Source organism: Malaclemys terrapin, chromosome 4 (assembly GCF_027887155.1).
Source record: "Malaclemys terrapin pileata isolate rMalTer1 chromosome 4, rMalTer1.hap1, whole genome shotgun sequence".
NCBI classification, from domain to species: domain Eukaryota; kingdom Metazoa; phylum Chordata; order Testudines; family Emydidae; genus Malaclemys; species Malaclemys terrapin.
The window spans coordinates 2,200,053-2,339,670 of NC_071508.1; the positions used below are offsets into that span (position 1 = coordinate 2,200,053).

The 139,618-nt window shown below is 52.1% G+C and overlaps 7 protein-coding genes across 12 annotated transcripts; 4 read left to right on the forward strand and 3 right to left on the reverse strand.

The window, feature by feature from the left end:
* Positions 1-10,463: 10,463 nt before the first annotated feature.
* Positions 10,464-43,882, reverse strand: LOC128836232 (serine protease 27-like). 6 transcript variants are annotated; one of them, XM_054026295.1, is made up of 9 exons: positions 43,792-43,881; positions 31,237-32,006; positions 28,502-28,633; positions 25,887-26,120; positions 17,970-18,082; positions 17,569-17,731; positions 17,031-17,296; positions 12,618-12,793; positions 10,464-12,153 (listed from the first exon to the last, which is right to left on the reverse strand). In XM_054026295.1, exons 5-9 carry the CDS (start codon positions 18,037-18,039, stop codon positions 11,755-11,757), a joined length of 1,074 nt encoding a protein of 357 aa, XP_053882270.1. In that variant the 5' UTR covers positions 18,040-18,082; positions 25,887-26,120; positions 28,502-28,633; positions 31,237-32,006; positions 43,792-43,881; the 3' UTR covers positions 10,464-11,754. The 6 variants fall into 6 exon arrangements, with proteins under 6 accessions (XP_053882270.1, XP_053882271.1, XP_053882272.1 ...); XM_054026296.1 differs by having other exon boundaries at positions 28,502-28,645; XM_054026297.1 differs by lacking the exon at positions 28,502-28,633.
* LOC128835530 (transmembrane protease serine 9-like) lies at positions 18,754-44,405 on the forward strand. Its single transcript, XM_054025059.1, has 20 exons — positions 18,754-18,958; positions 19,962-19,982; positions 20,108-20,270; positions 21,775-22,046; positions 22,523-22,692; positions 22,871-23,163; positions 25,983-26,082; positions 27,341-27,361; positions 27,537-27,824; positions 28,491-28,541; positions 28,992-29,172; positions 29,264-29,433; positions 29,636-29,773; positions 31,933-31,982; positions 37,352-37,542; positions 39,505-39,531; positions 41,377-41,539; positions 41,701-41,972; positions 42,263-42,420; positions 43,666-44,405. The coding sequence occupies exons 1-20, from the start codon at positions 18,787-18,789 to the stop codon at positions 43,930-43,932; spliced, it is 3,168 nt and encodes a 1,055-aa protein (XP_053881034.1). The 5' UTR covers positions 18,754-18,786; the 3' UTR covers positions 43,933-44,405.
* Positions 44,403-50,247, reverse strand: LOC128836233 (serine protease 27-like). Its single transcript, XM_054026301.1, has 5 exons — positions 50,087-50,247; positions 48,555-48,717; positions 45,878-46,149; positions 45,306-45,463; positions 44,403-44,980 (listed from the first exon to the last, which is right to left on the reverse strand). Exons 1-5 carry the CDS (start codon positions 50,220-50,222, stop codon positions 44,669-44,671), a joined length of 1,041 nt encoding a protein of 346 aa, XP_053882276.1. The 5' UTR covers positions 50,223-50,247; the 3' UTR covers positions 44,403-44,668.
* Positions 50,248-67,837: 17,590 nt separating this feature from the next.
* On the reverse strand, positions 67,838-69,656 carry LOC128836235 (uncharacterized). The gene is made up of 2 exons (XM_054026303.1): positions 69,399-69,656; positions 67,838-68,408 (listed from the first exon to the last, which is right to left on the reverse strand). Exons 1-2 carry the CDS (start codon positions 69,568-69,570, stop codon positions 67,933-67,935), a joined length of 648 nt encoding a protein of 215 aa, XP_053882278.1. The 5' UTR covers positions 69,571-69,656; the 3' UTR covers positions 67,838-67,932.
* A 2,347-nt stretch (positions 69,657-72,003) lies between these two features.
* LOC128835535 (serine protease 27-like) lies at positions 72,004-78,203 on the forward strand. Its single transcript, XM_054025067.1, has 7 exons — positions 72,004-72,115; positions 72,304-72,408; positions 74,131-74,163; positions 74,419-74,581; positions 74,730-75,001; positions 77,454-77,623; positions 77,922-78,203. The coding sequence occupies exons 1-7, from the start codon at positions 72,004-72,006 to the stop codon at positions 78,201-78,203; spliced, it is 1,137 nt and encodes a 378-aa protein (XP_053881042.1).
* A 37,891-nt stretch (positions 78,204-116,094) lies between these two features.
* LOC128836234 (serine protease 27-like) lies at positions 116,095-128,800 on the forward strand. Its single transcript, XM_054026302.1, has 6 exons — positions 116,095-116,230; positions 121,233-121,259; positions 121,963-122,128; positions 124,388-124,659; positions 125,463-125,632; positions 126,123-128,800. Exons 1-6 carry the CDS (start codon positions 116,149-116,151, stop codon positions 126,429-126,431), a joined length of 1,026 nt encoding a protein of 341 aa, XP_053882277.1. The 5' UTR covers positions 116,095-116,148; the 3' UTR covers positions 126,432-128,800.
* Positions 128,801-129,950: 1,150 nt separating this feature from the next.
* MFAP4 (microfibril associated protein 4) lies at positions 129,951-136,608 on the forward strand. The gene is made up of 6 exons (XM_054026666.1): positions 129,951-130,242; positions 133,081-133,165; positions 133,378-133,538; positions 133,794-133,890; positions 134,693-134,875; positions 136,073-136,608. Exons 1-6 carry the CDS (start codon positions 129,952-129,954, stop codon positions 136,318-136,320), a joined length of 1,065 nt encoding a protein of 354 aa, XP_053882641.1. The 5' UTR covers position 129,951; the 3' UTR covers positions 136,321-136,608.
* The last annotated feature ends 3,010 nt before the right edge of the window (positions 136,609-139,618 follow it).

Genomic DNA, 139,618 nt, shown 5'->3' on the forward strand with positions numbered 1-139,618 from the left:
GATCTCTCTCCTGCCATCCATCTCCACCATCTGACAAACAGAGGCTAGGGACACCATTCCTTACCCATCCTGGCTAATAGCCATTAATGGACTTAACCTCCATACATTTATCTAGTTCTCTTTTGAACCCTGTTATAGTCCTAGCCTTCACAACCTCCTCAGGCAAGGAGTTCCACAGGTTGACTGTGCGCTGTGTGAAGAAGCGCACACAGGACTGCCACCTGATGTGCTGAGATTACCTCTGAGCCCGTTTTCCCTGCAAGCTTGGTACTTCAGAACCTGCCTTTCTAGCCAGACACACTAGCCTGCTGCAAACACAGACCCAGGTCTGAACCATGTCCCCCAAAGCTGCAGGCTTTAATTGAAAACCACTTAGCAGGTACTCCTGTCTCTAGCACCCAGACACGGATCCAAACCCAAATAAATCCATTTTACTCTGTATAAAGCTTATACAGGGTAAACTCATAAATTGTCTGCCCTCTATAACACTGATAGAGAGATATGCACAGCTGTTTGCTCCCCCAGGCATTAATTACTGACTCTGGGTCAATTAATAAGCAAAAGTGATTTTATTAAGAATAACAAGTAGGATTTAAGTGGTTCCAAGTAATATCAGACAGAACAAAGTAAGTTACCAAGCAAAATGAAACAAAACACACAAGTCTAAGCCTAATTTTTTTTTTAATTAATGGAGGTATCCTATCTCCTAGAACTGGAAGGGATTGAGTCCAGCCCCCTGCTTTCACTAGCAGGACCAGGTACTGATTTTGCCCCAGATCCCTAAGTGGCCCCTCAAGGATTGAACTCACAACCCTGGGTTTAACAGGCCAATGCTCAAACCACTGAGCTATCCCTCCCTTCCTGATACCTTAAACAACTGATTGCAGATAAAATCTCACCCTCAGAGATGTTCCAATAAGCTTCTTTCACAGACTAGACTCCTTTCTAATCTGGGCCCAATCCTTTCCCCTGGTACAGTCCTTGTTCCAACTCAGGTAGTAGCTAGGGGATTTCACATGACTGCAGCCCCCTTTGTTCTGTTCCACCCCTTATATAACTTTGGCATGAGGCGGGAATCTTTTGTCTCTCTGGGTCCCCACCCCTCCTTCTAAATGGAAAAGCACCAGGTTTAAGATGGATTCCAGTGCCAGGTGACATGGTCACATGTCCTGTGAGACTCCCAAGTCTTCATTCTTCCTGTCCTGACTGACAGGAAGCCTTGCAAGTCAACAGATCCATTTACAACCAATTGTCCTAGTTGATGGGAGCTATCAAGATTCCAAACCACCATTAATGACGCACACTTTGCATAATTACAATAGGACCTCAGAGTTATATTTCATATTTCTAGTTTCAGATACAAGAATGATACAGTCATATAAATGGAATGATCACACTCAGTAGATTATAAGATCTGTAATAATACCTTATAACAGACCTTTTGCATGAAGCATATTCCAGTTACATTATATTAACACTCAGTAGCATATTTTCATAAGATCATATGGAATGCAACATCACACAGGTATACAGCCAATATTCATAATTTCAGACACAAAAATTATACAGGCATACAGATAGGATAATCTGACTCAGCAAACCATGACTTTTCCATTGACACCTTACATGTCATATTTGTATAAGATTTGTTGCAATTATATAATAGTGGTAGCAACAATGATCTACCTGGTCATATTTTAATCCTATAATGTCACATTCTAGAGCTGTGTATTTCTTGTGCTAGTAAGCACAGCTGAGTGATGGTTTTTGAAGGAATAGTTTATTCACTGAAATATGTCGTTTGGGGTCAATGAAAATATTTCACAAATTCAGACTGAATATGGCAAATAGTTTCAAATAAAAAACAATTTAAGTGAACCATTTCTTTGACATATTCCAAACAAAACATTTGGATTTTTCACTTCCAAGCAGTGTTTATTTTGAAATTTATCTAGATTTATATTGTTGTTGTTTTTTTTAAAAAAAAGCTTAAGAAAAGGGGATTAAGAAAGAAAGAAAGAAAGAAAGCTGGAAATGAAATGAAAACTGGACAATGAGAGACTTGGTTTAAGCTATGGGTATGCTAAGCACCTTTTATTCAGGCTGAATGGAAGCAGCAAGCAAGCCTCTTTGTGACGTGAGGGAGCTGGACACAGTAGAAGCCACTGCCCAAGGCAACCAGCCACATGGTGAAGCACGAGTGAAGCTGTGGAGTCTGAGGGACTGGCTGCAAAAGCAGGGGCAAACTGTGTGTAAGAGGCAAGAGTCACAGTGAGAGAAATAGTGGAGAGCATGAGGGGAAAGAGAGACAGAGCTTCTTCCAGCACAGGACTGGCTGGAGACGTAGCCTTACGAATTTCTGAGCAACAGAACTGCCTGCTGTGGTTTGTTCCTACTGAGTTCAGAGGAGCAGGGCTTTGTGTGTGCATCCTTTGTGAATAAAAAGGATTGCCCCAAAGAATGGACCTGACTCATAGCATCAGCCTCTTCTTACAGAAAGAATCTGGCAAAGCTCCGAATGTTAGCAAAACCTCTGGGGCCAAGGGGGCCACACTTCTCCCCGGGCCATTGTCAAAAATGAGAAGGGATCAGCTCATCAGCTCCAAAAGCCTCCCGATGCTGTTTAATCTGCCTTGGTGTAAAATGATAAAGATTTTTTTTTCTTTTAAGTGCTATTCCCATGAATTCCCAAGTGAACCCAGGCACATTGGCCCCATCCCCATTTGACTCATTGTATTCTGCTTCAGAGAATTAGCTCTGTGTTATCCATGGGGTACAGAACACCCTTCCGAGAGTTGGGGCTAGAACCCAGAAATCCTGGCTCCCAGACCCCCCTGCTCTAACTATTAGCCTCCACTCCTCTACCAGAGCTGGGGATGGATTAGATGCAGCATTCAAAAGTTACCACGTTACAGACAAAGAGACAAACACCAAATAGAAATACTGTTCAGTTGACTGTAAAGGACTTCACAGGCTCAGAAAAAACTTGCCTGTGTCTGATAGCAAGTGCTCAGGGGGGATTTAGTGCAGTGGTAACTGGGGTGACATGGTCTATCTACAGCAAGAGCAAGGAATGGTTGGTGTGGGATGGGAACCCAGTCTAGGTGGGGGATAGATGACTTGGGAGTGCAAATCCAGACCAGTGAGGGGTTGTGTCACGGCCTGGCCTGTAACCTCGGATGCAGTTGTAACTCCCAACTTGGCCTGCTCACGTCCATCCTCCCAGCTGGCAGGTCATATCCTGAATGTCCATGTGCTAAGCAATCCGGGTTCAGCAGCCTGTCTACAGCACCACAGCCCCACTCTGCTTTCCACCAGCCTTGGTTACAAGCAGCAAGGGTGACCCCAACACACCCCACTCCCAAATTTCCCTCACACTGAAGTGTCCAGCCTTCTCCTGGACAGTTCAGAGAAATCGTAAGGCTCATTTGTTCTTTTAAAGACACAAAAGCACATCACAGCTTATTAACTTCACTGGGGGGTATTTACACCCTTCCCAGCAAACACCGCACTGAGCTGGTGGGTGGTAAACTAAAACACATTTATTAACAATAGGAGAGAGGGAAAGTGATGCGAATGGAAAAGGACTAAACTTAGGAAGGGTTACAAGGAAATAAAAGTGAAAACACACATATAAAAATCTAAAACTTAATCTAGCAAGATGCAGCCTTCCTGTCCCCCTGTGTGTACATGGGGCTTCCATTGTTTTCATCCCACCAGGCTTAATTTACCTTAGAGACAGGTAAATTGCTCCCCCCCCACACTTCCTTTTCTCAGCAGGAACTGCTCCTTCCTTTGCTTGGCCACACACTTTCAAACATAATATCAACGAGTGTCCATAATTCCCCCTGTAGTGTTACTACAGACATTTCACAAAGACATTAATCACCGGCATGTCATTAGCTCTCAGAAAAGACCTCTCTCCATACACGCTTCTAATGCAGGAATACCATATGCAATCAGTTGATTCAGCTGCTTATCACTTGAGGTTCAGCCCCCCTGTCTTTATAACCCAATAAATCTTTGCAATGGATCCTTCTGAAAAATAAACTCCAGACGGAGCTTCTCTCTCCTGCTGGGTGTAGACACCAGGCTGTCTTGTCCCTCTCTTGTCAGGGTGAGGTTTGCCTCCATCCCTTCTTAGGTCGATGGGTCTGTGTGCTGCTTCCATGGAAATGGTGATAAACATACATACCTTAGTTTGGGAGAGAGTATTATTTACATTGGCCAATTAACAAACCATCTTGGTAAAACTTTAACTCATCCTGTCTTAGTTCTGCCAAAAGAAAGAAAGAAAGAAAGAAAGAAAGAAAGAAAGAAAGAAAGAAAGAAAGAAAACCCATATTTCAACCCTCACCCTAACCCCCATGACAAACTTTGTCATAACCCCAATGATACTCTTAACCCTAACCCAATGATAACCTTCACCCAATGATACTCTTAACCCTAACCCAATGATAACCTTCACCCAATGATACTCTTAATCCTAACCCAATGATAACTTTAACTCTTATCCCTAACCCCAATAATACCACTTTGTTCCCTCTGCTCTAACCTGCTAGATCCCACTATCTTCCCACAGATGGGTAAAGGACCCAGGAGTCTTGGCTCCCAACCTCATTCTCATTCCACATGCCCAGGGCAGGTAAGGCTGGTGTTTTTCTGTGGTTGTCTTATCTGCCTGATTCCAACTCCTCTGGGCACCTAGGGAGTGAAGAAAGAGAAGGGAAGGATATTACTCTGTGTGTGTGTGTGGGGGGGTGTTCTACACAGATATTTCACTGTGTATCTGGGGGAATGACTGCCAGTAGCTCCACCCACAGTTCCCAGGCTCCACCCACTCTCCTGTAATAGCCCTGTTATCCTCTGCAACAGTAAAAAATATTAGCAGTGTTGCTATTCAAATTGTCATCTCTAGGTTCCAGAGTTAACAGTCCCCACTGATCTGAATGGAGGTGGCTCAGGATTTAATGCAGAAATCCAGGCTACATGGGCAGGGGGATCAAAGAAGGGCAAAAGGGTTGGATCCCCCTGGTATTCACTAGCCCAATTCCCTCCTCACATCAGACCGTATCGCTTTCCCCTCCCCATGGAAGGTAGGGACTGGTTCCTACATCCCCACTCCACCCTCACTCTGCACCAGAGTCATCACCAGAAATGCTAGGAGCAGTGGAGACAACCCATGAACCAGGCTCACCTCATCCTGTCTTGGCCAACCCCAGCTACCTCCATTGCTCTGACTGAACCCTGCCTGAAGAGTGAATGCACCGGAGCAGGCTTTTAGAGACAGAGCCTCCTGCCGCCACCCTCCCCAGATCTGTGGAAAATAGATGTGACCAATCCCCCAATGAGCCCCTTCTGGAGACAAGTGCTGCCGAAGAGGACCATAACCAGGGCGGGGCAAGCAGGGTAGCTTCCTATGGCGCAGAGCCAAAGGGTTGGAAAAATGGGACAGCATGGGGGGGGCACGTGGAGTCACATGCCTCCCCCCAGATTTCTGCCATCCCTTTAGCACAGAGGTTTTCAGTGTTTGGCGTGTCCCCCTACAGTTTGAGAACCGTCACCATGTCCCAGGAGCTGGCGGATCGGAAGCTGGTGCGAGCCACCCAACCTACTCTGGCAATTGCCTCTCTGTGCTGTGGGAGCCGGGGCACTGGCTGGCTACCCGGCAGCCCTCCCTGCCCTGCTCCCCGAGCCCGGCCACCTCTGCAAAGCACAGGTGCTCCCCAGGTAGCGCACGTGCCACAGCTCCGAGCTGCACCCCTGACATGCTCCGGGCTCTGCTGCTGCTGGTCCCTGGGTGGTGAGCCGCTAAGAGGCAGATGCCCAAGCAGGGATGAGTACTGCAGGGAGACCTCGGGGAGCATCGCATGACAGCCAGGGTCAGCTCCAGGGGGCATCGCCAGCCAGTGCCGGCCTCCGTCAGGGCCCAGGCAAGAGCTCATCAAGGCAGCCAACCAGCACCAGAGCTCCCACAGCATGGAGAGCCTGGGGCCCAAGTGGGCCGGGCAGCTCCCACCAGCCTGTGATCTGCTGGCAAAAATTTGAAAACCATTGTGCTAAATGGAAGGCAGAAATTTGGTCCCCTCCATGTGTCGCCTCTTGGGGGGCGCAAATATGCTTGCTCGCCGCGGGTGCTGCAATGCCTAGTTACGGCTCTGCTTCCAAATTCAACACGTGAGTGGGGTGTGACCGTTCTCATTCTGCTCTGCCTGGAATTGCCCCAGCGCAGGCACCCTATAAAACCAAATAAAAATGTGCAACCTCCCAGGTTACGGGGGGGATGCCCAGAGTGATTTTCATTTCCCTGTTTTGTTAGCAAGTGAATGCGTCAAGAACAGCTGGCCAAGGACAGTGCCCCAGCAAAGCTCAGGTTGTAATGGGGGTAAGGTTATCGGGGTAGATCTTAGATTCTAAAGTGAGAAGGTAGCACTGTGATCAGTTACTCTGACCCGTTGTATAACACAGGCCAGAGACCTGCCCCCAAATAACCCCTAGAGCAGAGCTTTCAGAAAAACTGCCAGTCTTGCTTTAAAAATTGTCAGTGGGGTGGAGAATCCACCACGACCCTCAGTGAATTGTTCCAGTGGTTAATTACTCTCACTGCGAAAAATGTATGTGTTATTTTCAGTCTGCATTCGTCTCGCTTCAACTTGCAGCCATTGGATCTGCTCAACTGAAGAGCCCATTATTAAATATTTGTTCCCCGTGTAGGTATTTATAGACGGTGACCAGGAGACCCCGTAACCTTCTCTTTCTTAAGCTACATAGATGGAGCTCTCTGAGTCCATCACTCTAAGGCAGGTTTTCTAATCCTGCCATCATTCTCATGGCTCTTCTCTGAATCTTCTCCAATATATCAACATCATTCTTGAATTGGGGGCACCAGCACTGGACACAGTAGTTCACCAGTGGTCACACCAGTGCCAAATACAGAGATAAAATAACCTCTCTGCTCTTACTGGAGTTTCCCCTGTTTATACATCCCAGGATTACATTCGCTGTTTTGGCCACAACATCGCGCTGGGAGGTCATGTTCAGCTGATTATCCACCATGAGCCCCAAATCTTTTTCAGGGTCGCCACTTCACAGGAGATTCCTCCATCCTTTTAGTGTGGCTGACATTCATTATTCGGAGATGGATATATTGACATTTAGCCGTGTTGACATTCACAGCGATTGCTTGTACCCAGTTTCTAACTTTTGTAGTTTCTGTTTAACATCCTCCAGAGATAATAGAGGAATGGAAAGAGTGATGTCATTGCCCTACGACGAGACTATATCAGCTGTTTTCCCATCCAAATGCAGAACAGAAATATTTATTGAATACTTCAGGCTTTTCTGCATTATTATGTATAATTCTACCATTTTCATCCAGTAATGGACCAATACCATTGTCAGGATTCTTATTGCTCCTAAAACATTTTAAAAACTCCTTCTTATTGTCCTTAATTCTGCTGGCCCTAGATTTCTCCTTGTGTCCCTTGGCTTCCATTATCAATTTCCCCTATAATCAAAGAACTTTTCCCTCCCCACCCCCCAGCACAGCCACCATCCTGCACTTCATGCACAAGAAATCTCGTCGGGCTTCAGGCAGGGAAGGGAACATGGATGTCCGTTGCCGGTCACCTCTGCTGTCCCATTGCTGGCTGTCTTGATATCACACAGAGTGCTGCAACTGGAAGGAAAGCTCTTTCACTCCCGCTCCAAACTCCCCTGTGAGTTGCCTGTGTTTACGGCTCTCGAGTTCACCTAGCAAGTGACGTTTTATACCAAGTGGCCCCACTTCGCTCAGCTCAGCTCTGCCCCTCGTCTCCAGGGAGCAATTGGCCACTCAGGAGGCTTCAAACAGCTGGGCTGATGAAAACTCCCAGGGCTTAGTCAAGGTCCCACAGCCCAGCTCCCCAGCCCATACACAGAGAATGAACAAACTGTCAAACAACACACAGATGGGCCAAACGCACCACTCACCAAGTCCCACTACCTCCAGTTTGAATCATTGCATTCCACCTCCCAGAATTAGCCCTAGGATGGAAAAGTCTTTTTCAATTTCTCTTCCAAACATGTGGGAAACCTCTCTTCCCTGAGCTGGGGATAGAACCCAGGAGTTCTGACTCCCAGCATCCTCTCTCTCTCTCTAACCACTAGATCTCACTGCCACTCCCAGAACACCATTGTGGCATTATAAATACTTTCACGATAGGGGGACTCTACCAATTCAACCAGATCTGTTTCTGAACCAACATTGTTGAATGTGCAAAATCTGTGTATATACCTTTCTGTCTTTCTTTCTTTCTTTCTGCACGGCCTTCTTTGGTTTTTTAAAACCTGTTCTCAAGATATAAAATAGCTGTAAATCTCCTGGCGCTTTTCCCGGGAGCCAGGGCTTGAACCCCGGTATCCGGACCAAATTGTGACTCACTCATTCATACTTTGAGTCCCTGGCTCTGTCTCAGTGCTCGGTGACCCATTCCCATGAGCCCTCGCTGTGTGGCTGTTCTCCAGCTGCTCACCCCAGAGGTGGCTGCTTCTTGGTGCCAGATGGGGATCTTTGTACAGACGGTGGACATTTCTGAGGGGTGTATCCCCACACACCCTTCTGCCCCCCATACCTCCTCCTCCCCTGGGCTCTTCTCTTTCCCCAGGTACCCAGGGACTGTCTCTCCCTATGTGTCTTTGCAGCACCCAGCCCAACGGGGGGCTCCCCCATGTCGATCAGTACCAGAGAAACCCAATACACACAGCAGATAAATTGTGTGGTCAGAGTGCTTTTTATTCCATCCTTTTTCATCTTTTCATTTCAATTAACACCTTAAAAGGGAGAAGCATTAATCTCTGGGGGAAATTCCTATGTGGGGAGGCGCATGGATTCTCTAGCTCTTGGAGTATTGAAATTAAGAGTGAATTCCCTTTCTAAAACCACATGCCAGCTCAGCGATCAGATATGGGCTGGATGGGGAACCCCTCGATTCCCTTTATAAGTGACCCATGCTAGCCCAGCTGCTGTAAAAGCCGGGGAGTAGGTGGACTAGGGGTTAGCACTGGGCGTGGGTCAGAGGAACCAAGCCAGACTGGAATGCCAGGAGTGAGAATCAAGAGAGAAACCAAATGGCAGGGACCAAGGATCTATTACCAAGAACACCAGGAGGTCAGGTTCAGAGACCCACAGCCAAATCAGGAGCCTTAGAGATCTCTCTGAGAGAGCGCAGTGGTGGAGCTTGTAGCCCAGTTGGGGTTCATGGCCCCCAGTCCTAGCTGCTCTCTGCAAGCTACTTGGTGGAAAACTGGAATGTGATTGTTCCCAGGTCCTCTGCAGACTGGGGTTCAAGACCCCTATGACCTCACAGTTACCAGATATGTTCCCTTTGTAAAAGACACACACTAACTCAGCTAGAAGGTAGGGCTTGGATGGAGGATTCCCTTTATCAGGGCTCCCCCTGAACTCTGGGGTACAAATGTGGGGATCCGCATGAAAGACCCTGTAGTGGGATGGTCACCCCACTTCGGCCCTGAAGGCGGTAAAACAGCCCTGGGACAGGGCTGCCATGGGGAGCCAATAGGAGAAGCAGCCACAGCTGGGGCCATGCCAGTCAGGGCCCAGCTGACCCTGATAAAAGGGCTGTGGGGCCAGGAGACTGAGACTCTCTCTCTCCAGCCTTGGAGGGGGAAGGACCTGGCTGCCGGCGAGCTCAGGGTACAGGGAACGGAGCAGGGCTGGGGAAAGGCAGGAGGAGCTGGGGAGCTCCAGCCTGGTAAATCCCCAGGCTGTGGGCCTCCCTGAAAGGGCCAAAGCAGGTACTGGGGTTGCGGAGGGGCGGCCCGGGGATAGGCAGAGGCAGCTAGTCCTACCCCCTTGCCAATGATGACTGGCCTTTACAGAATGCAGTTTGCCCCAGTGAGTGGGGGCTAGATGATGACTGGCAGTAGCCACTGAGGCGAGGAGGGTTTAGAGGGTTGGGGGTTCCCCTAGGAGGGCAGACCCAGAGTGTGATGGGGTTACTGCTGGGGGCAGAACCCCAGGGTAAGGGGCACCGGGGTCCGGGAGGGACACTGGGGCCAGTGGCAGGTGAACCATCGGCCAGCAGAGGATGTGCCGAGCTGGAATTGAGCTAATTCCCAAGACAATCAGCAGGAGGCGCCGCAGCGGTGAGTCTCACTTCACTACAGGCCCCCTAAGCTTATATTCTACCAGCTTAGGTAAAAAACTTCCCCAAGGCACAAATTCCTTTCCTTGTCCTTGGACGGTGTTGCTGCCACCACCAAGTGATTGACACAAAATTTCAGGGAAGGGTCACTTGGATCCCTATCCCTCCCCAAATATCCCCCCAAGCCCCTACACCCCCTTTCCTGGGGAGGCTTGAGAATAATATACCAATGAATTGGTTAGCAATGTGAGCCCAGACCAGACCCTTTGTCTTCGGGACACTGAAAATCAATCAGGTTCTTAAAAGAAGAACTTTATTTATAAAGAAAAAAGTACAAGAATCACAGCTGCAAAAGCAGGGTGGAAAGTAACTTTAGAGGAAAATAAAAAGATGTAAAACACAAAGAATTCCCCTCTGGCTCAGCTTCACAGTTACAAAAACAGGACTAAAACTACCTCTGTAGCATAGGAAAATTCACAAGCTAAAACCAGAGATAACCGAACGCATTTCCTTGCCCTACTTACAATTTCGGTGATTTTAGATGGATTATTCCAGGTATATTTTCAGGAAATGGCTTCTCTCTCCATCCAGAGAGGGAACAACAAAGAGAGAGCACAAACAAAACCTCCCCCCGCCCCGCGCAGATTTGAAAGTATCTTCTTTCCTCATTGGTCCCTCTGGTCAGGTGCCAACTAGGTTATTTGACCTACTTAACCCCTTACAGATAAGGTGATTCCATACAGCTGCCAGGAGGGATTTTATGCTGCTCTTCTCTCTATCTTTATGACACCCTTTCTAAGAGTCATGTGCTAGCTCAGCCATCACATATGGGCTGGAGGGAGGGAGGGAGGCCTGGGTTGGCCCATCTGGGCTGTGCCGTGCATGAGGCTAGATTGGAGGACCGCAATGATCCCTTGTGGCTGTGCTCTTAGCACCATCCCTGCCATGGGTTCAAATCCTCCCAGACCCCTAAGGGATGGAGGGGGACTTAAATTATCTTGGGGCTTGGGTTGGTCACTGTCTGCAATTCTCAGCACGGCCAGATGAGGGCACTGCAGGGCTAAGTCACCTTGTCCCCCTATCTCCATGGGCTTGCCCAGGATCTGTGCATGCAGCCCCCACCCACCATTCGCCCAGGCACAAGCCTATTGGTGGGGCAATGGGGCAGCAGCTGATGCAGCAGCACACATGGGAGTGAGGCTATGAGGATGGGGTCCCCCCACAAGCCAATGCAGTGCCAGTGTCTTGGAAGGTGTCCAGGTGTGTGGTGGGGAAACTGAGGCAGAGAATGTGGAAAGGGAAAAACAGGCCAGAGAAGCGGAGCTGCCAGGGAGTGAAGGAAAAGGAAATAACAGCCCCTTCCTGAAAGCAGAGAGATATTTTGGCGCCCAGCAGAGGAGTGTAAAGAGGCCTCAAAGGAGGCCATGGGGTGGCTGGCAAAGAGCCCAAGAGAGGGATGGGGGGGCAGAGAATGGAAGGGTATAGGGACACAATTTGGCATTGAACCAGGTGGGAGAGGGAAGCTACGGCTTGACTGCTTGTGAACCCCCATCTGGAGGGGGCTTTGATGGGGGCCTGGTGGGATGCACTGGGGCATGGGGGGTGCATCTCACAGGCTCATGGGGACAACTGCAGCTAGGAGAAGCATGGCAGGCAGAGGGGGCACTAGGCATAAGTAGACTAGGCAATAACTTAGGGCCCCGAGCAGCCCAAGGGGGCCCCCTATCCGCTTTACCTGTTTTAGTCTAGTGTGGGTGGGGGAGGACCCCAAAATGTTCCTTAGGGCTCCCAAAGGGCTAGCACTAGCGCTGTTGTGCTGCATGACGGACATACTACGCACGGTGAAGGGTATGGTGGGGACATAGCCCTGGATCCAGTCGGCGTAGGGGGGCAGCAGGATGTAGACCCCTGGGCGGTTGGGGCGCGCGCATTCCACACCCCAGCTCACCACCCCAGCCAAGAGCCACGCGTTGTCCCATTCGCAGACCAAGGGTCCCCCAGAGTCGCCCTGCAGACAGCAGAACCATGGAGTCAATTCCTGGCATGTCCTCTAGGGGGCGCTGGCTCTGATCCGGCCCCAGTGCCAGGGACTGGCTGGTTCAAAGAGATGGGAAATGGGACATGGGGCCTTTCCCCACTAGGGGGCACCGGTTCTGATCCTGCCCCAGGGCAGGGGACTGGCTGGCTCAGGGGGGCAGGGAATGGGGAGCGGGGCCTTTCCCCACTAGGGGGCACCGGCTCTGATCCTGCCCCAGGGCAGGGGACTGGCTGGCTCAGGAGGGCAGGGAATGGGACATGGGACCTTTCCCCTCTAGGGGGCATCAGCTCCAGCCCCAGGCGGGGAACTGACTGGCTCAGGGTGGGTGGGGAATGGGACACGGAGCCTGTTCCCTTCTGGGGGGCACCGGCTCCGCTCTGGGATTGACTGGCGTATGGGGAGAGGGAGTCAGGGAATAGTATACAGGGTCTCACCTGACACGCATCTTTCTCCCCTTGTGGATACCCTGCGCAGATCATATCCTGCTTGACGGGATCAATCCCCTGAGGGTCGTCTGGGTATGAGCCAGTGTTGAAGAGGTTGTTGCAGGTGTCTCTGTCTATCAGGGGAACCTGCACCTCTTGCAGCGTTTGGGGGGCTGCCAGGCTCCCTGAGGACAGACAGACGCACAGAGCTGAGTCACCCCCATGGAAACAAGCCATTCCACAGCTGCAGAGATCAATCGACGGAGTATTGCTGGACAGCTCATCCCAGCCACTGTTGGGACTCCAGCACCAGCACCGCTCCATGCTGACCAGCAGGGGGAGCCCTTGACCCTCACACTTGCACAGGTTCCCGCGGGACACAAGCTGTGGGTCAACCCAACTCTCCACCTTCCCGTGGAGCTATCATGGAATGGGAAAGGTCTCTCCCTGCCTCAGTTTCCACATCTGTAATATGGGGATAACGATCCCGACCTCCTTTGTAAAGCACTTGGAGATCTACGGGATGGACAGAACTAGGTACGAGCCAGCGATTTGTTATTACTACAGGATCAAAGCCACCACCTCAGTTGCTCCCATCTCCCCATCAGCAGAGGAACCCGCTTCGGGCATCAAACCGCAGGACACTGGCATCACAAGAGATCCATGCACAGAGCCCTGGCACCAGCAAAACCCCGCGCTGTAGCAGGATGCACAAAGCTGCTACAGACTCTGACCCAATGCAAAAACAGGGACCATAAACTAGGCGTGGAAATTGGAGGCTGCAAAGACAAAGAAGGATGACAGTGGAGATCACACTAGCAACTCCCTAGATCAGTAGTTTTCAAACTGTGGGTCGCGACCCAGTACTGGAATGGAAGGCACTGGGTCGCGGTGGCTCTGGTCAGCATCGCCAACCAGGCCATTAAAAGTCCCATGGGCCGTGCTGCCCGGCTAAGGCAGGCGAGTCCCTACCTGTTCTGACACTGTGCTGCGCCCTGGAAGTGGCCAGCAGCAGGTCCAGCTCCTAGGCAAGGGGGCCACAGGGCTCCATGTGCTGCCCCGCCCCGAGCACCGGGTCCGCACTCCCATTGGCCGGGAACTGGCTAATGGGAGATGGGGCGGTGGTGCCTGTGGGTGAGAGCTGCTTGCGTGCCTCCACCTAGGAGCCGGACCTGCTGCTGGCCTTGAGCCCCCCCAAACCCAGAGCCCCCTCCTGCATCCCAAACCCCTCATCCCCAGCTGCATCTCAGAGCCTGCACCCCCAGCCCAGAGTCCTGACCCCCTCCTGCACCCCAACCCTGTGCCCCAATCCCCTGCCCCAGTCTTGAGCCCCTCCAATCCCAGAGCCCCCTCCTGCATCCCAAACCGCTCATCCCCAGCCGCACCCCAAAGCCTGCACCCCCCGCCCAGAGTCCTGACCCCCTCCTGTACCCCAACCCCCGTCCCAGCCCTGAGCTCCCCCCAAACCAATAGCCCCCTCCTGCACCCCAAATCCCTCATCCCTGGCCCCACCTCAGAGCCTGAACCCGCAGCCCAGAGACCTGACCCCCTCCCACACCCCAACCCCATGGCCCAGCCCAGAGCCTCCTCCCACACCCTGAACCCCTCATTCCTGGCCCCACCATGCTGCCCTCAGCCGCTCCCACACCCCAAACCCCTCATCCCCAGCTCTGTTGGGTCGCGGACATCAAAAATTTTCTCCAACTGGGTCGCCAGAAAAAAAGTTTGAAAACCCCTGCATTAGACCGCTACAGCTCCAGGGTATGTATGCAGAGCGACATTTGCAAAGCAAAAGCAGGCTTTCTCCAAAGGCAGAATCAATGGGGATAATATCCAAGAGTAGAAATACGGGAGGCGTATGCCAGGAGCACACTAGATGGCTAGATGGATCTGCCAAGATACGGCAGGGTCACACTGAATGCATGACAGGGTAAAGCAGGGATGGGAACTGGATGGATGAAGGGAGGGTCCAAAGCCCGAAGAGGAATGATGGTAGAAATTGGCTAGCAACGGGCTAGCCTGCTATGGATTCATGCACAGAACAGACACACTAACAGGCTATCTTCCCACAGGAAGATGTACAAAACTAAAACAATCTCTCACCCAGTGCAAGATGAGGGACTTTAAAGGTTAGGGTTAAGGTTAGGGTTGGGGGTAGAGTATAGATTATCTTTAGGTGTAGGGTGAGCATAACTGTTAACTTGAAGGTCAAGGGTGAGGGTTATTGGTGGGGTACAGCAAGATTTAGTGATTGTGTTAGGGTTAAGGTCAGTTAAGTTTCATGGTGAATAGGGAAGGGTTAAAGTGTTAGTGTTAAGGTTGTGTTAGGGTTAGAATTAAGGGGTAGGGTTAAGTGTAAAGGTTCGATTTAGGTAGGTTTGGAAGGATTCAGTTTTGATTGGTGAATGTCAATTTCAGCATGCACGCACAAACTGAAGACAAAACATTTCTACTGATAATAATGGAAATTTACATATAGGCAATGTAAGAAAAGTGCTGCTTGAGAACGTATGGTAGTCACACCTTAATGTGTATAAAGCAGGTGGTCATGAATGCTACATAAAGCATGTATTTACAGTTCTGCTAAAACAGCTGGTGCCTGCGTTACCGGAGCACGTGCTGCAGATAATTATGCAGCGATCATAAAGCTTTCACTTTTTGAATCTTACGATCTACTGGACTTAAATAATTATTGTCTGACTCTCCCCCTATAATTTCCCACAACTGTGAAAATTTAAATGGATAAAAATGGGGGGAAATGCTTAAAAATAAACATTGATATCATCCATCTACATTATTTTTAAAAAATCAAATTCTGCCAAGCCTAAATGTGATCAGGGACCGTAAAGGTTAGGACTGGGGCTAGGGTTAGGGCACAGTGTTATCTTTAGGTGGAGGGTGAGCATAACTGTTAACCTGAAAAAACAACGAGGAGTCCTTGTGGCACCTATGACTTCTTGTCAGCTGTTTGAAATGGGCCACCTCGATTACATTGAACTCATTAGCACTACAAAAGTGATTTTTTCCTCCCTTCTTGTCAACTGTTGAAAATAGCCCACTTCCACCTTAATTGAATTGGCTCGTTAGCACTGAGCCCCCACTTGGTGAGGCAACTCCTATCTTTTCATATGCTGTGTATTTATACCTCTCTACTGTATTTTTCACTCCATGCATCTGATGAAGTGGGTTTAGCCCACAAAAGCTTATGCCCAAATAAATCTGTTAGTCTCTAAGGTGCCACAAGGACTCCTCATTGTTTTTGCTGATACAGACCAACACAGCTACCACTCTGAAACCTGTTAACCTGAAGTTTAAGAAAGAGGGTTATTGGTAGGGGGTAAGGTTAGGGTAAGTGTTAGCATTACCCTAACACTTGTTCGAGGTTAAGGTTGTGTTAGGGTGAGAATTCAGCAGTAGGGTTGAGTTTAAGGGTTAGATTCACTGTTGAAAGTTAAGATTAGTGGTTAGCGTGAGGGTTAAATTTAAGGGCTAGAGATAAGATTAAGGCTAAAGGTTAGGAGTAAGGGTTAGTGTATAGTTTTAGCTTTAGCAGTAGGGTGAGTATTTAGGGTTAATTTTTAGGATTAAATTTAGGGTTAATTTTTAGGATTGAGGCTGGGGTCAGGGATATGTTAAGGGTTAAGGGTATATCGGGATAGAGAGCTAGATTTTTATTTAGATTAACATTGCAGTTAAAGTAGGGTTAGGATTCAGAGTATAGCAGGGGTATAATGCTAGATTTTGATTTACGGTTAGTGTTGCAGTTAAAAATAAGGTTAGGGTTAGGAGTATAACGGGTATAGTGCTAGATTTTGACTTACGGTTAGCAATGCTGTTAACAGCAAGGTTAGGTTTATGGTTATGATTAATGTTATAGCAGGGGTACAATGCTAGATTTTGATTTAGGGCTAGCATTGCTGTTAACAGTAGGGCTAGAGTTATGGTTAGGGTTAAGGGTATAGTGGGATATAGTGATAGATTTTGATTTAGGGTTAAGGTCAAGAGTTAAGTTTTATGGTTAATAGTTAAGGATTAATAGTTAGGTTTAAGGATTATGTTGGAGATAAGGTTGTGTTAGGTTTAGAATTAAGGGTTAAGGGTTAGGGTTAAATTTAAAGATTAGATCAGGGACCATAGAAGTTAGGGTAGGGGTGGGAGTTAGAGAATGGTGTTATCTTTAAGTGTAGGGTGATCATAACTGTTAATCTGAATTTTAAGGATAAGGGTTATTGGCAAGGGGAAAGGAGAGGGGTAGGTTTAGTGTTGGGGTAGGGTTAAGGGTTAGGGGGTTAAGGTTAATATTATGGTAGAATTATGCCCCAAAGCTGTTTTCCAATCACCATCCAGGGGAGCCCTAGAACCTCCTCCCCCTTAACCCCCAAAGTCCTACCATTTTCCCACAGCCCACATTCACCCCCTCACCTCCGTACTGAGTGTCACCCCAGCCGGTCACCCAGCACTCCATGCCCGCAGGGAACTCCACAGAGGAGGCCGGAAGGCAGATGGGGCGGATAACTCTGTTGAAGTTCACAGGGGTTTCCAGCTCCACCAGTGCGATGTCACCGCTGGACCCGATATTGGTGTAGCTGGGATGGCGGTAAATCTCCTTGATGGGAAAAGATACCAGACTTTCAGAGGGGTTCTGGAGCTGATATTCCCCTAGGTTCACATGATAGGCAGACTTGTCCCTGCAAGATACAAGAGGAATAGAAAGGGGATTCACCCAGCAATCAGATGCAGCCAACTCTGGGACAAGCTGGGGAACAGTAGCCCATAACACCACACAGGGATGGCTCGCCTGGCAATGAGATGCAGCCGTCTCTGGGGTGGGACAGCTCGGGAGTGGCCGTACAGTGACGCTGCAGGGGGATGGTTCACCTGGCACTGAGAAGCAGCTGCCTCTGGGACGTGGCAGTTGGGAAACAGCCGCACAGTGATGGCTCCCGCCTGGGTTACTCACCCATTGAAGCAATGAGCTGCTGACACCACCCAGCTCTCAGCAATGAGGGACCCTCCGCAGATATGGTTGCTGCCTTCACGGATGCTGACCTGCCAGGGCCAGGCCCCATTCTTGGCATCATTACCCCCCACAATGCGGGGAGATCCTGTTGGCTGCTCACAAGCTGAGGAGAAAGGTGGGGAGCAGAGTGAATAGAACCCAGGAGTCCTGGCTCCCAGCCACCGCTGCTCTAACCCATTAGATGCCACTCCCCTCCCACACCCAGGGCTAAATCCCAAGAGTCCTGGCTCCTGGTTGCCTGGCACATAACCTCTATCCTGTCTTCCCTCCCCAACCTGTCTCCCCAGCCATGACGTCTCAATTCCAAGGGCTGTTTCCCAGGTGCCCAGCCAACCACTCACCTTCCAGCAAGGGCAGCTCCTGCAGCAGCCGAAAGGCCAGCAGACAGCTTAGACCTCTCATGCCCCACATTCCTCCAGATGCACCTGGCTTCAGTGGTGTCTGGGACAGAATCCTGAATGTGAAAGGGAAAGTTGAGGGGGGAGAAAATACAGATACCCCGGCAGTTTCGTAAATAGAAGTATGAAAACAAAGCGCAGGTGGTGAAAGGTGACAAAAGGAACTCTCCTTCCAAGAGCCGGGGAGAGAACCCAGGTGTCCTGGCTCCCAGCTTCCCCTCCTCTAGCCCACTAGACTTTACTCCCCTTCAAGAGCTGGGCATAGAACCCAGGAGTCCTGGATTCCCCCCCTCCCCATTCTAACCCACCAAAGGTCATTCATTGGGTTATTTCCTGCTTTCATTCTCACTCCATTAAACCTGAAACAGTTTCCTGTTCAAAGCAAATACAAGGTTTAATATTTAAACCCAGGTGGAGTTGTATTCCTATGATAGCCACAAGCTCTGCTCAGTCCTGTCCCACAGCCCCCTGCTATCCCAGCCCGGGGCTTCCAGTCGTGTGATCTCCGGGTGCATATATTCAATGACCCTTCGCTACTTCTATCTAGTCCCCTCGCTTCAGGTTGGTTCTTCTCCTACAGCCAGAAAGCCATCTACTGTGAATCTGTGCTCACCTGTTCAATACCGTTAATCTATAGGAGAGGAGTGGGAGCTAGTGGGTTGGAGGAGGGGGTGATGAAATTCAGGACTCCTGGGTTCTATCCCAGCTGCCAGCTGCACCTCTCAGAATTTACCTGCCTTGTAGTTTTATAGCTTTGTTTATGAATGTGACGTGTAGCCTCCTAATTGCAGCCAGTGACTTTGCCCTCCCGGTCTGGGCTTTGGTCCCAGCCCTCGGAGGAGCCGGCTGGAGTTGGGGAAACCGTATCATGGGTGTTCTCAGCTGCCCGCTGGCCGCCTTGTTCCTGGTTCTCATGCTGCCCCTGCTGGAGGGTGAGTGCAGAGTCTGCTGGGGTCCTGGCATTTGATGCCTTCTGGCTGTGGGAGTGTGCTGGTATGAAGGATGAGGTTTGGAAAGGGACAGAACAGGGATGTGAGGGGGACTGGGAGCCAGGACTCCTGAGTTCTCTCCCCAGCTCTGGGAGGGGAGTGGGGTCAAGTGGGTTAGAGCAGGGGTGGCTGGGAGCCAGGACTCCTGGGTTCTATCCCCAGCTCTGGGAAAGGAATGGGTTTCTGTCCCTCACACCTTCAAGCCCATAAGGAATTACTCTCTCTGCAATAACTTGTGGCACTCCCTGCTGGAGGACTCTGCCCTCTGTGGGTTTCAAGAGGGAAAGGCCAGGGGTGGGGTTCTCAGCACTTACACTGGGCAGGAGAGGATGGAAGTGAGGGTAGGGGAAAGGGGAGATGATTTTGGGGGGCAGGGCGAGGGCCTGTGGGAAGGGTAGGATGTGGGTGGCAAAGGAAGGGGAGATTGGTTTTGGGCTCAGGGGGCAGAGCGGGGATGGATAAGTGGGGTTGGGGTGGATGTGTGGGGCATGGGGCAGGGAAGAGCTCATCGAGGTTGAGCAGGGGATGCAAAACCATGACTGAGAGAATGGGCCCTTCCCCCATCACCCATTAGGGGGAAGTTATTGGGCAGAGACCCTGGATTTAAGGTCTGGGCTGTCTGTGGGGAATCTCAGCCAGAGGGGAAAAGCCTGTAACAGACTATGTCCCCCTACATGCCCCACTTCCTGGGGGGTCAAACCCGAGGCCAGAGAACCATTCCCACTCCCATGGGAGGAGGTCGGGGACTCATGGGAGACATGGGGGCAGGCCATGGCTCCCAGGGGGCCTGGTGGAGTTGTGGGAAGAGGAATTTCTGGGATCTGCCTGTGAAAATCATGTGTGTGTGCATTCACGTGAGTACGTGGGTGCAGCGCTGCCCCCTGCTGGAGGGCTCAGAGCCATGTGCAGTTTTCACACCTCACTCATCCCTCTCTTTCTTTTCTAGGTGCTGAGGAGTTCCAGTCAAGTAAGGAATCTGGACACTTTCTGTCCCCAGCTCTGGGGGGAGTGGGGTCTGGTGGGTTAGAGCAGTGGGGATGGGAGCCAGGACTTCTGGGTTCTATTCACACCCCTCCCCACCTTTCTCCCCAGCCTGTGGGCAGCCAGTGGCCTCCAGCCGTATCGTAGGAGGGCAGAATGCCCAGAACGGGGCTTGGCCCTGGCAGGCCAGCATCCGATACCAAGGATTCCACATCTGCGGAGGGTCCCTCATCACAGGGGAATGGGTGGTGTCTGCGGCTCATTGCTTCAATCGGTGAGTGCCCCCAGCCTGTTCCCTAACTGTCCCACCCCAGAGGTGGCTGCATCTCAACGCTGGGCAGGGGCACCCCTGTGTGGTGTCGCTGTGCAGCTATAGGCCAGCTTTTAAACAATCCCCTGCAGGAACCCTTCAGTGTGCCAGACCCCCGTGGGACCCACTCTGCCTTCGGGCTCGGCCCCGTGGCCCCACCCCTTCCATGACTGAGCCGCTGGGCTCCGGGCCTCCTGCTTCAATTCCTGCGCTCTGCCCAGTGAGTCCAAGGGAGACAGAGCCCTGCTGGAGACTTGGCCAGTGCACCTCAGCCAGGACTTGCAGTGACGTCAGGCAACGTTGTCAGACCAGGGTCTGGTTAATTAATCAACTGGACCACGACTCGGGGAAATCCTTAGGTTAGCCCAGAGAAACCACGGTGGAAATAGAGGCCATCTGGCCAAGCCAGCGCTCCCCAGCCTGCTCTGGGCTCCATTCAGCCGCTGTCTCTTGGGGTACGTTTACCCTGCAATGAGAGACCCGTGGCACAGCCGCAGTTGGCCTGGGGCAGCTAACCCGGGCTTGAACACTAGGCACCGCAGGGTTTTTTTACTGCAGTGTAGACATATCTGTTGTGCCTCTCCCAGAGGTGAAAGTAAGTCGGTCCGGTCCAGTACGGTGTACCAGCAAGAGCCAGTTTGCCGTTCCGGACCAGACCAGATTCCCCAGGCTAGCGATTTAAAGAGCCCGGGGCTCCCTGCAGCGGCCGGCGCCCCTGGCCCTTTAAATCACCGCGGAACCCTGCCACCGCTACCCTCGGGAGGCGCTTTAAAGGACCAGGTAAATCACCGCCAGAGCCCCACTGCCGGAGCCCCGGGCCTTTAAATCTTGATTTTAAAGGCCCGGGTATTTAAAGGCCCCGCCTCTTCTGGTTGAGGCCACGCCCCCTGCTCAGGACTCCGGCGTCACCCCTGGCCTCTCCCAAACCTTGGCCAACCCTTTATCCCCCGGCTGTCAGCTCTCAGTCCTTTCTTCTCGGCTAGCTTCTGCTCAGATCCCTGCAGATATGCGGAAGGAATCCACCTTCCTCAGGCTCGCTGGTTCCTAGATCTCAATCTTCTGGCTATTGCAGTTTTCATCCTCTTCTCAGATTCCACATTGACATAGGGTTGTCCTTGGCTGGGCCTGCAATGACCCGCACAGTCCATGCCAGAAAGCAGTGTCACCCCTCTCCCCCTTGTTTCTCCTGTGCTGCCCCATTGAGAGACTTAACCCTTTTACACCCAATGAGGAAACTGAAGCACATAGAGGATTCATAAAAATATTACAGAAAATTCCCACTTTACCACAGGCTGTTCCCCATCTACCCCACCCCAGCGGTAGCTACATCTCAGCCCCAGGCAAGCCATCCTATGTGATGTTACATGCAGCTGTTCCCCAGATGCCCCACCCCAGAGGTGGCTGCATTCCTGTTCTGTGGTAGCGAATATAATAACAAACTCCTGCCCAATGTCTCCCCCTCTCCTAGGAGTCTGCCTGTCACTGATTACTCTGTTTCCCTTGGGGAATACCAGCTGAATATCCCGAGCGCAAACGCCTTCACCTCTGCCGTGTCACAGGTCATAATCCACAGCGACTACAACCCCAGCAGCTATGCCTCAGACATAGCCCTGGTGCACCTAAGCAGGCCCCTTCTCTACACCACCTACATCCTCCCTGTCTGCCTTCCTGACCGCAGTGATTCCATCGCGAATGGCACCCTGTGCTGGGTCACCGGCTGGGGGAAAGTCCAGATGGATGGTAAGACACCTGGAGAGCCTGTGTGGGGTGGGGGTCCCCCAAAGGCGACATGGGAGAACCCTTGAGCCAGGGCTGTGTCTGCTGCATGAGTCATGTCGCCAAGTAGCGGCCGCAGCCCAAACAGGCAACACAAAGCCCAACGGCTGCTGAAGAGCAGAGATCCTCCAATGGGAGACAGGATGCGGTGCTGGTTGGGGAGTGGGGTCTAGTGAGTTACAGCAGGAGGGGCTGGGAGCCAGGACTCCTGGGTTCTATCCCTAGCTTGGGGAGGGAAGTGGGGTGTGCTAGGTTAGAGCGGGTTGGCTGGGAGTCAGGACTCCTTGTGTGCTTAAAAATTCCTGTTCTCACCTGACCTACCTAGGTGGGCCCAGATGGGGCACCTCCATCTCTGCAGGGGAACAGACAGTCAGGGATGATCCTGTCCCGGGTGGAGATGGCTGAGGTGGGCCCTGATGAGGTGTATTTTTTCTCCACAGAAAGTCTCCCTGCTCCCCACACTCTGCAGGAGGTTCAGGTCCCACTCATAGATGCCCAGACGTGCAATGACCTCTATAGCATATCCATCACAGGGTCCCCGGGGTCACGCCCCATCAAAGACGACATGGTGTGTGCTGGCTACACCAGAGGAGGGCAGGATTCCTGCCAGGTGAATGAATTCAGGGATATCCCAGGAGATCCAGGAGCCCATGTCTGCGATTGGAAGGGGCTGAGGGTCAGGACTGAGGGACACCGGAAGAGTTGGTGGGGGTAAGGTATGTAGTCCCCCGGGGCTGCAGATTGGGATTGAAGGGCACTGGTCTAACTGGTTCTCCTTCTCTTTCTAGGGGGATTCTGGGGGACCCCTCGTTTGTTCCCAGGCTGGCTCCTGGTTCCTGATTGGCATCGTGAGCTGGGGAGAAGGCTGTGGCCTCCCCTACCGTCCCGGGGTCTATACCCGGGTCTCCGCCTACTCCGACTGGATCCAGCAGCAGCTCCCCAGTGTGGAATTTGGGGTGGTGAATGTCACCATTAGCAGTCAGTCCAATGCCGGCTACACTCCAGCACCCACCCCGCTGCTTCTCGGCCCCCTCCTGCTGGCCAGCGCTGTCCCGGGGATGGTGCCAGCACTTTCTAAGATGCTAATTTAACAATCATCCCTGTCATGGAAAAGACAAGCCATCATAATTACAACTCATGATTATAGGGCTGGGAGGGGAGTGGGATCTAGTGGGTTAGTGATTGGGGGAGGGGACTGGGTGTCAGGACGCCTGGGTTCTATCTCTGGCTTTCAGAGGGGATTGAGATCTGGTGGGTTAGAGCAGGAGTTGGGATCAGGACTCCGGGGTTCTATCCCTGGCTCTGCCAAAGACTCCCTGTGCGACATTCAACAAGTCCCAGGTCTCTCTGAGTCTCAGTTCCAGTAGATGTAAAAAGGGGGGAATAAATGTGACTTTGTGTGTTTAGAAAGTGAGCCCTTCGGGGCAGGGAATGGCTCCCACCGTGGGTCTGGGCAGAGCCAGCGCAATGGGGCACTGATCTCAGTTGTAGTCTGTGCTGCACCTGGCACAAAGGATTCCGGGCCCATGTTCAGGTGTCGTAGGTCCTACAATACTACAGAAAATACTAGTAATAAAAGATATGTCTGTCTGTCTCAACTGCATCTGGCTGTCTAGACTGTATATGCCTGGCTGTCTAGTTTGCCTTGTCTGTCTGTCAAGATTGTTTCTGCCCCTCTGTCGAAATTCTGCCTGTCTAGGTTGTCTGTCTCTTAATGTGTTGCATAAAACCATGTGTCTCTATTGGGTCTGTCTGTTGGTTTAGATTGTGTCTATCTAGATTGTGTCTGTCTGTACCGTCACCATTTGTCTATATGGTGTCTGTCTGTCTAGGACAGGTCTATCTCTCATTACTCAGAATGATACAAAGTAAATAACCCCAAGAATACTGTGAATTTCCTCAGGCTGTTCTATCCTTGGTCATTTACACAACAAACACAACACAAAGGACCCACACACCCCTGAGGTACACACACACACACACAGACACTCTGGAGTTTAGCCACACACACACACAGAGACGCACACAGCAGAACCAGGTGAGTCCCCTTGGGAAGGCTTCCTGGCCATTTCAGGAGACATCACCCCATTCTGCACCTGCCAGTGGCATCAAGTTGTGGAAACACAAGGGGGAGGTGTCAACTGCACGGGACCCAGGGAAGGACCGAGGGGCCAATACGGCTGTGACAGGGGGCAGGCTGGATACAGGAAGAATGAAAACAGGGGTCGGGGTGGAGGCCCAAGAAGCGGTTTCCCTAGAAGGGTGAGAAGAGGGAGGCGATGGGGGGACTGGCTGGGCGACATTCCCAGGCAAGGCAGACAGCTGACACCGGGGATTGGGGTCACTGAGGCAGCTCACCGACCCCCTAGTCCCCAGCGGAAGCCAAGCTGGGAGCTACTGTGCCATGTACAAGCAGGGTCTGAAAGAGCTCTCCCCTGACAGCTGGGAGCAGGAGAGACTTGAGGAGCAAATTGTATTGACGTGACCACACCTACTCTGCCAAGATATCCAGCAGACAGGAGCTGTGTTGCTCAAAGTGATCAACTTTGGCTGGTGTTGGGATAGAAATCACTTTAGTACTGAATGCAGGGATAGTGAAATGTTATCAATGTTGTTGCCTTTATTGTACGAATAAAGGTGGGCAGAACTGTGCTTAACCTGTCCCAAATGAGGGGGTCACCCTCTGCTGAAAGGACCTCGTTAAGCCAGGGGCTCGAATGCCCAAGCCCTGTGAAAGTAAAAGGGGTGGGCCCAGGTGTCTTTGCTAGGAGGTGCAGTTTCTCCCTCAGAGTTCTCAGTCTAGTTGAACCTGTTCCTCCTGACTGGTCAAAGTTCATTCGGAGCCTTTTGTTATTTTAAAGTGCTCAAATGAGAGGGGAAATCGCTGCTAGTGGGGCAGTGTGTCTGCCCCGCCTGCAAAGAGCTGTCAATCACTAAGAGACGGACCTGACGAGGTCACAGCAGGTGGCAGTACAAGGTGACTGGTGGACGAGTGGCTGGCGGGGTGGCCAAAGGAGAGGAACAGCCGCTGGCAGGGCAGCCAGCCAGAGCAAGGACTCAGAGGGCCGAGCAAGCAAGGTACCTTCTTCCCCGGGTGGGAGGTGAACTCACACAGATGCACCTCTGAACCGTGGGGCCTCTCTGACCAAGGACAACCCCTGTGAGTGGGGTGTGGTGAGGGAGCAAGGCGGGGTACAGTAAAGGAACTTTTGGTGGAAGAACATGAGGCGGAAGGCACTGCCCCACGCAGTCTGGGGTGGGAGTCCTGCTCACAGCTTTATGATTATGAATCCTGCTTGGGGCATTTTCCCTAATTAATGTCGGGTGACTTCTCTCCGTTCAATAAAAGTTTCTTTTCTACACTCAGACTCTGGGCTTGCGAGAGGAGAAGTATTGCCTCTCAGAGGCGCCCAGGGGTGGTGGGTAAATGTCCCAGGTCACTGGGTGGTGGCTCGAGCCAGTTCTGTGTTGTATGGTTGAAAAGGAACCCCTAGATACTGAACCCAGCCCCGGTTGCTGCCGGCTCCAACTGGCAGAAGGGTTACACATGAGAGCACCCTGTGAGCCCGTAACCATCCTTTTCCTACGACCTATGTCCCAGAGTAAGTGGGGGCTGGGAGCCAGGACGCCTGGGTCCTATGGGAGGTGAGTAGAGGCTAGCAAGTTGCATTCCTGGGTTCAGTTGCAAGGAGAGTGGGCTCTACTAGGTTAGAGAGTGAGAGCGGGGCTGGGAGTCAGGACGCCTGGGTTCTATCCCAGCTCTGGGATGGGTGGAGCTGCTATCGGCACCTCTCATGAACTTACCTGCCTTGTGGTTTTATACTCTGTTTGTGAATGTGACGTGCAGCCTGTAAATTGCAGCCGGTGACTTTGTCCTCCCGGTCTGGGTTTTGGTCCTAGCCCTCGGAGGAGCCGGCTGGAGTTGCGGGAGCCGGTATCATGGGTGTTCTCAGCTGCCTGCTGGCCGCCCTGTTCCTGCTGCTGCTGCCCCTTCTGGAGGGTGAGTGCGGGGTCTGCTGGGGTCCTGACCTTGGGAATCTGCTGGGAAGAGGGATGAGGATCGGAAAGGGACAGAACAGGGACTGTGGGGGTGGAGAGCGGGGGCTAGTGGTTAGAGCAGGGGTGCTGGGATCCAAGACTCCTGGGTTCTGTCTCCAGCTCTGGGAGGGGAGTGGGGTCTGGTGGGTTAGATTGGGGGGGCTGGGAGCCAGGACTCCTGGGTTCTGTCTCCAGCTCTGGGAGGGGAGTGGGGTCTGGTGGGTTAGATCGGGGGGCTGGGAGCCAGGACTCCTGGGTTCTCTCCACAGCTCTGGCAGGGGAATGAGGTCTGGTGGGTTGGGGGCGGGGAATTGGGAGTCAGGACTCCTGGGTTCTGTCTCCAGCTCTGGGAAAGGAGTGGGGTCTGGTGAATTAGAGCAGGGGGGACTGGGAGCCAGGACTCCTGGGTTCTCTCCCCAACCCTGTGAGGGGAGTGGGTTTCTGTCCCTCACACCTTCAAGCACAAGTGGACTGGAACTGTCCATGAGGAATTACTCCCTCTGCCAATAACTTGTGGCACTCCCTGCTGGAGGACTCTGCCCTCTGTGGGTTTCAAGAGGGAAAGGCCAGGGGTGGGGTTCTCAGCACTTACACTGGGCGGGAGGGGATGGAAGTGAGGGTTAGGGGAAAGGGGAGATGGTTTTGGGGGGCAGGGCGAGGGCCTGTGGGAAGGGTAGGTTGTAGGTGGCAAAGGAAGAGAGATGTAGGGTTCGGGGGGGCAGAGAGGGGATGGATAAGTGGGGCTGGGGTGGATGTGTGGGGCATGGGGCAGGGAATAGCTCATCAAGGTTGAGCAGGGGATTCAAAACCATAGCTGAGAGAATGGGCCCTTCCCCCATCATCCATAGGGGGCAGTTATGGGGCAGACACCCTGGATCTGTGGTCTGGACTGTCTGTGGGAAATCTCAGCCAGAGAAGAAAAGCCTCTATCAAACTATGGCCCCCTACATACCTCACTTCCTGGGGGGTCACGTCCCGGCCAGAGAACCACCCCCACCTCATGGGAGGCATGGGGGAAGGCCATGGGGGGAAGGGTGTCAGTTGGGGTTGTGAGAGAAGAAATGTCTGGGATCTGCTTGTGGAAATCGTGCGTGCGTGCGTGCGTGCGTGTGTGTGTGTGTGTGTGTGTGTGTGTGTGTGTGCAGCGCTGCCCCCTGCTGGCAGGCGTCTGGGCTGTGTGTGTTTTTCACACCTCACTCATCCATCTCTTTCTCTTCTAGGTGCTGAGGAATTCCAGTCAAGTAAGGAATCTGGACACTTTCTATTCCCAGATCTTGGAGGGGAGGGAAGTGGGGTCTAGTGCATAGAGCTGGCGGGGGGGGAGGGCAGGGGACTGTGAGTCAGGACTCCTGGGTTCTCTCCCCAGCTCTGGGAGGGGAGTGGGGTCTAGTGGGTTAGAGCAGGGGGGGGCTGGGAGCCAGGACTCCTGGGTTCTCTCCGCGGCTCTGGGAGGGGAGTGGGGTCTGGTGGGTTAGAGCAGTGGGGATGGGAGCCAGGACTTCTGGGTTCTATTCACACCCCTCCCCACCTTTCTCCCCAGCCTGCGGGCACTCTGTGGCCTCCAGCCGTATCGTAGGAGGGCAGAATGCCCAGAACGGGGCTTGGCCCTGGCAGGCCAGCATCCGATACAATGGAGTCCACATCTGCGGAGGGTCCCTCATCACAGGGGAATGGGTGGTGTCTGCGGCTCATTGCTTCAATCGGTGAGTGCCCCCAGCCTGTTCCCTAACTGTCCCACCCCAGAGGTGGCTGCATCTCAACGCTGGGCAGGGGCACCCCTGTGTGGTGCCTCTGTGCAGCTATAGGCCAGCTTTTAAACAATCCCCTGCAGGAACCCTTCAGTGTGCCAGACCCCCGTGGGACCCACTCTGCCTTCGGGCTCAGCCCCGTGGCCCCACCCCCTCCATGACTGAGCCACTGGGCTCCGGGCCTCCTGCTTCAATTCCTGCGCTCTGCCCAGTGAGTCCAAGGGAGACAGAGCCCTGCTGGAGACTTGTCCAGTGCACCTCAGCCAGGACTTGCAGTGACGTCAGGCAACGTTGTCAGACCAGGGTCTGGTTAATTAATCAACTGGACCACGACTCGGGGAAACCCTTAGGTTAGCCCAGAGAAACCACGGTGGAAATAGAGGCCATCTGGCCAAGCCAGCGCTCCCCAGCCTGCTCTGGGCTCCATTCAGCCGCTGTCTCTTGGGGTACGTTTACCCTGCAATGAGAGACCCGTGGTACAGCCGCAGTTGGCCTGGGGCAGCTAGCCCGGGCTTGAACACTCGGCACCGCAGGGTTTTTAGTGCAGTGTAGACATATCCATTGAGCCTCCCCCAAACCTTATCCCCCTGCTGTCAGCTCTCAGTCCTTTGTTCTCGGCTAGCTTCTGCTCACCTTCCCTGTGGAGACGCGGAAGGAATCCAGCTTCCTCCAGGTCTTAGGTTGCTGGGTCTCAATGTTCTGGCCACGGCGGTTTTCATTCTCTTCTCATCTTCCCCAGTGATATGTGGTCAGCCTCAGGCGGTCCTGTAAGGACCTCTTCAGTCCACACCAGAGAGCAATGTAACAGAACCCCTCTGCCCGGTTCTCCTGTGTTGCCCCACTGAGAGACTTAACACTTTTGCACCCAATAGGGAAACCGAGGCACATAGAGGATTCATAAAAATACTACAGAAAGTTCCCACTTCGCCACAGGCTGTTCCCCATCTGCCCCATCCCAGTGGTGGCTGCGTTTCGACTCCGTGGTAGCGAGTATAATAACAGACTCCTGCCCAATGTCTTCCCCTCTCTTAGGAATCTGCCCCTCACTGGTTACTCTGTTTCCCTTGGGAAATACCAGCTGAATATCCCGAGCGCAAACGCCTTCACCTCTGCTGTGTCACAGGTCATAATCCACAGCGACTACGACCCCAGCAGCTATGCCTCAGACATAGCCCTGGTGCACCTAAGCAGGCCCCTTCTCTACACCACCTACATCCTCCCCGTCTGCCTTCCTGACCGCAGTGATTCCATCGCGAATGGCACCCTGTGCTGGGTCACCGGCTGGGGGAATATCCAGACAAGTGGTAAGACACCTGGACAGACAGTCAGGGATGATCCTGTCCCGGGTGGAGATGGCTGAGGTGGGCCCTGATGAGGTGTAATTTTTCTCCACAGAAAGTCTCCCTGCTCCCCGCACTCTGCAGGAGGTTCAGGTCTCACTCATGGATGCTCAGACGTGCAATGACCTCTATAGCATATCCATCACAGGGTCCCCGGGGTCGCGCCCCATCAAAGACGACATGGTGTGTGCTGGCTACACCGAAGGAGGGAAGGACTCCTGCCAGGTGAATGAATTCAGGGACATCCCAGGAGATCCAGGAGCCCATGTCTCCGATTGGAGGGGGCTGCGGGTCGGGCTTGAGGGACACCGGCAGAGCTGGTGGGGGTAGTCCCCTGGGGCTGCAGATTGGGATTACAGAGCACCGGTGTAACTGGTTCTCCATCTCTCTCTAGGGGGATTCTGGGGGACCCCTCATTTGTTCCCAGGCTGGCTCCTGGTTCCTGATCGGCATCGTGAGCTGGGGAGAAGGCTGTGGGCTCCCCTACCGTCCCGGGGTCTATACCCGGGTCTCCGCCTACTCCGACTGGATCCAGCAGCAGCTCCCCAGTGTGGAATCCGGGGTGGTGAATGTCACCATTAGGAGTCATCCTAATGCCGGCTACACTCCAGCACCCACCCCGCTGCTTCTCAGCCCCCTCCTGCTGGCCAGCGCTGCCCTGGGGATAGGGCCACTGCTTGGTTTCTGAGCTGCGAATTTAACACCAGCCCTGCAATGGAAGAGACAGGGCATGATTATGGGGCTGGGAGGGGAGGGGGGTCTAATGGGTTCGCACATGGGGAGCTGGGTGCCAGGACTCCTGGGTTCTCTCCCCAGCTCTGGCAGGGGAGGCAGTTTTAGTGAGTTAGAGCAGTGGTTCTCAAGCGGGGGCCCATGGACCACTGGTGGGATGTAAGTCATTTCAGTGGGTCCATGAGCCCCCTTGCCCCATATGGCTAAAGCTAGGAGCCTAGAATCCTAGGTTTTTGAATGTTATAATTCGTTAGCTGAGGTTTCTGAAGCTCCAGGTTCAAGGAAGCAAGCTTTGGTGAAAACTCTTTCAAAAAGAGCAAGCAAGCTTTTGGGACAGTTGCAGTGAAACTGTGCTGAGACCCTCGACCAGCTCTTCCCGGAGCTCCGACAGCCTCTGTATGCTGTTATTAAAACTAAGCCATTGGAATGGGTGGTAATTCAGCGGCATGTTATGTGTCTCGCAGCCCGTTTCACACAGAGCTGCGAATCTCCCTTCATTGACGCCGCTGGCGTTAACAGCACTGATGCACTTTTTCACTAAGGATTTCAACCTCATCCACACTTTTCATTGAGGCCTGGCTGGTGAGTACTTCTTGGTGGTCCTACCAGTGAAACCCAAAACGTTTCTGAGGGCAGCTTTCTGGGAAGCCGTTCACCACCCCGACTGGTGCACCTTGCATAGCCACGGCCCCATCAGCTGTCACGCCTCACAGATTGTCAAAGCCCTCCTCCATTCTCACCTGAACGCACTGAAAAATGCGTTGGCCGGCTGGCCTATCGCTGAGGCTCGCCTGACATAAAACACTTTCTGAGAAACAGTGGCGATCACCATTGTCGGAGAAAAACAGAGTTCTCGCTCTCTGGTTGGGTGCAGCAAAGTCAGATACCTTATTCTGAAGCAATTGCATAGAGGAAGAGAGTGCACTAGGACACAGGGTCTCCCCCTCCTAGGCAGGTCTCTCTCTAGGTAAACAATTACCGCAAGCAGTTATACCTTTTGTTACAGACAATAATGAGCAACAGCTGCATTTTGTTCATACATAGGTCATCCTGATATCTTATTTTTCACATCTATTTATACTCTAGTCTACATTCCATCTTATCTACACAAGGTCGCAACAACTTCTCAAACAGTTCTTTCCCACTCGCCTCACACAATCCTCGCTTCTACAAATCTCGCGTTATTAGCCTGACTTTTGCTCACAGAAGAGACTGTTTGCATTGAAATCCCCTTCAAATCCCTGTCAGTTCTTGCTCTACTTCCACACCACCAAAAAAACGAATGCATACGATTACCTTGGGATTCCTCGTGACATCAAGGATCTCCTCCAAGCACCGGCTGTAGAAAGGGCTTGCTGCGACTTTTCCGGCTATTTCGTTGTGTCGAAAATTCACCAGATCTCTCGGGATCCTCTGCAAAATGTTGCTGCTCAGCGGTACCTCTCTGGAAAGTGTAACTTTCTTGTTGCACAGCCAAGAGCAATTTTCTTCATGAAGTCTCCGTTGCTGAATGGTTTCCTTGCTTTCCCCCAACAGTAGTGCAGCTTTAAAAGTAGCCACCCAAATCCAATACACTTGAATCAAAAAAATTGCTGAGTCATCGCTGTTGTCTTTCAAGCTCGGTTTTTGCCTCCCGTAACAGTTTGTGCCCCTGAAACTCACCGCGGTAATTCTCTTCAACTTCCCCTGCATGAGTGCTATGGTGACATTGCATTGTGTCAACTTTAATTTGATACATTTCTTTCTTCCAAACAGCGCACACTGCCACTTGCTCAGAGACAGAATCAGATGGCTTCAGAAACACAAGAAACTGCCTTTCCCGCTGGTCCTGAAACGTTTATTTTTCTTCCTTCCATGTCCTGCTTTTCTTAGTGGCAGGTGGCTCCTGTGGGACTGTCTCTGTATCACATTCCGGGTCATTTCCCGGCTCTGATATTTTGACAAACTTTCTGATATCCGTTCGCGTTTTTAACTCTTTTGCCGTCTGCCAAGAACGAGCTCAACCTACCCAAACACCACGCGGTGATTTTGCCGACGATGACGTTAGCCAATAGCCGCTTACGGAGCTACAGTGGTGCGAGATGTAAACCCAGAGATTAGCCAATGAAAATGCTTTGTGACTAGACAGACAACCACGCCTATGTAGATCAGCTCCACCTGCCCATTTAGGGTTTATGGTGTTTACAAGGCAACTTTAAAACTTAACATCTCAGTGTTTGTCGGGGCACTTTGGTGCACAGGCATAATTTGACTTCCATATTTGTGGAACAGGCCTGGGGAAGATTTAAATACAGCTGAAGGCCCAGCCCCGGCCCCCTGCAGCTAAAGCACAAAGCCGGAGATCCCGGGAAGGTGGGTTGGGAACGCATCAACCACCTGCAGAGTTGCAGGTTCCTCTGGCGTTGCGCACACTGGCCACACGTGTCTCCAGAGCAGCTACCCGGAGCCCCCGAGGAGGCTGCGCGGTGCAGAGCGCTGATCCCTGCGGGCAGTACCAGCAAACACCAAGGCAGCATGTCCAGAAGCAAGAGCTGGGTGCTGCGGGGAGGGCAGCTTCTTTCCGCAGCCCTTCCTGCCCCATCTCCTCCCAGGAAGCTGTTGTGGTCACAAAAAAATCAACTGGTGGCCACATGCAGCCACGATCGCCACATTTGAGAAATGCTGGTTCGGACTGTGAGCCATTCGGGGCAGGGACTGGCTCCCACTGTGGGTCTGGGCAGCGCCTGGCACCACGGGGCCCTGATCTCTGCTGGAGTCTGGGTAGCACCTGGCACAAAGGACTCCTGGCCTATATCTGGGTGTCATAGGTCCTACAATAATACAGAGAATACTAGTAACAAAATATATGTCTGTCTGTCTCAGCTGCATCGGTCTGTCTCGATTATATACACCCATCTGTCGAGATTGCGTCTGTCGGTCAAGATGGTGTCTGCCCCTCTGTCTAAATTCTGCCTGCGTAGGCTGTCTGTCTCTTAACGTGTGCAATCCAACCATCTGTCAATACTGTGTCTGTCTGTCTCTCTAGATTGTGTCTATCTAGATTGTGTCTGCCTGTACTGTCTCCATCTGTCTATATGGTGTCTGTCTGTCTAGGACGGATCTATCTCTCATTACTCAGAATGATACAAGATAAATAACCCCAAGAATACTGTAAATTTCCTTGGGCTGTTCTCTCCTTGGCCATTTACAAACAAAGACAACATAAGGGACCCCACACACCCCTGAGGTACACACACACACACACACTCACACACTCACACCGGAGTCCAGCTATATACACACAAACACCCTGGAGTTTAGCTATAGATACACACACACCGTGGAGTTGAGCTGCACATACTAACACACACACACACGCACAGCAGAACCCGGTGAGTACCCTTGAGAAAGCTCCCTGGCCATTTTGGGACACATCCCCCCATTCGGCATATGGCAGCAGCCCCGTGTCACAGAAACACGGGTGGGGGAGTTCTCAGTCACACGGGACCTGGCGACAGAGCGAGGGTCCAATGTGCCTGGGGCGGGGGGGGAGGCTGGGAATGGGGAGGGTGAATCTTGCGGGGGGGAGGGTGTTGGTGGCACATGAAGCGGTTTCCCTCGAAAGGTGAGAAGAGGCAGGTGATAGGAGAACTGGCTGGGCCACATTCCCCAGCCAGGCAGACAGCTGACACTGGGCAGTGGGGTCACTGGGGCAGCTCACTGACCCCCTAGTACTCTGCTAAAGCCAAGCTGGGAGTTGCTGGGCCATGGGATCCCCATGCACCCCAATAACCATCCTTCTCCTGCTGCCCATGCTGCAGGGTAAGTGGGGGCTGGGAGCCAGGACGCCTGGGTTCTGTCCTTGGCTTGGCCACAGACTCCCTGTGTGACCTTCAGCAAGTCCCGGGTCTCTCTCTGAGTCTCAGTTTCCGTAGATGGAAAAGGGGGAGAATGTTCCTGCCTTTGTCCGGTTAGACTGTGAGCCCTTTGGGGCACGGCCTGGCTCCCACGGTAGGTCTGGGCAGCACCCGGCACCACGAGGCCCTGATCTCAGCTGGAGTCTGAGCAGCACCTGGAACAAAGGATTCCTGGCCCATATTAGGGTATCGTAGGTCCTATAATAATACAGAGAATACTAGTAACAAAACATATGTCTGTCTGTCTCAACTGCATCTGTCTGTCTACGTCGTATATGCCCATCAGTCTAGATTGTGTCTGCCCCTCTGTCTAAATTCTGCCTGTCTAGGCTGTCTGCCTCTTAATGTATTGTATCCAACCACCTGTCTCTATTGTGTCTGTCAGTCCGTTTAGATTGTGTCTATCTAGATTGTATCTGTCTGTACTGTGTCCATCCGTTTATACTGTGTCTGTCTGTTTAGGATGGGTCTATCTCTCATTACCCACAATGATACAAAATAAATACCCCAAGAACACTGTGAATTTCCTTGGGCGGTTCTGTCCTTGGCCATTTACCCAACAAAGACAATACCAGTGTCCCATACACCCCTGAGGTACGCGCACACACACACACACAAATAGACGCAGAGATGCAAACAGCCCCAGAGTCTAGCTATAGACAGACACACCCTGGAGTTTAGCTGCACAAACACACACAAACACACACGCACACAGAAGAACCAGGTGAGCCACCTTGGGAAAGCTCCCTGGCCATTTCAGGACACATCCCCCAATCCACGTTGGCCAGCAGCCCCGTGTCACAGAAACACGGGTGGGGGACTTCGCAGCTGCATGGGGCCCAGGGACAGAGCGAGGGGCCCAGTGCGCCTGGGGCGGGGGGGAGGCTGGGAACAGGGAGGGTGAACATGGGTGTGCGGGGTTGGCGGTTTCCCTGGAAGGGTGAGAAGAGGCAGGTGATGGGGGGACTGGCTGGGCCACATTCCCCGCCCAGGCAGACAGCTGACACAGGGCAGTGGGGTCACTGGGGCAGCTCACTGACCCCCTAGTCACCTGTGGAAGCTGAGCTGGGAGCTTCTGGGCCATGGGAGCCCCCTGCACCCCAATAACCACCCTTCTCCTTCTGCCCATGCTGCAGGGTAAGTGGGGGCTGGGAGCCAGTATGCCTGGGTCCTATGGCAGGGGTGTGGGGGCTAGTGGGTTAGCTCAGAGGGGTGGCCGAGAGCCAGGACTCCTGGGTTCTATCCCAGATTCTACCACAGACTCCTTGTGTGACCTTGAGCAAGTCCTGGATCTCTCTGAGTCTCAGTTTCCCTGGATGGAAAAGGGGGAGAATGTTCCTGCCTTTGTCTGTTAAGACTGTGAGCCCTTCTGGGCAAGGACTGGCTCCCACTGTGGGTCTGGGCAGCACCTGGCACAAAGGATTCCTGGCCCATATTAGGGTATTGTAGGTCCTACAATAATACAGAGAATACTAGTAACAAAACATATGTCTGTCTGTCTCAACTGCATCTGATTGTCTACGTCGTATATGCCCATCAGTCTAGATTGTGTCTGCCCCCTGTCTAAATTCTGCCTGTCTAGGCTGTCTGCCTCTTAATGTATTACAGCCGACCACCTGTCTCTATTGTGTCTGTCAGTCTGTTTAGATTGTGTCTATCTAGATTGTATCTGTCTGTACTGTGTCCGTCTGTCTATATTGTGTCTGTCTGCCTAGGACGGGTCTATCTCTCATTACCCACAATGATACAAAATAAATACCCCAAGAACACTGTGAATTTCCTTGGGCGGTTCTGTCCTTGGCCATTTACCCAACAAAGACAATACCAGTGTCCCATACACCCCTGAGGTATGCGCACACACACACCACACAAATAGACGCAGAGATGCAAACAGCCCCGGAGTCTAGCTATAGACATTCACACCCTGGAGTTTAGCTGCACAAACACACACACAAACACACACGCACACACACGCACACAGAAGAACCTGGTGAGCCACCTTGGGAAAGCTCCCTGTCCATTTCGGGACACATCCCCCAATCCACGTTGGCCAGCAGCCCCATGTCACAGAAACACGGGTGGGGGAGTTCTCAGCTGCACGGGGCCCAGGGACAGAGAGAGGGGCCCAGTGCGCCTGGGGCGGGGGGGAGGCTGGGAACAGGGAGGGTGAACATGGGTGTGCGGGGTTGGCGGTTTCCCTGGAAGGGTGAGAAGAGGCAGGTGATGGGGGGACTGGCTGGGTGACATTCCCTGCTCAGGCAGACAGCTGACACGGGGCAGTGGGGTCCTGGGGCAGCTCACCGACCTCCTAGTCACCTGTGGAAGCTGAGCTGGGAGCTTCTGGGCCATGGGAGCCCCCTGCACCCCAATAACCACCCTTCTCCTTCTGCCCATGCTGCAGGGTAAGTGGGGGCTGGGAGCCAGTATGCCTGGGTCCTATGGGAGGGGTGTGGGGGCCAGTGGGTTAGCTCAGGGGGGTGGCCGAGAGCCAGGACTCCTGGGTTCTGTCCCAGATTCTACCACAGACTCCTTGTGTGACCTTGAGCAAGTCCCAGATCTCTCTGAGTCTCAGTTTCCCTGGATGGAAAAGGGGGAGAATGTTCCTGCCTTTGTCTGTTAAGACTGTGAGCCCTTCTGGGCAGGGACTGGCTCCCACTGAGGGTCTGGGCAGCACCTGGCACAAAGGATTCCTGGCCCATATTAGGGTATTGTAGGTCCTACAATAATACAGAGAATACTAGTAACAAAACATATGTCTGTCTGTCTCAACTGCATCTGACTGTCTACATCGTATATGCCCATCTGTCTAGATTGTGTCTGCCCCTCTTTCTAAATTCTGCCTGTCTAGGCTGTCTGCCTCTTAATGTATTACAGCCGACCACCTGTCTCTATTGTGTCTGTCTGTTTAGATTGTGTCTATCTAGATTGTGTCTGTCTGTACTGTGTCCGTCTGTCTATATTGTGTCTGTCTGCCTAGGATGGGTCTATCTTTCATTACCCACAATGATACAATATAAATAACCCCAAGAATACTGTGAATTTCTTTGGGCGGTTCTATCCTTGGCCATTGAGACAAAAAAGAGAACACGAGGGACCCCATGAGCCCCTGAGCTACACACACATCGGAGTTTAACTGTGCACACACACCCTGGAGTCTAGCTATAGACACATACACACACTGTGCAGTTGAGCTGCACACACACAGACACACACACACACACACAGATGTACACACAGATGCACACACACAGAGAGACGTACACACAGATGCACACACACACACTCACGCACGCACACAGCAGAACCCTGTGAGTCCCCTTGGGAAAACTCTCCGGCCATTTCAGGACACATCCCCCCATTCTGCGAAGGTCAGAGAGTGGGGGAGTTCTCAGCCGCACAGGGCCCGGGGACAGACCGAGGGGCCAATGCGCCTGGGGCGGGGCGGGAGGCTGGGAACGGGGAGGGTGAACATTGGGAGAGGGGGTTGGTAGCACATGAAATGGTTTCCCTGGAAGCGTGATAAGAGGCAGGCAATGCAAGGACTGGCTGGGCCACATTCCCCGCCCAGGCAGACAGCTGACACAGGGCAGTGGGGTCACTGGGGCAGCTCACCGACCTCCTAGTCCCCTGCAGAAGCCAAGCTGCTGGGCAATGGGAGCCCCCTGCACCCCAATAACCATCCTTCTCCTGCTGCCCATGCTGCAGGGTAAGTGGGGGCTGGGAGCCAGGATGCCTGGGTCCTATGGGAGGGGTGTGGGGGCTAGTGGGATAGCTCAGAGGGGTGGCGGGAGCCAGGACTCCTGGGTTCTATCCCAGATTCTACCACAGACTCCTTGTGTGACCTTGAGCAAGTCCTGGATCTCTCTGAGTCTCAGTTTCCCTGGATGGAAAAGGGGGAGAATGTTCCTGCCTTTGTCTGTTAAGACTGTGAGCCCTTCTGGGCAAGGACTGGCTCCCACTGTGGGTCTGGGCAGCACCTGGCACAAAGGATTCCTGGCCCATGTTAGGGTATTGTAGGTCCTACAATAATACAGAGAATACTAGTAACAAAACATATGTCTGTCTGTCTCAACTGCGACTATCTACATCGTATATGCCCATCAGTCTAGATTGTGTCTGCCCCTCTTTCTAAATTCTGCCTGTCTAGGCTGTCTGCCTCTTAATATATTGCATCCAACCACCTGTCTCTATTGTGTCTGTCAGTCCGTTTAGATTGTGTCTATCTAGTTTGTGTCTGTCTGTACTGTGTCCATCTGTTTATATTGTGTCTGTCTGTTTAGGATGGGTCTATCTCTCATTACCCACAATGATATAAAATAAATACCCAAAGAATACTGTGAATTTCCTTGGGCGGTTCTGTCCTTGGCCATTTATCCAACAAAGACAATACCAGTGTCCCATACACCCCTGAGATACGCGCACACAGACACACACACACACAAATACACGCAGAGATGCACACAGCCCCAGAGTCTAGCTATAGACATACACATCCTGGAGTTTAGCTGCACAAACACACACAAACACACACGCACACACACGCACACAGAAGAACCAGGTGAGTCACCTTGGGAAAGATCCCTGTCCATTTCGGGACACATCCCCCAATCCATGTTGGCCAGCAGCCCCGTGTCACAGAAACACGGGTGGGGGAATTCTCAGCTGCATGGGGCCCAGGGACCCGGGGACGGAGCAGGAGGCCAATGCGGCTGGGGCAAGGGGGAGGGTGATCATGGGGGTGGGAGGGTTGGCGTCACATGATGCAGTTTTACTGGAAAGATGAGAAGAGGCAGGCGATAGGGGGACTGTCTGGGTGACATTCAACGGCCAGGCAGACAGCTGACACGGGGCAGTGGGGTCACTGGGGCAGCTCACCGACCCCCTAGTTCCCTGCGGAAGCCCAGCTGGGAGCTACAGGGTCATGGGAGCCCCCTGCACCCCAATAACCATCCTTCTCTTGCTGCCCATGCTGCAGGGTAAGTGTTGGCTGGGAGCCAGGACACCTGGGTCCTATGGGAGGGGTGTGGGGGCTAGTGTGTTGGAGCAGGATGGGCAAGAAGTTAAAATTCCTGTGTTCACTTGAAAGGAGAGTGGGGTCTATTAGGCTAAAGTGGGGGGGAGGGGCTGGGAGCCAGGACTCCTGGGTCCTATGAGAGGAAAGGGGGGGCTAGTGGGTTAGAGCAGGGGGTACTGGGATCCAGGACTCCTGGGTTCAATTCTCATTCTCAGCCACAGACACCCTCTCTCATCCCCACTCTCTGAGCCAGCACCAAAAATGTACTGTAGGGCTCCCGAAATGCTCTAAATATTGTAATAACCCAGGGATGAGGCTTCAGCAGGGAAGCGGTTAACAAGATATGAAGTGCAGCTGTGTCCCATGGGCAGGGCAGGGTGAAAAAGACTCAGGTGTTGTCTCAGAGTCAAGAAGGAACCCAGGAGTCCTGACTCCCAGCCCCCACTGCTCTAACCACTAAACCATCCTCCGCTCCCCTCCCCTAGCTGGGGAGATAGACCAGGTGTCCTGAGAGCTGTGTGTTATTTTGCACTGTTTACTTTTAGTGAGCGTCTCTTTCTGTGTTTCTTTTGCTGTCTTCCTGATTTCTGTTCATTTCTGAAACCGGTTCCCCCGCTTTGCGCCATCTGTGACTCCTTCTCCTGTCTCCCTCAGCTGCACGGGACAATGGAATCCAGACAGGTAAGTAACCTATCACTGAAATCATGTCACCTATCACCGCAATCAGCCTCTGCACCAGATGACTGGAGGGTAGCTAATGTGATACCGACTTTTTTAAAAAGGCTCCAGAGGCGATCCCGGCAATTACAGACTGATGAGCCTAACTTCTGTACTGAGCAAAGTGCTTGAAACTATAGTAAAGAACAGAATTGTCAGACACATAGATGAACATGATTTGTTGGGGAAGAGTCAACATGTTTTTTGTAAAGGGAAATCATGCCTCACCAATCTACTAGAATTCTCTGAGTGTGTCAACAACCATGTGGACAAGGGGGATCCAGTGGATAAAGTGTACTTGGACTTTCAGAAAGCCTTTGACAGGGTCCCTCACCAAAGGCTCTGAAGCAAAGTAAGCAGCTATGGGATAAAAGGGAAGATCCCTTCATGGGTCAGTATCTGGTTAAAAGTCAGGAAACAAAGGGTAGGAATAAATGGTCAGTTTTCACAATGGAGAGAGGTAAATAGTGGTGTCCCCCAGGGATCTGTACTGGGATTACTGCTGTTCAACACATTCATAAATCATCAGGGGAAAGGGGAAAAGTGAGTTGGCAAAGTTGGCAGATGTTACAAAATACCTTGTTAGTGAAGTCCAAAGCAGACAGCGAAGAGCTACAAATGGATCTCACAAAACTGGGTGACTGGGCAATAAAATAGCAGATGAAATTCAATGTTGATAAATGCAAAGTAATGCACATTGGAAAACATAATCCCAACTATACATATAAAATGATGGGGTCTAAATTAGCTGTGACCACTCAAGAAAGAGATCTTGGAGTCACTGTGGATAGTTCTCTGAACACATCCACTCAGTGTGCAGCGGCAGTCAAAAAAGCCAACAGCATGTTGGGTATTATTAGGAAAGGATCGATAATAAGACAGAAAATATCATATTGCCTCTATATAAATCCACGGTACACGCACACCTTGAATACTGTGTGCAAATGTGGTCACCCCATCTCAAAAAAGATATTGCAGAATTGGAAATAGTACAAAGAAGGGCCACAAAAATGATTAGGTGTTTGGAGTAGAGATTAATAAGAGACCGGGACTTTTCAGCTTGGAAAAGAGACGACTAAGGGGGGATATGGCAGAGGTCTATAAAGTCATGACTGGTGTGGAGAAAGTGAATAAGGAAATGTTATTTACTCCTTCTCATAATAGAAGAACCAGGGGTCACCTGATGAAATTAACAGGCAGCAGGTTTAAAACAAACAAAAGGAAATATTTTTTCACACAACGCACTGTCAACCTTTGGAACTCCTTGCCAGGGGATGTTGTAAAGGCCAAAATTATAACTGGGCTAAAAAAAGAGTTAGGTAAGTTCATAGAGGTTAGGTCCATCTGTGGTTATTAGCCATGATGGGCAGGGACACAACCCCATGCTCTGGATGTCCCTAAACCTCCGATTGCTAGAATCTGGGACTGGATGACAGGGGATGGATCATTTGATGATTCCCTGGTCTGTTCATTCCCTCTGGGGCACCTGGCACTGGCCACTGTCAGCAGACAGGACACTGGGCTAGATGGACCTTTGATCTGACCCAGTATGGCCGTTCTTATGTTCTTACATATGAATCACAACGCTGCAGGGTGGTGCTAGGGGGCGCTGTGCTGCAGGGAGAGGAGGTGCCCTCCCCCCAGAAAATGAGTGCTGGCCCCGATGCCCCAGGGTGGCACTAGGGGGTGCTGTGTAGCACCAAGCACCCCATAGGAGGCTGCATTGCACCTCAGTGCAGCTCCAGTCCCCTCCAGCAGGGAGTGCCACGTGTCCTCCGTTCTGTCATGGTTCTCTCCCTCCGCCCGCAGTGTGTGGCCAGGGGGGGCCCCAGGACCGGATCGTGGCGGGAGAGGACGCCCCGCGGGGGGCCTGGCCCTGGCAGGTCAGTCTGCAGTATGAGAACCGCCATGTCTGCGGGGCGACCCTCATCAACTCGGAGTGGGTGCTCAGCGCTGCACACTGCTTTCCCAAGTGAGTGACCGGGGCTGGGCCAGCAGGGGGCTGCGGGTCGGGAGTGAGGGGCACCGGCAGAGCTGTGGAGGGGGACCCAGGGTTGGGCCAGCAGGGGGTTGCGGGTCGGGAGTGAGGGGCACCGCTGTTGGTCTCTGGGGCTGACCCTTCTCTCGCCCCAGGCATGCGGAGCTGTCTCGGTACCGAGCTGTCCTGGGCTCCCACCAGCTGTCGATCCCAGAGCCCGGCTCCCTACGGCTGCCCCTGTCCCGCGCCGTGGGCCACACACTCTACTCTGGGGAGGGCTCCAGCGGAGACATCGCCCTGGCCCAGCTGGGCCGCCCCGTCACCTTCACCTCGCAGGTGCTGCCCGCCTGCCTCCCGGATGCCGGGGTCCACTTCCCCGCCGGGACCCTCTGTTGGGTTACTGGCTGGGGGTCGCCACAAGAGGGAGGTGAGGAGGGAGGAGGGGGCAGTTGAGGGGGAGGGGAATGGAGGGGTCATGAGGAAAGGGGGAGGGGAGGGGAACGCAGAGGAGGAGGGGCAAGGAGGGGGGAGCAGAGGGGGAGGGGAATGGAGGGGGCAGGAGGAAAGGGGGAGGGGAGGGGAACGCAGAGGAGGAGGGGCAAGGAGGGGGGAGCAGAGGGGAGCATTGGAGGGGACAGGGAGGGGGGCATTGTGTTCTCCTCCTCCCCCAGGGTCCTCTCCCCCACCCAGGCAGTGTTAACCCTTCCTTCCCCCCAGCCCTGCTCCCAGCCCCCATGACGCTGCAGCAGCTGCAGGTGCCCCTGATCGACCCACTGCCCTGTGATGCCCTTTATCAGCGCCGGAGCGCCACGAGGGAGATCCAGGACGACATGGTGTGCGCCGGCTACGCCGAGGGACAGAGAGACGCCTGCCAGGTGAGAGCAGGGGGCTGCGGGTCGGGAGTGAGGGGCACCGGCAGAGCTGGGGGGGGCAGGGCTGGGCTGGCGGGGGCTGCGGGTCGGGAGTGAGGGGCACGGGCAGAGCTGGGGGGGGACAGGGCTGGGCTGGCAGGGGCTGCGGGTCGGGAGTGAGGGGCACCGGCAGAGCTGGGGGGAGGCAGGGCTGGGCTGGCAGGGGCTGCGGGTCGGGAGTGAGGGGCACCGGCAGAGCTGGGGGGGGCAGGGCTGGGCTGGCAGGGGGCTGCGGGTCAGGAGTGAGGGGCACCGGCAGAGCTGGGGGGGCAGGGCTGGGCTGGCAGGGGCTGCGGGTCGGGAGTGAGGGGCACCGGCAGAGCTGGGGGGGCAGGGCTGGGCTACCAGGGGGCTGAGGGTCAGGAGTGAGGGGCACCGGCAGAGCTGGGGGGGGCTGGGCTGGCAGGGGGCTGCGGGTCAGGAGTGAGGGGCACCGGCAGAGCTGGGGGGAGGCAGGGCTGGGCTGGCAGGGGCTGCGGGTCGGGAGTGAGGGGCACCGGCAGAGCTGGGGGGAGCCCAGGGCTGGGCTGGCAGGGGCTGCGGGTCGGGAGTGAGGGGCACCGGCAGAGCTGGGGGGGGGGCAGGGCTGGGCTGGCAGGGGCTGCGGGTCGGGAGTGAGGGGCACCGGCAGAGCTGGGGGGAGGCAGGGCTGGGCTGGCAGGGGCTGCGGGTCGGGAGTGAGGGGCACCGGCAGAGCTGGGGGGAGCCCAGGGCTGGGCTGGCAGGGGCTGCGGGTCGGGAGTGAGGGGCACCGGCAGAGCTGGGGGGGGGGCAGGGCTGGGCTAGCAGGGGCTGCGGGTCGGGAGTGAGGGGCACCGGCAGGGCTGGGGGGGGGGCAGGGCTGGGCTGGCAGGGGCTGCGGGTCGGGAGTGAGGGGCACCGGCAGAGCTGGGGGGGGGCAGGGCTGGGCTGGCAGGGGCTGCGGGTCGGGAGTGGGGGGCACCGGCAGAGCTGGGGGGGGCAGGGCTGGGCTACCAGGGGGCTGAGGGTCAGGAGTGAGGGGCACCGGCAGAGCTGGGGGGGGCAGGGCTGGGCTAGCAGGGGCTGCGGGTCGGGAGTGAGGGGCACCGGCAGAGCTGGGGGGGGCAGGGCTAGCAGGGGCTGCGGGTCGGGAGTGAGGGGCACCGGCAGAGCTGGGCGGGGCAGGGCAGGGCTGGCAGGGGCTGCGGGTCGGGAGTGAGGCCGGTGTCACCGATTCTCTCTTCCCAGGGCGATTCGGGGGGCCCCCTAGTCTGCCAGAAGGCTGGGCTGTGGTTCGTGGCCGGCGTCGTCAGCTGGGGCGAGGGCTGCGCCCTCCCCAACCGCCCTGGGGTCTACATACGGGTCGGCGCCTACCTGGACTGGATCGGGCGGCACGTGCCCAACGCCACCTTCGGGGTTGTCAATATCACCACTTACAGCCTGCCGGGGGGCGGGCCCCCCAGCCCTGCCCCTGCTGCCCTGCTCCTAGCCACCTGGCTGCTCAACATTCTCTGAAGCCCCGCCCCCTGGCAGCTAAAGCCACGCCCACCAGTATAGGCCAGGCCCTAAGGGGAGAGTGCCATGGAACAGCTGTCCAGTGACTCCGCCCCCTTCCAGCCACACCCACCCAGCTACGACAGGGCCACGGAATCACTCCCACTCCCCCGTGGACTCTCCTTCATGGCCAATGGATGGGTCCTGCCTACCCCATGTCAAATGACCCCGCCCCCTTCCGGCCACGCCCACCCAGGCACAAGCCCTGCCCCTGCAGGGGAAAATGACCGTGGCTTCCCCGCAACATGGTGGGTCACAGCCACCACACTTCAGCCTGCCGGAACTATTCTCCTCCATGGGACGAAGCATGGGTCTGAGCCAGGGCAACGGGGAGGAGACGGGATACCGGGCTAGATGGGCCCATGGGTCTGATCCAGCCGGGTCCCTTGTGCACACTGTTTTAATTTAAACTCGAAAGACTGGAATAATAATAAATAAATAATTTATGGTTCTGCAGTGCCTGAATGCAGGTTACAAAAGTGCTTTACAAACAAGAAGAAAAGAAACCTTAGAATAATTCCGGGGAGGGGAGGAGAGGGGGAATTAGACTGCTATTGTACATGGGGAAACTGAGGCACCAAGCAAGGAAAGAACAGAACTAGGGATAGAACCCAGGAGTCCTGGATCCCAGCCTCCAGTGCACTAGCCCACTAGACCCCACTGCTCTCGCAGACATAGAACCCAGGAGTCCTGGCTTTCAGATGAGGTGTAGGGCACAAGCCGCAAGAAGCAGGGTGTTGGCTAGCACCATGGGCGCATGACTGAAGCTGCCGTCTTTGAATTTTTTCTCGCGGTTCCTGTTAGCCACGGAGCTGTGGGCTGTTCCGTTCGTGGTGCCCTGGACAAACGCCAGGTCTGGGATGGTCTCTTGGAGCCAGCCGTGGTAACTGGTGACTCGGACGTAAACGCCGGGGCGGTTTTTTTGAGCACAGCCTTCTCCCCAGCTCACCACGCCTGCCTGGACCCAGCTCTGTCCCATTTTACACACCAGTGGACCACCGGAATCACCCTAGTGGTCAAAGAGACAGACGAGGGGTTAGTGAGATGCAGCCACCTCTGGGGTGAGACATGGGGGCTGGTTATACAGGGACCCCCTTGCCCAGCACTGAGATGTGGCCCCTCTGGGTTGGGGCACAGGGGATGTTCATAGAGGGACCCCTCACCCAGTGCTGAGACATGGCCCCTCTGGGGTGGGGGGTGGGAGCTGGTTATGTGTGGACACCTCGCCCGGTGCTGAGATGCAGCCACCTCTGGGGTGGGATGTGGGAGCTGTTTATATGGGAACCCCCCCACCCAGCACCGAGATGCAGCTGGCTCTGGGGCAGGGCTCTCACCTGACAGGCGTCCTTGCCCCCTTCGGTGTACCCGGCACACAGCATGTCCTCCTGGATGGTCTGCCCTTTGCCCTTGCAGTAGAGGGTGTTGCACGTTGCCTGGGCGATGATGGGCACCTCGAGCTTCTGCAGCATCTCGGGGGCTTTGCTGTTCCCTGCTGTGGGAGGGGGTAGCGTGAGAGCTGGGCTGGGAGCCACACCCACTGCCCCTCCGCCTGGGGGGGCACAATCCCTTCCCCCACCCACACCAACTTGTATCTCCTGCTCCTTTCTGCCCTGCACGCTGCATTGTCTCCTCCTGTTCACATCTATCCACCATCCTCCTTCCTTTCTTCTTCCCCCGGCTCTCGCTTTTTCGTCTTTCTTATTCCGTTCACCTTCCTCTTTCTTTTGTTTGTTCTGATTCCAGTCATTCATTTCTTTCTTACTTACTTACTTTTGTTCTGATGCCATTCACTCTTTCTTTCTTTCCAGGACAGCCAGGTCCCAGATTCTCTATGTCCTCCCTCCACCCTACAGGATCAGGGCCCTGTCTCCCCCCTCCCCCAACTCCAGCCCCACCCTTCACTCACCTCCATCTTTGTCTTCCCCCCAGCCAGTGACCCAGCACTTGGTCTCTGGCAGGAACTGGACCTGGGCGTCCGGGAGGCAGATGGGGACGATGCGGTCGGTGAGGTTCACGGGCCTCTCTAGCCGGACCAGGGCGATATCCCCACTGGAGATTTTGCCCCCGTAGCGGGGGTTGGGGATAATCTGCCCCACGGAGGCTATGACAGCATGGGGGCTGGGGTGCAGCTGCTTGGGGGTCCCAAGTAGCACTGAGAAAAGGGAAGGGTTCCTGGTCCTAGAGACAGAGAACAGCAGTGAGGGGAGCCCGGGGCTGGGCTAGCAGGGGCTGCAGGTCGGGAGTGAGGGGCACCGGCAGAGCTGGGAGGGGGGCAGGGCTGGGCTGGCAGGGGCTGCGGGTCGGGAGTGAGGGGTACCGGCAGAGCTGGGGGGGGGCCAGGGCTGGGCTAGCAGGGGCTGCGGGTCGGGAGTGAGGGGCACCGGCAGAGCTGGTGGGGCAGGGCTGGGCTGGCAGGGGCTGCGGGTCGGGAGTGAGGGGCACCGGCAGAGCTGGGGGGGCAGGGCTGGGCTGGCAGGGGCTGCGGGTCGGGAGTGAGGGGCACCGGCAGAGCTGGGGGGGGGACAGGGCTGGGCTAGCAGGGGCTGCGGGTCGGGAGTGAGGGGTACCGGCAGAGCTGGGGGGGGGCCAGGGCTGGGCTAGCAGGGGCTGCGGGTCGGGAGTGAGGGGCACCGGCAGAGCTGGGGGGGCAGGGCTGGGCTGGCAGGGGCTGCGGGTCGGGAGTGAGGGGCACCGGCAGAGCTGGGGGGGCAGGGCTGGGCTGGCAGGGGCTGCGGGTCGGGAGTGAGGGGCACCGGCAGAGCTGGGGGGGGCAGGGCTGGGCTGGCAGGGGCTGCGGGTCGGGAGTGAGGGGCACCGGCAGAGCTGGGGGGGTCAGGGCTGGGCTAGCAGGGGCTGCGGGTCGGGAGTGAGGGGCACCGGCAGAGCTGGGGGGGCAGGGCTGGGCTGGCAGGGGCTGCGGGTCGGGAGTGAGGGGCACGGCTGGGCTGGCAGGGGCTGCGGGTCGGGAGTGAGGGGCACCGGCAGAGCTGGGGGGGGCAGGGCTGGGCTGGCAGGGGCTGCGGGTCGGGAGTGAGGGGCACGGCTGGGCTGGCAGGGGCTGCGGGTCGGGAGTGAGGGGCACCGGCAGAGCTGGGGGGGCAGGGCTGGGCTGGCAGGGGCTGCGGGTCGGGAGTGAGGGGCACTGGCAGAGCTGGTGGGGGCAGGGCTGGGCGAGCAGGGGCTGCGGGTCGGGAGTGAGGGGAACCGGCAGAGCTGGGGGTGAGGGCAGGGCTGGGCTAGCAGGGGCTGCAGGTCGGGAGTGAGGGGCACCGGCAGAGCTGGGGTGGGGGGGGCAGGGCTGGGCTAGCAGGGGCTGCGGGTCGGGAGTGAGGGGCACCGGCAGAGCTGGGGGGACAGGGCTGGGCTGGCAGGGGCTGCGGGTTGGGAGTGAGGGGCACTGGCAGAGCTGGTGGGGGCAGGGCTGGGCGAGCAGGGGCTGCGGGTTGGGAGTGAGGGGCACCGGCAGAGCTGGGGGGACAGGGCTGGGCTGGCAGGGGCTGCGGGTTGGGAGTGAGGGGCACTGGCAGAGCTGGTGGGGGCAGGGCTGGGCGAGCAGGGGCTGCGGGTTGGGAGTGAGGGGCACCGGCAGGGCTGGGGGGGGCAGGGCTGGGCGAGCAGGGGCTGCGGGTTGGGAGTGGGGGGCACCGGCAGAGCTGGTGGGGGCAGGGCTGGGCGAGCAGGGGCTGCGGGTTGGGAGTGAGGGGCACTGGCAGAGCTGGTGGGGGCAGGGCTGGGCGAGCAGGGGCTGCGGGTTGGGAGTGAGGGGCACCGGCAGAGCTGGGGGGACAGGGCTGGGCTGGCAGGGGCTGCGGGTTGGGAGTGAGGGGCACTGGCAGAGCTGGTGGGGGCAGGGCTGGGCGAGCAGGGGCTGCGGGTTGGGAGTGAGGGGCACCGGCAGAGCTGGGGGGAGCCCAGGGCTGGGCTAGCAGGGGGCTGCGGGTCGGGAGTGAGGGCACCGGCAGGGCTGGGGGGGCAGGGCTGGGCTAGCAGGGGCTGCGGGTCGGGAGTGAGGGCACCGGCAGAGCTGGGGGGCAGGGCTGGGCTGGCAGGGGGCTGCGGGTCGGGAGTGAGGGGCACCGGCAGAGCTGGGGGGGCAGGGCTGGGCTGGCAGGGGCTGTGGGTCGGGAGTGAGGGGCACGGGCAGAGCTGGGGGGGCAGGGCTGGGCGAGCAGGGGCTGCGGGTTGGGAGTGAGGGGCACCGGCAGAGCTGGGGGGGGCAGGGCTGGGCTAGCAGGGGCTGCGGGTCGGGAGTGAGGGGCACCGGCAGAGCTGGGGGGGCAGGGCTGGGCTAGCAGGGGCTGCGGGTCGGGAGTGAGGGGCACTGGCAGAGCTGGTGGGGGCAGGGCTGGGTTAGCAGGGGGCTGTGGGTTGGGAGTGAGGGGCACCGGCAGGGCTGGGGGGGGCAGGGCTGGGCGAGCAGGGGCTGCGGGTTGGGAGTGGGGGGCACCGGCAGAGCTGGTGGGGGCAGGGCTGGGCTGGCAGGGGCTGCGGGTTGGGAGTGAGGGGCACCGGCAGGGCTGGGGGGGGCAGGGCTGGGCGAGCAGGGGCTGCGGGTTGGGAGTGAGGGGCACCCTGATACTCACTTTCTGAAGCAGTGAGCTGCCGTCAGCACCCACTGTGGGGAGATGAGGGACGCCCCGCAGTGGTGGGTGCCGTTGAGTCTCAGGCTGACCTGCCAGGGCCACTCCCTGTCCCGCGCCTCCGAGCCCCCCACGATTCGCTTCATCGGGCCCTGGCGCCCGCACACTGTGGAGTGAGCAGATGGGAGCTGGGACCAGCTGGGATGGGGGTGGGGGGAGCTGTAATGGGCTGTATGGACCAGCCTCTCACCTCCAGCAACTGTCCTGTGCGAGGTCCCAGACACAGAGAGCTCAGAACCCAGCCCTGCCTCCATTGGTGTCACTCCAGATTTACACCAGAACTCACCGAGCCAGGACCCAGCCCTGCCTCCATTGGTGTCACTCCAGATTTACACCAGAACTCACCGAGCCAGGACCCAGCCCTGCCTCCATTGGTGTCACTCCGGATTTACACCGGAACTCACCGAGCCAGGACCCAGCCCTGCCTCCATTGGTGTCACTCCAGATTTACACCAGAACTCACCGAGCCAGGACCCAGCCCTGCCTCCATTGGTGTCACTCCAGATTTACACCAGAACTCACCGAGCCAGGACCCAGCCCTGCCTCCATTGGTGTCACTCCGGATTTACACCGGAACTCACCGAGCCAGGACCCAGCCCTGCCTCCATTGGTGTCACTCCGGATTTACACTGGAACTCACCAAGCCAGGACCCAGCCCTGCCTCCATTGGTGTCACTCCGGATTTACACTGGAACTCACCGAGCCAGGACCCAGCCCTGCCTCCATTGGTGTCACTCCGGATTTACACCAGGGGTTACCAAACTCATGATCCAGCCCTGGCTCCATAGACTTCATCAAAAGACAATTAAATATAATCACCAAAGCTAATCGTATAGTCCAATGAAAAACCCAGAATTATAACGAGGCAGGAGAAGTAGATTGGAACCTGTTGTACTAAGAATCCCAGGTAGGTACAACACTGAGAACAGGACACTAATAAGCCAGTAATTGAAAATTCACAGTTAATCACCTAACAAAGCAATTCCCTGCTAATCCGCTGTAAAATCAATTCCACCACTTCCATTACATAGAGTCATATTTCACCGCTTATCTGTTAATAAAGCAGTTCTACTTCTCGCAGTAATTATCACGTGACATGTTCTACGCATGATCACACAGCGATACCATGCAAGGGACTTGATCAAACAATTCATTGCTAATTAACGAACCACGGTACTACAGTTTCTAATCATAATTAGTAGAATCTCACCACTCAAGAGTTAATAATAGCCACGTTATTAGAATAATAGCAATAATATTAAAAGCACTAAAAACATTAAGGGATAGATAGATAGATAGAAAGAAAGAAAGAAAGAAAGAAAGAAAGAAAGAAAGAAAGAAAGAAAGATGGGTGTATAAGCATAGAATGACAGATAAATAGATTAGATTATAAGGCTGTAGAAAGAAAACTCTCCCAGCTCCATTCGCATTGGATATTGGCTTTCCACCCCACCCACCTGGCCAACTTTTCTCACCAGATTGTGCCAGGCAACTCCCTGCCTGGGGTCCATCCCCTAGGAGCCCTGCCAGGGTCAGCAGTGCTAGCAGAGTCCGTCTGCCCATCACCCATCTCCTCTGGGCTGCCCGGTGCTGCTCCCCCATGCCACTCATCCTGGGACACAAATGGAATGTGAGGGTGCCCTGTGGCACAGCAGGTTCCTATATACTCAGCCCTGGCAGGGTGTGAGCCTGGGAATGTCACCCGACTCGTTGGGCCGACGTTGGCAAATGTCTCTCTACTTCCTTCCTTCCTAGTAACCTCCCTGCCCGGGGCATGCCATCTCAGGAGCTGCTCCCCTCCCCCATCCCAGCCTGCACTCCCTCCACTGCCCCTCTCGCCCTCCATCCACCCCCACGCCACCCGCCTCCCCTGCTGCCGGGATCCCTTCCCAGTATGTTCGCTCTGCACACCTCTATCCTCTTCCCAACTCCCATCCCCCTCCTACTGGTCTCCCCTCCATCAGCCGTCTCGTCCCAAGCCTGCTTAGCTGGTGAGACCCCCCAAGCCACCAACCTGTTGGGAAACAGGGGAGAGGCCCGGCTTGGCCCGGGAGGGGCAGGTTTGCAAAAGACCCAAAGGAGAAGTCTGTTAGGAAAGACCCGGGGATGAGGACACTCAAGGAAACAGGGCGCCGGGTGACTCAGGCGCATTACCCCACCCCGGCCTCATGCACGATGAGCCACGGTCCGGGGCGGAAGCCAAGGGCAGAAAGGTTCACCCGAGGTGTCTTGGGGATTGCCGCTGGCTGACAAACGAGGAGCAGGGGAAGTTAGGTGACATCCTTGCTCCGTTGAAGCTGTCAGCCAAATTCCCCTTGGCTAGGGATTCCCACCGGGGGTGTGATGCTGGCCCCAACCTGGCCAGCTAGAACCTAGGGCTGCCACCTCCAAGAAGCAGAACGTCCAGACTCTGCACCCGCCCCCACCTGCCTGACCTCGCTGTGACAAAGCAGGAATTTTCAGCCCTATTTTTGGAACACCGGTGCCTGCCTCAGTTTCCCTCACTACCCGGGGGCAGGGCAAAAAGGATTAAGAAAGCCACTCTTGGGTCAGATCAGGAAATGGGGCCTGTGGGGGTGACGTCACTGCCTGGGGTGAGGTGACTGGGTCGTTACAGGACTGGCTGAAACCGACCCGTATCAGTGGACAGTTGGCCAATGGGAGCTCCAAGGAGTGGACGGTCCATGGGGATCTCTGGTGGGCGGCCCGAGGGAGCCTGCAGATTGACCCGAATTCTGAGCTCAGCTATAAGAAATCCAGGCCCGTTCACGGGACGTCCCTGTAACGTAGGGCCTGAAAGCCTGAATTAGTCCAAACGAAAAGATCTACCGCTATAACTCAAGGACCGCGTTACCATGAAACCTGGTAAACAAGAGACAAATGAGCTATGGAGCCTAAATTGGTGAGTGGGAAATTAGACCTCACAGGTGGGCTGTTCCACCCATCACGTAAAGAAAAAGATCTTGGTGGGGCAATTGACTTCACCATCCCAGTGCCACTCCCTTCTCGCCTGGGAACCCAGGTCTTTGTCACTCTGCTCCTGAGAGCCGTCCTGGTCAGAGAGAGGGCCCCAGACAACATCGCCACCGACCCCAGGGAAATCCCAACCACCTCCTGGGATGAAAAAGGATCGGACATTAACAGCGGCTCCGGCCCATCTCAGCTGCCTTCTCTTCCAGTTACTACATCTTGGATACAATCAATCAAAGAAGGGTTTTTTCCTGCTAAAACCTCTCTCCCGCTCAAGGGCCAGGGATCCAGCGCTGGGGAGGAAACGAACGTCTTGGTCCAGGCATTACATTTCCAAGGCTTTTGCCGGTTTTTGCCTTCTTTTCCGGACCTAGAAGAAAAGGATTTTTCTGGGGGTGTTGGCCTCGGGAGCGAAGCAGGCGGAGGTTCCCGGGTGCCAACCCCCGAGCCTCGTTCAATGCCGTCCATTGTCGGACCGGGACGTGGTTAGAGTAACCCCTTTGGCTCGTTCGGCCTGTGCGGTCAGAGCAACACGGCTCAGCGTGGGAGAACAACGGGCTGTTGACGAGAGGACCTGGAGGAGGGGAACCTCCCTAAACTGGGGGGGGGGGCCACCAGTGCCCGAAACGTGGCTCCACCCCCTGCATCACCCCTTCCCCCTGAGGCTCTGCCCTCATGCTGCCCCTTCTCCCTGAACTCCCGCCCCGCCCCTTCTCCCTGAGGCTGCCCCCTCACCACCCCTTCCCCTGAGGCCCCGTTCCTGCACCACCTCTTCCCCTCAAGATCCCGCCCCCCCATCGCTCCTCTCCATCCCCTCCCCCACATTGTGCACCCTTACGGCCTGTAAAAACTGGGAGGGCTATATTTAAAACTGATGGGGCCATGGCCCCTCATCCCATCCCCCCCATTCCAATGCCCCTGGCTGGGACTGGCAGAGAGACGGCGAGAGAGTCCATGGCAGCTTGGCTGGGTCGAGTCTGTCTTCACCTTTGCTTCTCCGGGCTAACCTAAGGCCTGCCCCTGCTGTGGTCCGGGTGATAAATCAACCTTATTCTGCTACAACAGGCCGCCGGGCATCACTGCAAATGTTGAATGAGGGCAGAGCTTGTGGGGTTGGAGGGCTGGAGCCCAGAGCCTCAGTCTTGGAGACTTTGAGTCCAGGGGGGAAGAAGGGGCCTCCAAGGGGCTGTTGCAAAGGGGTGTAGCACCGATCCTGTGCATTCGGGACACCCCGTGACGGGGCACTGCGAAAAACCAGCCCAGATGCTTCAAAGCTGGCTGGATGGCAACCATAACAATGCCTCATGCTGATATCGATCCCTCTAGATCAGGTGTTCTCAAACTGGGGATCATAACCCCTCCGGGGGGGGGGTCACAAGATAATTACATGGGGGTCATGAGTACATGCACAAAACAGAGAGAAATGGCTCTAAAATATATCATTTAAATCTAGCCTTTTAGAAGTCACACACACCTTTCCATTGCAATGTAGTATATTTACATCAGAAAGCATTGTAAATGTATAACACATAGAACATCAGGGTTGGAAGGGACCTGAGGAGGTCACCTAGTCCAAGCTACTACTCAAAGCAGGACCAGGCCCCAGACAGATTTTTATCCCAGTTCCCTAAATGGCACCCCTCAAGGATTGAATTTACAACCCTGGGTTTAGCAGGCCAATGCTCAAACCACTGAGCTATCCTTCCCCCCAACTAAGTGATTATTGTTCCTAAACAAAATACATACGGTATTATCACCGCCCAGCTCTGAGGGCAGCGTCGTTGCCAGCAGCAATGCAGAAGTAAAGGTGGCAAACTGGCCATGGGGCGCTAAATCTGCTGTGCAAGGTGTTATTGACAACGTTTCTCCACGCCCCCTCCCCACCGGATAAAACAGCAACTATTTTAAAAACTAACTTTTCTGCTCATAAGAATCCTTTGATAAAACTGTTTTATAGTCTTAATTTAAAAGCCGCAAGAAAAGGGAAATTCATTTTAAACAATGGGGATATAAATTTAATATAGAAAATAGTGTTACATATAAAAAAAGTGTGTCATTTATACAGGGGTTCGCGCTTCGAGGCGGGCTGTCTGTATGGGGTCGTCAATACAAGAAGTTTGAGTGGCAGGAACTGGGAGGAATCTGGAGTCAGGTTAAAAAAACAACAACACATTCTCCACCTGGAGTCTCCACCTTTGGGTGGCTTCCAATGCGGCCTGGAAGCCAGTTAATATGAGACAATCCTGATCACTAATGGGCTCTGGGATCAGGCAGAGGAAGAACCAACGGCCTGACGTTAAAGCCAGGCAAATTCCCATCATTGATTCTGAACAGCTTGGGTGATTAAGCACTGGAACAAACACCTAAGGGAAGGGGAGGTTTCACCATTTCTGGTTAGCTTCCAATCAAGACAGGAGACCTTCCTGGAAGACACTTTAACCAAACACAAGTTACGGGACTAAACACGGGAGGAAGTCGGTGAAATGTGATGCCCTGGGCTACACAGGAGGTCAAACCAGATGATCTAATGGTGACTTCTTGCCCTTAGAATCTATGACTCATCCGTTGGTGGAAATGTAAGATCCACAGAGCAGCTAAGACAATTCGCTGCAGAGAACAAGACCCCCCAAAATGCTAAAGGATGGACGCGGGAGCCCAGAGGGAATTTCAACCACTGGCAGCTAACAAATCACTAGCACATAACAAGCATAATGGATTACAATTATAATTCATAGAACTCTTAATAATAATTTCTGTAGATTTTATCTAGCGCTTTCCAGCAGCAGATCTCAAAGTACATTACAAAGAAGGCCAAAATAATTATCAAATAGAAATTAATTAATTATTCAATAATAATAATAAATAACAGCAAGTAGGAATTAACAGATCTGGTTGAAAATCTTCCAACACTACATTTTTGTTGTCTGTCGGGACACTCCATTTTGTTGCAAGCGCAGCCGACCATGGGAATATCTCCATTTCAATAACGTTTTGTTTTGAACAGCACATCAAAAGGCAGCAAAACAAGCTCAAAATCTTCCACGTAGCGAGATTTCGGAGGGAAGTTTTTCATTTGTTTTTTGATTTCATTTGGAAATGTCGTTGATAGTATTTGTTTCAAGTCCATCGAAATGGCTTGTTCCCATTTTGACTTTTTAAGAAATGTGACGAGAATTCTAAAAAGAAATAGAAAACACTAGGACAAGTTTCAGAGTAACAGCCGTGTTAGTCTGTATCCGCAAAAAGAAGAACAGGAGTACTTGTGGCACCTTAGAGACTAACAAATTTATTAGAGCATAAGCTTTCGTGGACTACAGCCCACTTCTTCGGATGCGCTGTAGTCCACGAAAGCTTATGCTCTAATAAATTTGTTAGTCTCTAAGGTGCCACAAGTACTCCTGTTCTTCTTTTTGAGAAAACACTAGATAAATATAAACCAGCAAACGACGGCAAATAAACTATAAAGCAATAAATAATTGGGAAATGAACAATGCAAATAATAGAACAACAGAAACTAATAATAGGCAAGTAATACGGAACTTACAATATAATAAATAACTGGGAAATACAAATAATAGAAAAATATAAACCAGTAACTGACACCTAATAAACTTTGTCTTTATGTTTCTACACCTGCAGGCGCATGGAGCATCCACCAGTTTCCACCTATTATTCCAGTCTTGCTCTGGTCTGCTCAAGCATCTGAGTATCATGTGGATGGATTTGGCTTTTTCCTCTCTTGGTCGCCCTCTTTTCCTGTTTCTGGGGATGTCCATCTTAGCCCTTGCCATGGACATCGTGTTGATGGTCCTAAATATATCCATCACCTTCTTCTTCGTCTGTCTGATACGTCACATTGGTTTGCTCTGCTTAGAATTTTGGATGTTGCAAGAATCTCTCTCTTTCCAATGGTCTTTGACGATCTTACAAACCAACACATAACTAGAAAATAACCAATCCAAATCAGAGACAAAAATCTACTCATAACTGACAACTAATTAATATGAATGCAATAAATAATTAGGAAATAACCCGTATAAGGTATAGATACATACAAACTAATAAATCGCAGCTAATAAATAAATGATAAAACAATGACTAGTTAGGACGTAACCAATACAAGTTACAGAGAAATAGAAACCAATACATAATATTGAATAAATATATTACAAACCATAAATAATTACAAAGTAACAAATATGAATAATAGATAAATATAAAATTATAACTGACAGCTAATAAATATATTAAAAACAATAAATTGCTAGGAAATAAGAAACACAAATGACAGATAAATAGAAACCAATAAATGACAGCTAATAAGTCTGTTACAAAAAATAACTAGGAAATTATCACTAATAAGTGGCAGCTAATAAATATGTTACAAAACAATAAATAAGAAAATTAATTAATAGCTTGAAAATAGATGATTAACTAATGAATGACAACTAATACATATATTACAAAACAATAAATAGCTAGGAAATAAGAAAAACAAATAATGCACGGGGGAGGGACAGCTCTGTGGTTTGAGCATTTAGGGATGTGGGGCAAAAATCTGTCTGGGGATTGGTCTTGCTTTGAACAGGGGGTTGGACTAGATGACCTCCTGAGGTCCCTTCCAACCCTGATATTCTATGATTAGCTGTTATGTATTAGTTTACCTTTTACAAAACAATAAATAGCTAGGAAATAAAAAAAATGATAGATAAATGTAAATGAATAAATAAGAGCTAATAAATATATTACCAAACAATAAATAACTAAGAAATAAATAATTGTTAAATATGATCTAATAAACAACATTATTAAAATCAAATACAAATAATAGATAACCATAAACTAATAAATTACAACTAATAAAGACATTACAAAATAATACATCGCTAGGAAATAATCAATGCAAATAATAGACAAATATAAATTAATAAATGACAACTGATGAATAAATTACAAACCAATAACTAGCTATTTACTAAGAAATACATTTCACAGACAAAAGTACTAGATAATAGTCATCAAGAGCTAGAATCAAATACAGTGACTTTCAACCTTTTTTTATTTGCAGACCCCTAAACAATTTCAAAAGGACATGTCTTTGGGAATCTTAGACAGAGTCAGCGGACCCCCAGGGGTCTACAGATCACCGGTTGAAAACCACAACTCTATGGTAATGACAACTTTTCGCAGACCCCTTAGACATAGTCTGCAGATCCCAAGGGGTCTGCGGATGACAGGCTGAAATCATTTCCATGTTCCTAAATAATCATATGCCACACAGCTCTCATATAGTGCCGGGGGAAATGCATTATGTCCAATCGGGGATGTAGTTATTCAATTACTGATATCTCAGCCACAAGCTTGATGTCTGAGCACAAAATAAGCCAGAGCGGTAGGACCCCAACAGACAGCTAAGAAAGAAAAGTGCAAAAACAATAGAGAGCGCTACTAAAGAAGTAGCATCTGAAGAAGTGAGGTTCTTACCCATGTTAGCTTATGCTCCCAATACGTCTGTTAGTCTCAAAGGTGCCCCAGGACCCTCTGTTGCTTTTTACTAAAGAAAGATTGGCTAAGAAATAGCTTTCAAATAGAAACACCAATAGATAGCTTGTCTTTCTTTAGAAGCACTAAGAAATCAAACAGCAATAACAATAGACAGTGCTATTAACAAAATATCAGCTAAGAAATACAAATACCGCAAAACAGAAAAATCAATAGCTCGTTCTTATTAGGAAAGATCAGTGAAGAAATAAAGTGCTAATAAAGAATTAACAGCTAATAAGTAAAATAAACTAACCGTCACATAACAAAAACACTAGATAGTGCTAATAAAGAAGGAATAGCTAGTAAAGAAAAATAAATAACTATCCGATAACAAATGCCAGAGATGTGCTAATAAAGATAACAAATAAAAAATAAGCATCAAATAGCAAATATAGACAAACAACTAGATAACTAGAAACAAAAAGAAATTGTCAAAAAAAGAAATACAGTAACCAGCAAATAATAATTCATAAAAATACAAAATAACGAAAAGCGTAGCAAAGAACAAATGCAAATAATAACTCAATGTAAGCTAAACAACAAGTGGCAAGTGTAGAAAACAATAGCTAATGTATACCTGTCCCAAAAGTAAACCAATGCGTTTACAGAACACCAGCTAATTCATAAATGTCACAAAAATAAACAAATCAATAACAAAGAATAGGAAATACATAGGTCAAGCTATTCACTAATAAATAACTTTCACAAGATAACAAAATAAATAACAAAAACAATAGGCTTTCTTAATAAAGAATGACAATCTAATAAATAAATACAATTTTAAATCCCTAATGGCAAAAATAGATAAGAATGCCAAGCAATAACTAACTAGAAATTAAATCAAAACCTAGAAAACACAAATAACTATTAACTATTAACTACATTTCACGGTAACAAATAAATAACACAAATAAATAGGACTAATAAAGAAAGACCAACAAATAAACAACAAAAAATACCTATCAAAGAGCAATCATGGGTAAAAATTAAGTAATACATTACTAGAAAGAAAAAACTAATCAAAAATATATAAGCAGCAAACTTATAAATGCCTAAGAAGTAAAAATAGACAAACTAATAAGTAACTATGTAGCTAATAAAAATATTTAGTTCTTAACTTGTAGATACAAGCCAAGTATCATCAATAGATCTCAAATCACATTTTATTAAATAAAATCATATCTTTACATATAACGACTAGAGAGGTAACAGCACCAAACAAATAACTAGCAAATAAACATTGACAACTGAGACCTCAAGAGGTGGCTTAATTGGAGGTGTATAAGTAATCACCATATTGTACATCAATAATCTAGAACAATCTTATTCGTCATTAGGTGTATTACGGTAATACCAGCCACGGAAGCAGGACCCCCTTGTGTCAGGCGTGGAGCACTATGTATTAGGTTATTATGGTTGCACCTAAAAGCAGCAGTCAGACTACGGCCCCATGGTGCCAGGTACTGTATAGTATTTATTAGGTGTATTACGGTAGCGCCTAGGAGCCGCAGTCATGGACCACAAGCCCATTGCGCCAGGTGCTGTACACACACACACACCATCCTTGCCCCAATCTGTGTATACGACAAAAGACACCAGATAGAGGCAGACAGACAGAGGACCACAAGAAAACCAGGGTCAAGAGTGAGCTGTGGTCACCAGCAGCCGCACCGTTGTCAGCATCACGCATAGGTGAGTTTTGCAGAGGGATTTGGAGGCGGAGATTGCGGCAGGTGTGCGGATGTTTATGAGAGCTCCAGCCATTGTTTGGGAAAAGGCCAGGACAACAGCAGGAGGTCAGCAAAGATGGAAGACACCCCCAACCGGGCTACAAATGATGCAAACTATGTCACTGGCAACAACCAAATCAAAGGCAATTAATAAAACAGGTAATGAACCGCTAACAATAAATACATTATTTTTCATGTGTTTCTTACCAAGCATTATTTATTTGCCACAATTAACGTATTATCTAGTTCCTCTTCTTTATTACGAAGAGAAGGAAGAGACAATAGATCACACATGAATTGCAACAGAGAAATAGCAAAGAAACGAGATGCAGGGTAGGAAACCCATGAAAAATGAAAACCACTCATGGAGAAATTTTAAATTACGATTTGAGTAGAGTAGATATAGATTGAAGATACACTGCTACCTTGACATAACGCCACCCGATATAACACCAATTCGGATATAACGCGGTAAAGCAGCGCTCCGGGGGGGCGGGGCTGCGCACTCCAGTGGATCAAAGCAAGTTCAATATAACACGGTTTCACCTATAGGTAAACAGTATAATGGCTGACAGGGGTCAGGCTGGAGACTCTTGCCTACATGCTCGGGGTCTTACTGATCGCCATATTTGGGGTCGGGAAGGAATTTTCCTCCAGGGTAGATTGGCTGAGGCCCTGGAGGTTTTTCGCCTTCCTCCGCAGCATGGGGCAGGGATCTCTAGCAGGAGGGTTCTCTGCCAATTGAAGTCACTAAGACACAGGATTTGGGGACTTCAACAGCAGAGTCCAGGGAAGGGGTAGGGACGGTTTTGTGGCCTGCAGCTTGCAGGGGGTCAGACCAGATGATCATAATGGTCCCTTCTGACCTTAAAGTCTCTGAGTCTATAACGCGGTATGTATTTTTGGCTCCCAAGGACAGCGTTCTATCAGGGTCGAGGTGTATAATAATAAGTTATAAAAGAAGAAATAGTGCATGAAAGGAAAAACAAACACACAGCAAAGAGCAAGGGGCTATAATTTCTCAGAAGCGCATCGATGTTTAAGTTCTAACACTATATTATCACAAATAAATAAGAAATGCAGGAAAAGAAAAACAAGGTACCAAAGTAACACGCGACAACGAACTGGAAATTATTGTTCATTATTAAAGTGTGTAAATTATTATTACATTATAAACAAACAAGGCCAAAAGACAAAGCTAACCACCACTGGAAACAAGTAAACAAATAAAGGTCAATACATATGCAAGAAAAGCAAACAGCGACACTACCGAAGGGTGTGTGTGGACCTGCTGGCCTGTTGCAAGGCCCTACCTGATTTCACCTCAAAAGCATCTCAGCCTTGCAGCAGCTTCCTGCCAGGGGGCTGACTTGCCCGGCCTGCTCAGGGCACCGTCAGAGGGATAATTACAGGGACGTTTAGTGCCTCCAAGGCTCTGTGCCTGGAAAACACTGCTGGGGGGCGCTGTAACCCGGGCAGCCTGGCGCATGCCGGACCGCAAGCAGGGCGTGAGCTGTGGCACGAAGGGCGACGATGTTTATGTGATTGGACTCAGGGAGTTATGTAAAGATGAGCATTTGCCTCTGCTGAATGTGAACAGGTTTAAAGCAGTGTGAGCAGCACTGCCCCCTGCTGGCCTTCAATAGAACCCAGGAGTCCTGGCTCCCAGCCCCTGCTCGCTCTAACCCACTAGAATCCACTCCCCTGCCAGAGCTGGGGAGAGAACCCAGGAGTCCTGGCTCCCAGCCCCCCCTGCTCTAACCACTAGACCCCACTCCCTTCCCAGAGCTGGGGAGAGAACCCAGGCGTCCTGGCTCCCAGCCCCCCTGCTCTAACCACTAGACCCCACCTCCCAGAGCTGGGGAGAGAACCCAGGCATCCTGGCTCCCAGCCCCCCCGCTCTAACCACTAGACCCCACTCCCTTCCCAGAGCTGGGGAGAGAACCCAGGCGTCCTGGCTCCCAGCCCCCCTGCTCTAACCACTAGACCCCACCTCCCAGAGCTGGGGAGAGAACCCAGGCATCCTGGCTCCCAGCCCCCCCGCTCTAACCACTAGACCCCACTCCCTTCCCAGAGCTGGGGAGAGAACCCAGGAGTCCTGGCTCCCAATTCTAACCACTGGCTACCGGAGCTTGACATCAGCCAGTCTATTTTCATCTTACTCCAATAGACTTGGTATTGGGTTCAGGGTAAGAGGTGATGTGTGTCAGCCAGAAAGAAAAGCAATAATCACTAATAACAACAATGAAACATGAGGTGTATCAAAATGGACAGCCCCATTTCTTCCCCGGTGACTCACCCCTCCAAGCCATGCAGCCCTGGCTGACTCAGCAAACAGAGCTTTGAAATTCCCATGGGGATTAGTGTGAGAGATCACACTCGCGTTCATTATAGGACTGCCTGGAGACCACTGCCATGGGCACTGCACAGACCCTCTGACTGACGGGACTGCTGAGGTGTCAGCTCCAGGGTGTGAAAGGGAGATGGGACTATCCCCAGCTCTGGGAGGGGAGTGGGGGTCTAGTGATTAGAGCGGGGGGGCTGGGAGCCAGGACTCCTGGGTTCTATCCCCAGCTCTGGGAGGGGAGGGGGGTCTGGTGGGTTAGAGCAGAGGGGGCTGGGAGCCAGGACTCCTGGGTTCTGTCCCCAGCTCTGGGTGGGGAGTGGGGTCTATTGATTAGAGCGGGGGGGCTGGGAGCCAGGACTCCTGGGTTCCATCCCTGGCCAAGAGAGGAAGGGAGATCTGGTGGCTTAGCGCTTGGGTCCAGGAACTGGGTACCAAGGTTAATTCGCTCTGTTCCCCAGTGCCGGAGCTATTCCCAAGCATTGCAGTGCGGGTCCTGAGCCACAAGGGGGCAGCTAAGGCACAGCGATGGGAACAAGTGGCTACCGGTGAGCTGAACAGGATGGGCTCCCTCGAATTTATCTGGCGCTGAGATGCAGCCGCCTCTGGGGAGGAGCAGCTGGGGAACAGCTGCACATAACACCGCATGGGGAGGGCTCCCCTGGCGCTGAGATGCAGCTGCCTCTGCATTCCAATCTGAATTCCAGCTAGGACTCCTGGGTTCACACCCTAACCTTAAATGGCTTCTGTCCCACACAATTAGGGCTATCAAAATGCATTTACGGAGTTATACGTGTGTTTGTCTAAACCTGCGAGCCTGCCCTGGGCACATCCATAAAACCTCAGTAATAAAACAATCAGCAACAGAAAATAAGTGGAAGCATCGTAGAGACAAATTGTGTCTGTTTCTCTTTGGCTGAGGCGCTAATGAGGTTACCGGGCGGGGAGGGGAAGCTGGAAGGCAGGACGCTTGGATTCTAGTCAGCTGCCACATTTCACCATTAAATCAGTAAAGTTTGCATTCTTGGCTCCCAGCCCCCCCCCTGCTCTAACCACTAGACCCCACTCCCCTCCCAGAGCTGGGGAGAGAACCCAGGAGTCCTGGCCCGCAGCCCCCCTGCTCTAACCACTAGACCCCACTCCCCTCCCAGAGCCAGGGAGAGAACCCAGGAGTCCTGGCTCCCAGCCCCCCACTAGATCCTAGAGCCCTGCACAAGCGTATTGTTTTAATTTCACTCCCACTCGCACCAACCTGAGAGCCAGCAAATCCCGCACGAGGGACAGATTCCCCCACGCTACCAACAAAAAAAGTCGGTTCATATATTACAGATATAAACAGAATTCAGCCACATTGTTTACCACTAAAAGAATAAAACTACTCTTGCTTAAACCATGTAAAAAAAAAATACTTCCACTCCTGGTCTAAAAATAGACAAATCTCTTTCTACCCCTCGCTTCCATTTAAGGATTAAACCTTTTATTTAAGAAAGGAAAACGGGCTTTGCAGTGCTGAAATTCTGTTTGTGACAAACTGACGAGAGATTGCCCATGAATTCCCGCCGTCTGGGGGGTTTTGCCCACCCAATCCTGCCCGCAACAAAGTACACTTTCCCAGCTCCCGCTATTACTGCACCAGGAGCCATGGGACCCCAGTCCCACCACCGGGCTCGACTAGACCCCTCTCTCTGAGCCAGGGCTTTTCCTGACTCCCAGGCTCGGAAATAGAACCTGTCCATGTGCTTGGAAATGCTACGCTCCGTTGAGATCATGACATTCAAAGCCATGGGATCCAGGCGCTTCTCCAACAATTCCTAAGAGGGTTGGACCAAGCTGACCTGGAAGCGTGACATTTTTGATTGAAGTGTGTCGCTAACCCCCGAAAGGTGTTGCAGAGATGGGCGCTCAGCCAGCCACAACCACACCCCAGGAGCGGAGGATGGGACAGATGGGTAAATTAAGCACTGAGAGAAGGCTGCCTTGCCAGGGGCACGTGGTGAGTGAATGGTAGGGTGTGGATTGGAAGGCAGGAGCCTAGTCTCCCAGACCTATCTGTATTAACTATTAGACTTCTATCCCTGCCCCGGCTGGGGAGAGAACCCAGGAGTCCTGGCTCCCAGCCCCACTGCTCTAGCCCACTAGACCCCCTCCCAGAGCCAGGAAAAGAACCCAGGAGTCCTAGCTTCCAGCCCCACTGCTCTAGCCCACTAGACCTCACTCCCTCCCAGAGCCAGGGACAGAACCCAGGAGTCCTGGCTCCCAGCCCCACTGCTCTAGCCCACTAGACCCCACTCCCTCCCAGAGCCAGGGACAGAACCCAGGAGTCCTGGCTCCCAGCACCCCCTGCTCTAACCACTAGGCCCCACTCCCCTCGCCGAACTGAGAATAAATCACTGTAGTCAGTGGATCTAAAGTCCAAATCAAGGCGATGACAATAATTACTTTTAAAAACAGGCCCTAAATTAATAGAGCGGTTAGATTAATTTATGAGGTGCCCAGATGTTAGTATCAACAGAGATAATTAGGTTATTTTAGTTTATGGAGTAACAGATTAAATTGGATTGGATTAGAATATGAATATTTTAGATTAGAGGAGATAAGATTAAATTGGGGTCGTTCAGAATAGATAAAATTAAATCATAGAGGTAGAAATGATAGAATGCAGATTAGATCAGGAAAGACAGAATCGAGGACAGTTTAGTTTAAGAAAGATGTAGCAAGTGGAAGATAATTTTAGTTAGAAATTAGATTAAACTCAATCAGAAGAGAAATTGATGGACAGTTTGGATCAGAAATCCAACAGGACAGGAGCTAGGTGAATGAAGCACTGTGATAGTTGGATAGATAGATATTACATTAGTAAATAGGCAGATGAGTTCCAGCTCGGTTAGATATGATTTTCAGAGGTTTACATCAGATTTTTTTAAACTCAGATTAGAATACATTAAGAAAGCATCATATTTGATTAGATTTTCAGACAATCAGATTAGATTAGATCAGATTAGGTTTGATTAGATTAGATTGGGAAAGGCTCAAATTAGAAGAGATTATGTTATCAGGGCATCAGGTTAGATTAGATTAGATTAGATTAGGAGAGGCTCAAATTAGTATAGATTAGGTATCCAGGGAGTATTATTAGATTAGATGAGATTAGCAGAGACGTTTTGGAGTAGAAAGTTCATATTAGGAGGGACAAGGTAAGGAAATTAGACTTGAAATTAAATGAAGGTTTCTAACCCTTAGAGGAGTGAAGTTCTGGAACAGTCTGCCAAGGGGAGCAGTGGGGGCAAAAGACATATCTGGCTTCAAGACTAAGCTTGATACATTTATGGAGGGGATGGTGTAATGGGATAGCCTCATTTTGGCAATTAATTGGTCTTCGACTATTAGTGGTAAATATGCCCAATGGTCTGTGATGGGATGTTTGATGGGGTGGGATCTGAGTTACTACAGAGAATTCTTTCCTGGGTGCTGGCTGGTGAGTCTTGCCCACATGCTCAGGGTTTAACTGATCGCCATATTTGGGGTCGGGAAGGAATTTTCCTCCAGGGCAGATTGGCAGAGGCCCTGGAGGTTTTTCGCCTTTCTCTGCAGCGTGGGGCACAGGTCACTTGCTGGAGGAGTCTCTGCACCTTGAGGTCTTTAAACCACGATTTGAGGACTTCAATAACTCAGACAAAGGTCAAGCGTTTGTTACAGGAGTGGGTGGGTGAGATTCTGTGGCCTGCGTCATGCAGGAAGTCAGACTAGATGATCATAATGGTCCCTTCTGACCTTAAAGTCTATGAGTCTATAAATATCAGATTTAGGAGAGAAAGGTCAGGTAATCAGAGTGATGGGCACAGAGATTAGGGCGGACAGATTAAATTAGATTAGGTTAGGAGATTGGCAGGCAGATGGGAGGCGGTGGGTCACCAGCAGCCATTGTCACTGACCCAGAACTCACCTGGGGAGGCTTGAGTTACCCTCCTCAGACATCCAGGGCATCTCGGAGAAGCAGGCACGCAGACCAGCGTGGGCGGGAGGAGGAACTGGGCTAACTGCCAGAGTGGCATGCCTGGCATGGGTGGAAGTGTGGGTGGAGTAAACAACAAGAGCTAGGACCAGTCTCGGCACTGTCGGAGCAGTGGGAAAACTGAGCCTTGAAGATCAAATGGGACCATACCATTTCCAATCCACTCTGCTCTGCTCCCGTGGCAGCTGGAGGTCCCCTCAGAAGAGCAAGAGACGTTTCAGAATGAAAGGGTTTTGTCCAGGGCCTAGCCCCATGGGTAACAATCCATCTCCAGGCATTGGAGGTGATACCACAATACAGAGAGTAAGGCCTTGTCTACACTACGAGAGTAGTTCGATTTTACTTAAATCGAATTTTTGGAATCGATATTGCAAAGTCGAACGTGTGTGTCCACACTAAGGACAGTAATTCGACTTTGTGAGTCCACACTAACGGGGAAAGCGTCGACATTGGAAGTGGTGCACTGTGGTCAGCTATCCCACAGTTCCCGGAGTCCCCGCTGCCCATTGGAATTCTGGGTGGAGCCGCAAATGCCTTCTGGGTAAAAAAAATGTGTCCAGGGTGCTTTTGGGTAACTGTCGTCATCCGTCCATCACTCCCGCCCTCCCTCCCTGAAAGCGCCGGCGGGAAATCAGTTCGCGCACTTTTCTAGTCAGTGACAGCGCGGACGCCACAGCACTGCGAGCATGGAGCCTGCTGCAACCATCACTGCAGTTGTGGCCGCTCTCAACGCCTCGCAACTTATCATACACCTTTCCCTGAGGCAGATGCAGAAAAGTCAGGCGAGGAGGCTACGTCAACGCGGTGATGGCCTGAAGTCTGAGAGTAGCACAGACCTCTCAGAAAGCAGGGGACCCAGCGCCGAGAACATCACGGTGGCAATGGGTCATGTTGATGCCGTCGAAAGGAGATTCTGGGCACGGGAAACAAGCACTGAGTGGTGGGACCGCATAGTGCTGCAGGTCTGGGATGAATCCCAGTGGCTGCGAAACTTTCGCATGCGGAAGGGAACTTTCCTGGAACTTTGTGAGTTGCTGTCCCCTGCCCTGAAGCGCAATGACACCCGGATGCGAGCAGCCCTGACTGTCCAGAAGCGAGTGGCCATAGCCCTGTGGAAGCTTGCAACGCCAGACAGCTACCGGTCAGTCGCGAACCAGTTTGGGGTGGGCAAATCTACCGTGGGGGTTGTTGTGATGCAAGTAGCCAAGGCAATCGTTGATGTACTGCTGCCAAAGGTAGTCACCCTGGGAAACGTGGAGGCGATCATAGATGGCTTCGCAGCGATGGGATTCCCAAACTGCGGTGGGGCCATAGATGGAACTCACATCCCTATCCTGGCACCGGAACACCAGGCCAGCCAGTACATTAACAGAAAGGGCTACTTTTCCATGGTGCTGCAAGCACTGGTGGACCACAGGGGACGTTTTACCAACATCTACGTGGGATGGCCGGGCAAGGTTCATGACGCTCGTGTTTTCAGGAACTCTGGTCTGTTTAGACGGCTGCAGCAAGGTATTTACTTCCCGGACCACAAAATAACTCTTGGGGATGTGGAGATGCCTATAGTCATCCTCGGGGACCCAGCCTACCCGCTAATGCCCTGGCTCATGAAGCCCTATACTGGCGCCCTGGACACTGAAAAAGAACTCTTCAACTACCGGCTGAGCAAGTGCAGAATGGTGGTGGAGTGTGCTTTTGGCCGTCTCAAGGGGAGATGGAGAAGCTTACTGACTCGCTGTGATCTCAGCGAAACCAATATCCCCATTGTTATTGCAGCTTGCTGTGTGCTCCACAATCTCTGTGAGAGCAAGGGGGAGACCTTTATGGCGGGGTGGGAGGTTGAGGAAAATAGCCTGGCTGCTGATTACTCACAGCCAGACAGCCGGGCGATTAGAAGAGACCAGCGGGAAGCGCTGTGCATCCGGGAGGCTTTGAAAGCAAAGTTCCTGAGTGAGCAGGGTAACCTGTGACTTTAAAGTTTGTGTATTGAGAAGCTAAACCTGCCCCCATTTCTTTGCCCAGTTAATGTTGACTATCCTATCCAGTTACATACCCCCTTCACCCCACTTCCAACACACGTTTCAAAATAAAAATAGTTCTACTTTGTTAAAGCACACCGTTTTCTTTAATACTGTATTCGCGGGAATTTTTTAAAACTGGGACGCAGACTGTGGTGCGGAGCGGGTGTACTGTAGTGGCGCGAATGCAGCTTCTAAACTCAAGGATTGACAGGCTCCGCTGCGGTGGGATGGTTGTTTCAACGGAGCCTGTCACCCCTCCTGATAGGGACTGTGTGTATGGGGGGGTCTATGTGACTTTGTGGCAGGGGGAGGACGGTTACAGATCCCCTGCTGTGTGGCTCTGTGATCCTGCCTAAGGACCGCCGCTTAAGATCTGTAACTGCCCTCCCCTGCCACAAAGTCACAGAGCAACCCAGCCCCCACCACATAACATGAAAACAACCTCCCAGACTAACCAGGGTAACTAGTCACTGCATCACTGCACTATGTATGTGCCCTGCTGCTGTGCCTGCCCCCGACTATATACCCTGCCAAAGGTGACTGTCCTGTCGAATTACCAACCCCCTATCCCCCCCTCCTCCAAAAGAACATGATGGAAACAGTAGTTAACAGAAACGTATTTTTTATTATCAACCAAACATGGAACTGGGAAAGTGAAACTTGGACGGGGGCTTGTGTCAGGCGGGAAGGAAAGAACTTGTCAAATTTTGGGGAATGAGAGCTTTCTGCTGCTCGAGCTCTCTGCAGGGGTGGAGTGAGAGTTAGCAGGGACTCTGCCGCCTCTCCTTCTGTGCACTTTGGGTGAGGGGAGTATGGGACTTGGTGGCGGGGGAGGGCGGTTAGAGATGGACTGCAGCGGGGCTCTGTCCTCCTGCCTCCGTTCCTGCAGAACATCCACAAGGCGCCGGAGCGTGTCCGTTTGCTCCCTCATTAGTCCAAGCAGGGTTTGAGTCGCCTGCTGGTCTTCCTGACGCCACCTCTCCTCCCGATCCATGTTGGCTTGGTGCATTCGGGTCAAGTTCTCCCGCCACTGGGTCTGCTGTGCTGCCTGGGCTCTGGAGCAGGCTATAAGCTCCGAGAACATGTCCTCCCGTGTCCTCTTCTTCTTATGCCTAATCCGCGCTAGCCTCTGGGAGTGTGATGACAGGCTAGGTTGTGAGACAGTCGCAGATGGGGCTGTGGGAATGGGAAAAAGGGAGTGAATTCCTCAGAAAGATAAATGTAGTTGTGAACAAAGAACATAGTCTTTCTCTGTTAACAAGACCATGCACAGCACCTATCACATGCGCACTCAGCACAAGGTCGAATTCTCGGCCTTCGCATTCAGTGCCTGGGGTCTTCTACAGCACATTTGAGAAGCCTCTCAGGAGAACGGAATTTCTGTTGCAGGCAGACATGGTAAGCCGTAGACTTGTGGCAGCTTAAAACTTTAATATTAGCAATGGCCTCATTTCACATTGAAATCAATGTCGGTCCCTGCTGCCAGCAATTCGGCAAGCAGGAAGTCTGCTCCTGTCCCACACCCTCGCGGCTGTCCCCGGGAACGATCCCTTTCGGCTGCCCCTCTCCCGCCTCCACCGCGTGGCTGCAAACCAGCGGTTACAGTTCTGTAAAGGAACGGCAAAGCAGTCCCAACACTAACATTCCCCTACCTCATTCAAAGCAGGTCATCATGAGCGACATCACCCTCATGAGGATCTCTGACAGCGAGAAAGAGAGAATGCTCCGGGAAAGCCTGCAAAGACCAGGGCCGTATGCCGCCATGCTGTGCAGAGCAATGATTCCAGAGTACTTGATAGTCTCGTGGCGTGGCAACGTGTCCTACTACGGAGGACCCAATAAGGCCGCTCTCCCCAAGAACCTAATGCAGCGGATTTCCAATTACCTCCAGGAGAGCTTCCTCGAGATGTCACAGGAGGATTTCTGCTCCATCCCCGGACATATAGACCGCATTTTACTGTAGCTGCTGTAGCAGTGACTAACCAGTAGAGCGGCTTGGGCAGGACAATCATGCAAAACCGGACATTGCTAGATTTTTTTTCAATAGTTGCACTGCCCATGACTGAACCGTTAAGCTAATCAAACTAATCATGAGAAACCCATTTTTTAAATTGTTAATATTCCTGTTCTGTTACAAATAAATGTTTAGATTTTTACAACACTTACTGGCTGATCCTTCCCCAGATTCTGTGTCCGGGGTAACGGCTGGGGAGGGTTGGTAGGGGATCTCTGTAAGGGTGATGAAGAGATCCTGGCTGTCGGGGAAATCAGCGTTGTGAGCGCTGTCGACTGCCTCGTCCTCCTCATCTCCTTCCTCATCTTCCCCGTCCGCTAACATGTCCGAGGATCCAGCCGTGGACACTATCCCATCCTCAGAGTCCACGGTCACTGGTGGGGTAGTGGTGGCGGCCGCACCGAGGATGGAATGCAGTGCCTCGTAGAAACGGGATGTCTGGGGATGGGATCCGGAGCGTCCGTTTGCCTCTTTGGTCTTCTGGTAGCCTTGTCTCAGCTCCTTGATTTTCACGCGGCACTGCGTTACATCCCGGCTGTATCCTCTCTCTGCCATGTCTTTAGAGATCTTCTCGTAGATCTTTGCATTCCGTCTTTTGGATTGCAGCTCGGAAAGCACGGACTCATCGCCCCACACAGCGATGAGATCCAAGACTTCCCGATCAGTCCATGCTGGGGCCCTCTTTCTATTCTGAGATTGCACGGCCATCACTGCTGGAGAGCTCTGCATCGTTGCCAGTGCTGCTGAGCTCGCCACGATGTCCAGACAGGAAATGAGATTCAAACTGGCCAGACAGGAAAAGGAATTCAAATTCAAATTTTCCCGGGGCTTTTCCTGTGTGGCAGTTCAGAGCATCCGAGCTCGTACTGCTGTCCAGAGCGTCAACAGAGTGGTGCACTGTGGGATAGCTCCCGGAGCTATTAGCGTCGATTTCCATCCACACCTAGCGTAATTCGACATGGCCATGTCGAATTTAGCGCTACTCCCCTCGTCGGGGAGGAGTACAGAAGTCGAATTAAAGAGACCTCTATGTCGAACTAAATACCTTCGCGGTGTGGACGGGTGCAGGGTTAATTCGATGTAACGGCGCTAACTTCGACATAAACGCCTAGTGTAGACCAGGCCTAAGACAGGAAGGTCCAAGCTGCTGAAGTTTAACTCAAAATGTGTTTCTCCCAAGTGCATTTTGGTCATTTGAGTTAAATAATAGTAATCACCCTGATTATAGGTCAATACTAGCTCATTAATAATACCAGAAACATCTCTAGCGTGAGTTATCTTCAGTGCTCTACAAACCAGGTCACAAGCAATGAACCAGAGATCTTAGCTTCAAAACCACCAGAGAGAGAGTTACAGAATCTGGTGAAAAATAATACATGCAGAGATTGGTTTTTTTTTTCCCCCTGTCTCTAGCCCAGTCTCCCGGCTGGTTTAAGGGCAGGGGGCATGGTTGTTTAACCAAGAAAAACCTTTCACTGTCTGTCCGGGTGGGACAAACTCCAGCTGGTGGCTGATTCCACAGCTGTTGATTGCAGACTCTGGCCTATGCTGGGAGCGACCCACTCAGGCCAAGGCCATCAGGGCCATATTCTGATCCCCGTGATCCCAGTGAAAATCCAGAGCAACCACCACGGGAGCCAACGGATTTAGAAATTGGGGGATAGTGGGGTTTTGTGGGAGCAATGATAGGTGATGGATAGAAGACAGATGGCTGGTCAGCTGGCCCTACCACCCAGTCACCTATTACTATAGTAACCCTATTTCTGTAATAAAATCCCAGCCTTGATCATTCATGGGTGTCCATCAGGGGCCCCAGTCTTGGGCAGGGTCTGCGCGGTGCCCAGCATAATGGGAGGGGAGTGGGGTCTAGTGGTTAGACCGGGGGGTGGGGGCTGAGAGCCAGGACTCCTGGGTTCTCTCCCTGGCTCTGGGAGGGGAATGGGGTCAAGTGGTTAGAGTGGGGGGGGGAGCTGGGATCCAGGACTCCTGGGTTCTCTCCCCATGTCTGGGAGGGGAGTGGGGTCTAGTGGGTTAGAGCAGAGGGGGCTGGGAGCCAGGTCTCCTGGGTTCTATCCCAGCTCTGAGAGGAGAATGGGGGCTGGTGGGTTGGGGAGGAGGGGCGGGGAGCCAGGACTCCTGGGTTCTATCCTCATCTATGGGAGGGGAGTGGGGGCTAGTGAGTTAGAGCAGGGGGGGCGTTGGGAGCCAGGACTCTGGGTTCTCTCCCGGCTCTGGGAGGGGAGTGGGGGCTATTGGGTTAGAGCGGGGAGGGGGCTGGGAGCCAGGACTCCTGGGTTCTATCCCAGCTCTGGGATGGGAGTCGGGGCTAGTGGGTTAGAGCAGGGTGGGGGTGGTGCTAGGAGCCAGGACTCCTGGGTTCTATCCCAGCTCTGGGATGGGAGTCGGGGCTAGTGGGTTAGAGCAGGGTGGGGGTGGTGCTAGGAGCCAGGACTCCTCGGTTCTATCCCAGCTCTGGGATGGGAGTCGGGGCTAGTGGGTTAGAGCAGGGTGGGGGTGGTGCTAGGAGCCAGGACTCCTGGGTTCTACCACACACAGGTTGTAGCAACGCTTGGGATCCTCACCTGGAACGAGTTGGGCCGCTTTGTTCCCCGCCCTGCTCATCTGGGTATATAGGTTCCCCGAGCCCCAGAGGGCACCTGGCAGCTGTTCGTTGGCTCCCTCGCAGGAGAGGATCTGCTTGTACCCTTCAGGAGTGGCATGAGGGAGAGGCGAGGAGCTGCTCAGAGGGGATGGGTGATGGGCTGGGGGGCGCTGCAGCTCCTCGTCCTGGCCGGGCTGATGGGGACGGCTGCCAGCATGTCGGATCCCCACGGGAAAGGCTGCGATGAGATGGACTCGCACTCCAGAGGTGAGAGCCAGGACTCGGGGAGGGGGCTCTAAGGGGTCAGAGTGGGGCTGGGAGCCAGGACTCCTGGGTTCTCACCCTGGCTCTGGCAGAGGAGTGGGGTTTAGTGGTCAGAGCAGAGGGGGCTGGGAGCCAGGACTCCTGGGTTCTCTCCCCAGCCCTGACAGTGACTCACTACTGTCTGCCCTCAGCGTGTGGGTGTATGCCCGTCGCCTCTCCTCCTCGGAGCCTGGGCGTCAGCTCCATGCACGGAGAAGGCACTTGTGGGGCTGGGAAAGCCGAGGGCCCCGAACAGCGTCAGTCCCAGAGTCCAGCCTGAACCCCCTCCCCACCCCCTTGGCCTTACACTCTGCCTCCCCCCTCCTCCTCATTCGGTGCCTGAGGGCAGGGGAGTGGGTAGACCGGGCCTCAGACAGCTGCAGCTGCCCTGGGGCCCCCGGCCTCCCAGATTCGCTCCTGTGGAAGTTCAGACCAGGAAACCTCCAGTTCAACGTAGACCCACGTTGGGAAATCCGGGACCTGGCCCCTGCGAGGGTCTGTAGTAGATGAAACAAATGGATCCATCTAGCTTTGAATCCTGCCACCCCCGGCTCAGCCCCACGGGCCCTTCTCGTCCAGTATCCCGTCTGCAGCTCCTGTCACACTTGCTGGAAAGTGCGACCGTCCCTGCAGGAGGCAGCCGGGGGCCACCCCGCCCCATGGGGGAGTTTTAGGGTGACCAGATGTCCCGATTTTATAGGGACAGTCCTGATATTTGGGTCCATTTCTTATATAGGCTCCTATTACCCCCCTCCCCCATCCCGATTTTTTACATTTGCTGTCTGGACACCCTAGGGAGTTTGCTTCACACCCACATTAGCCAGTGGTTGTGTCACGCCCAGCCTTAAGAAGGCGGGTGTTCTTTCAGCTCTCAATGGCTTCTGATCAGAGAGCCAGTATGATTTAGGCCACTCCGTGCCTCAGTTTCCCCTCCTGCCCTTTGTCTCTCTTCTTTATTCAGACCGGAAGGTCTTTGGGGTGGGGACTGTCTCTCTCTCTCTCTTTGGGGCAGGGACTGTCTCTCTCTGTGTGTCTGGGCAGTGCCTGGCACAAGAGGAGCCCTGATCTCGGTCACGGAGTCTGTGCAGTGATCTCTGGGGTCTGTGAAGGCACCCGGCACAATGCAGGCCCTGATCTCGGTCAGGAGGGGTCTGTGTAGCACCTGGCTTGATGGGACCCTGATCTAACGGCTACTGTGAAACTAATTTATTGTGCCACTCTCCGTGGGAGATGAGTGCCGATGTCACATGTGGCACGAGGTAGATCCTGGGTAGCGAAAAACAAAGGGCGAAGCGAGGTGAATATGGCTGGGACTGACCAATGGCGATAAAGCTTAATGTAGAACTCAATTAACCCGCAGATCGCCCTGCTGCGGGACGCAACAGGGGTCACATGTTTTCCCAGGATTCTAGCCAAAATGCGGCATATCTGGAGGAAGGACAAATTTCCTACACACTTAAAGGGTCTAGGACAGTGTTTCTCAAACTGGGGGTCCTGACCCAAAAGGGGGTTGCAAGGCTATTGTAGGGGGGGCTTTGCAAGATCACAAAAATGTTATAGGGTTTCCATACGTCCAGGTTTCCCCGGACATGCCCTCTTTTTTTGGTCCTTGCTCGTCCTTTTCCCTTGCCTTCAGAGCTGGGTGGCCTAAGGGTGGCCTGGTATAGTTACTTAGCTCTGCAGGGATCTGCACTGAAAACTATGTCCAGTACCAAGAGTGTGGTGGGGGAAACATCACAACCTGAAATATTTTCAAAGGGGGGCCCAGGAAAAAAAGTTTGAGAACCTCTGACCTAGGACCCACCTATCGATTGGGCTACAAACTTCATGCCTGAGAGGAGACGCTTGTGTCAAACTCGGGAAGGCTGGGGAGAAATTTTGCCCATGGTCTGATCCCAGTTGGCAGGGAGGGGGCAGGATACTGGGCTAGATGGGCCCACGGGTCTGATCTCTCTTACCTTCTCTCTGATCTCTTTCAGTTCCCAGCACCCACATGACCCGGTCCAATAGAGGTGAGTTTCTGGTCCCTCCCTCCCCATTGGTAACACACAGCTGGGGTTACCCAGGCAACTGGCTCCTGGCAGCCAATTAGAGTGGGGCTCTGTCTGGTTCTGTGGTGGGGGACAGATCCTGCCAGGGCCCAACATGTGGCTGGTTCGAGACCTGCCTGGGGCGGGTAGGGGATGACCTCCAGATGTCCCTAGCTGTTTTCTGGGCTTTGGCAATCCCCCCAGGCTGTCTGAGCATCCCCCCCTCCTTCTCCCCAGTATGTGGCCGCCCCAGAGCTCAGTACCGGAACGTGGGGGGTGAGGATTCGATGGAAGGTGAGTGGCCCTGGCAGGCGAGTCTGCTCTGGTACAACAAACATCTGTGCGGGGGATCCCTCATCTCCAACCAGTGGGTGGTGACGGCAGCTCATTGCTTCCAACGGTGAGTGTCAACGTCCCTTGATCCCGACCCGCAGCCCCCTGCTGTCCCAGTCCTGGGCTCCTCCCACCCCCAGCGCTGCTGGTGCCCCTCAATCCCAGCCCACAGCCCCCCCCCCACCCTCTTTTCTGACTCCTCTCTCTGCTCTCAGGAGTATGAACACCTCCAACTACATGGTGCTGCTGGGAGTCAACAAGTTGGCCAACAGTCAACCTCACAAGCTGTCCTTGGGTGTGAGACGCATCATCCGCCACCCGAAATACTCAGGGGAATCTTCCAGCGGGGACATAGCCTTGGTGGAGCTGGAGAGACCCATCCAATTCACCGATTATATCCTCCCCATCTGCCTCCCAGCTGCCTCTGTCCAGTTCCCAGCAGGCATGAAATGCTGGGTGACGGGCTGGGGCAACATCCAGGAAGGAGGTAAGTGTCTTTGGGAGCTGGGATCATGGCATTGGGGCAGAGAGACTAGGAAAGCGGTGGGTTCAAGGAGTGGGTGGGAGTCAGCAGTTGGGTGATGGACGCAGAGGAAGGGGTGGTTATTTAGCGGGTTCGGGATTTGGGATTTCTTTTCCCGAGATGATTCATGATGGGAAATGGTCTATGAAGAAGAACTTTGTGGGGGGATTCGAAAAGGGGGAAACCAGGGAACCGATAAACAAAATCGGATCCCAAGAAACAAAACAGAAACCGATGAATGCAATTGATAAAGAAAACCTAACAACGAAACATAATAAATGAACAACTTAGAAACAAAACCCAATAAACAATAAAAGGAGCACAATTAACAAAACATAATAAACGATTAACAGCACATGATAAATGAAACTGATAAACAAACCTGAGAAATGAGCAAATGAATACAACAAACAAAACCAATAAGCAAAACCTGATTAGTGATCAAAGAAACATGACAAAGGAAACCCAATAAACCATACCTGATCAGTAAAACACCATCAACAATAAATGAAGCACAAGAAACAAAACAGGATAAAAGTGGAAGGTGATAGAAGGAAACCCAATAAGCAAAACCCAACCAATGATAAGTGGCATGCGATAAATGAGAACCAAACAACAACACATGAAATACAATAAACAGTAAATGAAATAAGATAAACAAACCACAGTAAACTACAAATGTAACAAGATAAATGACAAATGAAATAAAATAAATGAAACATGTTCAACAATAAATGAAACATAATGAACAAAGAAATGAAAATGCAAGCCCAAGAAATGAAACCTGATAAACAAAACACCAACCCCAATAAACAATGCCCAATAAATGAAACATGAAAACTAATAATGGAAAAACAAAACCCGATAAAAAATATCTTGGTAGAATTTGATTATTTTTTTTTTATAATTTCAACAGATTTGTTTGTATGCATTTTTTTCCTATTTTTATCAATGTAAATTTTACAAAATTATGAGTTTTAATCATCTTTTTATTTTTATCAATTTAAATTTTCAGTTGTGGGAAATTATGGGGAGCCATCAGACAACAGGGTGCATCAGACAATAATTATTTAATGACTGTAGACATTGATTTCAAAAAGTGAAAGCTTTATAACCGCTAAACACAAATTGTCAAAATCACATGTCAAAATATACAAAGTAAATATCCTTAAATCAAACTCTTATAAGTTCTCAAGCAGCATTTTTCTTACTTTGGCTATGTGTAAATTTCTGTTACGATCAATGGAAATATTTTTTCATCAGTTTGTGTGTATGTGTACGGTGAAACCTGATGTTTACCAACATTTACTCATACAAATCTAATCCTTCCAAGTCTACTGACAACAGAAACATGAAACCTGATCAACAAGATTCAATAAATGTAACATGAAACCCAATAAACAATGCCGATAATGGAAAAGTGAAACCCAGTAAACAATATCCAATAATGGCAACGTGAAACCTGATGAATAATACCCGATAATAGAAACTGATAAACAATACCCAATAACAGAAATGCGAAACCCAGTGAATAATACCTGATAAATGTCACATTAAACCCAATAAATGATATCGATAATTGAAATAAAAAACCCAATGAACAATATCCAATAATAGCAACACGAAATCTGATGAATAATACCCAATAATGGAAACCAATAAACAATACCCAATAGCGGAAATATGAAACCCAATGAACAATACCCAATAAATGCAACGTGAAACCCAATAACCAATACCAATCATGGAAACCAATAAACAATAACTGATAACAGAAATGTGAAACCTGACAAATAATACCCTATCATGACAACATAAAACCCAATAAACTATACCCAATAAATAATACATGAAACAACCCAAAACTCAAGAAACAAAATCCCTTAAATGAAATGTCAGACATGAAAAACCCCAGTAAAGCAAACTTGACAAGCAAAACACAAAAACAGATAAATGAAACCAGAAACCTGGTAAATGAAACCCACTACTCAAGAAAGGACAACTGATAAGCCAAACTGAAAACCTAATCCATGAAACCCAACCAAAGAAACAATAGCCAATAAATGAAACCCAACAACCAATGAAAACCAAACCTCCCAAAACAGAGCCTGATCATTTGAAATCGACCTCCCTCCCCACCAAAAAAAGGTTAAACAAATCTTGGGTGATGAAAACTTAAACCTGTTAAACAGCAATTCAAATGATGAATGTCCACCGTTGAGTACAGAGAGATTCCCCTCGACTGAACAAGGCCCATCACAGGTACACAAATGTTCCCATGGGGAACATGGACAATTGCTCTGGACGAGAGGGGAAATTCTCTGATCTCCCCCCATCCTCCACTCCCTTTGGAATCGATGGCTCTGCTTCAAAGCCATCTGGGCCCCTCACCGTTTTCTCTGGCTCTCCTTCCCAGAGGACCTGCCAGCTCCGCAGACCCTCCAGAAGCTTCAGGTGCCCATTATAGACCAGAAGACCTGCAGGTATCTCTACAACATGGCGCTAGGGGAGAAGTTCCCACCCAAGGCCATCCAGAATGACATGATGTGTGCCGGGTATGCTGAGGGCATGAAGGATACATGCAAGGTGAGCACCCCCCAGCCAGGGAAGGTGGAGTCCTGACACCCTCCCTGGGTCAGGCCATGGGCCCATCTAGCCCTGTATCCTGCCCCCTCCCTGCTGTCCCAGCTCAGATCCATGGGCCCATCTAGCCCGGTATCCCGCCCCTTCTCTGCTACCCTGGACCAGCCCATCTAGCCGGGTGTTCCAATTAGCCTGATTCCCTCCAGCACGAGGCAGCGCTGCTCACACGCACACAAGGCCCCGATTCCCAGCACCGCTCTCACACCCCTTCCGACGCCCTGTCTCTACCTCCGCCGCACAGGGGGACTCCGGTGGCCCGCTGGTCTGCAAGGCCTCCAAGGAGTGGCTGCTGGCCGGGATCATCAGCTGGGGCGAAGGCTGTGCCATCAAGAACCGCCCCGGGGTCTACATCCGCCTCACCTCCTATGAGGCCTGGATCCACAACCACATCCCTGACATCGAGTTTGTGCCAGAGGAGAAGGGGAGGAACGTGTTCGGGAACACCGGGGCTGGCTGGGCCGGGAGGACCAGCATGACCACCTGGCTGCCGCTGCTCATCGGGCTTCTCCTCATGGAGGTCTAGAAAGGGCTACCGGGTGGGAGGGGCGGCTGGGCCGTCTCCCCTCCTGGCCCCAGGCTGGAAGTGGGGGTGGGATCTGCCGGTGCCACCTGTTCTGCTGGTACAGCCCCCCAGAGGGCACCACCCCATGCACAGATCTCCTGGGGAGGGCATGCACCCCCGTCTTGCTCGCTGACACCCATGGAGGGACGGGGCAGTGTGAGCAAACTCAGCATCTGTCTGCCTGTCCTCCTGCAGCCATCCACAGCCCAACTTTCTCATCTGTCTGATCCAAGTCTTATTTTTTGATCTGTCTGTCTCCAGAGTCACTGACTTTCTGTCTGTTGGCCTCTCTACCCCCTGCTCTGTCTGTCTGCATACGCCCATACACACGCCTCCAGCCATTCATCCCTAATCTCCATATACCCCATCTAATCTAATCTAACCTATCCATCTCGCTGTAACAGGGTCTGCAACCACCTCTCGCGAGCGCCCCCTCTGGTTGGGTGTGTCTGCGTTCTTTCAGTTCTGGTGACCCCCTTTGGTGGTTCTCAGGTGTTTTTTTCAACGAGTCAGCCCTCCAACTGAGTCACACACACTGTCAGCATGTGAACCAGAACAGACCCCTTCCAGGGCATATCTCAGTACTCCTCTGGTGGTGTCTCTCTAGCCCTCCCGGGGCTCAATCTTTAAGTATTCCTGGCCCTGGTATGGGGTCATATCCCCAGGGCTTCCTCCCTGGAGACACTATCTTCCTGTGGCCTCCAGCTGGGCTCAGTCCTTACTTAGACCCAGCAGCCAGCCAGGAGCTCCTTCATTGCTCCCCTGGTCCCTGCTAGCAAACTGTCTTTGGCTCAGTCCTAGCAGCCAGCCAGGAGTCTCTCCCTCCTCTGGTCCCTGCCCCCACTTAGCTGTCTGTGGTCCTGCTGCTCTTCCAGCCAGGCACGCTGACCTTTCTTCTCCAGCTCCAAGCAGCAACTGACTGCTAGTGCTCCTCTATTCTGCAGCTCCTTTTACATGGCCCCCCTGGTCCCTGATTAGCTGTTCTAGCAGCCCCTATGATAGGTTGCTTCCTCACAACCATTCTAGGCCACTTGGAGGACCTCTCCACTGCTCCTTTCTTGGGATGGGTGTGGCAGGACCCTGAGGCCTCCAGCAGGGGCCTTTGGGACTAGTCCACCCCATCACTATCTATCTATCTATCTATCTATCTCCATGCACCCCCTCTAGCAATCAATCAATCAATCAATCAATCAATCCCTATGCACCCCATGTATCTATCTATCCATCCATCCTCATCCACCCCCTCTATTATCCCCATACACCTCTCCATCCATCCATTCATCCATTCCTATACATGCCCCTCTATCTATCTATCTATCCATACATCCCCATACACCCCATCCATCTATCTATCTACCCCCATACACCCCATCTATCTATCTATCTATCTATCTATCTATCTATCTATCTATCTATCTATCTATCTCCCCTACCAAGACAGAGATCTGACAATATAAACCCAGTGTAGATGAGATTCCATATTTTTTATTTTTTGGAAGGGCTTTTGGTATTTTTTGGTAGTTTTTTATTCCCCTCCCCCCCTCCGCCCCCCACCCCCCAAAAAAAAGTATCAGTAGCGATAAATGAAAAAACCTGCCCTGGATAATTTAAAATCAGTGGCTGATTCATACTGCCGCCACTAGGCTAAGATAAAAACCAGTCAGCCTACCGAGACTTGGCCTAGGAAAGTAGAATTGGATACACTTGTCAATCCACAGGAGAGTTGAGGTGGGTGAGAAATGAGATCCGCTCCAATTAGATGGAAAAATTTCTGATGGAATATTTTTCGGTTGGGAAATGCCGATTCATTGATATCTAAATATTCCATGAGGACAGGTCAATTTCAAGGAAATTTCATTTCAAAATAAAAAGGCTAAGCATCTCAATTTTTCATTTCAAAAATTGTATTTCACTTTGAAATGGATTTGATTTTCTATTCTGTTATAAAGAATAGGCTAGAAAATAAAATTTAAAAATATAAAAGTGGAAATAATATACAGTAAAATACAGTAGAAAATCAAGAGATGAAAAGACAAGAAAAGACGAAATGTTCTGATTTTTCATTTTGAAAGGACTTTTTATTTTGAAATTGATTTGATCTTCTATTCTATTATAAATAATCATGGAATTGAATAGACTCTAACATAAAATAAAATACAAGATCAAGAAATGAAAAGTCAAACCACATTTGAAACATTTTGATCAGGTTAAAATATTCCAATTTTAATTTCAAAGTGATTTGAAATATATGAATATAGTCGTCTATAAAATAAAATTCAAAATATAAAAATGAACTACAAAATAAAACGTAAGGTCAAGAAATTAAATATATTAATAATATAGTGGACTATAAAATAAAATAAAAAATATAAAATGAAATACAAAATAATATGCAAGATCAAGAAAAGCAAAGTTGAAATTGAAATTAAATATTGCAATTCTTCCTTTTGAAATGTATTTTACTTTATATTCTATTATAAATTGAGTAGACTAGAATAGAAACTCTCTCTCTCTATATATATATGAAATAATACAAAATAAAATACAGGATGAAAAAATGACAAGAAAAGTGAAGTTGAAATTGAAATGAAACTTTATGATACTTTTTAAAAAAAATTATCATGCTTTATAGTCTACATAGGAGAGAATATAAGATACTATACCACATACACATACACACTGTTTCTCTTGATCTTGTATTTTATTTTAAAATAAAGAAATGAAAAGAAAAGTTGACATCAGAATGGAACATTTTGATCAGATTGAAAAGTTCTGACTTTTCATTTCAAAAAGTGGAAATCAAAACAAAAATCTTTGGATCAGAACAATACGTTCCATTTTTTTAAAATTTTGAAAAGACTTTTCAGTTTGAAATTTATTTTTATGATACATTATAGAAAAGAAAAACATAATATGAAAAGAGCAAGAAAATAAACTGAAATTTAAAAAAAATCACATTCAAAATGTTGTTTTCTGGAAACTTAAACTGTTGGGGGGATTCCTTCTGAACCGGAAAGGATTTAGGGTTAAAGATTTCCAGATCCGGAACAGCTTTAATTGGAAGGAACTTCCTTTACATCAAACTATTAAATTCCACCAGGGCAGATTTAAGGGGATCACTGAATTTTTGGATCTTTTCTCTAGTTAAAATACTCTCTGACTTTAACTTGCAATATAGTTTCTGCTTTTGTTGTCATTTAACGTTCACAGAAGTGGGGGGCAGGACCACAGTGTCTAGGGGTTACAGCACAGAGTCTGAAGCCAGGACGCCTGGGTTCATTTTCCAGCTCTGGAAAGGCAGTGGGACCCAGTACTTAGTGGAAGGCGGCCTGGGAGCCAGGACTCCTGGGTTCTATCCTAGCCCTGGGAGGGGAGGGCTGGGAACCAGGACCCCTATGTTCTGTTCCCAGCTTTGGGAGGACAGTGGGGCCTAGTAGGTTAGAGCAGGGGGCCTGGGAGCCAGGACTCCTGGGTTCTATGTCTGCCTTTTAGAGGGGAGTAGTGATTAGAGGTGGTAGGACTGGAGTCAGGACTCCTGGGTTCTATTCCCAGCTCAGCAAGGGGAGTGGGTCTAATGGTGGGGGGGGGGGTACATTCTGCTCCCAGCTCCGGTACCAGTTTACAGTGTGACCTTGGGCCAGTCAATTGGCTTCCCTCAGTTCCCCCCCACCCATCTGTCAAACGGAGCTTGTAAAACTTTCCTACCTCCCAGGGGGATGCTGTGAGAAGTCACAAAGGGAGGGGTTGTGGTCAGTCTAGGGGTAAGGAATTACCCCCCCTCCCCCATTTCAGACATACACACCATTGTGTGTATGGGGGGCGGGGGTCAATTCTGCTCCTGATGTGATGTAGCTTTCTGCATCTATTGTTAATAAAAAGCCTTTGATGCAAAAATGAATCAAAGCCGTGTCTATTCACAATCCAGGGATGGGGGAATAAGGGAAATTAGCTCCTCCCACAGCATAAACCCCATCCACTTGGGATTTCAAAGCAGGTAGGTCCCTATACAATACAATCCTTCTTTTTTTGTTCCAATCAGCCATGAAATGGCACACGTAGCGGTGGGCAAATAATTGATTTTTTGAAAATTGGGGTGGAGGGGATGGGTTGAACTGAAAAATTAGGTTTTAGAAATTTTTAGTGACTCGAAAATGCAAAAAAAAAATCCATTTTGGGTCAAATGAAATGTTTCGTTTTAAAAAACTGAAACATTTCAACTGTTTTTTAAACATTTTGGGGGTTTTTTAAGTTAAATTACAAGGAAGCTTGAACACAGAAGTCACTGCAAACCGAAAAAAATCGAAAAGTTTCAACTGCTTTGAAACATTTTTAATTTTTTTACATTTCAATTGAAGGAACTCTCGAAATGCCACATTGTTTTGAAGCAAAAAACCCAAATCTTGCAACCACTTTGAAACACTGCTGATGTTTCTTTAAATTAAATTAAATTAAACAGTCTTTTTGAACCAAAAGAAACCAAACTTTTTCAATGGTTTTCAACCTTTTTAATGGTTTTCCTAATAAAACAAAAGGAAATCTCAAAATGAAAAATAAAAACATTTTGTTTAGAAAATGTTGGGTTTTTTTCTGACTTTGTTTTGATAAAAGAAATTTAGCAAAACCAACACAAATTCACAAAACATTTTGGGGGGTCACCAAACCTGCATTTTTTTTTTCTGGCTTAACAATTTTGGTTGAAAAAATTCCCCTCAGTTCCAATTGTATTTATCGGTAGACTTCAGAATTAACAAACAATCACAATATAGGGTTAGCAGGACACATGCTTCTTGGGGCTATCATGCCAGACTCTCTGCAGACTCAGGCAGATGCCCCCATGTCAGTTCAAACCCATGCCTGATTGTGACATTATTATCGTTAGGTTTCAGAGTTAACACTCAATTGAGCCCATTACATTCCATCTGTCAGCCAACCATTTGTTCAGGCTGCCTGCAGATTCAGACAGATGGCACCGCATTGGTTACACACCGTTCTATAATGATCATTACAGAAAAATTATGATCATTGGGTCTAAGGAGCCCTGATGGGGTGGGTCTGGACAGCACCAAACACAACAGAAGACCTGATGTTGATCAGGGTCTGTGCAGCACCTGACACGATTGGTGACTCTGGGGGCTACCATCCCACAGATAACACATCATGCAGTCCCTATTTTTTCAACTTCGTGCATTTGCAAAATCACTGGCTGCCCACGCCCAGCTTTTGTTACGCAAAAGAAGTTATATAAACCTCCACAGCTCAGCAACAATTAGGTGACAGGGGAGGTGTTGTTGACAGTTGTGATAATGGTGAGGCGTCACCAAGACGCAGTTGCAACCTGTGCCGATCGCGATGGGAGATAACTTGGGATCTGGCCATACCAGTCGGATGAGAATCCCGGTTGCCAGCTTTTTGGTTTTCACGCTGCCCCCATCTTCGAGCTAGCCTCAAAATTGGAGCCAAAATTCCCATCCCCTTAAGAAGAATCCCGGGTGGAAAGATTTAAGAGGTCGTGATGGGCAAGGAACTCAATGGAAGCTCCCAGCGTGACGCTGTATCTCAAAAGGCTTACGCGGTGATTTTACCTCTGTACGGGTGAGACCGATACTGGAACACTGCGTCCACTTCTGGCACGCGCATGTTAAAACGGACGTTAAAAGAATCAGAGAGGAGCCACAAACACGATCCATGGGCTAGAGAAAATAATGGGAAGTTTACAGAGCTTGGCCTGTTTAACTCGCTGGGGCGGTGCCTTGATCTGGGTGGAGCAGAGAAACATGCACATCTCAGCATCCATGCGGCGTGGTCGGCATGTATAAATTCACCGCATTTTCCACCTTGCTTCTGGCGCTTCCGGGCCGCTGAGCTTGGGCAAACGTGGTGGCGGCCACTGCTGAGTTTGCTAGCTGGCTGGCTTTTATGGCAACCAAGGGACGAGAAGACAGGGTGACATGTTTGGGGTACATTTGTACCTCGCCGCACACACTTCCCGGGGGTACCCAGGGCTACCTCTTCACCACCTGCCCACTGGGGTTCAGCCCAGGAGTGCCAGAAGCTACCTAGAAGTGGGGGGACACCAGAGTCCAAGCCATGGCCCTACTGCCCAGTCCACCCCTCACCCTGAGGCCCTACCCTCACTCCGTCTCTCCCCCCAAGACCCTGCCTCTGCTCTGCCTCTCCCTGGATGCCCCACCCCTGCTCCGCCTCTTCCCCCAAGGCCCTGCCCCCGCTCGCTCCTTTCCGCCCCCTCCTCCCATCACTCGCCCTTAAGGCAGATAAAAAGTGATGGGGCCATGCCCCACCCCCATTCTGGTGCCCCTGGTTCAGGGCCCTGAGTCCATCAGCCGCAGGCAATACAAGCCCTGCCCTCTAGGCCTTCACAGGCCCCTGCTCTCGCTCTATGGATTACCAGCAGGCACGCTCCCGGCCTTGAACATCTCCCTGGTCCGCTGGGGGCTCGTAGCATTGACAGATATCTGCTTCTGAGGAAGGAGAGCACCCCTGCTCACCAGTTCCAGCCCTTACAGAGGCTGCTAGTGACAGCCAGTCGGTCTGCAGGGAGAGCCGAGGGACAGCAAGGAGAAGCATTGGAAATCAACGGCTGCCTGCGTGGAAAGTGAAGCCCGGACCCGCAGCGCAGAGCCTCGACTTAGCCGACAAGATACTCTCCTGTCTAGCTAAATATTGCTCAGCGATTGCCCTTACGGCGATTTACAGCCAGGCCTGGCTTTGAGCCTCCGGCCACCTGGCAAATGCACGGTCAATTTGCTTCCTAGGCGAAGGATCCCGTCGGTCCCTTTGCCCCAGAACAACCCGTTGTCCTTATTCCAAAACCCGGCACCCAGTGCTTAATTTGTGCCAGGGCTAAGCCCTGGCACCTCCGGGCCTGGCAGTTCAGAGCCCAGCACCTCTGGGCCTGGGCAGTTCAGAGCCCCGGCGCCTCCAGGCCTGGCAGTTCAGAGCCCGGCACCTCTGGGCCTGGCAGTTCAGAGCCCGGCACCTCTGGGCCTGGCAGTTCAGAGCCCGGTACTTCTGGGCCCAGCAGTTCAGAGCCCAGCACCTCTGGGCCCGGCAGTTCAGAGCCCGGCACCTCTGGGCCTGGCAGTTCAGAGCCCGGTACTTCTGGGCCTGGCAGTTCAGAGCCCGGCACTTCTGGGCCTGGCAGTTCAGAGCCCGGCACCTCTGGGCCCAGCAGTTCAGAGCCCAGCACCTCTGGGCCTGGCAGTTCAGAGCCCGGTACTTCTGGGCCCGGCAGTTCAGAGCCTGGTACCTCTGGGCCCGGCAGTTCAGAGCCCGGCACTTCTGGGCCTGGCAGTTCAGAGCCCGGCACCTCTGGGCCTGGCAGTTCAGAGCCCGGCACTTCTGGGCCTGGCAGTTCAGAGCCCCGGTACCTCTGGGCACGGCAGTTCAGAGCCCCGGTACCTCTGGGCCTGGCAGTTCAGAGCCCCGGTACCTCTGGGCACGGCAGTTCAGAGCCCCGGTACCTCTGGGCCCAGCAGTTCAGAGCCTGGTACCTCTGGGCCCGGCAGTTCAGAGCCCGGCACTTCTGGGCCTGGCAGTTCAGAGCCCGGCACCTCTGGGCCCGGCAGTTCAGAGCCCAGCACCTCTGGGCCCGGCAGTTCAAAGCCCGGCACCTCTGGGCCTGGCAGTTCAGAGCCCCAGCACCTCTGGGCCCGGCAGTTCAGAGCCTGGCACCTCTGGGCCTGGCAGTTCACAACCCTGGCATATCTGGACTCGCCACGTCAGGTATGAATGTAAAAACATTGCTTGCGCCCCAGCACCTCTCTCCTTACAAATTAAGCCCCGCCAGCACCCCCTCCCTGCTGACTGAGAAACCTACAAGAAAGGAACTCTACGGGAAAGCCCAATCTCTTGCTTAACGCTGGGCAGGTTATGGGGTGCTCACCCCACACCTTCCCTGAAGGGGTTAAGGGAGCCCAGAAGAGGCCGATTAACCTTTGCAGTTGCACCTAAAGAGAGGCTCGGGGAGTGGGGGGGGGGGAGGTTAGAAATGTGGAATTGCTGACAGAGCCCAGCTGGGGGAGAAGCTGGGAAGGGGTTAGAAAGAGAGGAAGTTTGTAGCAGCCGGGGGAGAGGCTACAGTCACTCTCTGACTCTGAGAGAAGAGAGGAGAAAACCCCAGGGGAGCTGTGGGGAAAGGAAGCATGAGAAGACGCCCAGAGAAACAGCAGTCAGGGAGGGGACTGTGCAGACCTTGGCTGCCGGTTACAGGGTCCTGGGCTGCCACCCGGGGTACAGGATTTCTCTACCAGCCACAGGCACAGGACTGTCAGAGGCCCCACTGGGACAGCTGGTCCAGGGAGACTTTGACATGGCGGAAGTGGGGGGATGATGTAGTGAGCCGGCCGGAGGGCTGAGTTGGGAATAGGGGGCACTGTGACACACAGGAAGAGAGCGCAGCACAGCAGCAGAGTGGCTGCCAGCAGAGGGCGCCATGTGCGAAGGAAGCTGCCACGCCATGCCTGGCCAGGAGGAGGCGCTCTTGTGACAGGGTGAGCCGGACAATACGCGTCGCACAAGCGAGCAAGCAGAGAGCGTTACCCCCCTGCCCGAGAGAAACCCATCCGAGGCCTGGGTGCCTCCTGCCTTAACTTTCTGGCTTGAAGAACAGAATTTGCAATGTAGATACACAATTCCTTCGATATTCTCCATACACCCAGTTCGCAAGGACTCTCGGCAGAGACCTCACATGCTCCCCCCGTTTGGAGAGCTAATATTCCGACATCTGACCTAGGGGATTCCTGTAAAATCCTATGCACCCCAGGCCCTTTGCTAGTTGGCGGCTGGTGGTCACATGGATGATTAACCATTAGAACAAACCCTGATGGGCAGCGGCTGACGGCCCATCCCTTGATGGCTTGCTAGCCAGCCTGGGCACCTATCTGGAAAATGCATTAGCCCAATGCAAGTTACAGGATTCAATAGAGGAGGACGCAGGAGAAATTTTCTGGCCTATGACATATGGGTGGCCAGACTAGGTGATTGAACAGCCCCTTCTGGCCTTAACTAGCGAGGATTCTGGCAGCCCTAGGAAATTCATCACACCGATGCTTCCCTACGGGGCTAGGTGTCGCATTGCACCAGCCGGTCCCTAGAGGGCAGTATTGAGAAGTGATGCTGTATTGGCTTGATGAACAGGCTTCTGAGTGAATGTCATGTTGTCCAAACCGGTGGCCTCTTGGTCTCAAAAGAGCCCAAAGCTCCAGTGGTCGAACGAAAGAGGGAAGAAAGTGAGCAGACTCTGTGCTTGGCTTATAAACTCTTCGGGCCAAGGGCTGTCCTTCTGTTCTGCGTTTGCACCAGCATGGGGGACTGGTTAACACCACTTCCCGGGATCTGTTTGATGACACCGCATTTAATAGGGAGAGGAGTATGATCTCGGTGACCCCAGGGGTAAATCCGGAGTGACACCTCCCCCCGATTTCAGTATACAGCAGCTAAAGATGGGACCCCACCAGCCTTTATAGGGCACTTATCTCTTGCCCAGAAAGCAAGGGCTGCAAGAATAGCCCTGCCCCGAAATCAGAGCAGTGGGCCCACCTCTGAGATCAGCCACCCAAATCCTCCCCAGAACCTGAGCAGGAAGTAGGCATGAAGCGGCGATGGGGAAATCAGCTGGGATCTTGCATAGCTAGGGTGGGAATCAATCCCGTGGGCGGCGAGAGGAAGGAAACAACAGCACAGAGTCGCCATTGACTGGGGGAACGTGCGTCATTTGAGGAAGGCACCAGCTTTATGGTTTCCTCTTGATATATGGGCCAGGGAGATTTCTGGGCAGAGGAGTGTTTGAGAGCTGATTTGCATACCTGCAAGTGACTGCATGATACATAGAGCATTCTAGACACTAGACCCCACTCCCCTCCTATCCCTAAAGATAGAACCCAGGAGTCCTGGCTCCCAGCTCCCTACACTGCTCCAGCCCATGGTTTCCTTTGCGTCACACAGTGAAAGGTCAAGAAATCAAGGCCTCTCGGCAGAGACAGGCAGGTCCCAGGGAGGCACACCCCGGTAATGGCGGCCTTGCTGGCCACCTTGGTGTGGCGACAGGCCTATGATTTCTGGGAGCCACCCTGGGAAGGGCTGCTGTAACCACTTAGCCGGGCTGCTGCATCCCCTCCCTCCTGTTTGCCATGCTCAGTCATCACAGCCTGTCAGGAATAGGCTTGGCAGCGTTTTGTGCTGATCCCAATGGCTGAAATTAACACTTGTGATGTAATCTACTAGCCCTCAGACCCCTCCCACAGGAGGGATAGATCTCAGGAGTCCTAGCTCTCAGCCCCCTGCTCTAACCCCCTCCCCTCCTCTCCCAGAGCTGCAGACAGAACCCAGGAGTCCTGGCTCCCAGCCCCCTCTGCTCTAACCACTAGCTCCCACTCCTCTCCCAGAACTGGGGATAGAACCCAGGAGTCCTGGCCCCCAGCCCCTCCCTGCTCTAACCACTAGCCCCCATTCCCCTCCCAGAGCTGGGGAGAGAACCCAGGAGTCCTGGCTCCCAGTCAGGGCCAGCTCTAGGCATCAAAGCTCCAAGCATGTGCTTGGGGCAGCACTTTCCAAGGGGCGGCACTCCGGCCCCCTTTTTTTTTTTTTTTTTTGCGCTTGGGGCGCAAAAAGCCGGGAGCCGACCCTGATCGGAGGTGAGCTGCGGCGGTGGTGGGGGCAGAGGAACCGCTCCCCTGCAGTTCACCTCTGCTCCACTGCCGCCTGCTCCCCCGAGCGAGCCACCGCTCCGCTTCTCCCCCCTCCCTCCCTCCCTCCCAGGCAGGGAGGGGTAAGAGGGTAAATGCGGCATGCCCGGGGGAGGAGGCGGGGCCGGGGATTTGGGGAAGGGGTTGGAATGGGGCAGGGAAGGGGCGGAGTTGGGGTGGGGCGTGGGGGTGCGCGAACATTTTTTTGCTTTGGGCGGCAAAAAATATGGAGCCGGCGCTGCTCCTAGTTCCCCCCCTGCTCTAATCACTAGACCCCACTCCCTTCTCAGAGCCGGGGATAGAACCCAGGAGTCCTGGCTCCCAGCCCCTCCCCCCTGCTCTAACCCACCAGACCCTTCTAGCCAGGGACCCAGGAGATGGGGCGGGGGGGGGTGTCCCCTAGAGATCAGAACACTATTTTTCTGTCCCCCTAGTGCCTCAAGTCTGTGGGGCTCACAGTAGGGGAACCCGTGCCCACCCACACCCCGGGGCTGGTGGTTCAGGTGCATCACTTGGGCAAGGGTATCAGCTAGCCTGCTCCATGGGTCACCGCCTACTGCCCAGCACCACCGCGCCTTGCCTCCCCAGCAGTTCTTCCCCCTCACTCACAGGCTCGCCGCGGTTTGCTCCAGGTGGCATGGGGCTCCGGCTGTGCTCCTGCAGGACCTACCAGTGCCGGCCGGCTCCCTTTCACTGGCCTCCCCGACTGATCTTCGCTGCACCTCCACTGAGAGCATGCCAGGCAGGTGCGGCTGGGCAAGGCCTCCGGGCCCAGAGCTGTTCCTTAACCATCTGTTTCCCAGTGTGGGGTTTGTACAGCTCATCCCAGGTCCAGGAGACATTGTCCTTCCAGTCAGGGCCCCAGGAGACCTGGTCCTTCCTGCCAGAGCCCCAGGAGACCTGGTCCTTCCAGCCAGAGGCCCAGGAGACATGGTCCTTCTAGTCAGGGTGCAGGTGATGTCTTCTGTACAAGCTCATTCACGCTGGGATAATATGCAAGGTGCTTTGCCGTACGGGTCCTTGGAAAACAAGAATTACTTTTTTCAATCCACGTCATAATGAAACTCAGACCCAGCTTCCACTTCTCGCGGTGCCTAATACAATGAAGGGACACGATGCAGGGTCTTCTGCCCCCCATCCCCCCAAATGAGTGTTCTGCTCACACCGCTATTGGTGCTTCGGGGGCCTTGCTCTTGGTCTAGGACAGTGTTTTCAATCTTCTTTCATTTGCAGACCCCTAAACAATGTTGAATGAAGGGGGCCCCTTTGCAAGTCTTAGACTTAGTCTGCGGCCCACAGGTTGAAAACCACTGCTCTAGAAAGTCCATCCTGAACCTGAGAAACTTTCCTGACAAAAATTCCATCCAATTCAAGACGTTGATCTGAAAAGTTTTGCCAAATCGGCATTTTCCAACCCAAAAAAGTTGCAGTGAAAACTTCCCGACCAGCTCTGCTGTAGGTAGGTCTTCCACACACGCTGATATCACCCCCAAGGGGCGCTGTCTTGCAGAAATGACTTGGGCCTTTCCCAAAGGACCGTGCGGATATTTTAGGAGCATAGGAGAGGTTGGGTCAGACCATGGGCCATCTCAGTCAATCTCCAGCAGTGGCCAGTACGAGATGTTTCAGATCCAGCTGTTCCTCTAGAGGAAAGTAGAGACCTTCTCAATAAACAGATGTGGAAGAATCTGCCCTCTCAAAATGACCATCTCTAGGCGGACAATAGCCCTGAAACAGGTGTTTCAATATCCCTTCCCAAATTGTCTCACCATTCTCATCACTCTAGACTTTCTTGGTCTCAATAGAAATGACCAGTCCCTTTGGTAAGCCTAAGAGCTGCTGGACCATGGTCCATCTAGAGCAGAAGTAAGGGTGGCAATACCATGCCATCCTTACTCCTGCACTTCTGCTGGTTACAGCTCTGCCTTTAGAGCTGGGATCCGGGTCAGAGCCGCCGCTCTCCAGCCCAGCTCTGAGGGCAGAAGTAAGGAGAGCAGTATCGCAACCCCCCCTACAATAACCTTGTGACCCCCCCACACACACTCCTTTTTGGTTCAGGACCCCTACAATTACACCACTGTGAAATTTCAGATTTAAATAGCTGAAATCATAACATTTACGATTTTTTTAATCCTATGACCGTGAAATTGACCAAAATGGACTGTGAATTTGGTAGGGCCCTAGCCGTGTGTGAAGAAATACTTCTGTGACTGGTTGGGACTGTCACCTGACATGCTAATTTTCCCTGCCAGCTTGGGACTCCAGAACCCTGCCTTGTTGAGCCAGACACCCCAGCCTGGTGCAACGCAGACCCAGGTCTGGTCCACGCCCCCAAAGCTGCAGACTTTAACCAAAATTGCTCAGCAGGTCACCTATCTCCAGCACCCAGACACCCAGTTCCCAATGGGATCTAAACCCCAAATAAATCTGTTTTACTTTGTATAAAGCGTATGCTGGGTAAACTCATAAATTGTCCGCCCTCTATAACACTGATAGGGAGATATGCACAGCTGTTTGCTCCCTCAGGTATTAATCACTTACTCTGGGTTCATTAATAAACAAAAGTGATTTTATAAAGTATAAAAAGTAGGATTTAAGAGGTTTCAAGTAATAACACATAGAACCAAGTAAGTTACCAAGCAAAATAAAGTAAAAACATGCTAGTCTAAGCCTAATACATTAAGAAACTGTTACAGGTAATATCTCACCCTCAGAGATGTTCCAATAAGCTTCTTTCACAGACTAGACTCCTTCCTACTCTGGGCCCAATCCTTTCCCCTGGTACAGTCCTTCTTAGTTCCAGCAGACATCTTAGGTGGAAAGCAGGGGTGTTCTCATGACTGCAACCCCCTTTTTTCTGTTCCACCCCCTTTTATATCTTTGGCACAAGGCAGGAATCTTTTGTCTTTCTGGGTCCACACTCCTCCTTCTAAATGGAAAAGTCCAGTTCAGGTGACATGATCACACGTCACTGTAAGACCCCAGCTTCCATTCTTCCAGGACTGGGCTGCACGCACCCAGGAAGGTTTGCAAGTAAACAGACCATTTACAACCAATTGTCCTAGTTGATGGGAGCCATCAAGATTCCAAACCACCATTAATGGTCCACACTTTGCATAATTACAATAGGACCTCATTCCTAGTTTCAGATACAAGAATGATACATTTATACAAATAGATGATCACACTCAGTAGATTATAAGCTTTGAATGCTACCTTACAAGTGACCTTTTGAATAAAGCATATTCCAGTTACATCATATTTACACTCTTAAGCCTATTTCCATAAAACATTATGAAATGTAATGTCACAACTTCCCTTTTTTTTTTTTTTTTTTGTATTAATCCTGCTGCCTATTAATTTCATTGGGTGGCCCCTGGTTCTTGTGTTATGTGAAGGGGTAAATAACACTTCCCTGTTCACTTTCTCCACCCCAGTCATGATTTTATAGCCCTCAGTCACGTCTCCTCTTGGTCATCTGTTTTCCAAGCCGAACAGCCCTAATCGTTTTAGTCTCCCCTGGTATGGAAGTCGTTCCATACTTTTGAACATCTTTGTTGCCCTTCTCTGAACCTTCTCCACTTCCACTATATTCTCTTTGAGATGAGGCAATCAGAACTGGACCCAATATTCAAGGCGTGGGCACACCATGGCTTTAGATAGTGGCATTATGATATTTTCTGTCGTGTTATCCCTCCCTTTCCTAATGGCTCCTAACATTCTGTTCACCTTTTCACCACTGCTTCACACAGAGCTGAAGTTTTCAGAGAACTCTCCACAGTGACTCCAAGATCTCTTGCTTGTTTCTTATTCTCAGCAACTCCCAGCGGCAGGGAATCTCACTGACTAATTACACGATGACTGGGAAACAATCTCCTTTTATCACCTTCATATTTCCCAACAGTTCAGTATAAGTGAACGTTATGAGACACGATGGATTTTTTTGGCTAGCTGGTGATTCCAAAAAACCCGGGGGGAGGGAACGTTTAAGGTGGCACCAAAAATGAATTTTTTTGAAACTTTCAACAAATCAGGGAGGGGGGGAGGAGAGGGAATTGTTTCAAGTTAAATCAAACAGTTTGTTTCAACAAAATCAAAATGTTTTTGTTTACTTTTAGACCATTTTAAATGTTTTTAAATAAAATAAAATAAAATAAAATTTTGAGAGAAAGGGCCTCCTATGGATTTGTAAAAAGAACAGGAGTACTTGTGGCACCTTAGAGAGTTCTATCACCAGCTCTGCGAGTGGAGTGGGTTAGAGCAGGGGGGGGCCAGGACTCCTGGGTTCTCTCCCCAGCTCTGGAAGGGGAGTGGGGTCTAATGGGTTAGAGCGGGGGGGCTGGGAGCCAGGACTCTTGGGTTCTATCCCCACCTTTGGGAGAGAAGTGGGTTGGAGCTGGGACTATTGACTGGCATTCCCAGATCTATGAAGTCTCTCCCCTGCCTCAGTTTCCCCCTCTTTCAAATAGCTATAATACCTCCTTTGCCAATCATGCCAAGACTTGAGCACACAATGCTTCCGCCCAACACGATTATCCCAGGCGGGCTACACATGGCAAAGAGTGATCTGCCCACGCTCCCCATTGTTCCTTATTTTCCTGCAACATTTCTAGGTTTCGCTGTCCACCCACTCCAATTACAGAGCCAAGAACAATTTCCTGGCCAGCTGTTCCCTCCCTTAATACTCATCGCTCTAGGCATCTTGGGCCAGAGACACCAGTCAGACTGGAGGTGGGCTGTATTATGTTTTACTGGTATCTCCTCCCGGAGTAGGCGTATCAGTCGACCAGGTGTTGGGTGTGCCATTGATCAAGCTCTGCCAACCAGAAGATCAAGCTCTCTTATCACATGTGAATGCACAGAGCTGCTCCTTAACCCTCTGTTCCCAGTGTGGGGTTTGCACAGCCCATCACAGGTTGTCAAGGCTGCTTCCCCATTTTGAACTTTAGGGTACAAATGTGGGGGCCTGCATAAAGACTTCTAAGCTTAACTACCAGCTTAGATCTGGTCCGCTGCCACCATCCCAAAGCTAATTCCCTTCCCTGGGTAGCCTTGAGAGACCTTCACCAATTCCCTGGTGAATACAGATCCAACCCCCTTGGATCTAAAACAAGGAGAAATTAATCAGGTTCTTAAAAAGAAGGCTTTTAATTAAAGAAAAAGGTAAAAATCATCTATGTAAACTCAGTATGGAAAATAACTTTACAGGGTAATCAAACTTAAAGAGCTCAGAGGACCTCCCTCTAGCCTCAGGTTCAAAGTATAGCAAACAAAGATAAACACTCTAGTAAAAGGTACATTTACAAGTTGAGAAAACAAAGTAAAACTAAGACGCCTTGCCTGGCTATTTACTTACAAGTTTGAAATAGGAGAGACTTGTTTAGAAAGATGTGGAGAACCTGGATTGATGTCTGGTCCCTCTCAGTCCCAAGAGTGAAAGAACTCCCAAACAAAGAACACAAACAAAAGCCTTCCCCCCCCCCCCCCCCAAAGATTTGAAAGTATCTTGTCCCCTTATTGGTCCTTTGGGTCAGATGCCAGCCAGGTTACCTGAGCTTCTTAACCCTTTACAGGGAAAAGGATTTTGGAGTCTCTGGCCAGGAGAGATTTTATAGTACTGTACACAGGACAGCTGTTACCCCTTTCCCTTTATAGTTATGACACAGGTCCAGGAGATGGTCCTTCCAGCCAGGGCCCCAGGAGACATGCTCCTTCCAGCCACATAAGAATATAAGAATGGCCATACTGGTTCAGACCAAAGGTCCATCTAGCCCAGTATCCTATCTTCCGACAGTGGCCAATGCCAGGTGCCCCAGAGGGAATGAACAGAACAGGTCATCATCAAGTGATCCATCCCCTGTCGCACATTCCCAGCTTCTAGCAAACAGAAGATAGGGACATGATCCTGGCTCATAGCCATTAATGGACCTATCCTCCATGAATGTATCTAGTTCTTTTTTGAACCCTAATATAGTCTTGGCCTTCACACCATCCTCTGGCAAAGGGCTCCACAGGTTGACTGCGTGTTGTGTGAAGAACTATTTCTTTTTGTTTGTTTTAAACCTGCTGCCTGTTACTTTCATCAGGTGACCCCTAGCTCTTGTGTTATGAGAAGGAGTAAACAACACTTCCTTATTTACTTTCTTCCCACCAGTCATGATTTTATAGTCCTCTATCCTATCCCCCCTTAGTCGTCACTTTTCCAAGCTGAAAAATCCCAGTTTTATTAATCTCTCCTCATATGGCAGCCGTTCCAGACCCTAATCAATTTGTTGCCCTTCTCTGAACCTTTTCCAATTCCAATATATCTTTTTTGAGATGGGGCGACCACATCTGCACACAGTATTCAAGAAGTGGGCGTACCATGGATTTACATAGAGGCAATATGATATTTTCTGTCTTATTATCGATCCCTTTCTTAATGATTCCTAACATGCTGTTCGCTTTTTTGACTGCCGCTGCACATTGAGTGGATGTTTTCAGAGAACTCTCCACAATGACTCCAAGATCTCTTTCTTGAGTGGTCACAGCTAATTTAGATGTATAGTTGGGATTATGTTTTCCAATGTGCATTATTTTGCATTTATCAACATTGAATTTCATCTGCCATTTTGTTGCCCAGTCACCCAGTGTTGTGCGATCCCTTTGCAGCTCTTCGCAATCAGCTCTGGGTTTAACTATTTTGAGTAGTTTTGTATCGTCTGCAAACTTTGCCACCTCACTGTTTACCCCTTTTTCCAGATCATTTATGAATATGTTGAATAGGACTGGGCCCAGTACAGACCCCTGGGGGACACCACTATTTACCTCTCTCCATTCTGAACTGGCCATTAATACCTACCCTTTGTTTCCTATCTTTTAACCAGTTACCAGTCCATGAAAGCACCTTCCCTCTTATCCTTTCTAAGTCTGTATCAGCAAAAAGAACAAGTCCTTGTGGCATTTGTTAGTATTTGTAGTCTCTAAGGTGCCACAAGCACTCCTCATTCTTTTTGAGTTCTATTAGTACCACAGTCAACATAAGCTACATCGGAGAACAAAAAACCCAAGAGAATCCCCCTCCCAGATCCGTGCAGATCTACCAATTCCCCTGAAGGCAAGACAAACATTAAGGCTGCTGCCACTTGCCTTGCCATCCCAAGGGCCCACTGAAGGTCGGGTTTGATTCCCTTTTTATCCACTTGTTCCTTCCACCCTCCTATTTCCAAGAGCGTAGTTGATTAAGTGTTGGTCTCCTGCCCCTATTGGCCATTCCTGTTATCTATTTTGAGGGGTCCCAACTACTGTGGTAAGCATTTGTGCAGAGAGCTGGGTCTCTATAAAGTGGGGTTAAGAAGGTCGGGCTGAATAAGCTAATAGTCTATCACAATATATCTGTAGCTAAATCTTCTGACTCAAGGTTACGTACTCATGCTGCTACTGCTACTAGGACTCAAGATGAATACTAGGCCTCAGACCCACTCCAAAGCCTAATTGTAAATGAACGTTACATTTCATTGCATGCACCTACTTGCATGATAGCATAAGAACATAAGAATGGCTGTACTGGGTCAGACCAAAGGTCCATCTAGCCCAGTATCCTGTCTATCGACAGTGGCCAAAGCCAGGTGCCCCAGAGGGAGTGAACCTAACAGGTAATGATCAAGTGATCTCTCTCCTACCATCCATCTCCACCCTCTGACAAACAGAGGCTAGGGACACCATTCCTTACCCATCCTGGCTAATAGCCATTAATGGACTTAACCACCATGAATTTATCCAGTTCTCTTTTAAACGCTGTTATAGCCCTAGCCTTCACAACCTCCTCAGGCAAGGAGTTCCACAAGTTGACTGTAGCTTTAGTTTCATTTGCACTAAATTAGAAACACCAGCAGCTCACACCGACAGAAACCTTGAACAAACCCATTGCAAGCAAGTGTAACTGAGGAACTGGGAGGCAGAGCTAGACAAGGTTCAGGCCCTGGCCAGGCCTGAACTTTGTGTGCCCACCTCACTTGGAGCCTCTTGTCAAGTCAGAACGTATTGCCCCCATTGTGCTAGGGGAAACTAGCCCTCTGCTCCCAGAGACACCGTGAGAAGCTGTGCTCAAGTAGAGTCAATGGGGTCAGATCCCCAGCTGGTGTTGATCGTCCGTAGCTTCATTGGGGTCAATGGGGTCGGGTCCCCAGCTGGTCAGTTGGCCATTGTTCCATTGAAGTCAGATCTCACTATAAGGCAGGTTTCCAATCATTTAATCATTCTCCTGTCTCTTCTCTGACCTTCTCCAATTGATCCACGTCCTTCTTGAATTTTGGGCACCAGAACTGGACACAACATTCCAGCCGCGGTTGCGAATACAGTCGTGAATACAGAGGTCAAATAATCTCTCTACCCCTATTTGAGATTCCCCTGTTGATGCATCCCAGGATTGCATTAGCTCTTTTGGCCATAGCGTCGCACTGGGCGCTCAGGTTCAGCTGATTATCCACCACGCCCCCCAAATCTTTTCCAAAGTCACTGGTTCCCAGGAGCGAGCCGCCCCATCCTGTAAGTGTGGCCTGCATGCTTCATTCCTAGATGGACATTTTTAGCCATATTTAAAGGCATGTTGTTTGTTTGCACGCAGCTTCCCAAGCAATCCCAGCTCGCTCCGAGCCAGTGACCTGTCCTCTTCATTATTCCCCCCTCTGCCTGATTTTTGTGTCATCTGCAAACATAATCGTTGATGGCTCTACACCTCCTTCCAGATCACTGAGAAAAACACAGGACCAAGAACTGATCCTTGTGGGACGCCCCACCCTGTAAACACAGCTACATCCCCCCGGGAAGTGTGTGTTATAGGTCCCCATCCTGTCTCCAGCCCGCAGAGGACATGCGTTGTTAAAGCACCTAGCTACGGAGCCTTGACCCTGTCGCTCAAGTTGCGGCAGCGCATGGCTCTTAGTCCTGGAGATCCCCAGTCCAATCCGTGGTGGTGGCCATCCAGCACACCCCTGCTCAACGATGACTCCCTGTTACTAATTGCATTTGCAGGGAGCCAGCTAGATCGAATTCATGCTCTGGGAGCATCGCGCTGGGAGCTCTCTCAGCATCACTGGTGTGCTAATGACAGCGTTGTCTGTAAGACACGGGAGGTGACTGTTTCGCTGAGGAGGCCTCAGCTGGAGAATTGCGTCCAAGTCTGGGCGCCGAACTTTAGGAGAGATGTGGCCCAATTGGAGAGAGAACGGAAGAGAGCTACAAAAATGAGAAAAGGTTTAGAAAACACTGAAGGGACAGGCCTTGAACCTGGGCCTACAAGGTAGGGTCTAGCCAATGCCACCACCACATCACAACGCATCAGCTGTAAAAAGTCTGTGTGCATTAGCACCTAATAAACCTTGTGGAGATAAATACCACAGGAAGTTCCACCTCCCGGCCAGACTGACAGCTTCCCTCGTGGCCTCTAATTGGTCCAGGCCCCTTGTTTAAGCCCAGAAAGACTTCCAGGAAGCAGCTGTGAGACAAGATCAACTCTCCTGCCAGCTGTAGCGGTGGATCTGTCTCTTGGTCATCTGACTCTGTCAAGCCGGAGTTGAGAAACACACAAACTATGAGGAGAGATTGAGAGAATGGGCGCATTTAGTCTAGAGCGGAGAAGGCTGAGGAGGAAACTGATAGCAGTCATGGGAGATGTTCAGGGCTTTTAGAAAGAGGATGGGGATCAATTGTTCTCCACGTCCATTGAGGGGGGCACAAGAAGGAATCCACTTAGTTTGTAGCAAGGAAGATTTAGATTAGAGATTAGGGGGGGAAATCTATGGCCTGGTCTACACTGGGCGGGGATCGAACTAAGATACACAACTTCAGCTACGGGAATACCGTAGCTGAAGTCGACATATCTTATTCCAATTTATCTCCCGTCCTCACGGCGCGGGATCGACGGTTGCGGCTCCCCCGTCGACTCCGCTACCGCCGCTCGCTCCGGTGGAGTTCCGGAGTTGACGGGGAGCGCATTCGGGGATCGATATATCGCGTCTTAACGAGACGCGATATATCGATCCCTGATAAATCGATCGCTACCCGCCGATACGGCGGGTAGTCTGGATGTACCCTATGGGTAGTCCGTCACTGGACCAAGCTTCCAAGGGAAGTTGGGGAATCTCCGTCATTGGAGGGTTTTAAGCACAGGTGGGACAAACCCCTGTCGGGGATGGTCTGGGATTACTTGGTCCTGCCTCACTTCAAGGGGCTGAGGTCTAGACTAGACCCGCTGAGGTCCCTTCTAGCCCTGCGACTCTGTAAGCAGGGTTGATTTCTCCTTCCATGGGTGCTTGGTGTAGCCTTCGGCTTCAAGCAGGGCTGCATTTGTCTTTGGATGAGGGACCGAGCGGCTGGCACCTTCCAGCGTGACAGATCCATGGTGAGTGCTTCACGGAGCAAAACAAGCTGATAAACATCTTTCCCTGTGGCACGCCCTTGCCTCGCCCAGTAATGCACAGCCTCCTCTCCTGACCCTGCAGAGGGATGGTGGATAATGTGTGCTAATTACAGCCACTGCCCACCTGCTGGCTCCCAACACTGCACAGAGGTTAACGACTTTGCCTCACACCACCCCGGGGGAGGTAGAACGAGCTCATTAGCAGGAAGGAAAAGGAGATATTGATTTGCCGGAGGTCACAACAGGGAATGAAACTCAGGAGTCCTGGCTAACCACTAGCCCCCACTCCCCTCCGGGAGTTGGGGAAAGAAGTCAATGGGGACCTGATATCAGTGCGGGTCTGGGCAGTGCCCACCACAATAGGGGGACCAGACCCACCCCAGGTCTGTGTAATGCCTGGCACAATGGGGAGCCCTATCTCGACCCGGGGGGGGGGGAGGTCGGTGCAGTGCCCAACACGACGGGGGAGGGGGGCAATCTCAATTGTGGCATCAAGGCCTTACGTTCCTGGCCTTTGGGACCCAATTTCCTGGTCCCTTTTGAAGAAATTGTTGAAGACTGATTACTGCCTGGGGATCCCAGTGAAGGATCCTCTCATGGGGCTACCCCAGGAGATTACAGCCAGGCATGAGCTCAGAGGAAATACGCCGCTAGCCACTTCCACGCCTGCCTTTGCTGTTACCGAGGGCTTGGTACAGGAGTGGTGAGCCGGCTCCCAGCGGGTTGTGGGCCAGCCCATCTCCTGGCCAGGGCCGGCTCCAGCGTTTTTGCCGCCCCAAGCGACGGAAAAAAAAAAAAAAAAAAGCCGCGATCGGCAGCACTTCGGCGGCAGCTGTACCGCCGCCGCTTCATCCTTCAGCGGCAATTCGGCGGCAGGTCCTTTCCTCCGAGAGGGACCGAGGGACCCGCCACCGAATTACTGCCGAAAAGCCGGACGTGCCGCCACTTTCCGCTGGCCGCCCCAGGCACCTGCTTGCTGGGCTGGTGCCTGGAGCCGGCCCTGCTCCTGGCGTAAGGGGACTGAAGTCACCGGTGTTACACAAGGGGGTTGAGTAGATCCTCGTGTCTGAGCTCATGGCTGAACGTGCTTGTTTTGTCTGGCACCACTGAGTAAAACTGACACACAGGAACCAGCTGGGGAGGAATCAAAGGTGCAGAGTTAATGGCACTAAAAATGTCTCTGCAGATTTTACTCCGGTGTAAACCGGAGCGATCCCTCTGACGCTAGTGGAGTGAGGGCCGGATTCTGATCTCAGTGATCCTGGTGTAAAGCCGGAGTGACCCCACTGTTTAGTGGTGGACTAGTCAAAGTGCTCCAAAAGCCACATTCTCATGCTGATTGTCTTGAAATTTGCTCTACCCAGTGGTAGTGCTGGGTAGCTTTACTGGTCCAACCTTGACGTTATTTCACCTAGAGGTTCCCGAGATACAGCCTCCCCCCTCAAAAAACCCCTAGTGTGTTACCAAATTGCCTTCATTCGTCCAACAGTTTCTTTTAAGCACCTTCAGGCTCGAAGCTGGGCCCTTCCCCCAACTGATCTCCGGTGCTGAGATTTCTCTGGGGGCGGGTGGGGCCCCTTTGGGACCAGAAATGTTGGCTCTCAGGACTGGCACCTGCCCATGGTGATGCCCCGAAGGGACTGACCAACATGAGCATGTGCACCAAGGCCACCAGTCACCACAGGCAGTGGGTGGCTCCAGAGACAGGGTGTGGGCCTTAGATTTCAGCTACAAATGCCTCAACCCATGTGCTGTAAGTTCAAGCCCATCCAGAGGAATTTGGGGCCTCAAATTTTCTGGGGACTCTCTCAGTTACAGACATTTGGGGGGGGCAGTACAATTGTCCCCCTTTTCTGTTCACAAAGCAGACACGCAGAAGGGGGTGGAGCTGTTTGCTACATCTCATTTCCATTGTCGTAGGCACCAGTCCCCAAAGGTGCCCAACTCCCATAGCGCTAGGTGCTGTACATTATTTATTAGGTGTATTACAGTAGGAGCCCCAGTCCCGGACCAGGACCCCACGGTGCTAGGAGCTGCATGTTAGTTATTAGGTGTACTAAGGTAGCAACTACTTCTCGCTCAGGATCCCAGTGTGCTGGGCGCTGTACAGACACACAACAGTGTGTCCCTCCAACCCCCCCCTCGCCGCCCCCAAGCACTTCCTTTCTAAGTGCCTTGGTGAATGAATTGGTTGGGAAATGAACGCAGCATGGCACGTGGTCACAAGGGGGCACATGGGAATGACACCAGGGGGAGCTATGAGGGGGCGGAGCAGCAAGGGGTGGGGGTGGGGGTAGGGGGGGAATTGGAGAATTGCATTGGAGAGTGGGGTGGAAAGGGGAGGGTCAGGCTGAGCAGTGGGGGATAGTGGGGGACCATCCTCTGTTCCCGCCTCCAAATCCCACCCCCCAATGTCTGGCCCTACTGACTTCATTGCAGATTCCCATAGGGATGCCTGCCTTGGCATGGGGAGGAGGACTGGGGAGGGAGGGCCAGGCTGTGTGGATGGATGGATGGACAGACAGGAGAGGCAGTGGGCAGAGTGACATACAGATATGGTCTTCTAGTGCCAGAATAATCCTTGTCAAGGGGCAGGGGCAGGGGCAGGGGCAGTGGAGGGGCGGGGGAAAGAGCTGGGCCCTGACAGGTGGGGATGCTGAAAATTATATTTAAAAAAAAACAAGGAAATCAAAAGCTCCCAAATTTCGTTAATGCCAAATTCAAGTTGTCTGGGGGTGCCTGGGAGCCTTCCAGAGGGTGAGTGAATTTAAACGGCTGAAAAACCAGGAAGGGAAGGGTTAAAGTAATACAACTTTAAACCGTTTAAAAAACATGTAACACAAAACGAATGTACACACCACCCCCACGGCTCAGCCTTTGCCCTAACATGCCAAGACCACACATACTAACAAGAGATGAAAACATTTGGCAGAAACTTTTTTCTACTGAAAATGCAGATTTGATGACCCGGAATAGTTTCACAAATTTGTGTCATAGGAATGGTCACAGTGGGTGAGATCAATAGTCCATCTAGCCCAGTATCCTGTCTTCTGACAGTGGCTGGTTCCAGATGCTTCGGAAGGAATAAACAGAACAGGCCTATTATCAAGTGATCCATCCCCTGTTATCCCAGCTTCTGACAGTTGGAGGGTTAGGGACACCCAGAGCGTGGGATTGTGTCCCTGCCCATCTTGGTTAATAGCCATTGATGGACCTATCCTCTTTGAACTGATCTAATTCTTTTCTGAACCCAATTATACTTTTGGCCTGCACAACATCCCCTGGCAATGAGTTCCACAGGTTGAGTGTGCTTTGTGTGAAGAAATACGTCCTTTGGTTTGTTTTAAACCTGCTGCCTATTAATTTAATTGGACGACCCCTGGTTCTTGCGTTATGAAATGGGGTATCTTACACTTCCTTATTCACTTTCTCCACACCAGTCATGATTTTATAGACCTCTGTCATATCCCCCCTTAGTCATCTCTTTTCCATGCTAAACAGTCCCAGTCTTTTTAATCTCCCCTCATAAGGAAGCTGTTCCATTCCCCTAACTATATTTGTTGCCCTTCCCTGTGCCTTTTCCAATTCTAATATATATATATTTTTTTTAGATGGTGTGACAGGTTCGGTCACAGAGACCCCCTTGAGACTGTCACCTGATGTGCTGAGACTACCTCTGAGCCCATTTTCCCTTCCAGCTTGGGACTCCAGAACCCTGCCTTGTCGAGCCAGACACACCAGCCTGCTGCAACGCAGACCCAGGTCTGGTCCACGCCCCCAAAGCTGCAGACTTAACTGAAAACAGCTCAGCAAGTGCTCCTGTCTCCAGCACCCAGACACCCAGCTCCCAATGGGATCCAAACCTCAAATCCGTTTTACTCTGTATAACATTTATACAGGATAAACTCGTAATTTGTCCGCCCTCTATAACACTGATAGAGAGATATGCACAGCTGTTTGCTCCCCCAGGTATTAATCACTTAGTCTGGGTTAGTTAATAAACAAAAGTGATTTTATAAAGTATAAAAAGTAGGATTTAAGTGGTTCCAAGTAATAACAGACAGAACAAAGTAAGTTACCAAGCAAAATAAAACAAAACACGCAAGTCTAAGCCTAATACATTAAGAAACTGATTACAGGTAATATCTCACCTTAGAGATGTTCCAACAAGCTTCTTTCACAGACTAGACTTCTTCCTAGTCTGGGCCCAATCCTTTCCCCTGGTACAGTCCTTGTTAGTTCCAGCTCAGGTGGTAACTCGGGGATTTCTCATGACTGGCAGCCCCTTTGTTCTGTGCCACCCCCTTTTATATCTTTGGCACAAGGCGGGAATCCTTTGTCTCTCTCTGGGTCCCCACCCCTCCTTCTAAATGGAAAAGCTCCAGGTTAAGATGGATTCCAGTGCCAGGTGACATGGTCACATGTCCTGTGAGAACCCAGCCTCCATTCTTCCAGGGCTGGCCTGCACATACCCAGGAAGGTTTGCAAGTAAACAAAGCCATTTACAGGTGACTGATCCTGAAGCACCCTCAATGGCTTCCACTTAACATGTTTACTTCAGTAATACAAGCTTATATCTTATTCTCCTAACTTCAGACATATAAATAATACATGCAAACAAATAGGATGACCACACGCAGTAGATGATAAGCTTTGGAATGATACCTTACAAGAGACCTTTTGCATAAAGCATATTCCAGTTACATCATATTTACACTCATAAGCCTATTTCCATACACATATGGAGTGCAACATCACACCCTCCTCCTGGACTTACTGCCAGAGTCTTGGACATTGTCCATGGCGGAGGCAGTACATGTAAAATTGCTGTTTGTCTCTGGTCACACCCCCTTCCAGTATTTTTAAACCCTATGACGTCATTCATAGGTGTTCTAGCAAAGTTCTGGGTTTCTATCCCTGGGTGCTTGAAAACATGTTGGGTGCAGTATTGTTAACAGAATGCAGATAGCGATACCTGTTAAAGTGTAGGTGTCTTGGCATTTAGCCACCAATGCCATGAGGCGGTGTGCCTCAGTTTCCCCTTGCACACAGCAGCATAGGCCTGTTATGATTTTGCTGCTGTGCCAAGCTCTAAGCCTGTTTACAGGTATTAGCTGAGAAGCATTAGGTTTCTGGTACTGTCTTGTTACCACCCCTAGCATGTACAAAAGTTTTTTCCACAAGTCAGGTATGTCACCCATCTTCAGAGCGTTTGTTATTAGCATTATCTTCTTTGTCTTGACCCCTAGATGAAGTAGCAGAAGACACAAGATTAACAGCCAGTTTATGATGGACAGACTTTGTTCACACAGCCTGGCTTACCCAGTGACCACTGCATTTCCCAATCCTTTTGTGTACCATGGTGGGTGCTTAAACACCGATTCTCCTGCCTCTTTGGAGAGCGCTCTTCATTCAGGCATGTGTTTGGGGTCCTGGCAAGGAACGGGTGCACTGCAACCATGCCTGCCCTCGGCCCCTCCCTCTGGAATCTCCTTCTGTTGGACCCCATCTGCCAGCCTTGAAGAGACAGTTTTATCTCTTACAAGGGTAGGAGGAGCAACATCTTTCAATGGAGTGCTTTGGATTGGTAAGATCCCCTCGGTCACCCCATTCTCTGTTCCCAAAAGATCAGCTAGGTGGACTCGTCCCTCCAGGAGATCTGACCCCCAGTCTTCCCTTAAAACCTGACCCACAGGTGAGGGGTCTGGCATTTCCTCCTCCCGGGGAAAGCCTTCCTACAAAAGGTGGGAAGACCCTCCTGTCCCCCCTCACCTTCCGTTTGAACTTCCCTCTCTGGGCTCCCCTCTGAGGCCAACACTCCTGTGTCCCCCAAAAAGGGACGGTGACCCTGGTCCAGCTATGACAGACCCTTCACTGGCCAGCAAAATCCCCCCCTTTCACTCAGGTTGGGCTTGTTTTCAGCTACAGAGGCTTGGGGTCCAGTCCCACCGCAGTCGTCAGGATCCCAACTTCTATCTCTGGGATACATGTCTCTGTGCCGACCCAGGGTGGGACCTGTCCCCTGCTGACCTGCAACTTCCTGGCAATCAGCCGCTGGGAAGGCCTCCTTGTTACAAGGTGGAACATCCCCCTCCCCCAAGGAGATGATCATAGGACAGGAGCTGGCTCTAGCCAGCCCTTCCCGCCGGGACCTGCCTTGAGCCCCGGGGCTACAGGAACTGGTTACGACCATCCCTGCTACTACCAAGGAATTAAAGAGACACTCTCCTATTTCCCCCGGCAGCACTAATGACTTTACCCTCCCCTCTGGGGCTTTCAGCACAAGATTCCTTCTTGCTGCTAACAAATCCTTGGACAGATTCTGCCACATCAAAAAAACCATTCCCCAGTAGAAACAGTGCAAAATTGTGTGCCACCACTGCAAGTCAGTTCAGCCTGCAAATTGCCAGTTTCCATGTGTACCTTAGCTAAAGGTGCAAGGACTTTGTAACCTCCCACCAGTTCTATCTGCCATTTTTCCTGGTAACAAATCCTCCTGGATCAGATCTCTCCTGACCACAGAAATCTATGCACCAGTCTCTCTCCATCCTTGGAACACTGCATTAAGCTTAACAGCATGCATATGCTCACTGCTTGGTTGTGCAGAAGCAACCTTTACAAATTCTGTGTGGAAAGAGGCAGTAGCCTGGGATATCCCTGTGCCCTGAGAAGCAGCAGCTTCATGTGTTACCTGATGAAATGCACCCTAGAATACTCAAGGAACTGAGTCAGCAGATATCTGAGCCATTAGCAATTATCTTTGAAAGGTCATGGAAGACGGGAGAGATTCCAGAAGACTGGAAAAGGGCAAATCTAGTGCCCATCTATAAAAAGGGAAATAAGGACAACCCAGGGAATTACAGACCAGTCAGTTTAACTTCTGTACCTGGAAAGATAATGGAGCAAATAATTAAGCAATCAATTTGCAAACACCTAGAAGATAATAAGGTGATAAATAACAGTCAGCCTGGATTTGTCAAGAACAAATCATGTCAACCCAACCTGATAACTTTCTGTGACAGGGTAACAAGCCTTGTGGGGAGGGGGGAAGTGGTAGATGTGATATATCTTGACTTTAGTAAAACTTTTGATACTATCTCGCATGACGTTCTCATAAACAAACTAGGGAAATGCAACCTAGATGGAGTTACTATAAGGTGGGTGCAGAACTGGTTGGAAAACCATTCCCAGAGAGCAGTTATCAGTGGTTCACAGTCATGCTGGAAGGTCATAACGAGTGGGGTCCCGCAGGGATCAGTTCTGGGTCAGGCTCTGTTCAATGTCTTCATCAATGATTTAGCTAATGGCACAGAGACGACACTGATAAAGTTTGCAGACGATACCAAGCTGGGAGGGGTTGCAAGTGCTTTGGAGGATAGGATTAACATTCAAAATGATCTGGACAAACTGGAGAAGGAGCATTGCGGAAAGGGATCTGGGGGTCAGAGTGGATCACAAGCTAAATATGAGTCAACAGTGTAACGCTGTTGCAAAAAAAGCAAACATCCTTCTGGGCTGTATTAACAGGAGTGTTGTAAGCAAGACAGGAGAAGTCATTCTTCCGCTCTGCTCCGTGCTGATTAGGCCTCAACTGGAGTATTGTGTCCAGTTCTGGGCGCCACATTTCAGGAAAGATGTGGACAAATTGGAGAAAGTCCAGAGAAGAGCAACAAAAATGATTAAAGGTCTAGAAAACATGACTTATGAGGAAAGATTGAAAAAATTGGGTTTGTTTAGTCTGGAGAAGAGAAGACTGAGAGGGGACATGAGAACAGTTTTCAAGTACATAAAAGGTTATTATAAGGAAAAGGGAGAAAAATTGTTCTTAACCTCTGAGGATAAGACAAGAAGCAATGGGCTTAAATTGCAGCAAGGGCAATTTAGGTTGGACCTTAGGAAAAACTTCCTAACTGTCAGAGTGGTTAAGCACTGGAATAAATTTCCTACGGAGGTTGTGGAATCTCCATCGTTGGGGATTTTTAAGAGCAGGTTGGACAAACACCTGTCAGGGATGGTCTAGATAATACTTAGTCCTGTCTTGAGTGCAGGGGACTGGACTAGACGACCTCTCGAGGTCCCTTCCAGTCCTATGATTCTATGATTCTATAGAGAGGAAATATGATATTTTCTGTCTTATTATCTATCCCTTTCTTAATGATGACCAACGTTCTGTTCACTTTTTTGACTGCCGCTGCACATTGAGTGGATGTTTTCAGAGAACTATCCACAGTGACTCCAAGATCTCTTTCTTAAGTGGTAACAGCTCATTTAGACCCCATCATTTTATATGTATAGTTAGGATTATGTTTTCCAATGTGCATTACTTTGCATTTATCAATACTGAATTTCATCTGCCATTTTGTTGCCCAGTCACCCAGTTTTGTGAGATTCCTTTGTAGCTCTTCACAGTCAGCTCTGGATTTAACTACCTTGAGTAGTTTTGAATCATCTGCAAACTTTGCCGCCTCACTGTTTACCCCTTTTCAGATTAGTTGAATTGTTGGAGTTGAAGAAAAACCTACAATAAATATGGGAGGGGGCGGAGTCAAAATATTAACATTATTCAAATGTTTCAGCCTTTTGATGTGAAATGACTTTTTGTGGTGCAATATCCTTTCAATGGAAGAGCTTGAAGCACCATCAAAATCACAGCGAAATGTTTCATTTGATCCAAAACTCTTTGGTGTCACAAAAATTTTTAAAAAATCATTTTTGCTTCGACCCGAAAAAACAATCCTCCCCCCCCAACCCCCCCCGAGACTTGCCAGTGAGCTGAACAATCCATGATTTGCCCAGCTCTAAAACTGGAGGAATTGTTTCTCTGACCTGTGTTATGCAGGAGTTTAGACTCGATGGGTCCTTCTGCCTTCAGAATCTGTAAATACTAGCGCTCTGCCCTTAGAGATGCTACAGAGGACGTGAGCATTGTAGGCCAAAAGTGAGCTCCTGCTTCCCGCTGTGAGAAAACTCAAGTTCAGCTCAGGCCTAGCTGACAGGAGCTACCTACATGGGGCCTACACGCAAGCCCTGAACCTGTGATAGCAGCAGACTGGACTTGGGTGCAGATCCTAACTCTCCTAACTTCCACTGAAATCAATGGGATTAAGCTCCTGAATACCTTGGAGGATCTGGTCCAGGGGTCAGCAACCTTCGGCTCGCAGCCCATCCAGGTAATCCACTGGTGGGTCATGAGACATTTTGTTTACATTGACCGTCCGCAGGCATGGCCCCCCGCAGCTCCCAGTGGCCGCGGTTCGCCTTTCCCGGCCAATGGAAGCTGTGGGGGGATGTGCCTGCAGACGGTCAATGTAAACAAAATGCCTCACGGCCCGCCAGCGGATTACCCTGATGGGCCGCGTGCCAAAGGTTGCCAACCCCTGATCTGGTCTTTGATGGTGTTGATGGATAGAAGAAAAAAGAGCAGGTTAACCCAGAGGCAGATTGAGTAGATGGAATCCTTTATTGTGATACTTATTCCCCTGGGCCCAATGGTCCAGTAAACACTGGATTAGTTACATTGCATCTTTTTTATTTCAATTAGTATGTAAATGCCTATATCCGCTACAACACCCCAAAAACCCTTCTTAAGTAATAGAAACACCCATACTATGATTATACCCACCCCATTGACTGATTACAGCATTATGCATATTATACACGTGTCTTTACCTTGAAAATACAGTTCTTCGCAGTAATTTGTTGTTACAAATTCCCTTAATCTGCAATTCTCAGGGGAGGGAGGAAGGGGCCGTGACCCAGGACTCACTTAAGTAGCTGGGAAAGGAAGGGAGGAGGAGATAACATTTCTTTACCCAGAAGTATCCTTTAGATCCCCACATTTCTTATGCAGCTGCAACACTTATCAATTCTTAATAAGGAGAAGGGAAGGGAGAGGGGTAACACTTTATCTATTAAGCAAAGGAACTGTGCATTCCTGTGCCTACACCCTGATAACATGCCAGCCCACCAGCGGTTTTCCATGTCTGTTAGTGAACCCTAACATATCCCAACATTGACCTTTCACCCCAACCTGATCTTGGAAGGTTCATAGCTCAACGTCACTATCATTCATGTGCTTTGCTAATGATCCGCGATGCAGCTGCGGTCAACTTCAGACTATGTCTCATATCCTTGTCGAGTGCATGGGGCACATTGCACAGACGCTGAGCGATTCATATGCTAAGACACTTAAGAGAGGGATAATAAGGCCAACCATTAAAGCTGTGATGAACGTAGAGACGGATAAAATATACATATATATTAATATTACAATTCGTTTTGCAATGTGTTTGGAGACTAGCTGTTAACATACGTGCAACAGCCCAGCGTTATAAGATTTAGAAATATGTCTCTTGTGATAAACAAGTAAACTGCAAAGGAACAAGACAAGTTTCAAAGAGTAGAGTTGCACAGGTTTTTTGGTGTTTGTAACAAGGGCAAGAACCGTACTGGTGGATCGAAAGTACTGGGAAGACGTCTTGACACAAACAGCTCATGCTAACAGCCAGAACTTTAATTAGGGTTGTCTGGAATTCCACATGCCGGCAGGGGCCTGTGACCTAATGAAATATGGTCCCGCACATGTAGTAGTTGGCAATCTCTCAGCATTCAAGGGTTTGTCTTCCAAGAAATGATAGCCAATTATCACTGGTGGATTCCTCTAATGAGGCCAATCTGGGATCCACAGATCTTATGACAGATGGGGCAGACGTTTCCCAGTGGAAGGGGCCGATCTGGGTTGTTGAATCAAGCTACGGTGCGTTCTCACCTCCTCTCTCATTTCTCCATTTCCTGAGGTCTTCACTGGTCTCGAAACAGTGGGATCCTTGCCACAAGGCCTTTCTCCATTGAACCGGTCGAGGGCTTGGGTCTCCCATAAGTTTATGAGGATCAGGGCCAGCTCTAGCTTTTTTGCCACCCCAGACAAAAAAAAAAAGTGACAAGACTGCCGAAGCAAAAAAAACGGCAGCCGCAGGGAGTGTGTGGAGGGCGGTCAAGGCGGCTCGCAGGGGGGTGAAGGGCGGCACCCGCCCACTCCCTCCGCCCGTGGGCAGCCAGGTGAGAGGGGCTCCCCCCTCCGGCCTTGGGGTGCCTCTCCCGGCCAGGCAGGCAGAGGCCCCGAGGGCTGCAGGAGGTGCTGGCTCAGCTGCTCCTTTAAAGTCAGTCAGCGCAGCAACGCCTCACGCCGTGAACGTGACCGGAGTGCATGCAGGCGAACGCTGGAATTCAAATCTATGGGATGATGCCACCTTCTCCTCATCCTCCTTCTTCTCTCCCTGTCGTCGATCCATGGATTTTAAGCCCGTAGTTGGACCTCCTGTAAAACAGAAACCATTCAATTTCACCCTGAGACCCCCTTTGTGGAGCCCAGTCACTTGTGTTGACCTGAAGCGTCTTCCAGAAAGGCAGCTGGTCTTGACGCCATCGAAACCTGGAGAATACATCGCTTCCCGTGGGAGTGCGTTTACTTTTCCACCACCCGCACTGACCCGTTCCCAGACAACGAACCAGAGCACGGCAAGTTTAACTGCGTATTATTGGCATTTGGGAGCATTGGATGGATGGATGGATGGATGGATGGATGGATAGAGGGGTGTGTATGGAGGTGGATGGTACATGGACAGGGGTACGGGGGTAGATAGATGGACAGATGGTGGGTGTGACGGGTACCCCCCAGGTGTTCCACCTGGAATTGAGGTATCACTGAACCCTGTGACCCACTAGCCTGGGCTCCCTCTCTCACTGTGCTTCTTTGACAAGTTGCAAAGCCCTCCCAGCCTGCACTCACACCCAGCATTCGCACAGGTAGGGACACACCCAGCTGCAGTTACATGCAGGCTAGGACCCCAAAGCAGTACCGTCCTGCCCTGGTCAAATCTGGCCCGTATATGGGTTTAATACCTGGTCCACCTCTCCCTCAATGTGAAGAGGACCATGCACACTTGTGGTAACCAAGCTGAGATTTTCCCTAGACACTTTCGTCAAACGTACACTGGTTTGGATTAAAACATAAAATAAGGTTATTAACTACAATAGGATAGATTCTAAGTGATGATAAGTGAGAGCGAACAGATCAAAACGGATTGCCTAGTAAATAAACAAAACCGCAAACTGAGCTTAACACACTAGATAGGTAGGATATGAATTAGCAAATTCTCACCCCGAGTGAGAAACAGGCTGGCAGATTTTTAAGGCACAAATTGCCTTGGCTTTGCAGGTTTGGGTTTCCCAAGTTTTCATACACAGGCTAGAATCCCTTTCGCCTCGGAGCATCACTTCCCCCCTCTTCAGTCTTTGTTCCTCAGGTGTTTCCAGGTGTGGTGTTGCAGGGAGACTGAGGGCCCCCCATGATGTCATTTACCCCCTTTGTATCTTCTTCCCACTTGCTGGAAAGCTCTTTTGCTGTGACCTGCGTCAAGCAGTTCCCATTGTGTAGTGCTCTCTCTGAGAGGTTTCTATTGTACACAATTGCTGGGGTAATCACTGTGCCTGTGTGCAGTTCCTCAATAAGCCATTAACCTTGTTTGGCCTTTTTACTGTTGTACCTGAAAAGCAGCTTGTGGGTGTTTTCAACCTCACAACATGTTTCAGTAACACCCACGTAGCCAAACTTCATAACTTCACCTACGACGACAGCACATACAATCTAATGTGTTATTACTGTGTAGCAGATCAAGGCTTTTAGAATGATACCTCACAAGGCAGACTTTGCATAAGGCATATCCCTAATTACATGACAGTGGTGAATATTGGGAGCTCAGGAGGTCACAGTGGGGATAAGGCTGAATGGACAGATATGTATAGGGATAGATGGGGGTACTGGGGATGGATAGATGGATAGGCGAGTGGGCTTTGGTAGGTTAGAGCAGTGGGGGAGCTAGGAGTCAGAACTCCTGGGAGGGAAGTGGGGTCTAGTGGGTTAGAGCAGGGGGGCTGGGAGCCAGGACTCCTGGGTTCTATCCCCAGCTCTGGGAGAAGAGTGGGGTCTAGTGGTCAGAACAGGGGGTGGCTGGGAGCCAGGATTCCTGGGTTCTATCCCCAGATCTGGGAGAGGAGTGGGGTCTAGACAATTAGAGGGGGGAGGGTTGGGAGCCAGGACTCCTGGGTTCTATTCTGGCTTTGGAAGGGAAGTCAGGTTAGGAGTCGGGACTTATGCTGGAAGCTTGCCCCAAAAGAAGGGCCCCTGGATGGAGAGTTTATCCCTCTAATTGGGTGCCTCGCCCTGGTAATTACAGCCTTTCCAGGAAGCTGTTGGGCAAACAAGACCAGCCAGGCAGAATTCCAGCACCCTGGCTCCCCTCTGATCCCCCAGTGAGGCCTTCCCCAACAGATCCACCCCCCCTAGCATCCCTTGGCTCTTTTGCTACCCAGCTGACCCCAACTGCCATGAATGGGGTTTTGGCCTAGGGGATGGTGGGGTTCGTTGAAATCCCTGGCAGGAAATGGCAAGGTTTGCAGCATCTCTAAAGGGTGGGGTCAGGGAGAATTAGCTGGGTTTGTCTCCTCTGGGTCTCATGCAACCCAGCTAGGAAGTGGGAATAGAGCCCAAGAGTCCTGGCTCCCAGCCCCCCGCAGCTCTGACCCACTAGACCCCACTTCCCTCCCACACACAGGGATAGAACCTAGTTGTCTTGGCTCAAAGCTCCCCCTGCTCTAACCCACTAGACCCCACTCCCCTCCAGGAGCTGGGGAATTGCTTTAAAAATATCTCTTCTGTTGTTTGCTGGATAGCTGCTTAGATGTCTGAGGGATGTACATTGAGATATTTCTCAGGAGTAATTGGAAGAGCTCTTTCGACCAAGTGATACTTGTGTGTTTAGTTAAATACCTAGCAGAGGACCTCACCCTCCCTGATTGAACTAACCTCGTTATCTCCAGACTGATTCTGGGCTGCATATTTATACCTGCCTCTGGAAATTTCCATTACATGCGTCTGACGAAGTGGGTATTCACCCACGAAAGCTTATGCTTCAATACATCTGTTAGTCTTAAAGGTGCCACAGGTCTCTCTGTTGCTAGTTAAATACCTGTTAATAAAAACAACTGGGCATTTTAAACAGTCTGAAAAAAAATCAGTTCTCCTCTAACTTAACTGGGTTTCATATCCTTTGTTCCTGCAAGACTGCAACCCTGTCAGGTTTCCTGTCTTTCACAGAGACTTCCAAATAACCTGCAAGAGTAATCCTGGATTATTGTTACTGCAGAGTACCAGAGTATTATACTGCACGAAAAAATATTATGCTATTCTACAGTAATAACAATAGCAATAATACAGTTAGAGCATTAGTACTGCAAGAAAGTACTCTGGTATTTTTGCAGTAATAATAGTAATAATAGATTTAGTACTACATGAAAGTACTCTGGTATTGTCCAGAATGAATATCATTAGACTATTAGTACTGCACAAAGGTACTCTGGTGTTTTCCAATAATAATACAGATAGACTATTAGTAGTGCGCAAAGGCATTCTGGTATTCTCATACTGTTGGTACTGCATAAAAATACTCTCACTGGAGAATAACTGTAAAATACTAAAGGACTTTTGTATCCCTGTTAAGAATATTAAAGTAAGAGTGAGTTTACTGAAGTATTGCTGTAAAGTAGCAGAGCACAGTTTTACAGTACTAACGCTTTACCTGGAATATTACTGTAGTATAACAGTACTTATAATAATGCAACTGGAATATTACTTAAAAATACCAGCGGATTATCTATAACCCTATTAAGAGAAATCCAGCACCAGTGGACTTACTGGTGTTCAGTTATAAAATATCTGAGTCTTTTGTTTCTATGACAAGTACTACAGCTCTTGTGATTCTCCTTTTATGAGTACTACACTAAAGAGTGAGTTTTCTGGAAGTATTGCCTGCATATATTTGTACAGTATCAATAATTTTATTGGACCATTATGGTAGAATACTAAGGTAGATTTTATAGCCTTATTAAGAGGCCTAAGGTGTTTAGCTGAGCATTGTCATAGCATACCAGAGTGATAATATGTATGGTATTAGTATGCATTCTAGTAATGTAACTAGAATATTTCTTATAGAATACCAAAGTATTTTATGCCCTATTAAGTGCACCATGCTGATAGTGAAATTAATAGTGGAATACCAGAGTATTATTGTTCAGTACTATAATAAAGTAATTGGAGTACTGCTCTACAGTACCAGATTGTCTTTAGAGAACCTATAAAGAATACTACAATATCACTGAGCTTTTGTATGGTACCAGTAATCTAACTGGGTATTAAAAGAGTACTTTTGCATGGTACTACAATAACTGGACTATTACTCAGGAATACTGAAGTATATTTTGTAGTCCTATTAAGATTGCTACCAAACTAGTCATCTTACTGGAGGATTACTTTAAAATATCAGAGTATTGTACCTTTTCTGGCCCTGATTATAATACTGGACTGAAGCATACCAGAGTACATTTAAAGATCTAAGAATATTTCAGTACCAGTGAGCTTTCTGGGGTATTACTATAAAATACTAGAGTACACTTTGTAGCCCTATGAGAAGTACCACAGTCCTGGAGATATTACTGGAATATTACTGTAGAATACCAGAATACCTTTTGCAGCTCTGTTTAGTATTATTCTACCAGTGAGATTGCTGGACTAGTAGTATAATATACCAGAGTATCTTTCATGGCTGTGTTAAGAGTACCAAACTCCTGGTAATCTTATTACTTAAAATACCAACGTACTTTGTAGAGACCTATAAACAGTGAAAATACTAATGATCTTACTGGAGTATTCCCATAGAATACAAGAGTACCTTTTGCACCTCTATTGAATATTACTGTATCAGTGAGCGTGCTGGAGTATTACCACAGAATACCAGAGTACTTTTTGTAGTCCTTTTAAGGCTACAATAATATAGGTGATCTAACTAGAGTATTAAAGTAAAACACCAGAATACCAACTGTAGTTCTCCTAAGAGTGCCACAGTTCTGGTTATCTTACTGGAGTATTACAGCACAATAGCAAGGAATTCTTGGTATCTCTATTAAGACCATTTATGTTATCAGTGAGCTTGTTAGGCTATTACTCCGACATACCAGAGCACCTTCGGTAGTCATAATTAGAATACCATAGTGTTAGTATTCTTACTGGAATAGTACTGTAAAATACCAGAATACCTTTTGTAATCTTAATACCACAGTACTAATATTCTTCCTGGAGTACTACTGTAAAAATACCAGAGTACCTTTTGCAGCTCCATCTCATATCACCACACCAGTGAGCTTGCAGGAGCATTACTGTGCTATACCAGAACACCTTCTTTAATACAATAAAATAATAAATAATAATAAATAGTAATTAATACTATCACAGTACTTGTATTCTTACTGGAGTATTACTGTGAAGAACCTCAGCACCTTTTTGCAGCTCCATTTATTAATACTGCACCAGAGGGCCGTGTTATTATTGGCAAGGCATTGCCTGAACCCACAAACTGGGGTCACCCTGGGGTGCCAGCAGCAGCAAAGGAGGGAGTCCAGGGAAGGGGGGCTCCAGAGGAAGGGGGAGGAGCAAGAGAGGAGAATTGAGGGAACAACTGCTGCACATCTGGCAAGCGGCAACAGGGATGCTTGGGAAGAAGGAGGGACATGTGCCAACGTCTGCTGAACCTGTTGGTCAACATTCTAGGCAGACTAACTGGCTGGATATAAACCGCGTTGGGGTGCACATCCTTTCCTGGCTGGGTGCATCGCCCGGTAGCCTGGCTGCCTCTCTCTCTGGGAGCTTTGGAATCCCCTTTGGGTTTAGTGATTGGTGCCTCTAACGAGCAGTATGGAGGAGCGGCAAACCAAGGCCAGCGGGCTGAGCTGGGCAAGGAGAATGGGGTCCCTGATCCTGCACATTGTGCTGATGGGTAAGAGAGTCCATCTGTCTGAGTGATCTGCTTACAGAGAGGGAGTGGGGAGGAGAGAAGCAGGACTCCTGGGTTCTATCTGCCACTCTGGGAGAGGAGTCGAGTCGGGTCTAGTGGGCTGGAGCGGGGGAGCCAGGACTCCTGGGTTCTACCCCTAGCTCTGGGAGGGGAATCTCATGGGCTAGAATTGGGCGGCTGGGAGCCAGGATTCCTGGGTTCTATCCCTGGCTCTGGGAAGGGGAGTGGGGTCTAGTGGTTAGAGCAGGCGGGGGGGGCTGGGAGGCAGGACTCCTGGGTTCCATTCATAGTTCTGTGAGTCAAGGGTGGGATGTGTCCATTTTATCTAAAGTATTCCCTGCACTGTGGCAAATCTGCAGCTTCCTATTAATTGTTGTTGCTGGTGGAGTTGGTCTAATTAACTTACTGCCTTGGCTGAGGGCTAGAGAGACAGGGGCCTGGCAATTCTGTTATCCTTCTTCTGACTCTGGGTCAGCATCAATCACTGGTTGCAAAATTGCCATCAATTTGCAGGGTCTGGGTTGTTCAAATGTTTTGGTCAAAAAACTGCAAAATTCTGGGTCAAGTAATTTGTGATGGAAAAATCCATGCTTAAAAAAAACTTGTGATCCCAAAATTGCCAAGGTCTGGGTTAAAAAATGCCAAATTCTGGGCAGAAAAAATATTTCCGGAGGAAAAAAAACAGAAAAATCTGTGTAAAAAAATATTTTAAAATGCAAAAATCTGGGTTGAAAGATATTTTCGGAGGGGCAAACATTTGCCCAGAAATACTAAAATTTGGATAACAACAATTGGGATTGAAAGGGGAACTGGTCAAAAAAGATTGGTGGTTTGGGGAAAAAGCAGTAATTTGTCTAAAAAAAACCTACTAAACTCTGGGTCAAACATTTTGGGGTCAAATGTTTGAGTTGAAAATGTAGCTGGATCCAAAAATGCCATCCCCTGGGCAAAAAAGGGATTTTGTGCAAACATGCAACATGCTTTTGGTTAAAATAATGCAAAAAAAAAAGTGTATTTTTTTATTTTGGCACAAAAATGGGTTCAATTGTAAGAACTGTCCTAAATCTGTATCCATAGCAAGCGTGCTCCAGCGTGGCTCTTTTCATACACCATCGAAATCATTTCGTTATTTCTCTGGCCTGTTTCACCTTTTGCTAGCAACCTTCATATTGCGTTTCAAGTCCCCCCTTGTCTATGCAACTCCTCCCTAGTTAGAATCACCTGCAGATTTAAGTCAGACTCTGGTTAAATGCAAACGCTGTGCAGCTGTTTCCCAGTTGCTCCACCCCAGAGGTGGCTGCATTGCGGCCCCGGGCCAGCCATCCTTTGGGCCTGTTCCCCAGATGCCCTGCCCGAGATGTGGCTGTCTTTCTCTCAATGTCTGCGTACCCCTCCCCCCATATTTTAAGCCTCTCTCCTAATCAAATCAAGCAGCTGGCACAAACTTTTTAATCCCGTCACATCGGGCACGGCACAGACACCCAAGAAGAGATAGTCCCTGCTACAAGCAAAGGACAAGCTACACAGAATCATGCTCCCCATTTTATAGAGGGGGAAACTGAGTCCCAGAGCAAAGCATGGACTTACCCACAGGGAATCTTTAGCAAAACGGGGAATAGAATCCAGGAGTCCTGGCTCCCAGCCCCCACTGTTCTAACCCACTAGACCCAGGGATAGAACCCAGGAGTCCTGGCTCCCAGCCCCGTCCCCCACCCCTGCTCTGACCACTAGACCCCACTCCTCTCCCCGAGCTGGGGATTGAATCCAGGAGTCCTGACTCACAGCTCCCCCTGCTTTAACCACTAGCCCCCACTTCTCTCCCAGAACTGGGGAGAGAACCCAGGAGTCCTGGCTCTCAGCCCCCACTGTTCTAACCCACTAGACCCAGGGATAGAACCAGGAGTCCTGGCTCCCAACTCCCCCTGCTCTAACCACCAGCCCCCACTTCCCTCCCAGAGCTGGGGAGAGAACCCAGGAGTCTTGCCTCTCTCCTGAAGTGCTCCAGAATTATGTGAGGGGAGAAAGTTATCCCGTTGGTCTCTCCTCCATGTCCCTCAGCCAATGCCCGACCTGCCCACACACTCCAACCGAGCCGTGCCAGGCGAACAGCTCTGCCCGCCGGGACCCCAGCGAGGCCAGGCCTGGAAGATAAGGTGGGCACCGTCTTCCCGAGCGCTCATCCCCTGGCCCCGGGTGCAACCAGCCAGCAGAACTCCATGCCTCAGGGGGAGTTCTACAGCTGGGCTGTTTAATTGGCTAATGAGGGACCGCTGTAATTCTTAACGAGCCACTGCCCGGGCAAGCCTGGCAAAAGGCAACATCATTCATGTGGGCCGTGTGGCTGGAGTAATTGGGTCTCAGGGCGCTGGCATCTGGCTTACACAATGCCAAGGAGTGGGAGGGAGGAGACTTGATGACATGATAGATGGGGGGCAGAGATGGGGGCGGGATACCAGGGTAGATGGGCCGCTGGGTCTGACCTGGGGTGACAGGGGTGGGGGTGGGATCCAGGGTAGATGGGCCAATGGGTCTGATCCAGGGTGACAGGAGTGGAGGCGGGATCCAGGGTAGATGGGCCTATGGGTCTGATCCGGGGTGACAGGGATGGGGGCGGGATCCAGGGTAGATGGGCCTATGGGTCTGATCCGGGGTGACGGGGATGGGGGCGGGATCCAGGATAGATGGGCCTATGGGTCTGATCCGGGGTGACAGGGATGGGGGCGGGATACCAGGGTAGATGGGCCTATGGGTCTGATCCAGGGTGACAGGGATGGGGGCGGGATCCAGGGTAGATGGGCCTATGGGTCTGATCCGGGGTGACAGGGATGGGGGCGGGATACCAAGGTAGATGGGCCTATGGGTCTGACCTGGGATGACAGGGATGGGGGCGGGATACCAGGGTAGATGGCCCTATGGGTCTGATCCAGGGTGACAGGGATGGGGGCGGGATACCAGGGTAGATGGGCCTATGGGTCTGACCCGGGGTGGCAGGGATGGGGGCGAGATACCAGGGTAGATGGGCCTATGGGTCTGATCCGGGGTGACAGGGGTGGGGGCGGGATCCAGGGTAGATGGCCCTATGGGTCTGATCCAGGCTGACAGGGGTGGGGGCGGGATACCAGGGTAGATGGGCCTATGGGTCTGATCCAGGGTGACAGGGATGGGGGCGGGATCCAGGGTAGATGGGCCTATGGGTCTGATCCGGGGTGACAGGGATGGGGGCGGGATACCAAGGTAGATGGGCCTATGGGTCTGACCTGGGATGACAGGGATGGGGGCGGGATACCAGGGTAGATGGCCCTATGGGTCTGATCCAGGGTGACAGGGATGGGGGCGGGATACCAGGGTAGATGGGCCTATGGGTCTGACCCGGGGTGGCAGGGATGGGGGCGAGATACCAGGGTAGATGGGCCTATGGGTCTGATCCGGGGTGACAGGGGTGGGGGCGGGATCCAGGGTAGATGGCCCTATGGGTCTGATCCAGGCTGACAGGGGTGGGGGCGGGATACCAGGGTAGATGGGCCTCTGGGTCTGATCCGGGGTGACGGGGATGGGGGCGGGATACCAGGGTAGATGGGCCTATGGGTCTGATCCGGGGTGACAGGGATGGGGGCGGGATACCAGGGTAGATGGGCCTACGGGGCTAATACGGGGCACCAGGAAGGATTAAGGATGCCGGGGTGTGGCTAGCCCAAAGATGCTGGGCCGGGCCTGTCACTAGACCTGTTATGACACGAAGGCAGAACCGCATTCCACGGTGCTGGAGCTCCCTGCCCCTATCCTTCACTTCCTTCTCCCTAATCCCGGGTAATCGCCACCCCGTAATTAAACATGGGAACATGAAGCCAGCTGTGATGCACCTGCTCGGATCCCATCCCGGCCCTGGAATGTGGATCTGCCTCTGGGAGCAGCCGGGGAACAGCCCTAGGGCCGAGACCCTCAATCCCAGGACCGTCACAGTGGGGTGAACCCAAGGCAGGGAGCTGCTCGGAGTGTGACCAACATAGTGGGGCTGTCTGAGTCTGCCGGGAGCCTGAGCCGATTGCTCGGAAAGGTGTGAACCACCCTGATTAAAACCAACACTGCCTGAGTCTTCAGAGAGCCTGAACCGATTGCTCCGAGAAGCCCAAATCAGAGCTGGGTGGGAAACAGTTTCCTGCCCCTCAAATATTTTCCAAAAAATTTTCCCAGCTGAAACGTCAAAACCCTGACGATATTAAGGAACTGAAAAAAATATTTTTCATATTGGGTCAATCAAAAAGTTTCTTTTTGATTTCCACTTTTTTCTGAACTTTTTTTCTTCCCCTCTCCTTCCCCCCAGCTCATTTCCTTACATTTCAAAAATCAAAATCTGTCTGAGGCAGGAATTTTTCTGTCAAAAAATGTCCAAATCAAACTTTTTGGCCGGTTCAAAAGACTTTTTTTTTCCCCCCTCAGCTTTTTCTCAGCTGGGGAAATTTGGCCAGACACTTCTGGTGTGGGACAGCTGGAGAACAGCCACACACAACACTGCACAGGAATGGCTTGCCCGGTGCTGAGATGCAGACACTTCTGGTGTGGGGCAGCTGGAGAACAGCCACACACAACACTGCACAGGAATGGCTTGCCCGGTGCTGAGATGCAGACACTTCTGGTGTGGGGCAGCTGGAGAACAGCCACACACAACACTGCACAGGAATGGCTTGCCCGGTGCTGAGATGCAGACACTTCTGGTGTGGGGCAGCTGGAGAACAGCCACACACAACACTGCACAGGAATGGCTTGCCCGGTGCTAAGATGCAGTCACTTCTGGTGTGGGGCAGCTGAAGAACAGCCACACACAACACTGCCCAGGAATGGCTTGCCCGGTGCTGAGATGTAGCCACCTCTGGGGTGGAATTGGGTAGCGTAGCTGGTCTCTCTGCTGCCCCCTGGTGGTGGACGGGAGAAAGGGCCCTAGTGGAATCACTATTGAGGCTGCTGACTCTGTCTTTTTGCATTTCAGGTGCCCAGCAGAGCGAGGCAAACGGAGGTGAGTCTTGAACCACTCTCAGCAATGCCCACGCCTGGTGCCAGCCCCCCAACAGCAGGGTGGCCAGGTGTCCGGTTTTCGACTGGAACGCCCGGTCAAAAAGGGACCCTGGTGGCTCCGGTCGGCACTGCTGACCAGGCCATTAAAAGTCTGGTCAGTGGCCCAGCGGGGCTAAGGCAGGCTAGTCCCTGGGCCGCTGACCGGGAGCCGCCCGAGGTAAGCCAGTGCCTCAACCCCGAGTCCCAACCCCCTGCCCCAGCCCTGAGCCCCCCCCCAAACCCAGAGCCCCCTCCTGCACCCCAAAACCCTCAGCCTCAGCCTCACACCAGAGCCCGCACCCCCAGTCCAGAGCCCTCGCCTCCACCTGCATCCCAACCCCCTGCTTCAACCCGCAGCTCCCTCTCACACCCTAAACCCCACCCTGGAGCCCACACCCCCAGTTAGAGCCCTCCCCCCACACACACTCCAACCCCCTTTCCCAGCCCAGTGAAAGTTGAGTGAGGGTTAGGGCGAGCGAGCCACTGGGGGAGGGTGAATGTAGTGAGTGGGGGCGGGGCCTCGGGTTAGAGGTGTAGCCTCTGGGAAGGGGCAGGGTTAAGGTGTTTGGTTTTGTGCAATTAGAAAGTTGGCGACCCTACCTAAGAGACCCCAGGGCCAAGCCGATCTCAGCCAGGATCCGACCTTCTGTCCCCTTTCTCGGCAGTCTGCGGGAAGCCTCAGTTGAACCTGAACCGGCTTGTGAAGGGGCAGGACACGGTGCCGGGAGAGTTCCCCTGGCAGGCCAGCATCCAGTGGAAAGGAGTTCACATGTGCGGGGGGTCCCTGATCAACAACGAATGGGTGGTGACGGCCGCTCATTGCTTCTACCAGTGAGTCCAGGGGTTCTCCAGCCCCAGCTCTGCCGGTGCCCCTCACTCCCGACCCACAGCCCCTGGCCAGCCCAGCCCTGCCCCCCACAGCTCTGCCGGTGCCCCTCACTCCCGACCCGCAGCCCCTGCCAGCCCGGCCCTGCCCCCCCAGCTCTGCCGGTGCCCCTCACTCCCGACCCGCAGCCCCTGCCAGCCCAGCCCTGCCCCCCCCCCAGCTCTGCCGTTGCCCCCCACTCCCGACCCGCAGCCCCTGCCAGCCCAGTCCTGCCCACCCCCAGCTCTGCCGGTGCCCCTCACTCCCGACCCGCAGCCCCTGCCAGCCCAGCCCTGCCCCCCCCCAGCTCTGCCGGTGCCCCCCACTCCCGACCCGCAGCCCCTGCCAGCCCAGCCCTGCTCGCCCCCAGCTCTGCCGGTGCCCCTCACTCCCGACCCACAGCCCCTGCTAGCCCAGCCCTGCCCCCCCAGCTCTGCCGGTGCCCCTCACTCCCGACCCACAGCCCCTGCCAGCCCAGCCCTGCCCCCCCAGCTCTGCCGGTGCCCCTCACTCCCGACCCACAGCCCCTGCCAGCCCAGCCCTGCCCCCTCAGCTCTGCCGGTGCCCCTCACTCCCGACCCGCAGCCCCTGCCCACCCCCAGCTCTGCCGGTGCCCCTCACTCCCGACCCGCAGCCCCTGCCAGCCCAGCCCTGCCCACCCCCAGCTCTGCCGGTGCCCCTCACTCCCGACCCGCAGCCCCTGCCAGCCCAGCCCTGCCCATCCCCAGCTCTGCCGGTGCCCCTCACTCCTGACCCGCAGCCCCTGCCAGCCCAGCCCTGCCCCCCCCAGCTCTGCCGGTGCCCCTCACTCCCGACCCGCAGCCCCTGCCAGCCCAGCCCTGCCCACCCCCAGCTCTGCCGGTGCCCCTCACTCCCGACCCGCAGCCCCTGCCAGCCCAGCCCTGCCCCCCCCAGCTCTGCCGGTGCCCCTCACTCCCGACCCGCAGCCCCTGCTAGCCCAGCCCTGCCCCCCCCAGCTCTGCCGGTGCCCCTCACTCCCGACCCGCAGGCCCTGCCAGCCCAGCCCTGCCCCCCGCCCCAGCTCTGCCGGTGCCCCTCACTCCCGACCCGCAGCCCCTGCCAGCCCAGCCCTGCCCCCCCGCAGCTCTGCCGGTGCCCCTCACTCCCGACCCGCAGGCCCTGCCAGCCCAGCCCTGCCCACCCCCAGCTCTGCCGGTGCCCCTCACTCCCGACCCGCAGCCCCTGCCAGCCCAGCCCTGCCCCCCCCAGCTCTGCCGGTGCCCCTCACTCCCGACCCGCAGCCCCTGCTAGCCCAGCCCTGCCCCCCCCAGCTCTGCCGGTGCCCCTCACTCCCGACCCGCAGGCCCTGCCAGCCCAGCCCTGCCCCCCGCCCCAGCTCTGCCGGTGCCCCTCACTCCCGACCCGCAGCCCCTGCCAGCCCAGCCCTGCCCCCCCGCAGCTCTGCCGGTGCCCCTCACTCCCGACCCGCAGGCCCTGCCAGCCCAGCCCTGCCCACCCCCAGCTCTGCCGGTGCCCCTCACTCCCGACCCGCAGCCCCTGCCAGCCCAGCCCTGCCCACCCCCAGCTCTGCCGGTGCCCCTCACTCCCGACCCGCAGCCCCTGCCAGTCCAGCCCTGCCCCCCCCAGCTCTGCCGGTGCCCCTCACTCCCGACTCGCAGCCCCTGCCAGCCCTGACCCCCCCAGCTCTGCCGGTGCCCCTCACTCCCGACCCGCAGCCCCTGCCAGCCCAGCCCTGCCCACCCCCAGCTCTGCCGGTGCCCCTCACTCCCGACCCGCAGCCCCTGCCAGCCCAGCCCTGCCCACCCCCAGCTCTGCCGGTGCCCCTCACTCCCGACCCGCAGCCCCTGCCAGCCCAGCCCTGCCCCCCCAGCTCTGCCGGTGCCCCTCACTCCCGACTCGCAGCCCCTGCCAGCCCTGACCCCCCCAGCTCTGCCGGTGCCCCTCACTCCCGACCCGCAGCCCCTGCTAGCCCAGCCCTGCCCCCCCGCCCCAGCTCTGCCGGTGCCCCTCACTCCCGACCCGCAGCCCCCTGCTAGCCCAGCCCTGCCCCCCCCCAGCTCTGCAGGTGCCCCTCACTCCCGACCCGCAGCCCCTGCCAGCCCAGCCCTGCCCCCCCCAGCTCTGCCGGTGCCCCTCACTCCCGACCCGCAGCCCCTGCCAGCCCAGCCCTGCCCCCCGCCCCAGCTCTGCCGGTGCCCCTCACTCCTGCCCTGTCACTGATGCGTTTCTCTGCCCCCAACCAGGGTCCGGAACCTGACCCAGTACCGGGTGGTGCTGGGGGCCCATCAACTGCTGAAGCCAAGCCCCAACGCGTGCGCCTGCCCGGTCCAGCGCATCATTGCCAACCCCCGCTATGCCGGGCAGACCACGAGCGGAGACATCGCCCTGATCCAGCTGGCCAGGCCGGTGAATTTCACTGACTACATCCTGCCCATCTGCCTCCCAGATGTCTCCGTCAACTTCCCCCCAGGCAAAGTCTGCTGGGTGACCGGCTGGGGCCACGTGCGCTCCTGGGGTAGGTCAGGATGGGACACCCGGGGTGGGGATGGGTCCTTGGGGTAGGTCTAGGGGAATGCGGGTCCAGAGAATGGGAAGGAGTGAGGTCTGGCAGGGGTCAGGCGATCTGGAGTACTAGTAATGGGTGAAAGAAAGAAAGAAAGAAAGAAAGAAAGAAAGAAAGAAAGAAATTAAATGAAATAAAAAGAGCAAGTCTGACCCCTAGTGTTAAAGGAGGGGACAAAGAGTGAATTGACGCATTAAAAAAAAAGAAAAGGAAGGAAGAGGCCTAACGTTAAGGGTGGGACGCACCGAGAGAAGGACAGAGTGTAAAAATGAAAGAATGAGCCCTCGAGTTAAAGACAGGGGGCATGGCAGAGAAAGAGAGAATGAGACAATGAATGAAAGAGTGAAAAAAGCCTTGGACTTAACGGGAGGGCAGAGAGAGAACAAAAGAATGAGAACCCTGTGGTTGCAGGAGGGATAGAGAGAGAAGGGAAGAACAAGGAAATGAAGGAAAGAAAGAAATGAACTGTAGAGTAGGAAGAAAGGGAATGGGGGAATGGGGAAAAGAAAGAAAAGGGGAATGGATAAGAAAGAAAGAACTCCTGCGTTAGAAGGGGCTTAGAAAGATCAAATGAGGAAATGAATGGAAGGAAGCGTGGAAGAGCCGTGGATTTAATGGGTGAGCTGCGGGAGAAGGAACGCCGGAGCAGACAACGGCAGAACGGCAGGGTGCTCTGGGAAGGGTAGTTCAGCGCTGCCCCCCAGGGGCCAGGCTCAGCCCAGCGCCTCACCACCAGCTCTTGCTACCCCTTGCAGTGGACCTGCCCTCCCCGCAGACCCTGCAGAAGCTGCAAGTCCCCATCATCGACTCCAAGACGTGCAGGAACCTGTACCTCACCAACATGCACAACAGGCCACCGAACAGGAATATCCAGGATGACATGATCTGTGCCGGTTACGCCGAGGGCATGAGGGATGCCTGCAATGTGAGAGCCCCCAGCCAGAGAACCCAGGAGTCCTGGCTCCCAGCCCCCCCTGCTCTAACCACCAGACCCCACTCCCCTTCCAGAGCCAGGGAGAGAACCCAGAAGTCCTGGCTGTCAGCCCAGGGAGCAGGCTGAGGGAATGGGGGTGTGTATAGGCCCAGGGTCCCATCACAGAGCAGGTCACAGCTACTAGACAGTGCCTGGGTTCTGTGCAAGCAATCCCTTTGCAGCATCACAGGGCAACTGTTATCCACCTGCCAAGCCCCACCCCAGAAGTGGCTGCATTTTAGTACTAGGCCAGCCATCCCTTTGTAGCACTGCTGTGTGTATCCAGTTGCCCCACCCCAGAGGTGGCTGCATTTCAGAGCTGCCACCTGCAGAGACCCTCCTGACCGAGATCAGGGCCCCATTGTGATTAAGGAAGTCTGTGGCATAGCTCAGAATAGACCCCTAGCCCCTGCACTAACCCTTCTCTCTCTCGGCTCCTTAGGGTGACTCTGGTGGCCCTATGGCGTGCATTGTGGGTGATGTCTGGGTGCTGGCCGGAATTGTCAGCTGGGGCGAAGGCTGCGCCATCAAAAACCGCCCTGGAGTGTACAGTCGCCTCACCTCCTACCAAAGCTGGATCCGGGAATATATCCCCAGTCTAGAGTTCGTCAAGGAGCCCAAAGGCCGGGAATCCCGTGCTGTGGCAGGCATCAAGGGGCAAAAGCACCCTGGCGCTGGCTGGCCCAGCCAGGCTGCCTCTGTCGTTGCCAGCACCCTGCTGCTCTTTGCCTGCCTTCTGCATCTGATTTAAAACCAAGGTGGGTGGACAGAGGAAAAGAGAGAATTCCCCCACTCTTCTGTCAAGCTACAAGGAAAAGGAAGAAGGAATCTATATCTCTGGTCCAGTCTCCCCAGTGTTGGCTACCTAAAGGCCCTGGGTTTTAGCATTTGGGAAAATATTTTAAACATTTAAAAACTAAGGAAATTCCCAGACAAAAAACTTTGTGAAACACTATAAATGTGTGTACATTCCTCTGCAACTACAGCAAGGGTGCCATAGTCACGAGGGGATCAACCAGTTGTTCTGGGTCTCTATCTTCGTGTATATATTTAGGACTAGGGAGTTTAAGATGGAACAAAACAACTTTTGCTGATCATTTCATAAATACGTGGGGCCCGGCAATCAGCATCTGTTTTTGCAAGGCGGGTGAGATAACTTCGGAGGTTTTGGCTGAGGGTGAAGCTAATCAAAAATGTTTTGAATGTTGCTAATTTGACAACAACATGTCAACATTTCAGATTTTGACCAGGAAACGATTGATAAGTATTAATGCCATCGGACAAGGCCCGGGGAAGACCTCATCTGGACTCCTGTGCTCAGTTCTGGGCACCCGAGTTAAAGAAAGTGGGACTCAGAGTTGGATAGGTGCAGAAAAGGTCTTCAAAGACGATCAGGGGATTGGGAAGCCGATCTTCTTAGAAGAGACTCAGAGAGATTAGCTTTTTTCACCTAAAAAAACAAAGACTGAGAGGGGAACTGAGTTTGTAAATGTAGAAAATTTGAAAATTGCAAATTTAGATGAGGAAAATAATAGGAAAAATACTGACATAAATAAATAAAAATGTTTTCAATTCTCCTCTTCCACCACCACCGTCTTTTGAGCAGCCATCTGGGTTACAAACCATAAGAATAGGCATTTTGTTTCCTGTTATGGCCAATTTGAAGTGGAAGTCTCTTTCCCTGGGTTGAATGACCCCCTATATAAATTTGAGAGGATATTTGTTGGATTATATTTACAATGGATTAATTGATGGCATTTCTCACATGAACTAGATCTAAAAATCATAAAACACAGATATTTAAGTACTGAGATAATCTGTGTAGCTTTATGGTGTTTCCACTGCAAACTGTGAATGCTCTAGAGCTCATATGTTTTGATATAAAGGAGTAGTCCGGTAGCTGGACACAACATTGATGGATAAATAGAGGTGTGTTGATAAACATGCCAGAATTACGGGTATTTGTGGAAATGGTTTGAGTTTCCCAGTATTTCAAACATTTAACTTTATTGTGATTTTAAATATTTCAGGCTTTGCAGATGTTTTGTAAGTGAATTGGTTACGGCTTTAACAAAGTTTTTTGTCTGGGAATTTCCTTAGTTTTTGTAATCTACAAAAACTTGATGTCGTTGGTTATTATTTTTCTTCTGATCGAGCGTCTGTTTCGCTATCAGAGATGCAGTAGCTTGTTTCACTCACACACAAGATAATGCAGCATTCCCATATATTGCCACTGGAGCGTATGACTTCTTTGGTCAAGAGATGGTTAGCAGATGGAGGCTGCAAACTCCACCGACTGTGCCAGTGGGGAAACGTAACCTTCTCAACCGCTGTTAATAGACTCCTTCGACCTAGCTGCTTAGACAGGGCATCGTGACTCTGCCGGCAGAATTGCTGGGACCCTTGGGCCAGAGAGATTAGTCTCAGGGAGTTTGCATTCTTAAATGAAGTTTATAAACTCTGCGTCCTTGGGTTGACATTCTCAGAAGGTTCCAAACGTGGCAGGCGATAACAGGGACAAATGAGTCTCCCCTCAGTGAGTGCCAATCCAGATTCTTCTCACCACTTGTTTAACGAAGGCCCAGATCCTCCAGGGAGCTGAATTTCACTGGGAGCTAGGCACCTAGATACCTTTTCAGGATCTGGGCCGAGAAGTGTGAGCTGAACACCAGAGAAGCCAATGGCTCCTTACCGTTGATTGGGTCTCCAGCTCCACTAAGGGGTGGACAACGGAATTGTCTCAGTCTGCAGCAAGGGTTGGATATCAGGAAAAACTTTCCAGATCTAAGGCTAGTTCAGGGCCAGGACGGGCTCCCTGGGGAGGTGGTGGAGGCCCCATCGCTGGAGGTTTTTAAGAACAGGTTGGGCAAACACCTCTCAGGGAGGGTCTAGGTTGACTTGGCCCTGCCTCAGCGTGGTGGGACTGTACGAGACGACCTCTTGCGACCCCCGTCCCGCCCGCCGCTTCTGTGATAGGCACCTCCCGCCAAGTGAATTGTTCGTAGAGAGGAGCTGGGTTGTTTCTCCACCCTGGGAGTCCACCTCCGAGCCACCAGCCGCGGCTTGCAGGCCTTTTATGTTGTTTAATGTGTCCAACGTGCATTCTGGATACGCTCAGGCCTGGATTCTTCTTTCTAAGCCAATAAACTCCTTCCAATCCAAATGCAGCCTCTTGGAGCTAATAAGCGACGGAAATAAAGTGCAGCTGGGAGGCCTCTGTTCCAGACATTCGGGAGAAGGGGGGGGGGGGCGGGATTCCTGCTTTGTTTTTTGGGGGCTGCCCTTAAAACTGGTCCAATTTGCACAGTAGCTGCAACTCAGAGCAAGCAGAGACGGGCCGTGCAACACAGCCTAGGTGGGGCGTCTCCGTTGGGGAGCAGACGGGCCGGGGACGATCCTGCCCCGGGCGGGGATGGGGGCTGGGGGAGGTGGGCCATCTTTATGGGAGCTGGGGGACAAGCTGAAGGCCTCGTTCTAGGGCTGGCCTGATGTTCCCTTCCTGGAGAAGGGAATTCAGAATCCCCTGGGTGCCGGCCAGTTCCCTGCTGCTGATCCAGGTGGGGGATGCAAAGCGGAACACGTGCAGCTGTGCACATCTGGATGTGAGCCACAGACATGTCTCCCCCCGCTCTCCCTGCAAGGCCCGGAGGTGCTGGAAGGGAGGCAGAGGGGCGGGGGTGGGCTGGTTCAGACAGGACCCCGCTGGGTTACTTCCAGCCCTGGGTGAGCTTGCGGCTCCAGCCAGATGCTGCCTGCTCCCAGGGTTGAGCTGAAGGCTATATTAAAACCAGAGGAAGTTTAACCCTATAGAGCCTAGGCTTAGAATCCTTCCTCGACCAATAGAACCCAGGAGTCCTGGCTCCCAGCCACCCGCTGCTCTAATCCTTGAGACCCCACTCCCCTCCCAGAGCTGAGAGAGAACCCAGGAGTCCTGGCTCCCAGCCCCCCCGATCTAACCACTAGCCCCCACTCCCTCCCCTCCCAGAGCTGCGGAGATAACCCAGGAGTCCTGGCTCCCACACACCCTGCCAATCTAACCACTAGCCCCCACTTCCCTCCGAGAGCCGGGGAGAGAACCCAGGAGTCCTGGCTCCCAGCCCCTCCCGCTCTAACCCACCAACCCCCACTCCCCTCCCCCAGAGCCAGGGAGAAAACCCAGGAGTTCTGAGCCCCAGCTGACCCTCGCAGTCCCCAGAAGGCGCCTCTGTCTCCGCCCCCCATCACCGCTGGCCCAGGCCCATTCACACGTGAGCCTGTGAACGGTGAACAATATGTTCACGCCAAGTCGCCCGGAGGGCGTGGGTGTCCTTAGCTCAGGCCACGGCTGTGATTCCCCCCCCCCTTTCATTTCCTGCCAGATGTTGTGTTTACACGCAGCCCCTGTGCCACGATTTAGAGCCTGTAAGCTGATCCCCTGCCTTTGGGGGTGTCTGGGGGGCGGGGAGCCGAGCGGAAAACACGGGAAGACGGGAGCAGAGCTAGCTGCGATCCAGGTCAGCTCCAGCCAGACAAGTCAGGGGCTGCGGGCTGGGAGTCGACGGGACGCACACGGCACCATGGAGGTAACTGGCACCGGGGGTGCTGGGGGGGGGTTGGAAAGTAGGAGGCCGACGGAGCTAAGTGAGAACAGAGGCAGGCCCCTCCGGGTATGGGATCGCACAAGCGCTCTGCCTTGGCAGATGGGTCTGTCTCGGCTCTGCCTGGTAGCAACGGCTAGAAACGCTCCTTGTCCGGCCAACCATCTCCTACAGGGCTAGCTAGTGATCCCCAGACCCACCACCCCCGCTTCTCCTCCTTTCTGTCTAGCCATCCCCACGCATACCCGTCTGTCCACCTACCTATCCCATAACCCCCTTCCATCTCCCTATCCCATAACCCCCTTCTCTTTATCTATCCCATAACGCCCTCCTGTCTACCTATCCCATAACCCCCTTCTCTTTATCTATCCCATAACGCCCTCCTGTCTACCTATCCCATAACCCCCTTCTCTTTATCTATCCCATAACCCCCTTCCATCTACCTATCCCATAACCCCCTTCTCTTTATCTATCCCATAACCCCCTCCTGTCTGCCTATCCCATAACCCCCTTCTCTCTACCTATCCAATAACCCCCTTCGTTTTACCTATCTAGTCCCATAATCCCCTTCTCTCTACTTATCACATAACCCCCTTTTTTATCTATCTACCTAGCTATACCCATAATCCCCTTCTATCTATCCCATAACCCCCTTCTGTCTATCTATCTATCTATCTACCTATCTATCTATCCCCACACGCCCCCTCTATCTATCTATCTATCTATCTATTTATCTATCTATCCCCACACGCCCCCTCTATCTATCTATCTATCTATCTATCTATCTATCTATCTATCTATTTATCTATCTATCCCCACACGCCCCATCTATCTATCTATCTATCTATCTATCTATCCCCACACGCCCCCTCTATCTATCTATCTATCTATCTATCTCTTTTTTGGTCATTTGGGTTCTGTACTTTCCACATTGGAGTGTTGCTCTTTTAACACTTCTGAAAGCATGTTCCACACCCTGTCCCAATCAGATTCTGGAAGGCACTTCAGATTCTTAAACCTTGGGTCAAGTGCTGTAGTGATCTTTAGAAATCTCACATTGGTACCTTCTTTGTGTTTTGTCAATTCTGCAGTGACGGTGTTCGTAAATCAAACAACATGTGCTGGGTCACCACCCGAGACTGCTATAACATTAAATATGGCAGAATGCGGGTAAAACACAGAGCAGGAGACATACAATTCTCCGCCAAGGAGTTCAGTCACAAATTTAATTAATGCATTATTTTTTTAATGAGGGTCATCAGCATGGACGCATGTCCTCTGGAATGGTGGCTGAAGCATGAAGGGGCATACGAATGTTTAGCATATCTGGCACGTAAATACCTTGCAATGCCGGCTACAAAAGTGCCATGTAAACGCCTGTTCTCACTTTCAGGTGACATTGCAAATAAGAAGCAGGCAGCATTATCTCCTGCAAATGTAACAAACTTGTTTGTCTGAGCGATTGGCTGAACAAGAAGTAGGACTGAGTGGACTTGTAGGCTGTGAAGTTTTACATTGTTTTGTTTTTGAGTGCAGTTATATAACAAAAAAAATCTACATTTGTAAGTTGCACTTTCACGATAAAGAGATTGCACTACAGTACTGGTATGAGATGAATTGAAAAATACTATTTCTTTTGTTTGTCATTTTTACAGTGCAAATATTTGTCATCAAAAATAATAATATAAAGCGAGCACTGTACACTTCGTAGTCTGTATTGTAATTGAAATCCATATATTTGAAAATGTAGAAAAACATCCAAATATATTCAATAAAGTTCAATTGGTATTCTATTGTTTAACAGTGCGATTAAAACTGTGATTAATCCCAATCGATTTTTTTAATTGCAATACATTTTTTTGAGTTAATCGCGTGAGTTAACTGCCATTAATCAACAGCCCTAGTTATTTGACCTCTATATTTGGTCCTGGTGCGACCGCTGTATCCAGTTCTGGTACCCACAATCCAAGAAGGATGGGTCAGAGAAGAGCCACGGGAATGATGAACGGATTAGAAACCATCCTTAATAGTGAGAGACTTCAGGAGCTCAGTCTATTTAGCTTAACAAAGAGAAGGTCCAGGGGTGACTTGAGCCCAGTCCACAAATACCTACACGGGGAACAAGTATTTATTAATGGGCTCTTCAATCTAGCAGAGAAAGATCTACCACAATCCAATAGCTGGAAGTTGAAGCTAGACAAATTCCGACGGGAAATAAAGCATCAGTTTTTCGCAGGGAGGGGAATTAACCACTGGGAAGTGGACATTTGGAAACTGTGAATTAAAGCGAGGCCATTCTGTGACAGTCAGGGTCCAGCCACCTCAGGGGCAGAACAAGACCCCCCAGAATAAGCAACTGAGTCAGCTGTTTGTCTACCACATCAATGGACGCCCAGTGGGTCTTTTATGGAAGCGCGTCATGTTCTGAACCGGAGGGTCATGCAGAGCTCTGTAGCCGCGTGATGGTGATGCACGGATGCAGGGGTATATGTGACGAAACTTGTAGCTCTACACATGGTGCCGTGAGTGTCCCTCGTAGACTGAGACCTGAGGGCATATTTCAGTCCTTCGGGGGGAATGAACCAGAGAGGAAAAGTCCGAGGGTCTTACTGGTCTGGGTGAGCCGCAAAATGTCACCAATTCCCAGGCCAAAAGCTTTGTGGAACGATACATTAAATCTCTATGGCGGGGGGGCAGAATCTGGAGCTCTGTACCCTGCGATCTCAGAGCCAGGAGAGGGTCTGACTCTGAGGTCCCCCATTTTTACTCTAGATGAAGGTCCCTTCCTCACTCGGTGTCTCTCTCTCTCTCCGACCGCTACAGGCGTCCTGGCTGGTCCATCTCCCGCTGCTCCTCTTCCTTCTGGCGTGGGCGCCCATGACCGATGGCCAAGCCATCAATGCTCAAGGTAAGTCCTATCCCAAGCCCGTTCCCAGCTGAGCGTATCCTGCCTTGTCACCCACTAGTGGCCGGGCGGGACACAGAGGGCCAGGAGGCGACTGCTGCCCCCTAGAGGAGCGATGTGGTGCTGCTAGAGGCAGAGGTGGAGAATTCGATCCCAGCACAGGACATATCGGGGAACAGGGACAGGGTCTGGCTAATGCTCTCTCCACTGGGCAGCTCAGCAGAAGTTGTGTGCGGACGAATCCTTTCCCCTGGACTGTGAGGATGTCTACGACCAGGGATCGGAGACGGACGGCGTCTATCTGATCTACCCGTCTGGCCCCAACATCCCCGTGCCGGTCTACTGCGACATGACCACGGACGACGGGAAGTGGACGGTGCGTAGCATCGTTAAGAGCCAGGGGTGTGCCCCCCGCCCCGCTCTAGCCACCAGACCCCACTCCCTGCCCAGAGCTGGGGAGAGAACCCAGGAGTCCTGGGTGGGTCCCCTGCCCTGCTCCCCACTGGAGAAATCTGTCCCCATAGATCCATTATCCATAGAGGTTTCAGGCCATAAGGGACGTGCTGCCGGACCTAACCCAAAGCCCCTCCCCCGGGTGTCTGACACCGTTCTCTCTCCGTCATGCCTCCAGGTGTTCCAGAAGCGCTTCAACGGCTCGGTCAGCTTCTTCCGGGGCTGGAACGACTATCGGTTCGGGTTCGGAAGGGCCGACAGCGAGTACTGGCTGGGTAGGTGATGGGACACCCCCCACCCACTCATCCTACCAGTTCTAGCCTCCACCACTCTGCCCCTCCATCCGTCCATCTCTCTGTGCCTATCCACCCCCACATATCTCTTCATCAATCCATCCACCCCCCCATCAACCTCCTTCCATCCATCCATCTGTCCACCCTTCTATCCATCCATCAACCCCCATTCCTCTCCATCCATCCATCTCTCTGTGCCTGTCCACCCGCACCTCATCTAACCTACCATCCACCCCCACATATCTCTTCATCCATCCACCCATCAACCCATCCCCACCTACACCCCACTCCATCCACCCACACACACCCCTCTATCCATCCATCCACCCTCACCTACACACCCCTCTATCCATCCATCCACCCCACCTACACACTCATCCATCCATCCATCCCCACCTACACACCCCTACATCCATCCATCCACCGCCACATGACCTCTATCCATCCACCCCCCACACACCGTCCACCCAGCCAGCCATCCTTACACACCCCCTTCCTCCATCCATCCATCCCCACCTACACACCCCTTCATCCATCCATGCACCCCCACATACCCCTCCATCTATTCACCCCCATACAGTCTCCCCAGTTCCCATTCTCTCCCCTCTCTCCTGTGCCTGGCTTCCCTGTTCCAGCCCCACAACCCACCTAGGCCAGATGCTCTGGTGGATAGCAGCCCCCCAAGCCACACACATCCCCCTTCCCCCAACCCACCCTCCGGGTTAACCCTTTCCCTGCTGGCTCCTCACACACGTGCTCCCGCCCCCCCCACCCCACCCCGCAGGCCTGCAGAACATCCACCTGTTGACCCTGAAGCGGAAGTACGAGCTGCGGGTGGACCTGGAGGACTTCGAGAACAACACGGCCTGGGCCCAGTACGCGGATTTCTCCCTGTCGCCCCAAGCCATCAGCGCCGAGGAGGACGGCTACACCCTGCACGTGGGGGGCTTCACCGATGGAGGGGCAGGTGAGAGAACCCAGGCATCCGGGCATGTGGCCCACCAAGCCCCATGCCCCTCCTGCAGGCAATGATCGAACCCAGGGCTCCTGATTCCCACCTCCCTGCTCTAACCCACCAGACCCCACTCTCCTCCCAGCACCGGGGAGAGAACCCAGGAGTCCTGGTTCCCAACCCCCCCTGCACTGACCCACTCGACCCCACTCCTTTCCCAGAGCTGGGGACAGAACCCAGGAGTCCCGACACTGATGACGGAGTCAATGTTAGTCTCCTCTGAGTCAAAGCTCCACCTGCCCTGCCCCAGAGGTGGCTGCATCTCAGCCTCGAGTGAGCCATCCCCGGGCAGCGTCACTGTGCAGCTGTTCCCCAACTGCCCTGCCCCAGAGGTGGCTGCATCTCAGTGCTGGGGTTTGTCATCCTGACACTCAGAGCCCTGACATGCCCCCCCCCCGGCCCCAACCCACCCCCATCTCCGCTACCTTGTGAGCGCGATCCCACAGCCAACCAAGGCAGAGAGACCCAGGCATGCTGACGCAGTTGCTTGGTAACCCTGAGCTCCGGGGCATCTCTGGGGCCCTCCTTAATCACCCTCTCGCCATAGACTCACAGAATCATAGAAGATCAGGGTTGGAAGGGACCTCAGGAGGTATCTAGTCCAAACCCCTGCTCAAAGCAGGACCAATTCCCAACTAAATCATCCCAGCCAGGGCTTTGTCAAGCCGGGCCTTAAAAACCTCCAAGGAAGGAGACTCCACCACCTCCCTAGGGAACCCATTCCAGTGCTTCACCACCCTCCTAGTGAACTAGTGTTTCCTGATATCCAACCTAGACCTCCCCCACTGCAACTTGAGACCATTGCTCCTTGTTCTGTCATCTGCCACCACTGAGAACAGCCGAGCTCCATCCTCTTTGGAACCCCCTTTCAGGTAGTTGAAAGCAGCTATCAAATCCCCCCTCATTCTTCTCTTCTGCAGACTAAACGATCCCAGTTCCCTCAGCCTCTCCTCATAAGTCATGTGCTCCAGATCCCTAATCATTTTTGTTGCCCTCCGCTGGACTCTTTCCAATTTGCCAGCCAAAAACCACCGTGGAAACCAAAGGGGCCCATCCCCACCCAGGGCAGGGTGGTCCCCCATCCGTCCGCTGCCCCGGCCGAGACAGAGACGCACCCGTCTAACCCATCCCCTCTTCCCCCACCATATCCAGGCGACTCCTTGTCCTACCACACTGGGCAGAAGTTCTCCACCTTCGACCGCGACCAAGACCTGTACGTGCAGAACTGCGCCGCCCTCTCCTCCGGCGCCTGGTGGTTCAAAAGCTGTCACTTCTCCAACCTCAACGGCTTCTACCTGGGCGGGGCCCACCTCTCCTACGCCAACGGCCTCAACTGGGCCCAGTGGAAAGGCTTCTACTACTCGCTCCGCAAGAGCGAGATGAAGATCCGGCGCATCTGAGCGGTGCGCACCTCCCCCCTCTCCCCGGGAGTGGGGCCAGCGCTCGGTGGAGTTCGGGGGGAAGGGATCGGGGGGGGATAAAGGGTGCAGGGTGGCATCAGGCTAGAGCCCGGAGGAGCGGGGTGCTGTGGCTCAACGGGCTTTTTATTATATCGGACTGGGGACATGAGTTTGAATCCCGGCGTGGGTGAAGCGGCGCCGCGAGACCAGTGTGGTCTCAGGGGTCGGAGGAGGGGCAGCAGGGGGCTGCGGGTCAGGAGTGAGGGGCACCGGCAGAGCGGGGGGGGGTAGGGCTGTGCTAGCAGGAGGCTGCGGGTTGGGAGCGAGGGGAGGGCAGAGCTGGGGGCAGGGGCCCAGGGCTGGGCTAGCAGGCGCTGTGGGTCGGGAGTGAGGGGCACCGGCAGAGGTGGGGGGGAGCCCAGGGCTGGGCTAGCAGGGGGCTGCGGGTCGGGAGTGAGGGGCACCGGCAGAGCTCGGGGGGGCAGGGCTGGGCTAGCAGGGGGCTGCGGGTCGGGAGTGAGGGGCACCGGCAGAGCTGGGGGGGGCAGGGCTGGGCTAGCAGGGGCTGCGGGTCGGGAGCGAGGGGCACCGGCAGAGCTGGGGGGAGGGTAGGGCTGTGCTAGCAGGGGGCTGCGGGTCGGGAGTGAGGGGCACTGGCAGAGCTGGGGGGGGCAGGGCTGGGCTAGCAGGGGGCTGCGGGTCGGGAGTGAGGGGCACCGGCAGAGCTGGGGGGGGCAGGGCTGTGCTAGCAGGAGGCTGCGGGTCGGGAGTGAGGGGCACCCACCCGAGAGGCTGGCTGCTGCCCCCTTGTGCCCCACTCTCTGTCCCCTAATAAAACTCCGTTCCATGAGGCTCCACTCTGGCTCGTTGCAGGATGGGGGTAGGGGGAGGATGCTGGGGCACCTAACCCCGATTCCTGCCAGAACACGTGGGGTCCCCCGGTCCTTATTCCACCCCGATACTCTCCCCTCCCCCAACTGTTCTTGGAGTGACACCAGCTCAGTTTGCACCAAAAGGCCTTGCCTTGGGGGGTGGGGGGAGCCTGGGGGCACTGCCATCCCGGATGCCTGGGTCCCATCCCTTTATTCCCTGAGGGGGCTGGGGGCACTGCCATCCCGGACGCCTGGGTCCCATCCCCTTACTCCCTGACGGGGCTGGGGGCACTGCCATCCCGGACGCCTGGGTCCCATTCTTCATCCCACCACTGGAACCCCCTCCCTGTCAGGGTTAGGGGGTTCAAAGACTTGTTAGCCAGGGCAGGGAGAGGGGGGCAGGGGGCTGTAGGGATGAAGGCATCACAGAGTCATCGCTGGTCACAAGTCTTGACCTCGCCTCTCCCAGTGCCCAGTCCCAGAAGGGCCTGGGACAGTCTTTGTCCCACAATGCATTGCAAACTACCCAGCAACCCTTTCTGCACTGAGCTCTCTGGAGAGGCATCACCAGTATCCCACAATGCACTGGTGCGATAGCTCCAAGGGGTCTGTGCTACCTTTCTCCCACAGTGCACTGCAAATTACCCAGCAGCCCTTGCTGCACTACAGAGAGGCCTCATTGGTATCCCACAATGCTTTGCTGCAAGAGTGTCCTTGTGTCTGCATCCCTGAGGGAGAGGGGGCTGGGCTTGGTCCCACAATGCATTTCAAATTACCCAGCAGCCCTAGCTACAAGGCCCCATTCCCAGGTTAGCATCACGAGCCTCCCACAATGCACTTGGGCGTTGGCTGTGGGGCTTCATCCCACATTGCACCGCACATTACCCAGCAGCCTTTGCTGCCTTGTCCTGAAGAGGGCCGCATTGCGAGCTTCCCACAATGCATTGCAAACCACCCATCAGCCCTTGCTGGACAGCCACACCCAGGGGACTATCGCTAGCGTCCCACAATGCACTGCATGGCACCGCTCCCTTCCCTACCCCCAGTGGCGTCGTGGGGCTCAGAGCCCTGCCCCCCTCCATGCCATCCTCCCACCAGCCCCCAGGCAAAAAAATCTCACTCCAACTGGGGGAAGGGGACTGACCTGCTCAGGAGGGCAGGGAATAGGACATGGGGTCTTTCCTCTCTAGGGGGCGCCAGATCACAGCGCTAGGTGCTGCACAAACGCCCGTCTGGCCTTCCCTAAAGCAGGCAAAGCTAGAGGGAAGAGACGAAAGAATTGGAAAGTCCCTCGCACCGGTGCGGGGCTCAGATTCCCGGGAAGACACTGGGCGGCGTGAACCTGCTCCGCACACACACTTGCTCACTCATCAGATACACCACGATTTCCCTGTGCACCGAAGAGCCACCGGCGGAGCGGGGGAAAGGGCCCGGCCAGAGCTGGGTAGAATTTACCATCGCAAAATGCAAATAGCAACAATAAACAAACAGAGGCGAAACCCTCAGAGCCGGCGCCCGTCTCCCATTCCCTGCACCCCTGAGTCAGCCAGTCCCCCCGGACCAGGGCTAGATTTTCCCCCCACTCTTGAGTCATATCCCAGGTTCCTTGCTTGGCACCCGGCCACTGACTTTCCAGTCTAGACCCCAGAAGCCCTGGCTAATCCCGCCGTATGTACCAGTCCGCCCCCCCGCCCGGCCACTGGCTGGGCCTGACCAGACACAGAGCCCTGCTGGGAAACAGCCAACACGAGAGGGTCTCGGAATATCATCCACTACATTAGGAGTGACACGAGGGGGAAGGAGGGTGTTGTAGGGGAAGATGCCCATAGGGGCAGAGCTGAGGAGAGAACCCAGGCGTCCTGGCTCCCAGCCCTCCCCCTCACCACCCCCGAGCTAACCCACCAGCCCCCACTCCCCTCTCAGAACCAGGGAGAGACCCCAGGCGTCCTGGCTCCCAGCATCAGTGGGGGGGGAAGGCGGTAGCCCTGGTGGTGGGGAGGGCACAGTCCCGGGAGAGCAGGGCCGGGCAGATCTCGGACTGGGCAGGGCTCAGAACAGCTTATCGGTGTCGGATCCTTCAGCCTCGGCACCTGCTGCTGCCCGGGGGCCAGGAATCAGGGAATCCGGGGGATCAACCGCAAGATGCTTCAGGTCCTGGGACGGGAGCCCAGCTCCTCTTTGTTATTCTTCTTGGTAAGAGAGTCCCTTCCAGCCCCTGCTCTAACCCACCAGCCCCCACCCCGCTCCCAGAGCCAGGGAGAGAACCCAGGAGTCCTGGCTCCCAGCCCCCCTGCTGTAACCCACCAGCCCCCGCTCTCCTCCCAGAGCCAGGGAGAGAACCCAGGAGTCCTGGCTCCCAGCCCACTCCCCCTCCCCTCGCCCCGCTCTGACCCACCAGACGTGTCTAGACAGCTGCAGTTCCCTGG

Excerpts from the sequence above, each read along its gene's own strand:
- LOC128836232 (XM_054026298.1), bottom strand. The coding sequence starts at position 18,039 with ATGTGGGGCATGAGAGGTCTAAGCTGTCTGCTGGCCTTTCGGCTGCTG. Across the intron at positions 17,732-17,969 it reads GGAGCTGCCCTTGCTGGAAG|CTTGTGAGCAGCCAACAGGA; the intron begins GTGAGTGGTTGG and ends CTTTCTCCTCAG. Across the intron at positions 12,154-12,617 it reads GGGAGAAAGATGCGTGTCAG|GGCGACTCTGGGGGACCCTT; the intron begins GTGAGACCCTGT and ends TGCTGTCTGCAG.
- LOC128835530 (XM_054025059.1), top strand. The coding sequence starts at position 18,787 with ATGAATGTGACGTGTAGCCTCCTAATTGCAGCCAGTGACTTTGCCCTC. Across the intron at positions 23,164-25,982 it reads GTGCCAGCACTTTCTAAGAT|CCCTCGGAGGAGCCGGCTGG; the intron begins GCTAATTTAACA and ends TTTTGGTCCTAG. Across the intron at positions 28,542-28,991 it reads AGGAATCCAGCTTCCTCCAG|GTCATAATCCACAGCGACTA; the intron begins GTCTTAGGTTGC and ends GCTGTGTCACAG.
- LOC128836233 (XM_054026301.1), bottom strand. The coding sequence starts at position 50,222 with ATGAGTGGCATGGGGGAGCAGCACCGGGCAGCCCAGAGGAGATGGGTG. Across the intron at positions 46,150-48,554 it reads GCAGCTCACTGCTTCAGAAA|GACCAGGAACCCTTCCCTTT; the intron begins GTGAGTATCAGG and ends CTCTGTCTCTAG. Across the intron at positions 44,981-45,305 it reads GGGGCAAGGACGCCTGTCAG|GGTGATTCCGGTGGTCCACT; the intron begins GTGAGAGCCCTG and ends TTTGACCACTAG.
- LOC128836235 (XM_054026303.1), bottom strand. The coding sequence starts at position 69,570 with ATGTTAGCGGACGGGGAAGATGAGGAAGGAGATGAGGAGGACGAGGCA. Across the intron at positions 68,409-69,398 it reads ATCTGGGGAAGGATCAGCCA|CCCCATCTGCGACTGTCTCA; the intron begins GTAAGTGTTGTA and ends CCATTCCCACAG.
- LOC128835535 (XM_054025067.1), top strand. The coding sequence starts at position 72,004 with ATGGGCTGGGGGGCGCTGCAGCTCCTCGTCCTGGCCGGGCTGATGGGG. Across the intron at positions 74,582-74,729 it reads GCAGCTCATTGCTTCCAACG|GAGTATGAACACCTCCAACT; the intron begins GTGAGTGTCAAC and ends CTCTGCTCTCAG. Across the intron at positions 77,624-77,921 it reads GCATGAAGGATACATGCAAG|GGGGACTCCGGTGGCCCGCT; the intron begins GTGAGCACCCCC and ends TCCGCCGCACAG.
- LOC128836234 (XM_054026302.1), top strand. The coding sequence starts at position 116,149 with ATGGAGGAGCGGCAAACCAAGGCCAGCGGGCTGAGCTGGGCAAGGAGA. Across the intron at positions 121,260-121,962 it reads GCAGAGCGAGGCAAACGGAG|TCTGCGGGAAGCCTCAGTTG; the intron begins GTGAGTCTTGAA and ends CTTTCTCGGCAG. Across the intron at positions 125,633-126,122 it reads GCATGAGGGATGCCTGCAAT|GGTGACTCTGGTGGCCCTAT; the intron begins GTGAGAGCCCCC and ends TCGGCTCCTTAG.
- MFAP4 (XM_054026666.1), top strand. The coding sequence starts at position 129,952 with ATGTTCACGCCAAGTCGCCCGGAGGGCGTGGGTGTCCTTAGCTCAGGC. Across the intron at positions 133,539-133,793 it reads CGGACGACGGGAAGTGGACG|GTGTTCCAGAAGCGCTTCAA; the intron begins GTGCGTAGCATC and ends TCATGCCTCCAG. Across the intron at positions 133,891-134,692 it reads CGACAGCGAGTACTGGCTGG|GCCTGCAGAACATCCACCTG; the intron begins GTAGGTGATGGG and ends CCCACCCCGCAG.